General features: G+C 31.6%; 13 protein-coding genes, 1 long non-coding RNA gene and 2 pseudogenes across 20 annotated transcripts; 8 read left to right on the top strand and 8 right to left on the bottom strand.

The window, feature by feature from the left end:
* Window positions 1-2,644: 2,644 nt before the first annotated feature.
* LOC124825557 (11S globulin seed storage protein 2-like) lies at window positions 2,645-4,275 on the top strand. 2 transcript variants are annotated; one of them, XM_088111368.1, is made up of 4 exons: window positions 2,645-2,745; window positions 2,872-3,071; window positions 3,180-3,906; window positions 4,018-4,275. In XM_088111368.1, exons 1-4 carry the CDS (start codon window positions 2,663-2,665, stop codon window positions 4,169-4,171), a joined length of 1,164 nt encoding a protein of 387 aa, XP_087967494.1. In that variant the 5' UTR covers window positions 2,645-2,662; the 3' UTR covers window positions 4,172-4,275. The 2 variants fall into 2 exon arrangements, with proteins under 2 accessions (XP_087967494.1, XP_047154151.1); XM_047298195.2 differs by lacking the exon at window positions 2,645-2,745 and having other exon boundaries at window positions 2,858-3,071.
* Window positions 4,276-17,129: 12,854 nt separating this feature from the next.
* On the top strand, window positions 17,130-18,884 carry LOC124821467 (glutelin type-A 2-like). The gene is made up of 3 exons (XM_088111366.1): window positions 17,130-17,475; window positions 17,586-18,312; window positions 18,552-18,884. Exons 1-3 carry the CDS (start codon window positions 17,280-17,282, stop codon window positions 18,691-18,693), a joined length of 1,065 nt encoding a protein of 354 aa, XP_087967492.1. The 5' UTR covers window positions 17,130-17,279; the 3' UTR covers window positions 18,694-18,884.
* A 1,467-nt stretch (window positions 18,885-20,351) lies between these two features.
* On the bottom strand, window positions 20,352-25,127 carry LOC124825042 (kinetochore protein). Its single transcript, XM_088103525.1, has 11 exons — window positions 24,538-25,127; window positions 24,239-24,457; window positions 24,079-24,169; window positions 23,826-24,005; window positions 23,196-23,285; window positions 22,662-22,769; window positions 21,835-21,888; window positions 21,554-21,668; window positions 21,071-21,228; window positions 20,896-20,991; window positions 20,352-20,630 (listed from the first exon to the last, which is right to left on the bottom strand). The coding sequence occupies exons 1-11, from the start codon at window positions 24,705-24,707 to the stop codon at window positions 20,553-20,555; spliced, it is 1,359 nt and encodes a 452-aa protein (XP_087959651.1). The 5' UTR covers window positions 24,708-25,127; the 3' UTR covers window positions 20,352-20,552.
* A 263-nt stretch (window positions 25,128-25,390) lies between these two features.
* Window positions 25,391-26,568, bottom strand: LOC124825043 (putative 3-hydroxyisobutyrate dehydrogenase-like 2, mitochondrial). The gene has a single exon (XM_088103526.1). It carries the CDS (start codon window positions 26,484-26,486, stop codon window positions 25,560-25,562), a length of 927 nt encoding a protein of 308 aa, XP_087959652.1. The 5' UTR covers window positions 26,487-26,568; the 3' UTR covers window positions 25,391-25,559.
* An 8,830-nt stretch (window positions 26,569-35,398) lies between these two features.
* Window positions 35,399-42,542, top strand: LOC124825040 (phosphatidylinositol 4-phosphate 5-kinase 7-like). 3 transcript variants are annotated; one of them, XM_047297579.2, is made up of 11 exons: window positions 35,399-35,611; window positions 35,730-35,770; window positions 36,737-36,902; window positions 37,029-38,090; window positions 38,818-38,985; window positions 39,529-39,694; window positions 40,399-40,509; window positions 40,647-40,834; window positions 41,072-41,226; window positions 41,805-41,973; window positions 42,115-42,542. In XM_047297579.2, the coding sequence occupies exons 3-11, from the start codon at window positions 36,886-36,888 to the stop codon at window positions 42,401-42,403; spliced, it is 2,325 nt and encodes a 774-aa protein (XP_047153535.1). In that variant the 5' UTR covers window positions 35,399-35,611; window positions 35,730-35,770; window positions 36,737-36,885; the 3' UTR covers window positions 42,404-42,542. The 3 variants fall into 3 exon arrangements, with proteins under 3 accessions (XP_047153535.1, XP_087959649.1, XP_087959648.1); XM_088103523.1 differs by having other exon boundaries at window positions 37,024-38,090; XM_088103522.1 differs by having other exon boundaries at window positions 35,507-35,525.
* Window positions 42,543-42,678: 136 nt separating this feature from the next.
* Window positions 42,679-43,839, bottom strand: LOC124825031 (uncharacterized). Its single transcript, XM_047297568.2, has 2 exons — window positions 43,394-43,839; window positions 42,679-43,032 (listed from the first exon to the last, which is right to left on the bottom strand). The coding sequence occupies exon 1, from the start codon at window positions 43,799-43,801 to the stop codon at window positions 43,400-43,402; it is 402 nt and encodes a 133-aa protein (XP_047153524.1). The 5' UTR covers window positions 43,802-43,839; the 3' UTR covers window positions 42,679-43,032; window positions 43,394-43,399.
* A 7,058-nt stretch (window positions 43,840-50,897) lies between these two features.
* Window positions 50,898-54,068, top strand: LOC124825039 (transmembrane emp24 domain-containing protein p24delta4-like). Its single transcript, XM_047297577.2, has 4 exons — window positions 50,898-51,211; window positions 52,875-53,087; window positions 53,509-53,585; window positions 53,688-54,068. The coding sequence occupies exons 1-4, from the start codon at window positions 50,999-51,001 to the stop codon at window positions 53,830-53,832; spliced, it is 648 nt and encodes a 215-aa protein (XP_047153533.1). The 5' UTR covers window positions 50,898-50,998; the 3' UTR covers window positions 53,833-54,068.
* Window positions 54,069-57,278: 3,210 nt separating this feature from the next.
* On the bottom strand, window positions 57,279-60,102 carry LOC124825038 (F-box protein At1g10780-like). Of its 3 annotated transcripts, none has more exons than XM_047297576.2 (4): window positions 59,973-60,096; window positions 58,395-59,135; window positions 57,796-58,076; window positions 57,279-57,715 (listed from the first exon to the last, which is right to left on the bottom strand). In XM_047297576.2, the coding sequence occupies exons 2-4, from the start codon at window positions 59,131-59,133 to the stop codon at window positions 57,479-57,481; spliced, it is 1,257 nt and encodes a 418-aa protein (XP_047153532.1). In that variant the 5' UTR covers window positions 59,134-59,135; window positions 59,973-60,096; the 3' UTR covers window positions 57,279-57,478. The 3 variants fall into 3 exon arrangements, with proteins under 3 accessions (XP_047153532.1, XP_087967482.1, XP_047153531.1); XM_088111356.1 differs by lacking the exon at window positions 59,973-60,096 and adding an exon at window positions 59,799-59,928 and having other exon boundaries at window positions 58,395-59,175; XM_047297575.2 differs by having other exon boundaries at window positions 57,280-57,715; window positions 58,395-59,175; window positions 59,973-60,102.
* Window positions 60,103-65,339: 5,237 nt separating this feature from the next.
* LOC124825030 (pathogenesis-related thaumatin-like protein 3.5) lies at window positions 65,340-67,241 on the top strand. The gene is made up of 3 exons (XM_047297567.2): window positions 65,340-65,466; window positions 66,008-66,671; window positions 66,788-67,241. The coding sequence occupies exons 1-3, from the start codon at window positions 65,406-65,408 to the stop codon at window positions 66,921-66,923; spliced, it is 861 nt and encodes a 286-aa protein (XP_047153523.2). The 5' UTR covers window positions 65,340-65,405; the 3' UTR covers window positions 66,924-67,241.
* Window positions 67,242-76,824: 9,583 nt separating this feature from the next.
* On the bottom strand, window positions 76,825-78,242 carry LOC124825033 (basic blue protein-like; annotated as a pseudogene).
* Window positions 78,243-80,052: 1,810 nt separating this feature from the next.
* On the bottom strand, window positions 80,053-80,905 carry LOC124825036 (basic blue protein-like). Its single transcript, XM_047297573.2, has 2 exons — window positions 80,634-80,905; window positions 80,053-80,486 (listed from the first exon to the last, which is right to left on the bottom strand). The coding sequence occupies exons 1-2, from the start codon at window positions 80,800-80,802 to the stop codon at window positions 80,287-80,289; spliced, it is 369 nt and encodes a 122-aa protein (XP_047153529.1). The 5' UTR covers window positions 80,803-80,905; the 3' UTR covers window positions 80,053-80,286.
* Window positions 80,906-81,052: 147 nt separating this feature from the next.
* LOC148205575 (uncharacterized) lies at window positions 81,053-82,877 on the top strand. The gene is made up of 2 exons (XR_015783298.1): window positions 81,053-81,816; window positions 82,325-82,877. It is a non-coding gene; the product is annotated as an uncharacterized LOC148205575 (long non-coding RNA).
* Window positions 82,878-84,895: 2,018 nt separating this feature from the next.
* LOC148205574 (uncharacterized) lies at window positions 84,896-87,038 on the bottom strand (the record flags this gene model as incomplete). The annotated part of the gene is made up of 4 exons (XM_088111332.1): window positions 84,896-85,259; window positions 85,698-85,739; window positions 85,907-86,033; window positions 86,697-87,038. Coding segments are annotated over 4 exons (720 nt in total), but the record flags the coding sequence as incomplete, so codon positions are not given.
* Window positions 87,039-101,519: 14,481 nt separating this feature from the next.
* Window positions 101,520-106,317, top strand: LOC148205573 (uncharacterized). 2 transcript variants are annotated; one of them, XM_088111323.1, is made up of 8 exons: window positions 101,520-101,652; window positions 103,002-103,061; window positions 103,768-104,088; window positions 104,170-104,420; window positions 104,520-104,732; window positions 104,823-104,915; window positions 104,996-105,097; window positions 105,182-106,317. In XM_088111323.1, exons 3-8 carry the CDS (start codon window positions 103,770-103,772, stop codon window positions 105,521-105,523), a joined length of 1,320 nt encoding a protein of 439 aa, XP_087967449.1. In that variant the 5' UTR covers window positions 101,520-101,652; window positions 103,002-103,061; window positions 103,768-103,769; the 3' UTR covers window positions 105,524-106,317. The 2 variants fall into 2 exon arrangements, 1 of the variants encoding a protein (XP_087967449.1); XR_015785482.1 differs by lacking the exons at window positions 103,768-104,088; window positions 104,170-104,420; window positions 104,520-104,732; ... (1 more) ...; window positions 104,996-105,097; window positions 105,182-106,317 and adding an exon at window positions 103,208-103,538.
* A 10,106-nt stretch (window positions 106,318-116,423) lies between these two features.
* On the top strand, window positions 116,424-117,421 carry LOC148205572 (GATA transcription factor 3-like; annotated as a pseudogene).
* Window positions 117,422-123,134: 5,713 nt separating this feature from the next.
* On the bottom strand, window positions 123,135-123,914 carry LOC124825029 (ubiquitin domain-containing protein 7SL RNA1-like). Its single transcript, XM_047297566.2, has one exon. It carries the CDS (start codon window positions 123,912-123,914, stop codon window positions 123,135-123,137), a length of 780 nt encoding a protein of 259 aa, XP_047153522.1.
* Window positions 123,915-128,695: the final 4,781 nt, after the last annotated feature.

The raw sequence follows: 128,695 nt of genomic DNA, 5'->3' as shown, positions 1-128,695 counted from the left end.
TGCTTGTATTTAATTCATAGCTGTGAATAATTGTTCTCTAAATGTGTGCAATTACTTGTAATATTAAACAAACGTTTCATTTCGTACCCTTTTATTCCAAAATGTCACGTGTTTTGCTATTTATAATATTTAAATCTCTTGTGACAAACCAAATCTCTTAAAAAATTATATCTCAGTATCAGAAGATTTTATTACACTCAATATCTTTTAAAGAATTGTCAACTTGTGAAGATCTAACAATAAGATTTTGTTACAATAATGATTTCAGTGATAAATAATTTATATCTCAAATTGACATTTTTCTGTTATTTTCACCTATTTTATCATGAGTTAAAGTAGATGTATGTTATTTTCACCTATTTCTGACATTAGCAATAATGAATTCTCACTATTATACAGGATTTGTTTCAGTTTTTTAGGGATCTGGCTTGCCACATCCTTGCCAACACATGTTGTTTATGTGACCATTATTAGGGTGGTTTACACATATTATGTTCAACATATTTGTGTACAAATTAGGTTTAATTTGACTTATAAAACTAGTTAGAATTGTACACTTTATTTATTTTAGTTTATTATAAAATTTGTTATTTTTAGTTTTCATATCTTGTTTGAATATTTGTTGTATGTATAAAATATTATTGTTAGAAATATTTGAACTTTATTGATAAAACAAATTTAGAATATATAATAAATATATATAAATTTTATTTTTTAAGTTGATCTTTTTAAGTTGAGTTTTACTAAAGTTACTCGTTATTAGATAATATTAAATTTCACATAAAAATATATACCTTGACTTGAAGTGAGTTAAGTTAAACTTAAAATCTAACTTTTTAACAAATAAAAATATAAATGATTGTTTGAATTTGAACACATTTAAAATGAAGATATTCAAATCAATTATTGTTCTTCTAAAACTCTTATATCTATCTTGAAATATAAACTATCATTCAACAAATGAAGTTGTTGTTGAATCAACTTAACCGTGACTTAGAAATTGTATTATTTAACGATGTTCTTTTCCTGTTAAAAAAACATAATTTGCATTAACAGAGATTATAAAATTATTACAAGAAAATTTTAAATAATAACAAATTTAAGTGACTAAAAATATTCTTAAAGACTAATCTTTTAATTAAAAACCAAATTTTTCTATAATAAAAATTTTAATAATTAATGTTAGTGACTAATTTAAAAACTAATTTATAATATAAATTATTTTAATTACTAATTTAAAATCAATTATATTTTTTTATGTATAATAAAAAATATGTTAATTATTAATAATTTTTAAATTATTAATTGACATATAAATTTATCATTATAATAAATAATTATTTTTAATCATTAAAATTAATTATTATTTAAAAATTTTCTTAATAACCGATATTACAAAACCAAAGTCTACAAGTAATATATGAAGATTAGATGAGACATGTGCTAATTTTATTATTTATCTCCAAAATAAAATTAACCCCAATCTTCATTTCTCAAACTCAATAAATATAAAGTTTTTGTCATCTCAATTTCAAAATATGTACCTACGGCCATAATCACTAATTTATTATTTCAAATATTAATTAAATAATATCTTTTAAAAATAACAATAAATAAAATATAATATTATTAAATATTTAACGTCAAAATTATTTTTTCATTATTAAATATTAAATAATATAAATATTAAATAAAGGTAAAATAATTATAAAAAATAATAAATATATATCTTAAATTTACAAAACTAATGACAAGAAGAAAAAACTAATACAATAGTTTCAAAGTACCTAACAAATAAAAGTATTTTAACAATTTAAAACACCGTGATTATAAGGACATAAATAGGTGTTTCACATATATAAAAATAGAATTAAGACAAATATTCGTACCTCCAATATATATATATATATATATATATATATATATATATATATATATATATATATATATATATTGCTTTATGAGTAATATAAAAATGAACTTATCCAGATAAATAGGAAACTATGAACTAATGTATAAATAAAAGATAGTCATTAGTGAAATTAATCAAAGTTGTACGTAATCAAAAACAATTTTATAGTAGGTTTTCATGATAACAAGACAAAATTCTCAAATTTGTCAAATTGAAATACAAACACGCAAACACCTTAAAAAAGAAAAATATAGCATAGCAATATGAAAAAGAAGTTAGCTAGAATAATAGTGGTGCCTATGAGATGACAAAAACATGACTAAGATGAAATAAAATTAAGATGAAATTTTATTATTTAATTAAAAGTAAAATCGTTTCTTACTAATCACAACAAAATAAAGTTTGAAAAATTTATAAATAGTTAATTAATGTCATATATAATATTAGAAATTAAAAATTAATAACTTTTAATTAAAAAAGATAGAGTAAAAGAATTATAACAAGCAAAAATTAACACGCAACTAAAAACATATTTGACTCGTAAAATGTAAAGTTCTAAAATTCGTTATAAATTTAGAAAAAGACAAAACGAGATTAATGATAAATTCAAACACTAGAAGTATATAATTGAAGTTTTTGAAAGTAGATAACCTAGATTCACGTGTCCAATAATTTCATATTTTATATTGTTAATGGTTTTCCAACGGCCTTATATCTAGAATTCTATATATAGCCACTATCATCTCTTTTATGCATCTAAATCACCTCATTTCATACATTTTCTTTCCACAGCTCTATTCCTTTCATACTTTTTTCTCCTCTCTCTACAACAGGTACATACATTTATAATCTTAGCTAAAGGAATATGTAATTACCAGTATTTTACGAGTCTAAGCAAAACTTGTTGAAATGGTTTTTTAACTTAGTGAGATTATTTGTCATGGTTTTTGTGAGCAAAGGGGAATGGCGATAGACTTAACACCAAAGAAAGCTGAAGCATTGTTTGAGGGAGATGGCGGAGGTTACTACACTTGGACAACTTCTCAAGTGCCACTTCTGGCCAAGGAAAATCTGGGTGCTGGTCGCCTTCAGCTTCAGCCTCGTGGCTTTGCTCTTCCTCATTATGCAGATTCATCCAAAGTAGGTTATGTCATTCAAGGTCAGAACCCTTACATATATATTTTCTATTCTCTCCTCGCTTTTCACCATATATACATACAAACCTTAACTTCCAGTTACTAAGTTGTTTATATAAGAAACTTTGCAGGGAGTGATGGAGTAGTTGGAATGGTTCTCCCGAACAGCAAAGAAGAGGTGGTTGTGAAACTAGAGGAAGGAGACGTTATAGCAGTACCTGTTGGAGCTGTCTCCTGGTGGTTCAACGATGGAGACACAGATCTGATCATTGTTTTTCTTGGAGAAACTTCAAAGGCTCTCATTCCTGGTCAATTCACCTATTTCTTTCTAACTGGGGCTATAGGAGTTATAGGAGGTTTTTCAACTGAGCTCACCAGCAAAGTCTATGACTTTGACAAAGATGAAGTGGAAAAGCTCACAAGAAGCCAAACTGGGGTTTTGATCATCAAACTAGACAAAACTCAACCTATGCCTGAGCCCCAACTGAACAATACCAAAAAGTTAGTGTATAATATAGATGGTGCAGAGCCAGAAAATGCTGTGGAAAAAGCCGGGTTGGTGAAAACCTTAACAGAGAAAGATTTTGGTTTTATTGAGGATGTTGGGTTAAGCTTGATCAGAGTAAAACTTGAACCCAATGCTATCAAGGCTCCATCATACCCGGTGAGTCCTACGGTTGAGTTGATTTATATTGCTAGAGGAAGTGGGAAGATTGAAATTGTGGACTTCAATGGAAAGAGTGTGTTAAACACTCAAGTTGAGGCTGGTGATTTGGTTGTGGTGCCACAGTTCTTTGTGGTTGCTGAAATTGCTGGTGAAGAAGGATTGGAGAGTTATTCCATTGTAACAACAACAAAGTAAGTTGCTGTTAGTGACATGCAATAACATTAAAATTGATTGATTATGTTACTTTAAAGTATGTCGTGTCACAGATACTAACAAAAACTTATTGATTATCCTATTTGCAGACCTTTGTTTCAAGACTTAGCTGGAAAGGCATCAATTTGGAGCATTTTCTCATCCACACTGCAACAAGTGGCTCTTAATGTAGATTCTGATTTTCAAAAGTTGTTCATATCCAAGATCGAGAAATCTACCAATCTCATCCCACCTTCTACTTAAGTCTATGCGTTTGATTCTTTGATTTATTTGTTTATGTATGGTCTGTTGTTGGTGTATTTTGTTTATGAATAATTTTGAGATGATGATGATGATGAATGTGAAAATTATTAGCTTGATATATTTTAAATGGAATAAAGATACGAAAATTAAATATTATGTAAAAAATAAAATATATTATCTTAATAGTGGTATCAAATCATGAGTTCGAATGTTATATTATTGTTAAATTTTCCACTTTAAATAAGTTTCTGATGTTTTTTTTCGTACTACTGCATGTCGTTTTGTTATTTTCTTGAAGGGGATATTTTCATAAAAATAAATTTTAAGTTTGTTCAATAATAAATGAAAGAAAGGGGAAAGTAGTAACCCAATAATCAATGATATTGTTTTTTATTATTGAATGAAGATTTTAAATTGATTATAGAAATCATATCAATGTGTATATATAGTGATAGTTAGTTATCGCAGGTTTGCGTGATTGTACATTTGACGTAGGTTTTTTCTAAAAATGTAACATCAAATTATTATTAAATAGAAGAGAAGAAGGAGACAAACTACAAGGAAAAATTGTTGGAAGTCCCACATCGACTAGAGATAAGGCCAAATTAAAGTATATAAGTGGGTGCAGACCTCACCTTACAAGCCGGTTTTGTGGGGATGAGTTAGGCCTCAAGTCCACTTCTAACATGATATCAGAGAATGTTTTATTTGTTCCTACATTAAACTGTAATGGACTGTATTATCTTGAAAATGTCTCACAATCAAACCATAATAAAGGATTGACTTGTCTTGCGAACGATCACATACAAGATAAAAACAAAAAAGAAATTTGGTTGTGGCATAGACGGTTGGGACATCCCTCTTTTGGTTATTTAAAAAAACTATTTCCATCACTATTTCATAAATGCAATATTTCTGGTTTTTTTTGTGAAACTTGTGTTTTGGCAAAAAATCATCGTGTTGTGTTTCCTTTAAGCAATAACAAAACTAATTTTCCTTTTTCATTAATTCACACAGATGTTTGGGGTCCTGCCCCGCAATCTACACATAATGGAAAAAAATGGTTTATCAGTTTTGTTGATGATTGTACTCGGGTAACCTGGGTATATTTGCTTAAATATAAAAGTGATGTGTGTGATGTGGTTCGTTCCTTCTATCATTTCATTGTTACACAATTTAACACATCTATTAAGGTCATTCGATCAGACAATGGAGGAGAATATTTTAAGACTGAATTAATAGAGTTCATGAACTCTAAAGGCATCTTGCATCAAACTACATGTCCTTATTCACCACAACAAAATGGAGTGGCTAAGAGGAAAAATAGACATATATTAGAGGTGACAAGATCACTTTTGATAGATGGTAATGTCCCATCTCATTTATGGGGTGAGGCTGTGAGCTCTGCCGTTTATTTAATTAATCGAACTCCTTCTAGTGTGCTTGACTTTCGAAGACCTTTTGATGTGTTGTCTGATCATTGTACCCTTCCTCCCATAGTTTATTTACCACCTCATATTTTTGGATGTGTTATATATGTTCACTTACACCCACATCAACGTACAAAGCTTGAAGAACGAGCGATCAAATGTGTTTTTGTTGGGTATGGATCAACTCAAAAAGGTTATCGTGCTTACCATCCACCATCAAGGAAATTTTATATTTCTATGGATGTGACATTTAATGAGCATGAAATTTTTAATGTTGATTCTCCACTTCAGGGAGGCAATAAAAGTGAAGTGCATAATCATGATGTTGGTATGTTTGATTGTGAAGATAAATTATTGTGTGAGGATCATTCTGCAGGAAGTGAGCCAATCCTAAATATGGACCCTTCTTTTCTGGATAATACAGTGTCTTCTGATCATAACCAATTGGCTCAATCTTCTCCACAGGTTCAACTTGACTCTTCAGAGGTACCTTTTGATACTATCTCTGATAATACTAATGAAATTGATCATGAAATTGATTCTTGTCTGCGTGAGACCACCAACACACCAAACACTGAGTCTACTACTGTTCAATATATTCTTCCACCTCGTTCTAACCGTGGTCAACCTCTAGTTAAATATGAACCAGACCTCCAAGCCAAAGTTAAATATCCCATTAGTAAATATGTGTCATCTCACAGTTTATCTAAGTCATATGCATCATTTGTATCTCAATTATCTTCAATTTCTATTCCTAGTAATGTACAGGAAGCTTTGGCAGATCCTAGATGGACCGAAGCAATGGTTGAGGAGATGGCAGCTTTAGAAAAAAACAACACTTGGGATCTTGTGTCCTTACCAAAAGGGAAGAAAACTGTGGGCTGCAAATGGGTCTTTACAATTAAGCATAAAGCTGATGGAACTGTTGAGAGGTATAAAGCATGACTTGTGGCTAAAGGTTACACTCAGTCTTATGGTGTAGATTACCAAGAGACATTCGCACCAGTAGCCAAACTCAATACTGTGAGAATACTTTTGTCGCTAGCTGCAAACCAAGATTGGCCTCTTCTACAATTTGATGTGAAAAACGCTTTCCTACACGGAGAAATTTCAGAAGAAATTTATATGGATTCTCCACAGGCATGACTGATTCAATTGGAATGAAGGTTTGCAAATTAAAGAAGGCTCTATATGGATTAAAACAATCCCCAAGAGCATGGTTTGGAAGGTTTACCAAGTCTATGAAGGCTTTTGGCTATAGAGCGAGTAACTCTGATCACACCTTATTTTTTAAGAGAGGAAAAGGAAAAATTACAGCTTTGATTATATATGTAGATGACATGATTGTTACAGGAAATGACCAAGATGAGATTTCTAGTTTACAACAATACCTTGCATCTGAATTTGAGATGAAACAACTTGGAAATCTTAAATATTTTTTAGGTATTGAAGTAGCTAGATCAAAACATGGTATTTTTCTATGCCAAAGAAAATATACTATTGATTTACTATCGGAAACTGGGCTGCTTGGGAGTAAACCAGCTGATACACCAATTGAACAAAATCATAAACTTTTTCAATGCTCAAATTCAGCAAGCATAGACAGAGGAAGATACCAAAGGCTGGTAGGAAAATTAATTTATTTGTGCCATACACGTCCAGATATCACTTATGCAGTGAATGTTGTTAGTCAATTTATGCATGACCCACGGAAGCTTCATATGGATGCTGTTGAAAGGATTTTGAGATATTTGAAGTCCGCTCCTGGAAAAGGAATTTTGTTCTCAAATCATGAAAACTTAAAGGTAGAAGGGTACACTGATGCAGATTGGGCAGGTTCAAAAGATGATAGAAGATCTACCTCTGGATACTTTACTTTTGTAGGAGGGAATCTTGTAACTTGGAGGAGTAAAAAACAACCTGTAGTAGCAAGATCTAGTGCTGAAGCAGAATTCAGAGGCATGGCACTAGGTGTATGTGAACTTTTGTGGATTAAAAATGTGCTATCAGATTTGGGCTTTACACAAAATGAACCTATGAGTTTGTACTGTGACAATACTTCGGCTATAGCAATTGCTCACAATCCTGTGCAACATGATAGAACAAAGCATGTGGAGATTGATAGACATTTCATCAAAGAGAAGCTTGAAGCTGGAATAATTTCATTTCCTTTTGTAAGATCAGAATTGCAGTTGGCTGATGTTCTCACCAAAGGAGTATCAAGAAGATTGTTTAATGAGTCTCTATTCAAGTTGGGAATGTGTGATATCCATGCACCAACTTGAGTGGGGGTGTTAAGATATGCCAAATATTCTATTAAAGGATATTAGGCAATCAAATATTATGTTAGTTATAATTTAAATATTATTATAATTTGTGCAGATTTGTGCACCTGTCATTCCTTTAATAGATGAAGGATTATAGGATCCTTAAATGTATATATATGGTACTCTACTCTTTGGGATAATATATCAGAATTATTCTTTAAACCTTTTATTATGGTATCAGAGCCAGGTTAGAGCCTATCCTAGCATTATTGGTTGTTTGTTGGGCATATTGTTCCACCCATTATCGGGCCGCTGTTGGACCACCCATTAATGTCTAATCTCACGCTCGAGATGTATATACCTCGGCGTGAGGGGGGTGTGTTGGAAGTCCCACATCGACTAGAGATAAGGCCAAATTAAAGTATATAAGTGGGTGCAGACCTCACCTTACAAGCCGGTTTTGTGGGGATGAGTTAGGCCTCAAGTCCACTTCAAACAAAAATCAGAGCATCTTTTTGAGAGGCCTTGTCGTTAGACAAATGGTCTCTTCTAATATTTTGAGAAATTGAAAACTGATGATAACATGAATGCCCATACTCAATTACGTGTCTTATTTTAATAGACAAAATTGTCAGACCATTCAATCTTTCTTGTCACGTGGATGATATTTATTAAAACAATTGATTTTTTTTTCAGCAATTGAAACATTTTATAATAATCTATAACTTTCATGGACTCAGGAATTCCAATTGTTGGTGCTGTCAAGTCATTCTTAATTCAGAAAAAAAAAATCATTTAAATTAATACTTGGTAAATTATTCATCATCATTTGATGATTTAAACTTCCTTGAGTTACCCGTATAATGCAAGTAACTAAAATTAATATCATAACCAATTCTTCATAGTTTCACCTGTGCTACTTTCAAAACATTTTAATATGGTAATTTTGATTTAATAAGTCTTGACAAACTCTCATTATAATATTTGTGTGATGAGCAATTATTTTTCCATGTGTTTAAGAAAAACATATTTTTTATTATTATTAAACCTCTTTCTGATTTTTTAAAAAGTACTTAAAAAAGTTAAAAAATAGTATGATTCTATTTTCAACTATGTTAATATTATTTTTTTTAATAATATTTTGACCCAACACATATGTTATTTTTTTCTCATTGGATACTCTACATCTTAACAAATAAATAATAAAACAATTAAAAAATGACATGGGTTAAAATATTATAAAAAAAATTATATATATATATACCTTTTATATTTTTTAAAAAGATAAGTTAATGTAATTTTTTATATCAAATTAATGATAATGACACGTGACATGTGATATATTATTTATCGAATATAACAAACACGAAAAGAATACACATAACATTGTAATAAAATTTGACAAACATTATAATAATTAATTTTTTAAATAATAAGATTGTATTAAAATCATTTAAAATAACAAACTAAAATTAAAACAATTATCTTTAAAATGGGACAAAATAATTTAAAAAGAAAAACGTATATAGAAAAGAAAAAGCATAAATATTGGCCCCACTACGTCCAAATCAGGTTATATAATAGGATCAAATTGCTTGTATTTAATTCATGGCTGTGAATAATTGTGCTCTAAATGTGTACAATTACTTGTAATATTAAACAAATGTTTCATTTGGCACACTTTTATTCCAAAATGTCACGTTTTGCAATTTATAATGTTTAAATCTCTGGTGACAAACCAACTTCTTAAAAAATATATCTCAGTATGACAAATGCAGAAGATTTGATTAGACTCAAAATCTCTTTTAAGAATTGTTAATTAGTGAAGATATAAGATTTTTTATAATAATTATTTTAGTTCTAGATAATTTATATCTCTAATTGACATTTTTCTGTTATTTTCACCTATTTTATCCTGAGTTAAAGAAATAGATGTATCGTTATTATAATTTATTAGCAATAATGAATTCTCAGTATATATGAGGATTTGTTTCAGTTTTGTAGAGATCTGGCTTGCCACATCCTTGCCAACAAGTGCTGTTCATGTGATCATTATTAGGGTGGTTTGCACATATTATGCATTCAATATACTTGTATACAAATTAGGTTTGGTTTGATTTATAAGAGTTTTACATTTTGATTTATTTTAGTTTATTATAAAACTTGTTAATTTTAGTAGTTTTTCATATCTTGTTTGAATATTTGTTGTATCTATAAAGTATTATTGTTAAACGTATAAATGGTTGATTAAGTGATAACACTTTTCGATTAAGTTAAATTTGAGCAAATTTGAATGGAGGGATATTTATTGTTCTTCTAAAACTCTTATATCTATATTGAAAGATAAATTACCATTCAAATGATAATTGAAATTGTTGTTGTTCAAAACTGATGATAACATGAATGCCCATACTCAATAATTACGTGTCTTTCTCTAACAGACAAAATTGTCAGACCATTCAAGCTTTCTTGTCTCATTTGGTGTCTTTCTCTAATAGACAAAATTGTCAGACCATTCAAGCTTTCTTGTCTCATTTGGCTGATATTAATTAAAACAATTGATTTTTTTTTTCAGCAATTGAAACATTTGATAATAATCTATAACTTTCATGGACTCAGGAATTTCAATTGTTTATGCTGTCATAAGTAAAGTCAATTTTGATTCAGAAAAGAAGATCATTTAAATTAATACTTGGTAAATTGTTCCTCATCATTTAATAATTTAAACTTTTCTTGTGTGGAAAATTAATGTTTAATTAAAAATATTATATTTAATATTTGACTTACACATATAATGCAAGTAAGTAAAATTAAGATTGTAAATTTGCTTTTCATATCAATGCAAAATCTTTCTTAGTATCTTACGTGTATATGTTCATCTCTTATTTTATCCATAAAATTTTGTTGTATGCAATTCATTTTTTAAATGTAAATCTATATATGTTTTGTTTTATTTTTTTAATAAAAATGTATATATGTTTTAATTTGTAATAAAATGTCTGTTCATACTAAAAAAAGTTAATAATTATTCATAAATATTTATTTATATTATATATGAAATGGGTCTATTTATTTTTTAAAATATTATTTCATGAATGATTTTTAAAAGATATGATTAAAATTATAAAATATGAGATGAAAATTCTTTTCTTTTAATTATTGACTCAAATTTTCAGTATAAAAAAGTTTCTTATTTCTTATTTAAAACACGTTCTTTTATTTGTTTAAAATGCTTTTATAATAAAAGTAAGAGTTTTGTATTTATTTTAGAATTAATCACTCAATTTTGTTATATTAATTAAAATATTATTAAAAATAAATAATTCATCCTAAAATTATTAAAGAACATACATTTAAAAAAAATTGAGAAACTAAATAGAAATTTCTTAAAAGAAAACACTACAATATTTTAATAATAAAAATTGTTATATAAAAATTCTTAATAGTATAAAATTATTTTTATAAAATCACTATCTTTCTAAACTCTTTTTTTTTAATTTTTTTCTAACTTCTCTCTGAACTTTTTATTCTAATCTTTGTTTATTTGAAGATTAAGTACGGTAAGATCATTTTTAGTGACGAGTTCTAAGTAACTATCCGATCAAAGATTCAAATATAATAATTTTTTGTTTTATCTATTTTGAAGATTTTAGCACTTGGATGTTATATGAACCTAAAACAATGTATGTGACTCAATATTGGTCGTAATATATGATTAATTATGATGTTGTGGTTAGATTTTTAATCAAAGTAATTGAAAATAGTAAAGTATTCTATTTTAATATAATAGTATATGAATATAATTTTAAAAGATATATAAAAACTAAAATAAAAAAACATTGGAGAAGCCCTTCCGCATCGTAACAGCCGTCTTGCGTGTGTCTCCAATGGAATCCGTAAACGTGCTTAAACAGCATGAGAGGCTTTGGTATTATACTCTAATATTACTTTTAGCAACTTTCCATTTCATATAATTTTATTAAAATAATCAAAATTTTAAATAAATTAAATAATTGGTGTGTAACGATACTACAATTTAAGGTTCTCTTTTTCAAGACTCACGTTATAAACAAATTTATATAAAAATCATGACATCATTTTTTTTTCTTTTAACACTTTCATCCATTTTAATTCTAACTCTTTAGTTTATACTTAACTCCAACACAATCAACATAAATATAATTAATGTCAGAACCATTAAAAACACACTAAAAACACATTTGAGTGGAAGACAAATCTCGAGTAAGGGAAGTTGGAAATCAAAAAGTGAAAGACAAGTGTAAGCAGTCGAGTGGCTGTTTGATTTTGGAAGATAGATGTAAAACTTAGTTTTTCAAAATTCATGTCACTCTCTGCATGCAATCATCTTTTTCAATCTTCTAAAACTCCATTTTTCTCCTCCTTCTCTCTAAAAGGCTCTTACTTCTCTCTACAAAATCTCACTCTTTTCTTCTTCCGATCATCAAACAGACCACACTTGAGCATTTCCGGCGTTGAGGACGTTCGTTTGAACCGATCAGTTTCGAGTTCTAAGTTGTTAAGTTCTCTCATCATTCAGCCAGTTGGATTCCTGGTACATGCAAACCTAGTTTATGGGTTGCATGAGTCAATCATCTTGTTCTGAGAGTTTCTGGATTTCTGTTTGGTTTAGTTTCTTAAGACATGACTGTAGAACGCTAAGGTCTCCGGTAAAGGTGAACCCGTATTCTGAACTGTGAACGTTCGGTCATGCTTAGAGGTAAGGGAAACTTATATAATTTGATTAAGATTCTTGTTTTGAATGGATGTACGTTCGTTGATTTCTGAATGAATATGAAGTATGATTGTTGATATGTTTTGACTGTATGAAGTGTGAATATTTACTATGATATGGATGTATGAATGTATGAAGATAGATGTTGAAAAATGTATTGATAAGATTATGAATTATAAGTCTAGAGTTTTATGTGAAAATTGATGTTCGTCACTGAAGATCTTTGACCGTTGGGTTTTCCTGTGGACTCGGTTGGAACTGGATTCTTTCATTTGGAAAGAATTTCAGTTAAGGACCCAGCGTCTTCGTTATATAATATCTGTATATAAGTGTTCAACCAAGGATATTCGTTCCTTGATGTTTGATGGTAAACTTAAGTGTATATATATATATATATATATATATATATATATATATATATATGTATTTGTATATTTTGTTCGTTCGTGAACACTATTTAAATGATATCTTATTATATTTATCAAGTCTTTCTTCTATAAGTTTAGTAGTGTTCAGTCTTACACCAAGCGCTCGTACTAAGTAGTGCTCGGTCTTATACCAAGCGCTCGTACTAAATAAGTGTTCGGTCTTATACCAGGCGCTCGTTCTCGTTTCCGTAATATATCTTTATAATAAGAGCGTTCGTCCAAACTCCATAGAGTTCGCTCTCTACAGTGCTTAGTCTTCAACTGACATTCGATTTCCTTGAGGTTTAGCTCATTAAGAAGCTAAGTATTTATTGGCGATCGGTTTCTTCATACGATTCTGTCAAGTACTATTATTTGGTGTCCTACAATACTTATCTCAATTGGTTTCGGCCTAGAGTCCTAGTACTCGACCTAGGCTTTACGGTGTTCGATTTGAACTCTCAAGAGTCAGTTCATTAAATTGGCTCACTTGGTAAACAACATTCGATTATATTAGTCTCTGAGAAGTATTGTTATATTCGGTCCTTTTCACAACTAGTGAGTAACTCTCTCAATTTGATTATGTGTGAGTTGGAGACATCTCGGTCTCACTCCAAGTGTTCGGTCTTGTTCTGGATTAAAAACTAACGTGCGGTATTTGGTATCTTAAGGGATCATTATTCAAATTGGTTCAGTTGAGGTTTTAATAATGAAAGATGATAGAATACGGTATGGATGAAATGACTTTGGTTATGGAAGAGTGTTCCGGGGAGGAATATCTCATGATTTGATATTGGAATGGTAAAGTATGAATGTGGGCACGCTAAGCTGGCGGTTCATCCTGATATTCTGTGATTACTCGTTTCTCACGTAGAGAAGGGTAAGTCATGTGTGGGAATGACAGGAGGTCCTTGTCCTTATGGTTAATTTGGACGAAACGGACTAACCTCGGGTGACAGCTGTTGAGGGTATCCCAGTTACTACATCACCCGGGTGCACGAACGTCGTAGCTACACAGAATTCATACAGTCCGGACAGTCAGAGTCTAGTATTAGGCTTTGCATGAAAGAGTTAATGAGTTATCTTGTTTAAATTGATTGAGTGAGATATATGTTGATAATTGAATTAAATTACATAAGCTTACCCTATTTCTTGTCTTGTCCGTTTTGTACGTTCGGTGGTTGTCCTTCTGTTGCAATGATCATCTGTGTGGATGTGAGCAGAGGGAGAAGCTTTGCTGGAAGAGGCGCTAGAAGAAGAAAGTTTGGTCGAGGTAGAAGTTAAGACCGAACAGTAGAGTTGTTCGGTCCGTAGTTAGTTTCTTTGTGTGATAACTGTTCGGTCATCTGTTGTTTTCTTCTTTTGTATGACCGTTCGGTACGTCTTCTGTAAACCGTTCGATCTAGATTGCATATTTTTACAGTTTTAATTTCTCTGTTATCTTGTAAGGCCGTTCGGTCATAAGCGAATATTATTAATATGTGATTATTCCCTTATATAGTTTTTATATTGTATTTTTGGTATGTTACAATTATCACATTAAAATTAATTTATTAACATATTATAAAAGTTAAAATTAGAAATAATTCAGGATAAATAAAGAGAGCATCGTAAATAACGAACGAATGGCTAAAGATGGAATCACATGCTAATGTTTTTCCAGAAAAGGAAAACATGATAGAAGTGGCGCGGCAGCTCTTGTCTCCACCTAGCGACGAAAACCAACCACCCAACGCAAACAGTGAATAAGACAACCTAATGCAAATGCCACGTGGAGCGAAATTTAAATCTAATTTAATTTCTTATAAAACCAACTATTTATATACTTTAATATAGAGTCTTATTAATAAATAATAAATTTTGTTAAAAAAATTTAAATCATAATTATGATATCATATTAAAAAATAAATTTAAAATTTAATTTAATTTTATAAAACTGATTTATAAAATAAAATTTATATTTATTTATATATTTTAAATTGACGCATTAATCTATACAAAAGGACATTAATAAGATGTGTGAATCTATTTTAATGAACTTTAAAGAATTTATTAAAAGCAAGTTATGTAAGGTACACTTTGAATTTTAAAGACAGTACATTTTGTGCGTTCTACTCATTCGAGCTTGGACGCGTGGACATCAATGTCAAAAATCTTTTGACGAGCCATCGGTGTTTGTCATGGTATTTTTCAAACATAAAAGTGAAATACGTACGTTTGCTCTTCTTACACAATTTAATTCTCTATATATAGCCCTTGGCCTTCAGAGTCTTGGCCATATCTGTTTGCCGTTTTTTATTACTTTCTTTCTTTCATCGGTAATCACAGAAAAGGAAAAACTCTTGTTTTGTTTGCCTTTGAATCAAAGGTACATATATATATATTATACATGACTCGCTATGAAAATGTTTTCAGATCTTTTGTGTGTTGTCAGATAAAGCTATTATATATATGTATGTGACTTGTGGTTATTTGATTTAAGATTTAATCATTTTCGACATTCCTATTTGTGTACGAATGTTTGAGATAGGTCTTCGTTTTCTAAAGTGTATCAAAATGGTCCTTAATTTTGAAAATTGATATCAATTGAGTCCTTCCCGTTAAGTTGGCTGGACGGCGTTAAAAAAATTGATGAGTGGGATGCTAAGATGACGAACGAACGCTCGTCCACCAGCGAACGAACGCTCATCCACCAGCGAACGAACGCTCGTCCACCACCGAACGAACGGTCGTCCAGTGTGGAACGAACGGTCGTCCAGCGGTAAGAGGTCGACGAGCGTTTTTTGGATGTATTATAGCATTTCAACCCAAAATCGAACTTGGGTTCTTGCCTAGTTCTCATGTCACCGTATTCGTTTTCATTGGTGGTTGGAATAGAACTAGGCAAGGACCCATATTCGGTTTTCGGTTGAAATGTCATAAGAGATCCAAAAGACGAAAGCTTTTCTTATGATAAAACTAGCAAAGGAAGAAAGTGCTACTACGCTACCCAAAGACACGAATTGCAGTAAACGTCGGTTAATGTCATGTCCGACGTCTATAGAGTCCTTAGACGTCGGTTTTGGTGTAATCCGACGTCTACAAGGACGTCGTTAACGTCACCCATAAAAACGTCGAATCGAAATCTGATGCTAAAAATCCAAAATAACAAACGTCTAAAGCACTTTCTGCACGAGTGACGTCCGCCTTTTGTGTGTCTCCGACGGAATCTGTAAACGTACTTAAACATCATGAGAGCCTTTGATACTATGCATAAGTCTATATACTCTAAACATATAACTTTTAGCATCTTTCCATTTGATATAATTTTATTAAAATAATCAAAATTTTAAATAAATTAAATAATTGGTATGTGACGATACTACAATTTAAGGATCTCTTTTCCAAGACTCACACGTTATAAACAAATTTATATAAAAATCATGACATCATTTTTAATCTCTTTTTTTTCTTTAACACTTTCATCCATTTTAATTCTAACTCTTTAGTTTATACTTAACTCCAACACAATCAACAGAAATATTATTATCACATTAAGATTAATTTATTAACACATTATTAACGTTAAAAATGGAAATGATTTAGGATAGAGACAGCATTGTAGATAACGAACGAATGACTAAAGAAGATGGAATGTGCAAACGTTTTTCCGACAAAAGGAAAACATTGTAACCAACAGAAGTGGCGCGGCAGCTGGCGCCTCACCTAGCGACAAAAACCAACCACGCAAAGCAAATAATTGAATAAAACAACTATAACAAAATCAATTTCACATGTCTTATCACTTTAAATTAGAGTCTAATGTATATATATTTTGTATATGAGATTGAATATTAATGAATAATTTAATAATGTTTAAAACTATATTTTTAATAAATAACAACTTTTATTAAAATAAGTTTTAAATCATGTGTGTCTAATACTATATTAAAAAATAATCTTTAAATTTAATTTAATCAAATAAAATTAGTTTATAAAGTAAAATTTATATTAACTTTTATATTTTAAATTGATTTTTTTTTTACATTAAAATATTTTAGGACGAGTGAATGTATCTTAATGAACTTTAAACAATTTATTAAGCAAGTTAGGTAAGGTGTGGGTTCTACTCATTCGACTTGAACGCGTGGACACTGTCATCAATGCCACAAATCTTTCGACGAGCCATCGATGTTTATCCGACTACTTCATTTAACTAAAATGGTTGAAAGTGTTTGAAATATTTTTGGTGGACAAAAGGAATTAAGGTGAATGGAGTTGGATTTAACACCAAAATCAGCACAACCACTGTTTGAGGGAGATGGTGGAGGTTACTACACTTGGTATACTTCCCAAATGCCAATTCTGGCTACGACTTATGTGGGTGCTGGTCGTCTTCTTCTTCACCCTCGTGGCTTTGCCTTTCCTCATTATGCAGATTCATCCAAAGTAGGTTATGTCATTCAAGGTCAGAACCCTTACATATATATCTTTTCTATTCTCTCCCCGCTTTTCACCATATATACATACAAACCTTAACTTCCAGTTACTAAGTTGTTTATATAAGAAACTTTGCAGGGAGTGATGGAGTAGTTGGGATGGTTCTCCCCGACGGCAAAGAAGAGGTGGTTGTGAAACTAGAGGAAGGAGACGTTATAGCAGTACCTGTTGGAGCTGTCTCCTGGTGGTTCAACGATGGAGACACAGATCTGATCATTGTTTTTCTTGGAGAAACTTCAAAGGCTCTTATTCCTGGTCAATTCACTTATTTCCTTCTAACTGGAGCTGTTGGAGTTATAGGAGGTTTCTCATCTGAGCTCACCAGCAAAGTGTATAACTTGGACAAAGATGAGGTTCAAAAGCTCACAAAAAGTCAAGCTGAGCTTTTTATTGTTAAACTAGACAAAAATCAGACACTGCCTAAACCCCAGGTTGACATAACCAAAAAGCTTGTGTATAATATAGATGGTGCAGAGCCAGAAAATGTAGTTGAAAATGCTGGATTGGTGAAAACCTTAACGGAGAAAGAGTTTCCTTTTATCGGGGACACTGGTTTGAGTATGATTAGAGTGAAACTTGAAGCTGGTGCTGTTAAGGCTCCTTCATATGCAACAACCACTGCGATTCAATTGATTTACGTTGCCAGAGGAAGTGGCAAGATTGAAATTGTGGAGTCTAATGGAAAATCTGCATTAGACACGCATGTTAAGGCTGGTGATTTGTTTGTGGTGCCGCAACTTTTTGTCGTGGCTAAAATTGCAGGAGAAGAAACGATGGAATGTTACTCCATTACAACAACTACAAAGTGAGTTTCCGCTGGTTTTTTATGCAACTTTCTTTATATGCAGAATGCAGAAACACCGAAATATATTTTTGTATTAGAGATGTTTTTATTATACTCAATAAGTCGAGTTAAATGACAGTTTAAATACTTTTTCTTACATCTTTAAAAAATCTTTTAAAGATAAAGTACTGACAAATTTTCGCATATATATAGATACATAGATAACAAAAGATTTACTGATTTAATTATATGATTTGCAGGCCTTTGTTTGAGGAGTTGGCAGGGAAGGGTTCGATCTGGGAAAAGTTGTCATCTTCGATTCAAGAAGTTGGTCTTAACGTGGATTCAGAATTCATATCTAAGATCAAGAAATCCAGTGATCTCATTCCACCCTCGTATTAGTTTGATGTTGATGTGAGAGATAAGGATGAAGTGCCTAACTTCTCATTGCATTGCTTGGGTTTTAAAAGCACTATCTTTTCTACGTGTTTCATTTATTTCTATGTATGTTTAAATAAATAATGCAATGCATACTTTTTTTAATATTTATCGTTATAAGTAATACTTTTAACATTAATATTGTATTTGTAATAGTTGAGTGTGTGAGCAGTAATGTCATTTGAGGCATATTTAAATTAGATCTATTACATTGCTAATAATTTTTCTAAAATTATGAAAATTTAAAAAAAAATTATAAGTTAAAATTAAAGAGATAACAGAGAAAAGTAGTGAAAGAAAAGCTACGTATAAAATTGAAATAATAATGGTTTGGTTTACAGACAACCTAAGATAAATTTTTATTCTTTAAGTAAAAGTAAATTAATTATTTTGATATTACTTTTTTTACTAATTATAGCAAAATAGAGTTTGGAAAAAACTTCTTTTTGCCTCCATAATGAAATATGGAGTTAAATAATCCATAAGGAGAAGTTTATTTTCAACATCAATGGAAGAAGAAAAAGCCTCCATCTTTAACGAGCCATGCCATAATCACCAAGATCGTCGCCAGTGGTGCCGCATCCAAATACTACCTATTCCATCTTCTTTATTAAGCACGAAGAAAGCAGTTTCCTCCCAGTAATAAAAAAAGGAGTGCAATGTAAAACCCTTTTAATTATAAATTTGTTTTATTAAAAGAGCTAAAGCCAATTATTCAAAGTGTTAAAACCACAAAATTTGGCTTTTCTCTTAGGCATATTCTCTCCACACCTATCATCTTCTTCACCCAATTTCTCACAGCAACTTCATCTTCCTTGTGATTAAAGATAGGGGTTTCCATCATCATAATGCCCTCTTTGACTCTACCTGATCAATTTCTTCATTCAGGTAAGAAAAATTTTGGGTCTTCTTTGATGTTAAGCCAATTTTTGTCTTGCATGTTACTCTAATGAGGCACATTTTTTTCTAGAATCCTTGATAGTACTTTATTCTAATTAATAGTTCCTTGATTTTGTGTACTATACTTAAGAATGTGTGGTACGAATTATAAAATATATACGATGAAGAGGTATGAAATGATGAGAACGTAAGGTATTCCATAGTAGAAAATCTCATTTGATATAATTAGTAATGTGTGCATTGATGTAAGCTGTTATTGAAGGTTTATGTAAAATAGAATGGGTCATGTGACGAGATACCATTGATACTATTTTAAATTATTCATTACAAAATACAGGCCACCCTTTTATTTCTTATTCAAATTCTTTAATCTATGCACTAAGCATGAGTTTTGAATACGTTAGTTTTATCTTCAACTGTTTTTGTAGTTGGCCATAAACGGAAGGAACAACAAAAAAATCAGCACTAGCATGAACATCTAATGAGGTAGCTGAACTGGAAATTTTGCGATCATTGAATCAAACATGAAAAACCTTCTTATAGCCAGAATCCCAACAAAACTTGTTCTGTCAATGCATTCTTCACCTCAATTCTGGTCATTGTATCTGCTAGAAAACACATGAATTTGATACCTTATGATGGAGGAATTAGTTTTAAAAACTTCATATTTTGTTTTTACAGAAGCAAAACCTAGAATGAACATTTTTCTGTGGAGTTTTAAAACCAGCATGATTTTTTATGGGTGGCACATAAAAAACACAATCACCATAACTAAATAAGCAATCCAGAGTTGTAGACAGCACTGGTTAAACTATTCTGCAGCAAGATGGTGATGTGACTAAGGCATAACCATTAAGAAAATTCTAAAGGATTTGCTATGCTATCCAGAGTAAGTGTCACTAAACTGAAACTCAAATGTCAGATCAACCCACTTGAGCGGCCTCGAGTCCTTTTTGCCCAGATTCAATCACATCTGCAATCGGATTTGCATACTTGTGAAACTGCAAAAATCCAAACGCGATAGTTCAATAATATCTCATTCACTATAACACAGCAGGAGCAGGATTCAAGGTAATCACATCACAGAAAATAAACAGTAAAATAAAAGTAGAGTTCACGTGAAAGATGTAACCTATTGACCAATTTAAGAAACTTCTAAAAATTTTGTTCAATGCAGGAATTATGGATGTAAATTGAAGGTTTTTAAGCCAACCATGGTGATTAGGTCACACATATTTCCCCGGAATATAAAAATTGGCCTATTACCGCTTCCACTAACTCTTCACATTTGCGGCATAACCGCTCCACTTCAACTGCTGCAGATTCTTTTTCTGATGCAATTTTACTATTTATTGCATCGGCCTGTCCATAGCAGAAAATAAATAAATATTCATTCTTTCATCAATTATATCCATTGATCATGAAACTTAAAAAATGCAACCTCAGATAGCACAGCCTCCACATTTCTCTGCCTCATTTCCATAGAAAAAGACTTAGATTCCACCTCTGATTTTGTACTGCTTAAATATTTAGTTGCTTCGTCCCGCATAGTATTGCACTCTTTCTCCGTTTGCTTCATTAGTTCTTCCATCTGCTCAACTGGGGAAGGGAAAACAGGTCAAAAAAGTTGAAGGTAAAACGCAACAAAAATGCAACCTTAAAAACAGTTTATGTAGCATGAAAGTTTTCAACAAAAATCACTAAAGCAATATGATGTACAGTTGTGCTGCTTTTCAGCCAGCAAAATGCTATTTAAAAGACAAAAAAAAGGGAAAACAAAAGTATTGAACAAAAATCATGCCAGATTACTTGTGAGCAGCAGTTTTTGCAGATTGTGTTTCGTAAATGTTACCATCACTCATGCTAAAACAGTTAAGCCATGAAGCTATAAGTAGAAATACGGCATTGTTTGCACTAGAAGTACCTTTACTTTTTCTTTCAACCAGTCTGGCCTCAAGTGACTTCTCCAACATTTCTTCATCGCTAAGTTTAGCTTTCAATGTTTTAAGTTCTTTTTCAATAGATTTACCAGAATTTACCTATAGAAGACACAACGGACATCAAACTAGGTTTTGCATCGTAATAATCTCATATCTCTAACCACTCCATTTTAAGCTCCATTAAAAAAAACACTTCTTCCCCAGTAGATTTTCAATCATTATGACAAATGCCAGGGCAGAAGTCAACTGACCAGAGTATGTTTACCTGTTCTTGTATATCCTGCATCAGCTTGTAGTGTTTTGACATTTTCTTGTACACCTAAAAAAATGATAAACGATAGAGTGATCAACATTCAAGAAACAAAATATCTTGAATTGATCCATGAGTTACAGCCCTTTACATTGTAGTTTGCCTTCCGAAACTATTTAAGTATTAAAGATATTAAAGATTGAACAACAATATCTATGGCAAATTTCATCTGTCAATCCATGCCGTTTGGTCTTCCAGTCACAATGGAAGGGACGATTCAGCTTGCCTAAGCCCAACCCAGTTTCAGCAATGGCACCAACTAATTGACTTCTCAGTTCAGTTCATACATGTGCCCTACAACTCAATAGCTCAGGCTTCCCAAAATTTAAAATTGTGCTGCAATTGCACTCTGGAGTAAATCTTAAGTATGATTGGTTGGAAGGAAAGGAAATAGAGAAGAAAAGCAGACACAAAGGACAAAATATCTTTTCTGGTTTGGTTAGAAGAGAAAATGCTCAAGAAAAGTTGACTTTTGTAAACAAAATTTCCTCTACTTCCCTGCTTGTACTGTCCTTTCCTTTCAACTCAGATATCAAACTTTTCTTAACATTGTTCAAAACACATAACTCCATAAGTAAATTAAAATAGAAATTCACTGCTATGATAATGAAATGTGGATGAAGGGGCGCTAAGAATAGACCTAGTCTGCAACAAAAATTCCGTGAAATAAACTTCTCAACAAGTGCACACTATTCACATGAAAAGTATGCATAGAAGTGTACTGTGACCTAAAGTGCAGGTAATGAGGGAATAAGAAAAGATCCGCTATGCTGATAAAATACCTTGGAAAAAACTTCAACGAGGGCAGTCTTCTCGTGAAAAGCTTGCCTTGCTAAACTTTTAGCGTTCCTTGCCTCCTCTCGAGCTAATTTTTTTTCCTCTAAAGCTCTCTTCATGGAAGGTAAGAGGAGTAAATTTACATGAGAACTGGCAGAGTAAAAATCTCATAACTCTATCTAAGAGCACAAACATCTAAACCAAGCATTGTAATAGAATCTTTTTTTCCCATTAGTAAAAATCCACTACAAATTGCAGGAAAAGGACAACAGTTTAAAACTAACAATGTGCTAAAAAACTAGAAGATGATCAACTGTCGTGTGGGGAACCAACACGAAGGTAGCCAGATAATTGCCAATATAATATTTATACAAGCAAATTGGTTGGAGAAATGCTAAGTATGCCACAATTTTTCAGCCAAGAACACAATTAAAGCCAATTAACTTTGATTATGCATGGAATATAAGAACAAACTAAAATGAATGAATTTGAATATCCATGCTACTAACTACTGGAGTGAACAAAATAAAAAAGATTACCTGTACTTTATCAGGTGACTGGGCAATTTTTGAACGTAGATTTGCATTTTCTTGAACGTTTTGTACCAATGTAAATTCAGCATTAGAAATCTGGGTAACGAAAAAGGAAAATAGGATGAGTAAGTATTTATATAATATATGCACCAAGTACTCAAACTATCAGGATCAATGGGGGTTGAAGTATGTAGACCAAGGTAGGAATTTCAACACCAAACTGAAAACAATGCTTAAACAGTCACATCGCAATGTAATACACAAAATAGTAAAGACCTACATAGCCTCAACTAATTAAAACCAAAGCCATGACCAATGTCTATACTCTAGCCAAATTAAGAAACACTTGCATCCAACTAAACATAGTCCGTTTAAAGCGTGAATTGCTGAATAACAGCAGAGAAAGACCACCTTAGAAACCAACGTTTTCGACAAACTGCAGCTCGCAATACACTTACAAGCTACATAATCCAAAGATTCAGCTCTTCACACCTATGTAAATTGTTTCAACCTTTTACTCCTATGCCGTTGTTTCTTTCACACACCATCCAAAATCACCAACATATGACATATAAGATTCAACAACTAAGCTTCCATTATTGGCCACAGAGCATTAGATGGCAAATAATCACTGACCTTCTGATCCATTTCCGCAGTCCTATCTTTCAACTTCTTCAAAGTACTCCTCAACGAACTCTGGTGCTTGTTCAGCGCCTCAATCGATTGCTTCAGCTCGTTAACTTTCGCCGACTCCTCCTGAACAAGAGGCATTTCTCTCTCCCTCGCCTCATTGCATTCCGCAATCTCCCCTTTCAACTGCAACAAAACCACTCACTCAGTATAAACAAATTCGAAAATGGGAAGAGATGAAAAAATATTCGGCACAGACATGCAGCATCTTGCTCTCCAACTCCTCATGCTGCAACTCCAGAGCGTTAAATTCGTTCACGCTCTCAGACACTGTGTTCATTTTCGTGTCCCTGGGATGGAAAAAACAACAATGACAGTTAGGTTTTCTCTTAGTCGAGTGAGGAAGCAAAGAGACTTACCTGTAGAGGAAGAAATTGAGAAGAGCGCCGAGGAAGATGTCGGTCCGGTGAGAATCCGGCGCAAGGAGATCGGCGAAGGTGAATTTGCCAGGGCATTCGATGTCTGCGAGAACCTCCTTTATCCTGTTGAAGAGTATGACGGCGCGAACGGATTCAACGTGGAAATCAGGATTTTCAAGATGCTCTAGGGCGTCAAAGTCGAGTTGCTCGTTGTCTTCTCTGCAAAAAAAGGAAGAGAGGAAGAAGGTGAGTGAGGAATGTAGCGATAAATAAGACGAGATGAGAGAAAAGAGAGAGACTCGAGGAGAATGCCGAGGTGGAACAGGACGCGGGTGTAGAGCTCGGAGACCAAGTCAGGGTTGGGTTTGGCGAGTTCCTGTTCCGTCACATTGGCAATCTGAAACTGCGCTAAGATTGCGACTATTTCCGGCCGCTGGAGCCTTGGGTATTCGTAATTCGATGCGGCCATCTTCTTCCGCTCCGCTCCAAAAGCCACCACGAATTCAAGGTTTCAAACCCTTAGTGGAGGTTGCTGATAAAAAAAAGAAAGAAACGATGTCAAACCCAAAATTAAATTAAAATTGAAATAATTTTCCCGCCAAGTACTTCCATCAGAATACGAAATAATTAAATTACAATAATAACCTCTTGATTTTCTCTATGTTTTCTATGTATCACAAGATTAATAGGTTTTCCTCCTTTGTTTATTATTATATCTTTTTAACTCACTCACACCATTTTCAAAGGTTTTAATTTTCATTTTTATTTTAAAAAACAGTGCTTTCTTGTGTTAAATTTTAATTAATTTCTATCTTTTTCTTTGAATAAAGAAATTTGAATCTCTTTTTAAATTTATATTTTTTCGTTTCAACCACTTTGTATAATAAAAACAATAACTCTAAAAAACTATCTAACAAGGAATCAAACATAAAGAACCTTCTTACACTCAGGAACCAACCAAACTTGTTCTGTCAATGCATTCTTCACCTCAATTCTGGTCATTGTATCTGCTAGAAAACACATGAATTTGATACCTTATAATGGAGGAACTAGTTTTAAAAACGTCATATTTTGTTTTTTAGAAAAGCAAAACCAATAGAGCATTTTCTGTGGAATTTTAAAATCAGCATGGATTTTTATAAAAGTGGCACATAAAAAACACAATCACCATAACTAAAGAGGCAATCCAAAGTTGTAAACAACACTAGTTAAACTAAACACAACACACTTGCTCCACCTCAAGCATTTCAAAGTTCAAAGTAAAAGTTACAACATGAACATATTATTTGGTTACATAGAACAGGAATTTCCATTCTTTGATTCATTGATTCATCCCATTGATCCTCTCAATGACAGAGATAATCCCTTGCGTGCCAAGCTTTCCCTGTCCATTGGCCACCATACTAGTAAACAGCTGTTTCCATAAGGAAGCCCCAGGCAACACAACAACATCATCGTCTTTGGCTCCTTCAACAACATCAACTCCCATTCCCAAATCCTTAACCTGGTACTCTGCAAACCCACCTGGTCGGAAATCCCCTTCAATCATTCTCTCCCCAAATATCTCCAACGCTTTAGAACCCGCAGCACCATTTCTGATACCCTCCACGAATTGCTTCAAGTCCAACCCCGCGTGCTTCGCGAAAACCAAACCCTCGCTCAGCCCAACCAAATTCGCGCCGATCGTTATCTGGTTCGCGATCTTGCAGCTCTGCCCGCACCCCGCGGGGCCCACGTAGGTTTTCTTCCCCAGGATCGAGAAGATAGGGTGGAGCCACTCCACCACATTTTCCTCCCCCGCCGCGAAGATCGCCAGAGTGCCGTCGCGCGCGCCGATATCGCCTCCAGAGACGGGAGCGTCGATAGCCCAGGTGCCGAGTTCGCGGGCCTTGGAGGAGATTGTGCGAGCGAGCTCCGGGTGGGAGCTGGTGGTGTCGACGGTGACGGAGTTGGGACGGAGGGCCGGGAGGATGGAGTCAAGGAGGATGGCGCGGACGTCGGAGGGATGGCCCACCATGGTGAAGAGAACGTCGGAGAGTTGGGCAAGTTGGGCCGGGGATTGGGCCTGGGTGGCGCCTCGGGATTGGAGAGCGAGGGCGTTGGGGTGGGAGGGGTTACGGGCGTAGAAGGTGAGACTGTAGCCCGCCGACAGAAGGCGAGAGGCCATGGCAAAGCCCATTACGCCGATTCCGACCCATCCGATTCGGGTTTCGGATGGCAAAATCGGGTTCGGGTACAGCGTTCCCATGGTGGTTGCTCTGAAGAGTGAAGTGAGTGAGTTAGTACGATAGTACAAGTGAAACCGAACACTGACCAGTTGTTCTTTTTACTGAATTGCTTTCTTTTAAAGATAATTATTCTTATTTTTATTCTCATTTCCGTAAATATTAAGGCTCCATTCACAAATACAATTTTTGTAATTTAAACACTTCAACAAGTTTTTTAATACAGTCTACAATAAAATTCATATCTATATATTTCACTAATTATTATTTATTTATTAAATTTTAATTATTTTGTTCACAAAATGTAAATTTAAGAAAATTATCCATATCATTATTTTGGGAAGTATTTTTAAAATAAAATAGTAATAATAATAATAGTTAACTTTATCTATTAGACAATCAGGAGTTTCCAGATACATTTCACAAAATCTATTTTTGCAATTGTGAAAATGTAAGACCTTAAAAATTATATCTCTATATAAGTAATTAATACGATGTAATAGTGTTTTAAGTAATGAACCCTTATCACACACATAATCCTCTTACAAACTCTCATTTAACACCACACCAACATCTATCACTCACCTAACATCACTAACAAAATATCTAATCGCACTTTAGCACAGAACAACACTAATTGTGATTTTTTTTCTTGATCCCGAGGAGAATAAATTAAGGAAACATAAATGAGACGCCATATACTTTTATTATTGTTGTATGCAAATTTAATTATTAGCCTTTTTAGATAAGGAAATTTTAAGACAGAACTTAAAATGTTTTTTAATAAATATTTTATTTATGTAAATTTTAAAGAAAAACAGAATTTTTTTTATGAAAGTAATTAAATTTATTAAAGTTCAAGATTTTCAAATATAAATAAATAATTTTAAAAAATTTATATTTTCAAATTTATGTTTTTTGTCTTTATATTTTATTTCTTTGGCTCGACTTTCTGGGATTTCCCCATTTGATAGACCAAAATTTTATTGGTTTGAGTAAAGTTTAGTTGTTATATTTTGACACTGTTTTTTTATAAATTTCATCGCAATATTTTTTTAAAATAAAGTTAAAAATAAAAAATAGGCTTATCAATTCGACAATTCGGTGAGTTGAGTTATAAAAAACAACCCTATTCTTAAGTGATAGATCAGTCCACCCTGACATGTTTTTAGTAGGTCAAATTCGGATCAGACTTAAATGGAACAAGCTGACTCATTTTATCATCCATAATAAAAAGATAATTAAGTGAATTGAGCATATTTATAAAATAAATTCATAATATAAATTACTTACATATCAATTATGTGTTACTTATGAAATTCAAAATTAAAAAACTCTAAGTTAGACTTTATTAGTCTTATTACAAAGAATTTACATTGAGTTTGATTTAATTAAAAAAACATATTAGACAATACTATTTTCTAATTATAATTGTTTTTTTCAAACACCAAAGCATAATAATAAAGGAATAAGATAAAAAAAATCAAATTTTCAAACTTTTAAAGGTCGGGAAAAAAGTTATTTATAAAAATATGTCCAATGGTTGAAAATTCTTCCATATGTAATTTTATTTCAAACTGAAAAAAATATAAAATTTCTTGTTTAACTTATTTCAAATTAAAGTTTTGTTATTTATTAGTGAAAATATATAATTTAAAGATTAAGTGTTATTAACGTTTTTTGTATGCTTTAACATATTTTTAAATATGCTTAAAAATGTATTAAAATATGTATACTCGTGTATTATAAGTTAGAAACTGTAACGTGGAGAATGAGAATGTCACTTTTTTTTCATTCATATATTCTTATTCTTTTCTCACTCCGTATACTATTATAGCAACTAGGGAAAAAATTCCTTTCAATCGTCTCAAACTATAATAACTTCATTGTTTATGTTTTTAATCATATATAATTATTAGTTTCCTCTCTTTCGTCTCCATCTCTTAATTGAATCTTTATAATTTGTTGAAGTTTTTTTAGTTAAAGATAACTCTCTATTACAACTCAAATTTTAGATATTTATTTATTGTGAATTTTACTTATGACATAACTTTATATATTAAAAATATTTATTTAATGAACAATGCAATAAAGTCAAATATGACCATAAATGGAAGTATGAAAAAAAAGAATGAGATGCCTTTTGTTGAGTAGGAAAAGAATGAACACCAACTATTGATCCCATAACAAACAAATACCTATGCATGCATATGCTTTCTTGTAGGAAAGAGGTTTTCAATATTTAGGTTTTCTTTTTAATTTTTTAATTCTTGGTTAATTTTTCATATATTTTTTTCTATAATTATACAATAAACACTTTTCATCTCATATGACTATTTTTTTTTAACTTAACTCAATATAGATTGATCATAGAAGACGTATCTAATGAAATTAGTTGTGAATTTATTCCTTGAATGGTTGCACTTACTTTTATCGTTCAATAAGTAATATTCTTTCATATAAATTCATGGATGAGGTTCATCTTTTGGTTCCTCCCTTTAGGATTTTATAATTATGAAAATGATGGTTAAACACTTTACAAAGATAAATTGAGGAGAGAAAAAACAAGATAAACTAATAAAAAATCAATATTTATTAAAGACTAAAACTATTTATAAAATAAAGGAGAAATACTCACACAAATCATGAATAATGACAAAAATAAACAATATAAGAAGAAAAGTCGTACCAAACTTGAAAATAGAGTTGTACAAGCCATGAACTCTCGGTTATTATCTTAAGATATATTTTATTTTTCATTTGAAAATGTTTCCTCACACATGAAAGAGAAAACATATAATAGGATGGATTAAGAAAGTGAAAACAAAAAAAATTATAACTTAAATAGTACATTATATAGTAACTCAGCTAAAGAACACTTATTAAAGAACTAAGATATTTCGGATCAACACGATTCCTTGAACATCCATAAAAAATTACACATGTCTTTATTATATCTGATCATGCCCCCTTTCTCATTTGTCTTTTAATAGTTTTTGTAAAACATGTAGACATTGCCTTTTCTTTTAAAGAAAAATGGAAAATAGCACATATTTTGATTTTTTTTGCATAGTTCATAACGAGAGCTCCTGTAGTGATATGTTGATGCTTCCAAGCTTACCCATAATTTTAAGATATATTACTAATGATATTCAGAGGTGGTAAAAAAATTCGATGTCAATATGGATACCTAGTTAAAAAAAACTAGTTGGGACGACTATTTGATACTATCTATCGTGTCCAATTTAGCAAGTCAGTCCACCTAGTGAAATAGATCAGTCCAATAGTCCAACATTGTTAAAGAGCTAAAATGTAAGGAACTTATCCTTGTCTAACTCGACATGCCAATTCAGTAGGCTAACCTGCCCAGCCTAACCAATCAATAGTTGCATCTGAATCTATTTTCAGCATTGGCTCAAGGATTTTGAATAAGTATAGAAATCGTCTATTGTCAAAAAATGTTGAAGCAATAGTTTGTATTTCCACTTGGAAGCATGAGTTTCGTGATTTAGATAATGATGAGAATAATGAAGGAGGAGAGTTCTAATGTTGCATCTAACAACCTTAAAAAGGGAAATAATGAACATTGAACGAAGAAATGATCGAATGATTGTGTGAACAAAAATTATTTAATGTAAGAACATGTTTTGATATATTGTGAAAAATTCAAATGTAGAGATGCTATAGTCAAATAAATGATAAATGATTCAAATGATAATCTCCCAATCTAACTGTTCAACAAGTTGGGTTATAAAAGTTAATATATATATATATATATATATATATATATATTAAAGAATTAAATTAATCAAATTTGCTTAATGTACAATTAAAAAAGCTTAAATATATAATTTATGGAAAAGTGGGCTAGTCCAATCAATTTTTTATGCATAATGGAAAGAGTTCCTTATTTATCTTTCCATCGAATCAAATTAGTCAAAGATTTATCTTATATAAAAATTACTAAGAGAACAAAACAATTTTATTGTCCAACACGTTTTCAAATGAAAGTATTAAAAGTCATTTGTCATTTTATAGGAACCACACAACTGCTTTTATGTTATTATCCTATATATTATATATATTTTAGGCAAAGATTATATTTAAAAATAAAAAAATATTCATCATTAAATATAAAAAAATATTCATTAATTTAATGATTTAGTAATTAATATTGACTATAATTTTCAATCATTAAATTTAATTATTACTAATAATTTCTTCTAGTGTTAAGTTTCAAATATGTTTTTAGTATTTTTATTAGTCTCACATAATTTCATTTAGGAGTAATACAGTTAGGATTAGTTACTATATATTCCTAAAGTATTGTTTACTTTGAAAATTGGAATTCTATTTCAATTTTATTCTTAAAAGACATAGATAAAAATATAAGTCACCAGTTTAATGACTCTCATTCTTAATAAAAGACTTAATAAAATGATAATTTGTCTTAAAAATAATGTTATCAGAATCACCGCATTTTTAATATACCTTTTCAGACTGAAACTTTATCATTGTTAAAAAACCTCTTGAAAGATAAAATAATAAATAAGTATTTAAACTGAGATTCTTAAACAATATAAGTTATTGAGTGTGTGTAGAAACAAAATCCAATCCATAACATATCAACGAAGGATTTGGGGGATACTTTATCAATCAAAACGATAAATGTAAATCTATTACTTGGAAGTCAGTAAATTAGGTTATGTAATTATGGATCTGTGGACCAATTGGATTAACACACAAACAATAATAAAGTTAAAAAAAAAAAAAAAGACTCATGCAGACAATAGAAAGACATGTATTTTGACACACATGACAGATTGTTTTTAGATAAATATGTTTACTTTTTAAAAATATAAACATGAACACATGTCAAAATATAAAAGTAATAGTCTTAAAATGTCACCGTTGAGCTGAGTTTGATTTGGCACGTGGAGTGATAAAGAAATATAAATTATACATTGGAGATCAATCAGGAAAGTGCATGCTACCAATATATATAATAATTGTGTGTTAACTTTTTTTAAAAATATTGTTTAGGAAGAGCATTTTGTGATAAAGATATTTTTCACTTATTAATTAAAAAATATATTTGAACTATTTTAGCTTTCTTCTATCATATCTTTGTTATTCATATTCTTCTTTACAAACTATTTTATAAAATAGTTTCTCGAAACTAAATAGAATAAAATAAACAAATTTATTCATTTAATTTTAAATAAATGAAGGTAGCCTTGTTAACCCTCTTCCACTCGACACAAAAAGGAGCTCATAATGTTATAGTAATCTAAGGAAACAGAATCCAAAAGTTTTTTTATTCGTATAAAGGGAGAATACTACTTTAACATAATAATAATAATATTATTATTATCTATTTACAAATTTTGTATTACTTTATTAACTAATTTTTTATTATTATTGTTTACAAATTATTGAAAATACCATACTTTTGTATTGCATACATATTCCGTAAAAGTTTACGTAAGTTTTACAATTAAAAAAGTTATCTCAACCCAGGAGACAGTATGGAAAATAATTAAGAAAATCTAGAAAAGAGGGCGCATGTCTTTGACGACATTTTTCTTGAAACATATATCCTTTTGATATGATAAACTACAAGGTTCATGAAAATGTCATGTTAAATGTTTATTTTAAATTTAGAATCTATTTAATTGATTAATAAAATATCCATTTTGTTAGTATTACACTTTGAATATTCAATTTAATTTGTTTTTTGTGAATGATTGAAGCATATAACTCATTTAATTTTTCTTTAAAAATATATTTACAAAGCATAAAACACATGCTGATTAAAACAGCAGACAAATATTTTTTTTTTCCATTCAGTCTATTATTATAACTTTCTTTCATAGACCGAGCAATAAAAGGAAAAATCCTAATTGTTTTAGTTTGGCATGAAATTATTAATTAGTGAGTTGGTCAAAGATATTTTCGATAACTCTGCAATTTCTAGTTGGCAAAGTAATATAATATATATATTTTTGTTATCTATGCATCCAATCAAAGTTTACATATGAATAATTGTGGAAGAATAAGATGACACATACACACACACTTTTTGTTATGATATTGTTAATTTTTGTATGCGAAGAAATTATATTATTAATTAGTGGATAAATTAATTAAAGATATTTTTGTTAACTTTGCATCTATGAAAGCCTTGCATGGTGGAAGAATAAGATGCCAAACTACATCGACGGTTCATGGATTATGTATTGATAAAGAAAGACTCTTAATTTATATATTTGCAAACTAACTTTCTGAATCAGCATGAAATAAATTATTAATAACATAGGTTGTCACTACACAATTAATATAAACATGATTAGCCACTTTATTAATTGTCTTAATTATAATAATGTTTGGCAGGCTTTGGTACAATAGCCCCACTTCCTACCTCTCCCTTAGGGCAAGAATCTCTCTGCAGGCACTTATTCTTCATGCATAATTTTTTTTATATATTTGCAGTCCAAATTGTTTGTAAAGAGCATTTATATTGTTTTAATCTTAATTTTGTTAAGATAATATAATGATAGAATTAATTACTATAGTTTGTTTTAAAGTTTAAAATTTCTTCGTGGTTTTAATATTAAAATATACAGGGAAAGAATAATAAAGAATTTTGATTTATCGAAACACATGTTAAATATTTTTGTTTGATGAAGATTTGACAATTTTTATAATGGTCTAGTCGTGTTAAAAGCAACTTCACCTGAAGCTTTTTCAAACAATATAATAAACATTCACTTTAATAATATCTAAAGATGCTTAGCTATATTGTGTGACATTGTTTGAAAAAAAATATGCTTTTTATGTGACATGTGATTTTAGTAGTTTCAAAAATTAAAAAGAGTTGTTTGTATGGATAAATTGTTATTCTTCATGAGTTGTTTAATATTTGTATTATATTATAAGAGAGAACATGAAAGGTTGAAGAAAAAAAGAAGCAACTTGTTATAACATAATCTTGTTAATGTGCAAGACTTATGAGTTTATAAATAAATATTTTTTTTGCCATATATAATTTTAAATTGTTTAAAACTAGAGTGTTTTTTTTTTCAAATATAAGCAGCTATATTCTTTATAAGTTAACGTAACATTAAACACAAAAGAAAATGTAAAAGATTGACGAGATCAACATCTCCAAGGCATATTTATTAATGAGTTGCTTAATATATACTTTTTTTTTAAAACTAAAATAAATGACTTTGAAATATTTTGCTTAAATAAATGATGTTCTTAAACGCTTATCATCAATAAGACACCAGCTTTCTTTTTGGAAAATTTAATCATTCACTTAACAATTTTAAAATTGAAGTCACTTTTTTTATACAACTCTTAAAATTTTTATATATCTAACTTGATACCTCCAAAATATTTTTCAAAGATTTGTCACTCTATATATATGTAAAAATCTTAAAATTGAAATTTCTTAAACTTATGTGGCGACGAAGATCTACAAATTCAAATAAACAACACATTTGAAAAATAACACATTACAGATATTTTGATACAGAGAGAATATTTTCTTAGTTAAAATAGAAACTCTAATTAAAAGGAAAACTATTTAGATATTTAAAACAAGCACAAATAATTCTCCTAAAACACATTTATACTTTATACATCATTATAAAATAAACAAAATTAAGGTAAAATTCATTTACCCATAACTCTAAGTTCCCACATTATTCAACTTTTGCATTTATGTTGATGCACATGACCATATATATGCCATATTTAAGCTCGAGGAATATGACATTTTCATACTTCATTGCTGATGTAGTTCTTTCTTGACCTATATTATCAAGTGGTGGTGGATTGATATCGATGCATCATGAAGAGAATGCTGAGATTTTTAATACCATGATTGAGATGGTAAAGTGATATTTTTCTTTTTTCTTTTTTACAATGGAGAATCAAGAGTTTGATTCCATGATAATTGAGAAAGGTAGACCAACGTTGGATGCCAAATGCCAATAATACATCATGTGACCACGTTGCATGTTTCAGAGGGAAAACAAACCCTAATTTTTGGTCAAAGTGGGACCAGAATTCCAGAACCCACGTAACTCTGTCATAAAACGTTTTAATTAAACCAGTTCATCTTAAAAGGGAAAATTGAAGAGCAAGAAAGTTCATCATTTTCAAAAAATTAAACCTACATTTTGACCAAGTAACATACATTAAATAAAACACCAAGAATAGAAAAATCAGTCATCAACGTTGATGTTAATACCGGGTATGTTTTTTCTAAAATGAAATTAATATTAGTATTTTAATGCTTATAGAAAGGAAACGCTGCAGTGTTAATCAGTGGGCCATTATCCTTTTCGTGAGGGATACTGTTGGTACCTTGTATCACCAGCAAGTGTGTAATATATTTCACAATTTTATGTCTTCTGTTATAGTGACATGTCCTACATATATATTATATAATTAATATTTAACTTTTCTAACACGTATAATTTGTGTTATATAACAAGTTCATTGACTTGTACAAAAATTACGTTAAATGTTATATTTATTAGTTTCCTGGTCAATGATTGAATTCATCGGCTGACGTGTAAAAAACCCTATAACTAATTTCACATCGTTTGTACTTTTATTTCCTAAAGTTTCAATTTTTTTTTGGATAAGCAAAATCTGAATCAATTAGCACAGAAAATAAAAATGTAATTTTTTTCCTCTCGTTCATGGTATGGTGCAGTAAGGAAGTGACACGTGTTGGAGATTCGAAACTTGAAACTGTGCCCACACCGAACAGTAGGATTTTCAGGTGGGTTAAATTAAAAGGGGCATTTTTTTTCTCTGCATGGGAAGGACAAACACACCCATTACATAGGACAGTGCTTATGTTTTCTTGTTAGTTAAAACACAAAACAAAAGTCATAATATAAGAGCTAAGTTCGAGTCATGTTTACTGTTCTCACTTCTCTCTCTCATGTTCATAAGTTTAGAGAGAGAGAGAGAGAGAGAGAGAGAGAGAGAAAGAGGTGATGTGTCTCTATTTGAGCACAGTACATATATAGTAGCTGGAGGTATAATCAGTTGCAACTATTCTATAGAATAATCAATTCTTCGGGTGGTGGGGCAGTTGCCGGCTCAGGCAGTTGGACAAGGATTCGTGAGCTTTGTCTCAAACTGTTTTAGAAAGGGTTCAGTTTTGTTTTGATTATTGGGGTGGGGTGCTTCTTCTTCTTCTTTTTCTTCTTCTTAGTTTCACTTTTGTTTTTGGTTCACAGAACAAGACAGTACTCATCGTTGCCGCTTCAATCTATCCGAGGTTAGTGAAGTTGTTCTTCTTCAATTTTTGTGGTGGTGGAATTTAGGATTTTGTGTGGTGCGTTGTGGATTAGTCGCGTAAATGGCAGATTCTCTTGCTGGATTGGATGCCCTTTTACTTAACTGACCCAGATAGTGTTTCTGGAAGAATATAAGCGTAGTTACTTCTTTTATGCAGATGGTGGAATGCAAATGGGGTATTGATTCGTAGTATGTTAATGGGGTATTGATTCAATATGCAAATGGGGTGTGCGTTTTTGTTTTTTGTTTTGCTGAGTTGTATGTATGATGTCTACTACGGTCCTTTGACGAGGATACAGAAAATTCCTGGGTTGTCATAGCTCTAGATAGCACGAGCATATCTTTTCAGGTGTAAAATTTAGAGGATTTGCAATGATGCTGAAAGAGGCAGCGTTTTTATTGAGCTGGTTTAGAAAGGAACATGTAGATTACATTATAGAATACATTATAATATGTTGTTTATCTGCAGGTTGCGTGGTTCTATTAGTAGCAAATGATGAGAGAGTAACGAAACAAATTACGCAATATTTGCATCCCTCTTTATTTCATTATTCACCGTAAAAATTATACATAAAGCAGGGTTAGTTTTCTGTTGTTAGTATATGATTGAAACAAGTACTGCATCGTAATCAACATCTTTAATATACCAATGGAGAAATATTTTAACTATATACTGTAAATGCACATTATTAAACCAACTTCGCTACTGTCCTGCCAGCACTGGTTGAAGTCTCCTTTTACAAGTTTTTGAATTCCAAATATTGAATTTGAACATAACAATTTTGAGCAGGAGCGGAGTGTTTATTTATTTATTTTATTCTTTTTATTTTGTGTTTTTGGGAAGATTCCATAAACACTCTTCAATGTAGAAACCTTCTAAAGGGTTTATTGTGACTTTTTCTCCTGTTGATTTTAAGACTGATTATGGTGGTTGTACCTGTTTCAGAGATCACCACGGAGCACAATAGTGTCATAAAGGTGCTGAAGGCAGAGATGAATTTCCTTATTATATCAGTGAGTGATACATTTAACCTTTTAAGGGAAATAGAATCTGTATTGGAGCTATCCAAATAAATCAGTGAAAAACTGGTAAACATGGAGGACAGTGAAAGGTAATAGTCATACATACTCCTGCTCTGCCTCATTTATGACCTTGTGTTGTGTATATTATGTTGTTCTGATTTAGCGTTTTCTGTTCTGCGTGTCTGCATATGCTATCTCTGTCTTGTAAAGTATAGGTTTGAAGAGAAGTCCTTTCCAAATGGGGATGTATACATTGGTAAAATGAAGGACGTACTTCCCCATGGAAAAGGAAATTACACATGGTCAGATGGGACAGTTTATGAAGGTGATTGGGTAGATGGGAAAATGACAGGGAAAGGAGTGATTACATGGCCAAGAGGAGCAAAGTATGAGGGTGAATTCTCTGGGGGTTACCTTCATGGTCATGGCACCTTTACACATTCTACCGGTTGCATTTATACCGGTGGGTGGAGGATGGGTGCTCATCATGGGATTGGGAGGAAGACATATTTCAATTCAGATATATATGATGGTTTATGGAAGGAAGGAATTCGTGAAGGCTGTGGAAGTTATTCTTGGGAGAATGGAAATATATATATTGGGAATTGGAAGAGTGGTAAAATAAATGGAAGAGGGGTTATGAAGTGGGCTAATGGTGATATTTTTGATGGTTGTTGGTTAAATGGACTTAAACAAGGATCTGGAGTGTATAAATTTGCAGATGGGGGGCTTTATATAGGGACATGGAGTAAGGGCCTAAAGGATGGAAAAGGAATATTCTATCCTGCTGGTAGTAAACAACCATCGCTAAAGAAGTTGTGCTCTCTTAACAGTGATGATAGTGGTTTGTTATCTAATACAGAAAATCATAAGCCTCCAAAACAAAAGTTTACACGTAGTTTTTCTGAAAAGATTTCAGTCAGTGGTAGATCAAAAAGTTCACGTCAAATATCACATAGGACTTCATCATTAGATTCAAATTTTAGCCTTCACAATCCTTCTGTAGATTGCATATGTCATGACTCTTCACCCTCATTATCACAGTCTTTGAATGAAAGTCAATCTGAGGCCTCATTATCACCCTCTTTGGTTTATGAAAGGGAATATATGCAAGGAGTTCTAAATATGGAGAGAATCAGGCATTATTCAGAAATGCCACATAAAAACAAACGGCAAAATAAGCTTAGTGTGAAGCAGGTTAAGAAGAGTTCATGGATTGATATTTTTGGGGGCCGCCGGAGCTATTATTTGAAGCTTAATTTACAGCTTGGCATCAGGTAAATTACATAATCCAACAGCTCCCTTCTATCCTATTTTTAAACAAATAATATAGTATATTTTACCAGTATTATCACCTTTCTGCTGAATTATACTTATTGTTACTTTAAAATCAAGACAGCGTGTAGGAAGTGATTCTACCAGAAAATTAGTTGACTTCAATCCCGACAATAATAACTCAGAAGTATTGAACAAGTTTCCGTGTAGTTAGCAACTTAGCACATTAGAGTGTATTGATACATAGTTGCTCATTGATTTACAAATGAAAGATAAGGTACGATTTGTTTCATGTTGTTAACTGCACTACTAGCAGACGTATTTGCGCACGGATAGAGAATGTAAACCCGTTTAAGTACAAGAATTCCAAAATAATACATAGAAGATAGAGTGACTATCCCAAAGGGTTTAAAGCCATCATCACAAAAAGGCTTATTTTCAAGGCCGATGGGAGCTTCTTTAGTTTGCAGAAATTAATGGCTTAAATCACCTTTGACAATAGTATTTTTGTACGCTGATAATGTCGGTGCTGTAGTGTGATTATTAGATGTTAGTCATTCAGGCTGATCTGAGAGGGAAAATGACAGAAAGATGAGTGAATAGGAGGACAGAATGATATATTCTGTTGAAAGTATGTAGAGCTTTTGTCTGATATAATTACATGTTTATTCCATTCGATATTTTGTTCAATATCAAGGTTTGACTAAAGAAATTTGGCTGAATTCTCAGGTACACTGTTGGAAAGATTACACCAGTGCCTGCACGTGAAGTTCGGTCATCTGATTTTGGGGATCGAGCTAGGATAAGGATGTACTTCCCCAAGGAGGGTTCACAGCTGACTCCTCCACATTGTTCTGTAGATTTCTACTGGAAGGATTATTGCCCTATGGTCTTCAGGTATTTATTAACTACATGTACACCTGAAGAGTTGTATGTTTAGCATAATTTATTGGACCTTTTCCATATGGCTACAGTGGGATCGATTTATTTCAAAGTTGTAAGATATGACAGGATTGGCTTCTCTTAAATTTTGTTTAGCTTATAAAACTAATAGTACACCTTAATTTATTTCCTATAGAAGAATTTCCAAAATGGAGAATAATGTTGAAAGTTTAGCCCAACCCTTTCCCTTAGGTACAAATAAAAGAAGGACATTTAACCAATTTTAGTGTGAAAATTGTCATTATCAAAACAATATACATGAATTTGAGATTATGGTGGTATATTTGAGTCAAAGAGTGCTCAGTCAAGGCTATGGTTAAGAAGCACATGATATTTCGAGATGTATTTATTGGCTGACTCAACATAAGCAACCCCTTATTTTTTAATTTGCACTTTGACCATTAATGAATTGAAGGTTTCACGTGCTTGATCTATGTATGCCTCCCCATATTTTTTTCTTGTGCTTTCTTTGCATAATTACATTAGCATATATTTCAGGAATTTGAGAGAGATGTTCAAATTAGATGCTGCAGAGTACATGATGTCCATTTGTGGTGATTCTGGTCTAAGGGACATATCTTCACCAGGAAAAAGTGGCAGCATCTTCTTTCTTTCTCAAGATGATAGATTTGTGATAAAGACACTGAAAAAATATGAACTAAAGGTTTGCAATCACCCCTTTTTCTTCCATCATGGATCAAGAACATTTTTGCTTTAATTGTCTTGTATACACAAGCATATTAGAGGACATATACACAATAGAGTGATATAAAATTCCATTGGTATCAGCTACCCAACCCCACAGAAACCAGTAATGCTTGACAGTGCCACTAATCTGACTACAAAATTTAAGGAAAATGTTCAACGAAGTCCATGCCAAAATGGCTTGCTTAGGCCATTTGGATGGAAATTTTCGGCACAGAAGTATTTTTTTGTTATATGGAGGAAAGATAATTTGATGACAATTTTGAAGGACAAAGTTCATGAAATCCACTGCCAAAATATCTAAGAAAGCCACATAATGATGCACCTTTTTTCTGGATAGACATGTTTTTGTTGTGAAAATACATTTCTAGACTGAAATAGATGATGGCTATCTGTCTGACTTCTGTAGTTCCATAGACACCGTAAGTACTTCTAGTTCTAGTGCCTATAATCTAATGACAAATGAAGGAAAAGTTCATGAAATCCAATTCCAAAATAGCTCATCAAAGGTTGTATTTAGATGAGCTCTTCTGGTAAAAAGTTGTTCATATGTTTGTTCAAAGGTCACTTCTAAAGAGAAACTAATGATTGCTTATGATATACCCAATTAAATGACAATTCCAAAGTTCATGGTTATGTACATACTTTTTTCTCTTTTTGTAGGTTATGCTCAATATGCTTCCTAAGTACTACCATCACGTAGGACGTTATGAGAATACTCTTATTACAAAATTCTTTGGTCTGCATCGAATAACACTAAGAGGTGGGAAAAAGGTATTATCAAATATCCATCTCTAGCTTCTTTTTAATTGGTACAACAGATATAAACATCCTCCTTTTCCACCATAGCAAGTGAGGAAATGATTTGTTGTTGTTGCTGTCGGATAAATATTTCCTTCCCTCTTCATTAGGTGCGCTTTGTGGTCATGGGGAATATGTTCTGCACAGAATTGCATATTCACCGTCGTTATGATCTGAAGGGGTCTTCTCAAGGAAGATATACCAAGGAAGAAAAAATTAATAGCAATACAACACTGAAAGATCTTGATCTAAAATATGAATTTCATATGGATAAAAAGTTACGAGAATCCCTATTCAAGTGAGTTCCTACTATTTGAAAGCTATTTCTATTAAAAGTTACTATCTTGCATGAAATTCTGATTGGTTTCTATATCCTACTATTGAAGATTCTACTTCTTTCTGGGAATTTTCGTGTCGCCTGAGCTATATGTTCTGAAATATTTATCAGGACAGTTTTTTTGGAATACTCATTGACTGAAGGATCAGTAAGCTGAGCTTCTAGTTATGATACAAATCTGTTTTTTTTCTGGTGCAGACAAATTTCTCTAGACTGCATGTTCTTGGAGTCTCAGCACATAATTGATTACAGCCTTCTGTTGGGATTACATTTTAGAGCCCCGGAGAATCTGAAGGCCTTAGTTGAACCTTCCAGACTAATGCAACCTCAATTGAGCTTACCTTCCGAAGATGGTAAATACTTTCTATGATGTCATTTTAGAGCTTGATATGGGAGTTTTCCTTCAAAAATTACTGATTTTGGAAAGCACCTAGCATGATTTATCAAGTAACTAGGATTTATTTGAACAAACTTCTCCAAAAAAGAAAAACTCTAGGAGAGAAAAATAAGAAAAAATAAAACGGACTTCTGCATAAGTTAACCAATAAAAATTTAGAAAAATTATGTGTGAGAATTTTTGTGAATTGGCTTATACATAAACTAACTTTAACTTATGTACAAACTCATTTCACTTTTTTTTCTTCTCCTAGAGGTCCTTTTAAAGAAACTTATTCGGATAGGTCCTAATTCTTCTAAAAGTTCTGCCCTTTGCCCGTACTCCAGAAGTTCAGACAGTTCACTAGGCTGTTGTTCCAATGATATGCTTCCATTTTTTGGGTGTAGTTTTTTAGTGAAACGTGGTATATGCAAGCTTGTGTTTCGATCATACAAGTTGACTAAACTAATTCCATTGTATCTATTTTCTTCTTGCGTCTGTTCCTCAGTTTCTTTTGTACGATTGAGCACTTTTTGACTTGCTTTTCTTTACCAGATGCACACAAGCAAGGGGAGCAGTTGATCATTCCGAAAGGCTTGTTATTGGTTGCTCATGAACCCAGCTTTGTCAACACTGCACCTGGACCCCACATTAGAGGAAATACATTGAGAGCATACTCCATCGGTGACAAGGAAGTTGATCTTTTACTTCCTGGTACTGCAAGGTATCCTCTGTAACTTTATTCTGTATGCTTCCTTTTTCAATAATATTCATTAATCTATCACCTTTACAAGTATCTTCTTCCACTATACTTCACATTGCATTGCAATGATACATATCATATATAAAATGGTGTGTTACTCAGGCTGCGAGTGCAATTAGGAGTAAACATGCCAGCTCAAGCGACACGCAAGGTTCAGGAGGACAAGGTGGAGGAATCAGAAGTAGAGCTTTTTGAGGTTTATGATGTAGTCCTATACATGGGCATAATTGACATATTGCAGGAATACACTGTGAAAAAGAAACTTGAGCATGCCTGCAAATCACTGCAATATGACCCTATGACTATATCAGTCGTGAAACCCCAGACTTATGCTGAACGTTTCATCAATTTCATGGAGAAAAGAGTTTTTCCGGAGCCAGAGACTCCTTGAAATGTATATTTTACCTTTTCTTTGTAATCATTTGTTCTTAAAGAAGAGTATTTTGTTACTTATATTTTACATATTTCTTGATGCAAATGTGTATTCACTCCCAATTTCCACAGAATTAAATTAATTTTTTTTTTTTGCATTATAATGCTAAAATATTTCTTATATCAAACATGCTCTGATGGTTGTCGGAATGAGAGATGTTAGAAAAGGAGAGAAAGAAGGGAAACAAATTCCACTGAATAGACCATCTTAGAGGCAGAGGGAGAAGCAAAAAGTTCAACACTAAAATCTGCTTTTGTAAAGGAGAAACTAAGCATGAATGTAGTAGATATTTGTTTACACGAATTAGTCAAAGAATTGGGACCAAAGCAGTAATAAAAGAAAAGAACAGAATGGGCTAAACCACAAAAATACAGTTCTCAACTTCCACAGGTTAAGTTGCCTGAATGCTGAGCCTTTGTTAAGATCTACCAGAAAAAAGAAAAAAGTGGATTTCTATTCAACAAGAATAATTAATCTTCGTTCTTCTGTAATTGCTGAATAATCAGTATCTCTTCATTCCCATATCTGTTTTGACACTATTCAGTTGTAATCCTTCCACTTTTCTAAGAAAAGCACCAAGACAGGAACTGAAGAAACAAAAGCAACAAAGGTTAGAAGGATAAGTATTTTACAATTTACTGTATATGTATGCACCAGTTTCTTTATAGAGATTCTTTGAAGAAAAAAATAAATCAAAGTTAACTTCTTTACAAATTAATTTGTGAATTTTTTTCATAGTTTTTATAAATTGTTAAATTTTAACTTGTGCAAACAATATTACCATTTCACACATTCATTTTAATACACTTTCAATAGTTGGCTACAAATTAAAAAACATAAATTAAGTTGGTCAAATAAGTAGTGAGAAATATACACTTTAATAATTCCTAATAAACTTTAGTAAATAATACAAGATGTGCTAAAGAATTAGCATTTTGTCTTCAATACCTGTTGCTAAGAAGGATGAACTTTGCTAGAAGAAATGACTGAGTTAACTGAAGCCTCACTGATGTATCTCTTGGAAGCAACAGAAGTAGCAGTTTCCTCCATTTTTCTTCCACTCTCAGCAGTTTCAACGAAGCTATCAACTCCAGCTTTTGACATTCTCTCAACCTCTTCTTCAAAGTACCTAAACTCTTCCATGGCAGTTTCCATGATCCTACCAAAGTGATCCTCTGCTTGTTGCATAGTAGCCTCTGCTTCTTCCACCTCTTTCTGTTGTTCCACAGCTACCCATGCCTTGTATGACTCAATCTCAAACAGCTTTACTAGGTCTTCTGCTGTGAAAAGATCAAAACTTTTGTCATGCGAAGGTTCATCTGAGAGGAAAGTGAACTGGGAAATGAGGGTTTCCATTTTTCTTTTGAGAGTGAATTGATGAAACAGATGTCATCGGTGAGGCATATATACAACAAGTATTTGTCTTTTTACAACGTTAAAAAAAATTGGCAGGAATTTGCTGTTGGGTCACGTGGTTTGTAACACATGTTGGACCAAATCTTAGTGTAAATTCTTGTGGGACAGTGAAACCAGTAACGTAAGACATAATCATTAGCTCTTTTTATTTGGTATATTATAAGAAAAAAAACATTCACGGGCTTCATTTTGCCTTAATAAGATCATTGTTTTTATGAAACAGACATTATTATGATGTGAAAAAGGCTTAGATAACCGTTGGAACACCTTTTCTTCTACTCTACAAGATAAGGCTAGTGAATAAAGGTTTCTCATTTATGAAAGACTTGACTTTTCTGATATAAGGGCAATTTTATTCACAACTTGATTTTGATGGATTGTTAAAAAATATATAAAATATCTAATGATTTTTTTGTTATTTTCATGAAGAATAATACTTTTCATAACTTCTCAAAAGATATTATGGTTTTTGTTATTTTAAATAACAAAATCAGTTTCTTAATTACTTAAACACAAAGCTTCTAAAATGTTTGCATAAAGTAAGATACAGTTTGCTTTTTTGAATCAACAATGGTATTTACAAAAATTTGAAGAGCAAAGGAAGCTCTTTTCAGCAATAGGTAGTGTGAGTTGCTTTTTTTAGATGCTCTAACGGTTTTATGCTATGTTTTTGTGTTGTTTTATGAGTTATTAACATTGAAAATTGTTTTGGTTGTGTAAACGTTGGAACTTTCGAAACATAAAACTAAATAATGAGAATAAAATGTTTATAACAAATTTAATCATTTTTAGAGATATTTTATTATTACACAAAATAATGATATTTGTTTTCACAATGTCTAATGTCAATAGACGCTCTCCCAACAATCTAAATAATCGACTTCTAAAATATTCTTTTAACTTTTTCAAGAAATCATTTGAAACCTAAAAAGTATTGATTAATGCTTTAATTGGTTGTTTTTTTAAGAATAATTAATTGATTAAATTAACTTTATGTTAGGACTTGTTCCAATCTCAAATCCATTTGAGTAGGATCATTATTTGCATTATTAAGGTATTAAAATATATTTAAATTAACTTTCACTTTGACTTTTAAGTAATGTAAGTATATTCAACGTGATAAACTTTATAACATTTGATATGTAAATATGTTTATAACAAAACCAAATATTTTGGAAGAAATAATAATGATAAATAATAATAATAACTATTATTATTATTTTTTTTACTATATTATTGATTGAATTAATTAATTAAATGATGATTCTGAAATGTAGATTAAAACAATTGAAATAATAATAATAATAATAATAATAATAATATTATTATTATTATTATTATTTGAGGAAAGCAAGAATACAAAATCTTCAAATTAATTGATGCTTAAGTAAAAATTAATTAATATGTATCACTAGTCATCGTCATCAAGAATGCATTTGATTGTATAGTCAACATATAAAAAAGTACTTTCCTTAAAATATAAAATAAAAATTATCAATACAATAAGTCGTTAATTTAAGTAAAATAATAGCATAAATAATTTCATATTGTTTTGCAATATTTCGGCCTTCTGTGGTCTTTTTCAGCATCAGTTCAAGTTGAACTGATATTAAATGTTGGTTTAAATTATTCATACAATTGTAATATAGTAAGTTATACTATTTATGATTTGTAATATAGTAAGTTATGCTATTTATAATTTGTAATCAATTTAAATTTTAATATTTATAAAATAGTTTGATATATCATTATTTGAAAATATAAATTTTTATTTGTTAAGATTTTATGATATTTTTTGTTAGAATATTTACCCTATTTATAATTGTTATATTATATCTAGGGTTACCTTATTTATCATGATTATATTGTATTTAAGGTTACCCTATTTATCATGTATTCTTGTGTTAGTTTATTCTTATAAATAGAAAATAATTTATTCTTATAGATAGAAGACTATGAGAGAGATTAATTAAGTCCTCAAGAATTATTTTACCGTTTTAATCTCTCAAGTTGGCATGCAGGACCTGGTTTCTGTGTCTAGTCTCCAAACTTTGGTTGTTGCTGCAACTGTTTGTTGTCGTCTATAGTCTCCATAGTTGTCGCCAGCCTCTCCCCTCTCCGCTTTGATCCTTTGAACCGTGTTTCGTTACCGTCCAAACGGAACCCTTTCGATAGTCACCTAGGATTTACAGTTTCTCTTTGGATTATTTATTCCTTGATCTGATATGGCTTCTGGCAGTGCCATCTCTTTTTCCGGAAGTCCCTCCATCACGTTTGAAAAGTTAAATGGAAAAAATTACTTATCTTGGTCGGCTGCTGTTGAGATGTGGTTTCTTAGTCAAGGTCATTATGATCACCTTGAGCAAGATGGCAGCCATGTACTAGCGGGTAAATCTGACCTGTGGAGACAAACAGATTTTCAGTTGTGTGCTCTGTTATGGCAGTCAGTGGAACCCAAACTTCTTATATCTCTGAGAGCTTCCAAAACTTGTCACTCCTTTTGGAAGAAAACTCAAAGTATATATGTCAACGATATTCAACGTCTCTATGACACGACAAACAAGCTTGCATCTCTTAAAATGACAGACCATGACATGATGTCCTTCATGACTGAAGCCCAATCTCTTGTCAAAGAACTCAGGATGTTTTTGGAAGCGGACTCATTAGAGGATATCAAGAAGAAACTAGACAAATATTACATGGTGTTGATCCTTCGTGCCCTACCTTCCGATTTTGATCATCTCAGATATCAAGTTCTCACTAGTCATGAGATCCCCTCCATGGAAACATTGATCACTCGCCTTTTACGTGTTGTTCTGGTACCTCAAACTCAAGAAGCACATGAACTAGTGGAACCATCTGTCATGGTTGCCACACGAGGAAGAGGAGGAGGTTGCACTAGAGGAGGAGGACGAGGAGGTCGGGGATGTCCTCGATGCACATACTGTAATAGGATGGGTCACACTCAAGAGAATTGCTATTCTTTACATGGTTTCCCTTCCAAAATCGTCAATATTTCGAAGAATGAAACTTCCACTTCTAAGTTCACCAAAGATGAATATCAAGAGTATATAAGGTTAAAGTCTAACAGCTTGAGACATCCCTCTTAATCTCCCAATACATCAACATGATGCATTCCTTAAGTATTTTATTTAATTTAGAATGTATTTTAAATCTACTTTATATATTAACAAAATTATTGTTATATCAAATTATTTTAAAAAGTATTTTACAAATTAATTTTTAAACAAATATACAAATATTTATTCTATTACACTAAATAAATTAAGTAAATTTTTTTAATGTATTTTTTTAACTATTTACTTTCTTTTCCTTAATATAAATCATTTTATTTTATATCTTATCGTTTTCCTTTTAACACTTTTTTCTATTTCAAATATTTTCCGTATCCTTCTAAGATAAACGGAGAATATACATTCAAAATAAGGCAAACAATAAAACCACTTAGATAAGATAATTAGTCATATATTAGTTTTAAATGCGTTAAACTTTATCCAGTAATTTTTTTGACAAGTTTCTTATAAAATTAAATTAAATAGAAAACAAAAATTTATAAGTTATAAATGTTTTTTTTATTATAAATCTCATTTCTTTATAGTTTTTTATTTTCTAAATCTCCTTTGGAATCTTGAAGCTTAAGATATATATATATATATATATATATATATATATATATATATATATATATATATATATATATATATATATATATATATATATATATATATATATATATATATATATATATATATATGCCCAATAAGGACATTTTAGAAAATAGTTGGTGTGTAAATAAAAGTCAAATACACCAAAATAAATAAAAATCAATACACATTAAATAGTTTAATTCTTTACCATAAAAAGTCTAAATTTGCATCAGTTTTCTTTTCTCATAGTTTTCAAAATTAGTTTAATAAGGACAGTTTATTAAATAATGAAGTAAAAAAATATTCAAATAGACTAAATTTGGTAAATAAAATTAAATAAGAATTAAAAAGAAAACAGTAAAATTGATTATAATCTTGTCAGATATTGTATTATGATGAAATTAAAAAAAAATCTCACATATGTCATTCACTCATAACATACTATTATAAATAAGGTACGTTTTACGTTTCTATAAAACAAATAAGATATTAAAGGCGTATTTTTAATCTTTTATATTATTTTTTCTCTCTAAAATTTAAACTTACTTTTTATATTTATCTAAAATTTAAATATATTTTTTAAGTCATGTTAGTAATAGTTATATATTAAAAATTTAACGTTGAAATAGCAATCTTAACATAATATTAATTATACCGTTAACCAAAATTGTTTATAATTATATAATTTACGTGCTAAAATTGTTATTCATATAAATTCTTTTTCCTAGTTATTATTTACATGACCTTAAATTTTAACTAAAAGGAAAAAATATACGATGTTTTTGTAAGATATGTAATATATTTAAACTTTTAGTGTAACGTGAAAAATTTTTTAACCTACTATTATTATTATTTAGTATTTATAATAAAGGTTTATTTCATAAGATATATTTTTATGCTAATTTAAAAGTTTGTTAAACTTAAATTTGTAACCAAGAAAATATAATACTTATACCATCTTGGATTCCTATAAGTATTAGGCAAACTTATGAGATAAATATATTATACTAACAAGTTGTTTACACTCCAGGTCTAAAAAAAAGGTGTCTGGACATTAATCATATATTTATAGGGCTTATATTGTATATTGATATTTGACATGACAATCAAACCATTAATGTTATATATTCATATTTAATACGATAATCAAACAATTAATGTCGTATATTCATATTTGATACGACAATTAAACCATTAATGTTGCATATTCATATTTGATATGACAATCAAATCATTAATGTCAGATAATATATATGCTAACTGCCCATAAATAACGGTTGCACTATTAATTAGTCTTTAATTACCTAAAGCGGGTGCCTCGACCGATCGACTACTTCTATTGGTAAGTTGATTCTCATTGTAACGCCGATAGCGGGTGGAACAATATGTCCAACAAACAAAAAATATGGTTAGGATAGGTTCTAACCTAACTCTGATACCATGTTAATAAATAGACTTTAAGCCTAACTCAACCTTATAAAACCGGCTTGTAAAGTGAGGTTTGCACCCACTTATATATTATAAATTGACCGTTATCAGATAATGGAAGAAATAAGGTGAGTTAGACTTAAAGTCCACTCCTTAACAGAAATAAGGGAAGAAACGTGAATGTGGGAGTTACTTTTGGATGAACTGTACACAAATGAGTAAGTTACTTTTGAAAGGACTGAAGATAAGTGTGAATGAGCAAGTTGCTTAGAAGAAAGACATTGTATTGGTGTTGTTGAATTTTACAAATTTAAATTAATGTGGGTTATGTGAGGCCAGCCTAAGTGGCCTAGCAGAATAAATTACTCAGCTCCCCCACACTTTTTCTTGCGGGCTTGTGAGCCGACTCACATGACTCACCTCGCGTTGCTATTCTTAAATTTAGGATAATTTGCCCAACGAGAACAAACTCGCTCAGCGAACGAGTCTCCCTTCTCCTAACTCTCCATCAAACTAGTGTTTAACATTCACTCAACGAGAGTTTGCTCACCCAACGAGTAGGTCTTCCCTGACTCTCTACTAAACTCGGATTTTACTATCGCTCAATGAGAATGTGACTCATCCAACGAGTTTGCATAACACAAAGAACACGATATTGCAATTTAGACAGTGCCAAACATACTAAAAACCGATCTCATGCTTTATACAAGTCACAAACATACCAATTTCATGTTGAAACAACTCAACTTAGCCAAAATGATCACATTCACCATACATACCATAATAAGTCTCAAATTTCATAAACACACCTAGACATGAAATTGAAAACCTACATTTCAATTCCATACCTCACAACATAAGAACATGATAATTGATCACTTAATTGTCATCTCAAAGACACAAAAAATTAATAAGACGAAATCAAACATAAAATAGCTAAAATTAGTTTCTTTCACATGAGACAAACTCTTTTTCTCACAATATTGCTCCCTATAGCTCTATATAACACCAGGTTATTTTCATTTAGAATTCTAAACATAACATCATGTTTATATAGTAGAGAAATTCAGTAACCTTGGGTCATATACATTATTCCAGAGCACACATGCAACCAAAAATCTAAAATGTCTAAAAGAAAACAAAGCGAAAACTTATTATGTTTGATTAGATCATATTATTATGTACACTCCTTCACTGTTAATGTTCACATGATCTTTTATATTTAATCAAATAAAAATTAGGGTCAGAATTGAAAAAAAAAGTTAAAGAGAAAATTCACAAAAAAAAAATAGAAAGGATGATTTTATAGAAGTAAACTACAATAATTAGAAATCTATATATAACTTAAATATTTTATTATTAAAATACGCTATTCTTTTTATTATAAAAACTATGAGAATTCTAAAGTATTTTTTTTAAGTTCTCACAAAATATAAGTAAATTTATTAATTCATTATTTAATACATTAAAAAATATATACATTAAAATGTTATTTATTTAATTTTAGTATAAGCACAGCTAAACCAATGAACTATTAATCAATAATTTCAGTTATTCAATTATGGACCCAATTTATCAACCGTTTTAATTAATCAATTAATTGTTTCGTTGTTTCAAATATTTTAGTAAATATGTAAAATTTTAAAGAGGTTATTGAAAAATTTAACTTTCTCAACTTTCACAAGACACAAATAAGCATACATTTGAACAAATATTATTTTATGTCTCCTTAAACTCGCAAGTAGTTTTGTTTTGTTTTTGTAATTTTAGTTTTTAAATTTTATAGAATTTACAAATTTTTTGATATTAATTAATTGAATAATTTTTAATGATATTTTAAATCAACATGTTAGGAAAAAAAATAAAGATAAGAATTAATTAACAAAATATACAAAAGGAGAGGGAAGTAACGTAAAATTGAGATTATAGAGGCAAACGCACCCTAGCTAGCTACAGAGTACAAAGAGATCGAAAGAGTGAAGAGAGAAAAAAATATTGTTTTGTAGAGAGAGAGAGAGAAAGAGAGAGAAGAGGCAAGGCAATGCGGAACAGAGGTGTGTCAACGTTGTTACTCCTGTTCTTCTTCTTCTTCTTCTCAATCAATTTGGTTCCTTCTGCTCTTGCTATCTGGCTTACCGTGCCCGCCACTGGTACCAAGTGCGTCTCTGAAGAAATCCAACACAACGTCGTCGTTTTGGCCGACTATGTCGTTATACCCAGTGATCATTCCAAGAATCCCACCCTCGCTGTCAAGGTACCCCTTTTCCCTTTCATTCTCGCACCCTTTTCCGTTGTATTTCCTGGGTCTTTATTCAATTGTTCGTTGCTTTCTTTCCCAACCAACGTTTATTGCCTGATTTTTAATTCAATTTGTTATTTGGTTAAGAAATTTGAGGTTCAAGTGATTCTACTTCCTTGATTTGCGTGTCGTGTGCCTGTTCTGAATCTAGATTGTTATGGAGGAGGGTATGTTTTTGTCGTGGATTCGTTATTATTGTTCGGTTTGGAAAATTATCGTGCTTTGGTTGGTTGTATTGTCCGGATGTCTATGTTGGTTATTGTCTTTGGTACTTTGAGAGGTGAAAAAACGATTGACACTTTGCAGAGGAACTGCTTGCTTAAATGATTAGTTGGGAGTTCATTTTGATTTTGATTTGTGTACGTTAATTTTATGTGTTATCTTTAGGAATTATCCAATTATCTATTATCTTGTGTTGATCATGAAAGCTTGTATGGTATTTTACACCAAGCGTGGTTATACTTGTCTGTGGTGTTATAATGCTATGAATTTTGAGTACATTGTCTTCTTGGAATATGCTTATGGAGTGGAGCCTGAGCGGTCGAGGTGTTTGCACCAGAGGATACACTTGCTAAGTAGTTCTAAAGTTCACAAAAACACCCAGTGAGGGTCAGTTATATGCAACGCGACGTGATTCACAATGATCATGCCTATTTAATGGGTCTGTTCTCTAATGGTTGGATACGGGCTTTTCTGGAATCTAGAATTTAGAATTTAAGGAGGACGTGGGGGTAATGGAGCCTTGATCACATTTGAAAAGAACCTAGAATCTCTATATACTGGGCCTGAGAAGGGTTTAAGATTCACAAGCCCTTTAAGCCCCGAGAGGGATGGTCTCAGACTGTGATGTGATGTGGTGAGGCCAGCCTCTATTAGGAATTTCTCGTGATGGACGCTTCTTACACAGCCATTTATTCTGGTTTGATTCTTTGCCAGACGATACTAATGAACAATTTGCTTCTGGAGATCTGGTGGTAATGGAAAGGCGAAAACATCTTAAAATATATGGTTGCCTACATAATGGTAATAATGTCTTCCGACATGGTTCATAGAGTAGTATTCTTGCTATGCCGAGTGGTTGGCAAGATGAAAGATGATAGCAGAGTTTGAAACTTTAATGCTGCTTGGAACTGATAATATCTGTCACGAGGTGTATCAATAGATATAAGTATAATGATAGCTGTTATGTTGGAAGTATGTAGTGTGGTACAGTAGGGAGTTACGTGTGTCGTAATTTACGTTTGGACAGAGAATAATCACTAAAGGAGTCATAAGACACCCTTTGCTGCATTGTGTGAATTTTGTGATTCTGTAATAAAAAAAACACCAATTTGTCGGTTTGTGTTCTGTTAGATACCCTAGCTACATAAATTCACATAAAAAATTCCTCGTCTGAACAGAAATAAGGTTGAATAATTATGAAAAACGTTTACTTCGAAACATTCTGCAGTTCTACCAAGTAATAGTAGTTTAATTTCTGTTGTTTAGTGTTGTTTGTGTCTGTGTTTTCAAGATGTAATTCTGGTTGGCTCTTGAATGACAACCTTCTAATTTTTCAGCTTGTTAAAAAGGTCTATTACTTCTCTCATGGTTTCTAATAGTAATATGTTTTCTTTAGGTAACATCACCATATGGAAACAATCTTCATCACAGTGAGAACACAACTCATGGTAATATCGCATTTACTACTCAAGAGGCTGGAAACTACCTGGCATGCTTCTGGGTGGATAGCCATAGTCAAGGAGGTGGTGAGGTTAATGTAAACCTTGATTGGAAAATTGGGATTGCAGCCAAGGACTGGGATTCGGTTGCTAGAAAAGAGAAGATTGAGGTAAATGTCCAAGGGATATGCATAATTTTTTTTAATTTCCCTATGATATGAATATCTAGTACAAAAACAAAGCCTAATCCACTAGGAGTATCCCGTAGATAGAACTTAATTGTTGGTTGACATTTAGTTATAATAAGAAATCTGTCAAGCCACTGTTTTTAAATACGTTTAGCTGAAAGCATTTAGTAATTGCATATGAATTGAAAAGATTTGGATCCTGTCATGTTACGCCCAAGTTACGAGAAGAAAACACATTAAAGAATGTGTAATGGGCCCCACACAAACAACGCTGAGTTCACTATTGTTGTTTTTGTATCTTTCTCTCTCAAAACATAAGAACACGAGAGGATCCAAATCTGAATTGAAATCGCTCTTGAATGCTTCTCTTTTCTAATTTATGTATCATGTGATTGACGCCTAGGGAGTTGAGCTTGAGCTGAGAAAGCTAGAAGGAGCAGTGGAGGCCATACATGAGAATTTGCTTTATCTCAAGGGCAGGTAATTCCAATCACATCAACATAACCCCCTATGAAGAGTTTATTGCAATTTCCTTTCTAAACTTTTCATGTATATGATTTTTCTTTCGGGTTATTTGTTCAGGGAAGCTGAGATGAGGATTGTGAGTGAAAAAACAAATGCTAGGGTGGCATGGTTTAGCATTATGTCCTTGGGTATCTGCATTACTGTTTCAGGTTTGCAATTGTGGTATCTGAAGCGGTTCTTCCAGAAGAAGAAGCTTATATAGATTATGCTATTGTTAGTTTAATTTTATTAGTGATACAAAGAACATTTTAATACTTAAATTTTTTTTTATGACACTACTTCAAGTCTTAGACAGAAATTTTTGATACCATAAGTAGAGTTTTTTACTTTTCTAAATTTTATTACAATGAATTGTCTTGTATGATTGGGATATGAAAACCGGCAGATAAGAGAAGAATTTTAATGAATGATACTAAGGTAGTATGAGGTGGGCTATCACATCTATTTCTTGTTAGTCACCATCTTTGTGCAGGGAATTACTGGGTAGGATAAGATCAGTAAGGAGTATTGTGTTGAAGCTTGACTGTTTCAATTGCTACTGCTGTTGAGGATATAAAGGCCTTTTGGTTTAATTTAGTGATAATATTATTAAGTTTGTTTGGTAGGAAATAAAATGGTTTAGAGGAGAGTAAATTATAAATATTTATATGCCTCAAGATATATATCATTCATTATCATTGTTTTTTTTGTCTTGTCATGAAATTCTTTCGGTTCATTTAATCAGATACTGCTCATGCTCCAATGAATTAAGTCGCAACAGATATTGAACACAGAATTTCTGTTAAATAGATTATGTTTTCCACTGTCTTGGATCAAATCCAACGTTAGATTACCATTAGAAATTCGTTGGAGGGTTTATTTAGGTTTATGATAACGAAACATGTTATTATTAAGGGTTAGATATATTTTTAAGTTTTCAAACTATTTTAAAAATCGTGTTTGTATTTTTAGTATATATATTTCATCCTCCTTGAAAAAGTTCATGTAAAAGAACACAAAATTATATTATAACTTATTGTGAAATTTTATTTGTTACATAGTAAGTACTCTACGTATCGTTTATTAGAGTGAATATTTTGTGACTTTCATAAAATATAAAGTTAAAATAGATATATATTTAGTTTAGGAACTAAATATAAATTTTAAAAATGGTTTGGAGATGAAAACCATAATAATACATATTTTCTTACAACTCTATTAGGATTTGATATTAAATATTTTATTCTTTTAATATGCAAAAACGAATAGAATAAAGCTAATAATCTAACATTGATATTAATAATAGCACAATTCATTTTTATTCAAAATGAATTGAAAATACACGTAAAAGTATCCTACAATTCAATTTTATAACAAATCCAAATTTCAGAAATCTTTAATCATTTAAATGTCAAGAAAGATGTCATATGATCAACTCATCCACAAATACCTATCTATATGTTTTATATTTTATTGTTTCTTTTTTAATTAGACAATTGTTAAAAGGATAAATTCATCTCTTCTACTACATCTTTGGCCTTTTTTTTTTTCTAGTTTTATTTGCATGTTTTATACATATTCTGTGTAAAACCGTTATTGAAAGTTTGTTTATTAATATCATTATACAATTTATTTTAACTATTGAAATGACACAAGGTTGAAAAAAATAAGGTAATTTTTTTCAATGGGGAAATCATAATTTTTCCAACAAAAACATTTGACCGCCGTGAAGATAGTTCTCCAACTTAATTAACCATTGATAAGCTTATAGTAATTGTCAGAACTAGACAATCCATAATTGACCATTGCACCACTTATCCATTGTCCAGACACTTATAACTTTTGATAAACTACTCTTTATATATTTAAGTGAAACATTAAAGAGTATGATCACTTTATTTATAACACTAACATTTATATTCTACATTTAATCCAATCAAAATCATTAACCGCCTTGATTAATTGTTCCGATTGAAGAATGATTTGAGTAGTCTTTGGTTGAAGATTGATCAAGTCAATCTCGAATGAAAGTTGAATTTATCTATTTCAATCAAAGGTTGGTTGAGTTAGCTTGAGTTGAAGGTTAGTGGAATCAATCTTAGTCAAAATTCATCATAATTTTGACCGGGTTGGTCTGAGTTAAAGGTCGATTGAGTCAATCCAGTCAAAATTAGCAAAATTTTGATCGAGTCTGCTTGACTAAAGATTGACTAATTCGATCTGGGCAATAGTCGATGGAGTGTGTTTGACTGAAGTTGACAAAGTCGGTTCATTTGAGAGTCAGTCAAATCAATTTTGATCTAAGGTCAACTTTAATTGAAGGTCCACAAGAGTAGATCTTAGTCGAAAGTCAACTCGAGTTAACCCCAATCAAAGATTTACTGATAATCAAGTTGAGTCAAGTCAACCCAACCTATATTCATGAATATAATAGTCAAGTATATTAAATCGATCTTACTGAAATTAATTTCAATGATAGTGAATTCAATCTAGTTTTTATCCAATTTAAATTAGATTAAAAAAATCCAAATCTAATTGATATAATTAAAATAGATATAAATCTTAATCCAAATCTATTTTAACTAGATATTATAAATTTAATTTATTTTATTAGTTCTAGATTGATATTCAAATATCCACTCCATATCCAATCTTATATGAAAATGAATCAAAGTTGAGCTATCATATTATATTAAACATTGAATTGAATGCTTGAATGAAAGAGTTTAAAATACCTAAAAAATCTAGTGTTAAAACTCAAAAGTATCTTATTTGTGCATTTAATATCAACTATTTTTACTCGTGCAATTACACAACTAAAGAGTCGAACACGTAAAAAATTAATAAAATGTTAAATCTTGATCGCACTCCATCTTCTTTTGTGCTGTAATAGGAAACTATTAACTAGACACTCAACAAAGTAGACATTTGAGCGCGAGTTTTTAAGAAAATGTGTGCAACAAGAGAATATCAACTCTAGAAAATAAAGAAGATGCTCTCATAGGAGCGCGGGTTTTTAAGAAAAAGATAAAAATCCTCAATGAAAAGGTTTCGAAAAATGACAAACTCTTGAATCAACCAATGAATGTTTTAAAGCTCTATGAAAAGGTCGTGACTTTGAAGAGAGTGCTAGCAAAATTTGTGGCTAGAACTAAAAAAATATTATTAAGTTGTTAAAATATAATACAATTCCTACTGACAGATTTGACTTAGGTTATGAAAGCAATATGCACGATAAGATACCTTAATTTTTCATTATTGTGGAAAATTGGTCTTGCATCTCATTACTGTAGAACCTTTTTAGGAAGGTTTATCCAATACTTCTAGAACTAAAAAAAAAAAGGCCAAATAAGTGTAGAATAAAATGATAAGGACTTGAAGGATCTAAATGTAATTAAAAAATAATACATAAAAACTAGAGTTTAATCAATTTATAATGTAAATGTACTAGACTTAATATTATCAAGTAGCTAAAATCTAATGATAGTATAATTTCCAAGGTGATTATTATCATAGTTAATAAATCATATTTATGATAACTTTGATTAGATTGACTGCAAAATATATACACAAATTATCAATGCACGTTTTTTTCTCTGAAAAAGAATAATAAAATTGAAAATGGTGTAATGTAATAATGAGTAATAATCCTTTAAACAGGAAAAGGAAACATAAGGATCTTCAAAGCATCTGCAATTTTCCAGAATCATGGAAGGGATGCTAAATTTATTCTCCAAATTTACTAAACCAAGAGTCAATTTCAAATTGTAAACCAGAAAAAAAAAATGTTAACCATGTAAATTAGTTCAGAAGAAAATCGTCTTAAATTATGAATGCATCAAGAAATAATAATAGCCTCTTCGTGAGCTTTATTCTATTCTAACTATGCTATGGTTCATGTATCTGAACCTGCAAATCTCGTCAAAAAAATCATCAGCACTGCTATGGCAGCTTTTCATCTCCAGAATCTTTATAACCATGCTCCTAAGACTTTTCCCGTACTTCAGCAATGATTCCAGTGTACTCATTTTCTGTTCAGCATTGAGAGGTGACCTCACTGTGATCACAACCTCCTCCAGAAATGGAATCACAAACCCTGAATCCACCTGTGAAATATCCCCATTAGATGAATTGAAATATAGAACAAGAACCCTTAATCAGAAGGGTAATTATATTATGAACTTACATGTTTCAGACTGTTCTTCTGGCATAGTGCTGCAAACATGGCTCCATGGATATCAAACTTTTGCAGCTTTTGATGACTGTTGAAGAAGTCAACAAAATCAATTTCTGGAAAGGGTTGAAGTGCATCATAGTCCCCAGTGAATTCAACCTTCATAAAGAGGTGTTTCACCTCACTTGCCAATTTCAACATTTTGCATATGGCATCCCAGCACCACTGAACTCCCCTCATACACAGGAACTCCAGAGCTGAAAGGTTTCCAAAATCAACCATGTATACTCTCCCTGAAAGCATATAAATTCAAAGGAAGGTTAGTTAAACTGACAAAAGGGGAAAAAATATAAATGCTTTTGGTATATTCTCAAAATTAGAATTTCACCACAATAATATAGTTTTTCAAGTAATGAAATTTTGCATAGAAGATCAGTATAGGTTATCAAAGACAAACTAATTCTAGTTAGAAAAAAACTATCTACGTTTTGCTTAATGAACAAACAATCCAAGAACATAAGTAGAGACAAAATTGGTTTCATATCATATAATTGAGACAACAGTCAACAACAAACATACAAACACAGTAACAACAACAACGAGTTAACTACCTGCAGTGTTGGATACCGAAAGTTTCCTCAAATGCTTGGTTTTAGGAACTCTAATCCAGCTACAGCCTTGTACCTCAAGGGACTCTATTTTGGGTGAAGTCAGAGTGAGAGAAGAGTTTCCCATCCCATAAAAATCCAGCTTACACTGCTCCAAACATGGCAATTCGATAGATAACGATCTAACCCCTTCACATCCAAGCAGCAACAATCTAGTGAGAACAGGACAAGTGTGAAGCACCGCACTCAACACATGATCCTCAAATTTCGCACCAACAATTTCAAGGTTCTTGAGGTTTGGAAACACATCCCAGTTGGGTGTACGCACCATCAACACTCCCCACAGTTTCAGAGACTCCAAATTCTTAGCAAAACCAACATAGTCCAATTTGGAAGGGCTCTCGGAGCCTTGGTTGTCATTAAGGTTATCCATTCGGAGCTCAAGCTGAAGTAGAGAATCCCCCACCAGTGACAGCCATGATGCAAGGCCATTAGGGGAAAAGGGGCAATATACAATTAGCTCCTCTAACTTCACTACTCTTGACACCATTCTTTCTATGACGTTGTCAGCACCCTCAGAAGACGACGGGGAGTCAAATGAACTGCGAGGAAAATAGAGGGTTCTGACATAGGGGGTGGAGTCCTTCCATCGCTTGGAAACACAATTGCATGATGAAACGTCACGAGCATTGGTGATCTGGGACAAGATGCATTGGAGAATGGCATCAGGGAGAGCATCCATAGCTGATAACAAGAATGGAGAATCAAACAGATAGTTGTCAACCTGTGCACGGAATCAACACAATCTTTCAAAATCAAAATGATGTAGTTAAAATTGGCCGCATATATCAGACTGTCATTCGGCTTGAATGAGAAAAAAAATACACAACAACAACAACAAAAGTTTTATCTCGAAATTGACCACATAGATCACACCACATTATGCCTCTTTGGTTATGAAAACTACACACAACAGCAACAAAAAACCTTTATCTGTGGTTGGTTACATGAACCACACCATCTCATCTGGCCCAGTTACTATAACAAACACACAACACTGCCACAAAACATTGTTTTTTCAGTTTTAGTAAACAAAAAAAACACGAACTTGACATGCACAAGTATTAGAAAAGTCCACAAACCACAAACAACAATCTCCCTCAAATTTCATATATCCTATGACCAAAGAACGAGGAAAAGAAACATCAAGAAAACTCAAGACAAGGAAACACTGATTGAACGGTGAATTTTACAACTTTAGCTGTCAGATTAACAATCGGCAACAGGGAAGTCAAACATCCAAACAATCTTTCTTTCTTTGAACGAAGCGCTAACTATAAAGAACAATACAGCATGTCAACAAATCAAGATTCCAATGTAGCATATGGGAATGCAGAAGAAGAATACCCAGATGCCAATTAACGAAGGTTCTCAGATTTGCATTAAAAAAATTACTTTTTTAATCTAGCATTAGATAGAAACTAAATGAAACATTGAGAAAGTGAAAAAAAGAAAGGTGTGTGTAGATAAAATGGAGAAAAAAAGAGTGAAGAGAGTTGGAAGTGAATTGAGGAAGCTTACCTAAGAGGAATGGAAAAAGGGTAGCATGGAAGATCTGGATGGGATGGGGGGCGATAGAGGAACCCTTTTTCTCTCTCTTAATTGGCAACAGTGAGAGAAAGTGATGGCAACAGTGAGAGAGAAGAAGGAGCGGGAGTTTGAAGAGGACATGGTTTTTATTTCGGTATTTCGAAATTTGAAAACCATACTATCACGATATTTTAATATTTTATCTCATTCATTATGTTCAAATACAGTTTAACCTATTAAAGAATTTTGATTATGTGTTTAGAGTTTCATTTTAAATTCAAGTTATTTTTAGTAACTACTGTGTTGTTTGATAAAACTGCATATGTGATTGTATGTTAAAAAAACGCAAGGGTATGAAATTATTAATATCACGATGAAGACACTGAGTTATAAATATTGGATAGCACAAATTTAGTATTTAAAATGCCTAAAGAGAGTTAATAGGGTGATATAGGCTCTAGATTAATCTTCGAAGTCGATCATAAACTTATTGTTAGTATTTAATGCCTTACAGTTTAAGTGAGAATGTTTTTTTTTTTATCTAATAAAGTTTTATATTTGGATCTTTTAAATGAAAATAAGTTAAATTTTGGCTAAAATACTAATTTAGTTTTATTTTCGGTTTTGTTAATTCAGTTTTAATAATTTTTTATAATAAAGTTTTAATTTTCATCAATTTAGGCATTTTTGTTAATATCATTTAAATAATTAAGGAACAATAAACAATACATTTTGTGTTTTTTAATTATTTTTAATTAAAAAATATTTACATGTTAAGACAATTTGTGTCACGTGATACTAGTAGTGTCAAGTGTTAAATTTAATGTCAATTCATAGAAAGATAAAATTGTTTTATTTTTTTGAAAAGAAATTATGATTAAATTGAACAAAAATAATAAATATAAAGACCAAATTAAATATAAGACACGTGATATTGACATATAAAACTATTATTGTCATGTAACACATACTTGCTTAACATGTGGACATGTTTTTTAAATTAGGTTTAATCATTTCAATGATTTTGTTTTTTATTCGAAATTACAAATCAATTTCACTATTTTTTTTATCTCAATCATGATTTAGAAAAATTGATGCAATTTAACGCTTACTATTAAATTGATTAAACGCAAATTAAATAAACTGTGACTAGAGATGTTGTTATGGAGTTTTTAAATGGCATGACTTAATAAAGAAGTATGTAACCTGGAATGTTAGAAAGCTTTTGTGAGGGATGTGAATAAGATATTAGTAGTTGAACACTTTATAAATCTAAAAATAATGTCATTGAACACTTACCATAAATTGATAAGATGAATAACTTTTTAGGTACGTTGAATTTTATCAATTATATGAATTGAGTGTTTTTTTTAATATTAGGTTCAACTTATGTCATTAACATATTAAACCATTCACAGTTTCGACGAAAAATCTTGCATAGTATAATTTATAATTAATAGATTCCCATATAATTTATTAAAAGTATTTATAAAATAAAATTATATGCATAGCACCGAGAATTTGTAGATTGGGAAAAAATAGAAATTGGTTTGATAATAGTATTTCCTGGAAAATAAGAGTAAGAAATGGAATTTCTTTCTTGGAAGTATCTCTTTTTAGAAAAAAATTATAAAGTATACGGTAATTCATTATTTAAAGAAGTAACACTTGAACAAAGCCTATGTTGATAAGGTCAATTATATTTATATGTGAAAAGTAAAATGAAATTAGAAGATAACCATTGTATATCTCTTTAAGGAGATACTTGCATGCTAGAATATTTCTATGAAAATTGGTAAAATATAATATATTCACTTTTATGGAGAGTGTTTATGTCAGACCTCGTAAATACGCACCCAAACCCCTCCTGTCAGCTCATTAAAAACACGTCCAAAACCTCTCTGAACGGACGTCAGGTGTCAAGCAACGAAGATCAGAAATCAGATAGTGGGATGCACGTGTCAGCAGAAGAGCAGACGCTCGTTTTGACGTGGGAAGAAAATGATTTTTCTGAAAACTTTCGTCCCACTCTCTTCTGCATGCAACCTTCTTCCCAAAACTCTGAACTTCCCAGTTCTCCTCCTTCTTACTAGAAAATCTATCTTCTCTCTAAGAAAACTCACACTTTCTCTTCTCCGATCATCATTCAGGCACCGTAGGAGCATTTATGGCGTCCCAAGCTTCTATTTAAGCCGAACAGTTCCGGATTCTGAAACTGGTAAGTTTCTCGTCCCTAGCTGTTCGTTCGTATGAACATGCAAACCAAGCTCTGGTTGCATGCGGTCACCTTGTCTGAACCAATCTTGGTTTTCTGTAACTTGTTTTAGTTTGAAGAGTTTGGTTGAGCGTTGAGGGTAGAAGAAATCTTATTTCCGCGAACTGAGTTTTAGTCTGAAAGACGTACGTTCACACTAGAGGTAAGGGAAGCTTATTTAATTTAATCTGTATGTTGTTGTACTGTATGAACGTCCGTTATTGGAATGAATGAATATAATGCATGATGGTTGAGATGTTTGAAGTATATGAATGTGAATATGAGTAATTGTTTGGAGTATGATTTATTAACATGATATAGGTTTTACGAAGTATGTCAATTGATGTTTTATGTGAAGTTATAAGGTTCAAAAATGATGTATTGAAAAATGAGTTAAATATCAATGAAATCTGAATATGAAATTTTTACTATGATAGAGTACGTTTATTACTGAACGGTCATTGACCGTTCGGTTTTTCTGGTGAACCTAGTTAAAATGAGATTCTTTCATTTGGAGAGAATCCTAGTGTAGGACGAGCGCCCTCATGTGGTAATACTATGATTGAGCGTTCGGCCAAGCATAGTTGTGCCTAAGTCTACTGTGATAAACTCAAAATATAAATTTATGTAATTGTATATTATTGTTGTTCGTAAACACCACTTCAATATTATCTTAATATATTTATCCAACCTTTTATTAGAAGTTTATTAGTGCTTGGTCTTACACCTAGCGTTCATACTGAGTAGTGCTCGGTCTTATACCAAGCGCTCGAACTCATTCTTGTATAATCAATCTTGGTGAAATAGCATTCGTCCAACTTCAGTAGAATTTTCCAACTTCGGTCATTTACTGGCATTGGATTTCTGTGAGTGAATTACTCTAAATAGGGCTCGTTAACGTCTTGACGTGTCTACATTCATTGGATACGGCCTAGAGCCTCCATCCTCGATTTATTCTTTGAGTATTGGTTTGAACTCACGAGAGTCAGTTCATTCAACTGATTTAAGTAGTGAATAACGTTCGTCATATAGAATATGATAATACTCGGTTTATTCCTAAAACCTAATCGTAACTCTCTCAGTATTATTCTGATCTGGAACGGACGACTTCTTGGTCTCCTCCACAGTGCTCATCCTCGTTCTTAGTGAGGACTGAACGTTCGGTATTTGATGGTCTTAATATTGATGATAAAGATGAAAGTAAAATGATGGATAATAAATGATGAAGAGTATATGAGATGAAGGAAACGTTGTGATTTTTGAACGAGCGTTCCGGGGAGGAACGACTCATGTATAACTATTGAAATTGTAAAGTATGAATGGTAAAGCTTAGCTGGCGGTTCATCCTGATGTTCCGTGAGAACTCGTCCTCACGTAGAGGAGGGTAGGTCATGTGTGGGAACGGCAGGAGGTCCTAGTCCTTAGGGGTACTTTGGACGGAACGGACTAACCTCGGGTGACAGCTGATGAGAGTATTCCAGTTACTACATCACCCGGGTGCACGAACGTCGTAGCTACACAGAATTCATACCGTCCGGACAGTCAGTCTAGTGATAGGCCTTGCTTGAAGTGTATGTTGAAATGTATTTGATGTGTCTGAATATGTGAAATGTATGTGTAATACTTGAATTAAATTACATAAGCTTACCCTGTGTTTCCTGTGTTGTCTCGTTTTGTACGTCCGTCATTGTCGTTGCAATGATCATCCGTGTGGATGTGAGCAGAAGGAGACGAGCTGCTGGAAGAGGCTCTAGAAGAAGAAAATTTGGTGGAAGTAGAAGTGAAGACCGAACAATAGGACGTTCGGTCAGTAGTTTAGTTTGAATGTAAGGTGGTCACCTTTCCCTTTGAGTAATTTGACCGATCGGTAATTCATTTTGTAAACCGTTCGGTCATGTTTGCTTATTCTGTACATTTTAAGATTTTAACTTTTTTGTAAAGGCCGTTCGGCCAAGAACCGTACGCTCTTTTAAATTTTAAGACTGATCTGAATTATGATTAATTGTAATTATTCTATGATATAGTTTATACTGTATTTTTGGGATGTTACAGTTTAGACCTAAAAATGGAAGCTCTAGATATGTATAAATAAACTATAAAATAGAGGTATCACTGTAACCTTTTCTTGCTCTTTCTTTACAAGAATTGTTTTAGATAAAAATCAAAGTTATGGAAGGATTTAAAAAATTTGGAGAGAAAAAGGGAAATGGAAGGTTCCAGAACAGTCCTTGAGAGTTTTCTTATTGGATTCCTTATAATTGAGCTATAGAATGTGAGTGAGAAGATGAGATGCAAAGGAAGAGGCTTATGAACTTCAACAAGAACATGAAAGAATATGGAGACAAAGTGTCAAATTCAACAAAGTAAGAGAATACAGAAACTTCCTTTTGAGAAATTTAGAAACATCAAAATCACCTCCTGATAGTACAATCTTTGATAAGGCAATTTCTGTTGGAAATTGAAGCTTTGGAACCTGAGATCAAACATCTTTAATCTCTTTCCCATTCAAATAGAATGGACCACAGAAAGATTCATGGCCTAAGGAAGCAACAAACAGATCCATGACGTGCACAGTTTTGCAATGCTTTGCTTTGAGACTCTATGTTCTAACTGGAAAAGTTCCTTTCAGAGGAAGAAAAGGTCCTATTTGCACTTGAGAAACAAGCATCCCTCAGGGCAAGACATTATTAATTTTTTCATGTCTATTCTGCGATTCTGCATTATATAGGTTATATATTGTTCTTCATCTTAAGTGGTGCCATTTTCCCATAATTTTAAAGAAACATTTGAAAAAGGAAAAGATAAAATAAAGTCACGCATATATGAGATTGAGAATCCATTTTTATCTGACCAACCATGTCAGTTAAAACATGATCCTCTAAATGAGATATCTAAGTGAATTTGATTCTCTTAAAACAAGAGAAAGGTTAAATAAAGGAAAGACTTGTAAGATTAGTGAAAAGTGCGTAAAGGTGCAAAACATGAGTTTTTAAGATATCAGTGTGACATAAGCGGGCAAGGTATTTTTGGTCTGATTAAGCAAGGAAGCTTGTTTAGGCTGTCAGTATTGTTCACAAACTCTCTTCCTCACGTATTCTTCCACTGTCCTCTTAAATAACAACCCTTCACACCACATCAAATGTCACATAACTAAGAGACAGAGAAGGAGCATGGCTAATACACACATTGCACTGCTCAAACTCACCTCCATCTTCATTGTCATCACCTCAGGTATTTCCTTCTTTAAGCTTTATCTGTTTCCAACCTTAGTGAAGCAAATAGTGTAAACCTTAAATACTATTCCTGAAATGTTTTTAATGATGTTTTCCAATTGAAGTTCCACTTATATCACTTACATTTACTTTTACTACATGGGTTGAAAATCTTACATAATGCAGATTCATAATACACACACGTAGATACAAACCTCATATTACAGGTCTGTTTTGTGAAGTAACACTTTATAAAGAAAAACACAAAAAGTCTGTTTTTTGCACGCTTGAGGTTTGTGCTATCCTATTTTTAGAGTTTCCTCTATTCCCAACTTTCAATATTCCTATTTGGATCAATACACTAAAAAAAGATTGAAATTCCTATTAGATAGTTTTCTTGGTTCATCACTAACACAGTTGGTAACTAGTAAATTAGTACACTAAGTTCCCATAAGGGAGATTTTAACCAAATTATAAGCTCTTAAAACAAGGAGCTTCTATGCTTTTTCTTGGATGGAAATTTACTTTTATGCTTGGTGTTTTGATTTGTTGGTTGGCAGCACCTGAACTTTGTGGAAGCAGCAAGACATTCACCTTGGTAAATTACTGCAAGGAAACAATATGGCCTGGCGTAACACGCAGTGACAACCACAGTGGCGATGGCTTCACATTGAAAGCAGGGCAATCAACTGTTTATACTGCTCCTGATGGATGGAGTGGGAGGATATGGGCCAGAACAGGCTGCAACTTTGACAGTGGTGGCAATGGAAAGTGCCAAACTGGTGGCTGTGGCACCAGCATAAACTGCACTGGCCCTGGAAACCCTCCTGCAACAAGTGCTGACTTCAGCCTTGGTGAACTTGATTACTATGATGTTAGCCTTGTGAATGGCTTCAACTTACCAATAGTAGTGAAAGCCATCAATGGCACAGGAAACTGCAGCACTGTTGGCTGTGATGGAGATTTGAGGCAGAATTGCCCCTCAGAATTGGCTTCAAAGGACAATGACAAAGTTATTGGATGCCGTAGTGCGTGTGATGTCTTCAACACTGACGAGTATTGCTGCAGAGGGACTTATGGAAACCCTGCAACATGTTTGCCTTCAAACTACTCCAAAATTTTCAAACAAGTGTGCCCTGCAGCGTATAGTTTTGCACTTGATGACCCTACAAGTCTAATAACCTGTTCAAAAGCAGACTTTGTTGTCGTATTCTGTGGATCAAGGTAGGTTTGGTCTTGAAAGTTAAATGTTTCAAGAAATGGGAACACATCATAGGATTATACAAGATATTTCTCATATCATTGCCTCTATTTCTTTTGATTACTCTTGTTGAATGCAGGAATCAAACGACATGCTCCTATCACGACAAACAGGCCGTATGTAATCGATCAAAAGCTTACAAAGCCATACCACAGAGCTGGTGGATCCTGATGTTACCATTGACATACATGTTCACTTTATGGATCATGCCTTAGCCAATTATGTGATTGAAGGCCTTTTCTTTGTACAACAATTCTTTTGGTTGAAATTTTCTTTGTTGCTATCAACTGGTTCAGTTTAACAACTTCTTATGCTCATCGATTTTCTTTGAGCTATATGCACAAACATAGAATATGCTTCTCAACGTAATTTATTTCACCTAAACACATGAAAGTTTCCTCATGCATTAACACATGAATGATGTAAAGAATTTCTTCCCTGAATCTTCGGATTTTCTTATCACTTTTTTCAGTACTAGTTACACACACAGTTCTTGTAAGAATACTGAAATAGAAGGCACCTAATTTACTAGAGTTGTAACAGAAAAATCAACTGGAAAATTGAATGAAGTTGTCTACACCAATCAGACGATTTAAAAGTTGAATTTGCATGATCATGGATGCATGTGGAACTATTTGCATATGAAAATAAATCTTAGTCTAACTCTCGTATTAAATAAAAATAACATAAACTCAATGTGTTTGGTTAAAATTCGTGTTGATCCCTTACATGAATTAAACTCATGTTGCATATAATGAACCTTTATCAGAATTCAACGGGAAGATACCTTTATCTTTAAATCAGATTTCAATAATATCCGTTATAAACAAGTTAAAGTTATCCATAAAATATTAAAATTCAATTTAATTTTTATTAAATATATTTTTTAATTTTTTATATTTTATTTTAAAAATTTATAAAATATAATTTTTTTAAAATATCTATAACATGGATATCTGCCCTATTTTAAAAATCTATGAATATTTTTTAAATGAATATCCAATAAATAACAAAATAAATTTTGTTTTTGTAAATTTGATATCCAATAAATAAATATTATGTCCATTCGTTGTCATCCTCAACTTCACTTATCTTTCATCATACCTGCAGTTACAAAGAAAAGAGAGAAAAAGGGCATTGGGTGGGGAAACAACCTTATGAACTACGATCTGCTGTCACATTTTGTTGTCTCCATTGAGATAACACTTTGAACCTGTAGAAAAGTTCCATTTATAACCCTGATTTCATTGGAAAGAATTAACCATGTTCAATGTTGGTTCAAGCCACATATAGGAATAGGAGTACCACAATGAAAAAAGATCCAAAAGATTAACCACATAAAATTGCTATAACTTCCTATATCTGGCATTTCCATATAACAAGAATTTAATTAGAACAGGTTAAGACAACTATTTACTTTTTTTTCTATTACTTATATAATTAATTTATAAAAAGTTCAATTTGCATATTCATGGATGTATGTGAAGCTAATCTGCATATACAAAAGCAGCATACTCAGAGTTAAACTTACGAAGATACCTTTCTCTTTAATTCAGGCTTCAAAAGAAATGCAATATTTAATGAAATGGAACATCAGCCATCTTTTATCATGGGATGGGACCTGCAATAAAAGAGAAAAAAAAAAAAGACATGGGTGGGGAAGCAACCTTATGAACTAAGATCTGTTACCACATTTTGTTGTCTTCCATAGGGTAACACTTTCATTATGTGATATACTTCAGTTTATAACCCTTACTTCCATAAAAAGAATGAACAATGCTCAATGTTGTTTCAAGAAATACTGGAAAAAGATCCAAAAGGTTGTTCTCTAAGTAGCCATATCAAATTGCTGAACCTACTTAACTGTAATTTTTTATTCAATATTAGAATTAAAGCCAAACGATAAATTTGTAACTTTATGCAATTAATTGGTACAACATTATGGATCTCAAGTCAATATTTGCTAAATTTTCTATTAAGAGTAAAAAACTGCTATAAAAATGAAGAGTTAATATAAGTGTTTTTATAACTATTTAATAAGCCTCTTTGATATATGAGAAAATTAAATAGCTATATATCATGAGTTTACAATTTTTACTAAAACTATTTACCGTTTTTTATTTTAGTGCATGTATTAAAGTATTTTACTATTTTATGTTAAAAGTTTATAGAGACTTTAACTCTACAATAGATTATGAAGCAATCGATAAGTTACCAATACTTAAAAATATTAAAGAAAGTATCTTAAATTAAATAAAATGTGATACAATTTTAAAGTAATAATTTAGGAATGAATAATTATTTTAAAAGTAAATATGACTTGCAATTTGATATTATATTGAAGATTAAAAAAGGAATATGTAAAAGAAAAATGATCACATTCTATTCGTATTATATTATATTTAGTTTTATTTAAGCTAAACATAAATTTTTTAAAAAGTTATATAGAAGTTTTTATAACGTAACACATAAATTAGTTTTAATTTATGTATAAATCCATTTCAATTTTTATGTTTGTCAAGTGACTATATAAAAAAACTTGTTTAAGGTTTAAAATGTTTAAGATATCATAATTAATGGAAAATCGATATCATAATTAACCTTATTGATCTAACTATCTTATTTGTCATCCATTAATATTAAGAGCTGGACAGTTTCTAGGGTTTTTCATAACCAATCTATTTTGAAAACCATGAGACATTTTTTGTGCAAAACTAGAACCACCATTTCAGACAAAAACCTTGTTCAGTTTTTCCTTTTAACGAGTAAAATTAGCCGTAAAGGAATATGATTCAAAGGAATGAGAATGTTTTACACTCCATAAAAGTGTGTGTCATGATTATGTAATAGAAAAAATGACTATTAGACAATTTTAAAACTAAAACAAAATTTAAATGATTCACATTAATATATCTTTTGAATATGTGCATGCTCTTTCCATGGTGGATATTTTATTTTATATAACCGAACACTTCTTATCATTATGTCCAGACATTCAAACTCCAAAATCTGGCCAAATAGTAAAAACTTTAACCTATATAGTTCTAGATTATTCCATTTTCTAAACATGTTTCTAGGATTTTTCATTATATGTAAATAAACAAATTATGGATAGATCGAAAAGTAATGCATATTCTAAAGTAATAAATCTCAAAAGTTGATTAAGAACATTTTTGTAACTCAAGTGAGATATATATCACTGTCATCTTAATTATCTCAACTTGACCAACGTTAAGAATATATATTCTTTTATTGGATACTAAAAAAGTTTTTAACATATTTCAAAATATATACTGAACACATTATATTTTTAAAATACAACATAAATGATACAAAAAATAGTAAAAATTTAGTGTGTGACAAAGTGAGAAATAAATTAAATAATTAGAAACTGAGTGGGGGACATGGCCAGCCCATTTTGCTTCCTCCTTTGGAAGCAAGTCAAAAAAGCATAGTGAAATCACAATGCAAGCAAATTGCGACATAACAACCAATGTCAAAGAATTAACCATTTGCAAAATATAATTAGCAGCAAAGAATGTTGCACTCTAAGGGCTCAAAAGTCTAAATTCAAAAAGAGTAGACATTATTTTTGTCATAAATGTACAACACCTAAGCAGATATATATAGCAGCAATTAAACTTCTGTAGAAAAAACCAAGAGATTGAAAGTCTTTGAAAACAACAGAAGCACCAAAAGCCCAAAATATTCCAACAGACAGCACGACTACATGCATGCTATACCTTCTTTCTACAAAAGGCCACTCCCATTTCAAAACTCATCATACAAAACTATTTCTTCCTCATTGCTTAGTCAAAACCTGTCTCTCATCTCATCATCCTCAAATCTCACCCAGAATTTCCATTCCCTTTTGCTCTATATAGCCTCTAGGGTTTCTCAGAATCTTGTTCTATAGTCAGTTTGGCATTCTGTCCACCTCCATTAAAGATTGGTAACAACTGGAGGTGGCCAGAACACCAAACGAGCTATGTGAATCTGCTTATTCTGAGAAACCCTTTGTGGCCTCAGCTCTCTTATCTTTCATATTATCTCTTCTGAGTTCTGCATAATCATAGTTTTCCACATCATGCACATGTTAATTTTCATACACTCATGCCATGATTCCTTTAACTTTGTTCTCAGCATATGCAGTCTGCAACTTCTTATATGTCTCACCCTAATGAGTTTCCATTTTACATTTTTGCAGATTCCTTCTTTATAACATGTAACGTTTCTACAAGGAAGCAAGAGCACTGCTTGGTGAACACAAGGTACTTAGTTTTTGCTTTTATTTTTCCCAGCAAAAGGAGGATCTTGGGGGTGGAAGCAACTCACTGATCATAACCTATTATATTATTTTATTTTATTTGGTTGGTGTTATCTAAAGTCAACCACCTAAGCTGAACTCGAACGTGAATAAGTAAATGTTTTATTTAACTTCCCCTTTTGTTAGTGTCCTAAACTTTTGTCTTGGCTTTGATGGCAATGTTGCACCTTTTCAATGATCTAAACTGAAAAAGTGTTGTGGGATATTTGCATGCGCTTCCACTTGTTGAAACTCCATTGGGTAGTGTGAGAGCCTTGTAGCAGTTGCAGCATTGGATTCCTAGAAGCATTAGGGTATGATTAATTTAGACTTGGCAATGCTGTTCTGAGGCCACCATTATGAGTTGTAGTGTTTTCAAATGGAAACCAAATTCCTGCCCTAAATTGTCCACATAATGCACTCACATAGCACCAACCACCACCACCAACCAAAAGGGTTTATTATGTCAGCTACATCAATTCTTTGTAAATGGGAGAGGAATCTATTAGTGCCCTTTGGAGCTGACAGATATCATCATCATATGATGCAACAATGAATCAGTGTTCAGTGTTCCAAACCAGAAATAAACAGTTTTTATTTCTCATTATATCTATCTATTTATAATATTATATACTGCAGTGCAACTTACACCAAAAGAATAAGGCAATGCAACTACCATAATGATTACAGATTTATGAACCCTACCTAGATGTTTTTTCCTGCATATATGCATGACTTTACATTTCATATTATGATTTAATTTGTTCTGGCGGGGCCAACTTCATCTTTCATTTTGATGGACACTGGGGTCAGGCCTGAAAGAAATTAATGGCAGGAAGTTCCTTATGTTAAAGTTTAAAATGATTACTTGATTATGTAATGGCCATTTTCTTCTCAAAGATATTCTAAGTTGGTCCCCACTTAACAGGTTCATGAATTTTATATTATGTAGCAATTTTCAAATGACCATAGAGTACACTTTCAGCTTATCTCTAGTCATGATTTTGTTTAAATTTATACTTTATTTTATTAATCCTTACCTTTTCTGAAAAAAAAATTCACATTTTTTCCTTATATATATAAAGTTTTACCTTCTTTTATCAATTACTTTTTTCTTTTAAAATGGCTTGACTTTAGTTATTATCTTTGTTCTACTCTGTTATAATATGTAGAAACTGAGACGTAGCATAAATTTTCCTGATCTAGATAAAATAGTGTGATTCTATTTTATTTCTAATTACAATAAATGCAGCATATATGTGTAAATTAATTAAAAATTAGGTGAACATTTTAAAAGAACAAAAAAAGATTATATACAATACTATAAATATCGTAGGTATAGTTGATCAGTTATATGTAGACTTTTTCTTTAATATATATAAATAAAAAAAACACCCACAACATTTATAGTGTTGTATACGCTTTTTCTTTTCAAAAATTTTACTATTAAAACTAAGAATATAATCAACATAAAAAATAATTAATATTATTTTAAACTTTAAAACAGTTCTATAGTTGAGGAAACAAATATAGTATTTTTTTATTTTAAAAAGGAATTTTAGGTAAAATAATAAAAAACGTAAAATTTATTGTTTGCAAAAAAGGGTAGAGAAAAACATCCCATTTTCTGTCCCAAAACGACATGAATTTATTGCTACAGTCAATTACTTATGGTAATTGTTCCATAAAGGAAATTGGCTCGAAATGACTTTGATTAATGTTAAGCGTAACGTGATTTGATTGTAAATGGACTACGACTTTTATGCAGTCCCTTTAATTGAGTATTTATTGATTTCTTTTAGTAAATTATACACTAGACTAATTAATTCATATTTTACAATGAAATCAATAGAAAAAAATATCCCAACTTAAAAGAGTAGAAATATATTTAAACATTGGCTTAATACCCTATTTTGTTCCCAGTTTCGTTCGACAATGTCAAATTAGTCCATCCTTTAAAAAGTGCGTCAATTACGTCCTTACTTAATAAAATTTATATCAATGAAATCCCTTCCGTTAAATCCGTACAAACGGCGTTAATAGAAGAGAGAGAAAAATAATTAACGCCGTTTGTACGGATTTAACGGAAGAGATTTCATTGATATAAATTTTATTAAGTAAAGACGTAATTGACGCCCTTTTTAAATGATGGACTAATTTGATATTGTCGAGCGAAACTAGGGACAAAATAGGGTATTAAGCCTTAAACATTTTTATTTTATTTTGGTGATACATAAACTATTTTTCCTTTTACATAAAAAAAACTAACTATCCTATGTTTAATACAAAATACTTTTAAGTTTAAATACTTTTTTTTATTCTTGTATTTGTTTGCTCTATTTCAAATGATCCTCATTTTGGTTTCTTAACACTAGTGCAAAAACATCGTATAACGTCACACGTTTAACGTCCAATCACTGAATAGTCAACGTTAAAAATGACCAGTGATATTTTTGTAAATAAATGCAATTATTAAACGTCGTGTCTCAGCATTAGACGTCAAAATGTTAGTGAATTCAATAAAAATTTGAGTAGGAGATTGAAAATTCATTCACTTTATCTTAGCGCGCGAGACCCTCTTCTCTTCTCAAACTTTTCTCGAACGAAGTTTGATGACCATCACATGTAATCTTTCTTTCATTTGATACAAATGCATTTTATGTATGATTTTCGTTTGTTTTGACCGATTATTTTCGTGCTTTTGTCCTTCATAGGCGCATTCTGTTTTCTCTGTCACCGGTAACGACACTTTATTCCAACGAACCCACCTTTTGAAGGTTAGTTTTCGTTTTCGTTTTGAAGAACTTATTTGTTTAACTTGTTTGTTATTGTTTGGTTGAACTTGTTTGTTGTTATTGTTTGGTTGAACTTGTTTGTTGTTGTTGTTGTTTGATTGAACTTATTTGTTGTTGGTTATTGTTGTTTGTCCTTAATACTATGTTCATAGTTCTTGCTTTATAAAATACCAAAAACTGAAATTTGTTGTTTTTCTGCTTTTAAGGTCTCGTAGAGTTGTAAAAATGTATCACAATTAATTAAAAAAACAAAAAATGTGATTAACGTCGTATATTAACAAAATTCAATGTTAAGTCAACGTCGTATATTGACAAAATTCGATGTTAACTTAACGTCAAATTTTTTAAATTCGACGTCAATTTAACATCTCCTAATATGACGTCATTCGCGAAGTCGCCGTTAAAAGCCCAAAATATTTGACGTTGTACGCGATTTTTGTACTAGTCTAATATGTAATTTTACATTTAATTTGGTCTTTTTTTCTTATATGCTGTTTAAATTGCTAACGGCAGATGATACATGTTAACAATATTGGCTTATGTGGCTTGTCCAACATCATCTTCAATCTCCCAAGACATTGTTGATAATGTTATTAGCTTATGTAGATTGTCCAACATCATCTTAAATCTCCCAACACATTAGGAACCCTCGCCACCACTGTTGATATCGTTGTTCACTGTCACCGTCATCATTCATTATTGCTTGTTAGAATTGTGTTTTCTAGTATGGTTTTTCTCTTTCAGGTGGTTGTTGCGTGGTAAAACAATTTTTGCATATCTGCATCATGGGTTCTAGTTGTTTGGACTCAAGTGGAAGAGTTTTAAAGCTCAGGGTGGTGCTTTTTTGGTTTTGTGGTTGTTTCGACATTGTATTGCAAGTGTTTTGCGGCATCGCGCGAGAGAGAAACGCAAATGTGGTGGTTCTAGGTTCATTCTCACTGGATTAATTTCTGTGATTAGGGTTTTGATGGTGAACGACGATGTTTCAGGTGTGGTGATTGTTATTTTCATGCTCGCAGTGAAGGTTTTAGTGTGTCGAGGTGGACAAAGATGTTTTGCGATTTTGGGTTTTGGTGGTGCGATTCTTGCGTAGAGATATGGTGGGTTGCATCTCCAACAAGGCTTCACACATGACTTGTGGTGCGATTGTGTCTTGTTGGTTTTTCCTGGCTCAAAATTTGTGTCTTCTAAGTACTATAGTGAAGTTCGAATGCTAGCGAGCAAAGGATGACAATGTCGAAACCTGATTTGAGAAGATGCAATAGACTTGACTCTGATTTGGAAGAAGATGCATGTGTGGTTTGCGTTTTGAACGAAAATAGGTCATCACCGACAATGTGCAATGGAGATGTGTGGTGACTGATGAAGGTGATTAGAGTTTCTGATGTGTTGGGAGGTCGAATATGATAATGTAGCAATGTGTACACTGTGTTGAATGAGCCATGGAAGAAAATACTATCAATGTGTACAATATGTCGTTAACAATGTAAACAATGTCATAAAAAAAATACCAAATTAAACATAAAATTACACATTAAAGAATCAAAATGAATATTTTCCAAAAATAAGGACCATTTCAAACAAACAAAGTAAACAAATACAATATTAACATGGTATTTAAATCATAATTTTACGATTAAATGTAAAGAAGGGTGCACAAATAAAAAGGAGAATGTATGTGAAAAACAAGTCAAGGATTATAAATTACCGACACCATGAAATATCTTTAGAAAGAGCCAATTAATCTTGTGTTACAAAAACTCTCTTAAATATTATTAACGAGGTTAGTTTGGTCAATGTAGGTGTAAAAAGAAATTATAGAGTTCTCGAAAGCAAAAGTCACTGTTGGAGTGCCGAAAACAAAATCTTGGATTATTAATGCAATGAAATGTAAGAGTGCTTCTTACGTCTCTCCATATTAAAATTCTAATTTTATTCTTTTTTATTTTGAGTTTAAGAGTGAATAATTCGAAAACGTTTTAAAATATAGATTATACAAACTAGAATGGAAAGTATAGAATGCATTTCAAATTATATAATTTGAAATACAACTTTTACAAGAATATGGGGTGGAGGCGGAGAGGAGGGAAGAATATGAGGGGAAATTTGTCTTTTTATTTTGCTTATGGAGGTGCATGAAGAAAGTATGGAGGTGCAGTTTAAGAAATATCCGTAAAGAAGATCATGCTAGTTATTTGGATTTGGGCCCATTGATTCTTCTCTCGATATTTAAAGTTGGATGTACTAATTAGCTTATATTGTTTTTCGTGTAACTTTGTTTTTCTGCAAATATTCAGTCTGTATGAATTGTATTATTGTATTTTTATTCTTTACCTTGTAATTAGCTTTAATTATCAAGCTTTAGTCAAAATTTATTGTATTTTGAATTATTTCTTCTGTATGAATGCAAATGTTCATTTTTTTATATATATAAATTTGGTGGAAAAACGTAAAGGTTCCCAATATTATATGGTAGTATTTTTTTCCATCAAGAAAAAGAAAATAACGTCAAGGAAATTAAAAAATTTGGACAAAACTGTTTGAGCCTTTAATTTAACTATTTTTTGTGGGAAATAATTAATGTGTAGGCTGTGTAATTCAATTATAAATTAAATAAATATTTTAATTTTTATAGTAAGCATCTTAAAAGTCATTATTATTTAATAACATAGTTTTTTCAAATTAATAGATACAGAAATTAGTCGATTTTTAAGGAAAATAGATACATTGATAAATTTATTATCAAACTTAGCTCAATGCAAAAATTAAAAAAAACAAGGTGTGACAATAATTCAATAAAGGTTGTATGAAATCAGAGACAGAAGTAAGTAACAAACGGCAGTGAGGAATGATAACTAAATCAAAAAAGGAATAGAAGATGAAAATTAAAAAAGATAAAAGTGAAATATAAAGCATTAAATAGTTGTTATCTTGTGTTGTGAAGTAAAACCTCATTTTAATTGGACAAACAATACTGAAACCACATAAGATAGTGCAGTTTTGTGGAATGCTAACTCAAAGAGCATTAATGGCAATTTTGGTAGCAGAGTCGCAGTGACCAACGAAATTGCAGATGAAGTAGTTTGGTCCCTTCACAAGCTTGATTTGATCAGTTCCTAAATTATAGGTTTTGGCACCATTTGGAGTCTTGCATGTCTTGTAACCACCTTTCTTTACAGCCACCACATTGTCACTCCCAGGGCTGTACTTGAAAACTACAATACATACAAATATATATATATATATATATATATATATATATACAAATATATATATATGTATATACATATATATATATGTATATACATATATATATGTATATACATATATATATGTATATATCATTTTAGTAAAAATGTAATATTGTCATCAAGAGTTCTTGTTTGAGTTGTTTAATTCTATCTTTAGAACTCTTCGTAAATGAATATATGATGTGATATAAGCTATATTACAATGTTGAAAAATAACTAATTAATACTAATTGTTGGAATTTTTGTTGGGATATTATAAAGATATATATTAACATTATTTTTAATATAAAATTTTAAAATTTGATGTCTATTTTTTTTTCTTACTTTTATTTAATATGAAACTCTTAACTCATACTTAGATTGATAATAATTTCTTTATAAGTATGAGTTGAATTTTTATTCGTCTCATGAATTCATTTATTTTAACATATTTATTTATGTTAATTTTAATTAAAATTGCGTCTTATCACAATATGACATATTTGTCTTCATCGGATTGAATATCATTATAACTCATTAGTTCTGATATCACTATTTAAATGTTTTACTTGGATAAGCTTGAGGAGATTAATTATCTCTAAATATGAACTGTTCATATAAGAATTCTCAATCTTTTTTAATATAAAATTTTAAATGTCTTTGAGTATTAACTTTTCTTATATGTACTCATTCAAAAAAAATCATTTTTACTTTACTTTTAACTTATTTAAACTTCTGATAGTTACGATATTCAACCATCGCCAATTTGGTAGTTTTTTAACATGATTTTCAACTGCTATATATAATCTTTTGAATAAGTTAAATTTGTCACATCAGTAACTCATATCACACAAATAAATTCAATGACATGATAAATTACTAGATATATGTTACGTTAACTTTATCAGTGTGCAATAATTGAAGCAACTAGTTTGGTTTAACGGAGATATATAATTAGTGTCTTAAGTAGACTGGTTAGTCAAACCCTTCCTATTAAGTTCTTAAATTAATCTCTCGAGCTTTCTTTATAAAATATGAATAAAAATTAAGATCCAAAGAAACTAACCAAGTGTAATCGTTTCCCTTTAGGCCAAGCAACAGTGTTAAAGGTCCAACCATTTGCATCTCGAACTGTGTAGGTGACTGACTGAACCAAAATGACAGTGTTAGAACAACAATTACATTGCCTCTTCCCAGGGCCATGCTTTTAACTGCAATACAAAAGATTAAGAAAGAAAAACACTTTGTTGTTATAGTAAGAAAAAAGTTCATGTTTTTATAGCCAAAGATGATGTTAGTAAGAAAAGTTTATGTTTTTATAGCAAAAGATGATGGAAATTGGTAATGGGGTGGTTGAGAAATGCTGGGGCCTTTATTATGGTTCAAAATGATGACTCAAGAACATGGATCGGAGCAGAGTCATAATGGTTTTGATTTGAGAGAAATAATACACCTTGGCCCTATAGAGTCATAATCATTTTAATTTAGTTATCATTATAGTTAGATACATGTGCTTTAATCACAGGTGGATCCTATAATGTGAAAAGTTTTAGGGCTGAGTCCAAAATTAAGTTTATGTGAGTTGATTCACATGAGTTCCAAGTTTTAGGGTTAATATTTATAACCCACCAATGCTTTAAAAGATATGATCTTTAATGTGTGAATATACGATGAACTTTAACACAAGCATGTTATAATTGTGTGTTTTGACTCTTCTCAAAAGTTTACATTAAAAAATTGTACCTTATAGTTGAAATGTTAATTTATATTTTTGTTGTATTGCCAACGACTTGTTTTTCAAATAATAGGGGATAGGAAAAGTATAGTTTATGTTTTCTTTATTAAAGGCTTGTCCATACACAATAAAAAAAGTTGAATCCTAATCATCATGTTCATAAAAAGAATATATTATTATCTATTATGTTGATTAAGTTCACATAAACTATATTGTGGTTATCTTAATCTAAAACGGAGATAAAAACAAACGAAAAATATTGGCAAAAACATAATTGATTTATATTTGATTTTGTAAGATAGTTTTCCACTGCTGTTGCTTAATTAAAGACTTTTTTATTTTATTTATTTATTTTAGGCTTAAATTTTTATACTTGTTTGAATTATCTAATTAACTTCCTAATCTTTATTTGCTTCAATTAAATTTTTGTATTTGTAATAATCCTTTTCTAATTCATGTAGAACTTCCAATAAAAGAGAAATAAGAAAAAGATTTTTGAGATGAATACAACCCATACTTAAGAAGATTATTAAAAGTTCAACATTAGTTGAAAATTGTACATTAAACAAAAGTAAATAAAATGAATAATATATTTCGATTAAAAATAGTGTACTAAATTATTATATACATTTATTCACGCCACATTGTTACCAAATCGTAACAAATCTTCTCGCTGAAAAACCTTACACTAAACGTCATTGTTCTCTTCCTAGGTTCATGTAACAACCTTGAATAGTAATACTATATTTAAATTAAATTATTTAGTTCAAATAAAATTACATTGTTTAATTTTAAATATAAATTAAATTATTGAATATAGAAAATGAAAAAGTGGTTGGTTTACAGAGTAGAAGTAGAAATAAAATTTATGCGGTGTGGTCCAGATTACCGTACTGGATATCCTCATTGAATTGGTCAAACATTAAATTAGAATTATCTAAAACTAAAAAAAAATTGCATTACACATTAAAATTTTAAAATATAAAAAATGTATTATAAATTCACATTACCAATGTCAGACAAATTGAATTAAATGATTTATAAATATCTGAAAAAGTGCACCGACAATATAAATGTATTTGCTATTTTTTTTTAATCATAAATTTTAGTATAAGATAAAAACATGTTAAATTTTATAACGTAATTATCTTAAAAATCATTTAAAAGTGGGTTGGTCAACCTTCTAAAAAGGCTGACAATTCTGAAAAATGATGACTATATAATCTTACAATATATATTACGAAAGTATTGAATAATAAGTGTATTTATGAAAAAGTGTTATCAGATAGATATGATATTGCCGACATACTTTTTTATTCTTAAACAGAAAATAAGTAACATACAGAAGAGAGCACAGAAAGCTACCCTTTTTCTTCTCACACATACCTATGTTATCCACTTATTAAACTGAAATAAGTTCCCACTAAAGAGGGGTGCAATTAGCATTACAATACGTATGAGTAGGAAAGCACTGAGATATATATATAGTTATCGAAAGTGATGAACACAAACTCAAACAGCATTGACGGCAATTTTCATCCCAGATTCACAGTGACCCACAAAGTTGCAGATGAAGAAGTTCTGTCCCTTAGCAAGTCTGATCTGATCATTCCCTGAACGATACACTTTCGACCCTCTTGGAGTCGAGCAAGCACTATACCCAGCCCTGTTTACCGCCACCACATTATGAGCTCCGGGGGCATATTTGAACACTGCAAACCACACACGAAAATGTTTTTAACAAACTTAGGAAAAAACCAGAACTTGTGCAACGGAAAAAAAAACATGCAGAAAAGTTGTCGGTGCTTCATGTTTCAGACATCTTTATGAAAAAAGTGTCTGAAAGGTAGGAAACGAACCAAGTGTGTCACCAGCCCTAAAGCGTTTGCCATTGGGCCAGCCAACAGTGTTGAAGGTCCAACCGTTACCACCGACTGTGTAGGTGGCAGCATGAGCCATGTGAGAGTGAAGCAGGAAGAAACAGAGAGAGAGTGATAGCACTACTGCACTGCCTCTTCCCAGAGCCATCTCTTGATTAATTTTGTGGTTAAAGTGACAGAACAGAGTTAGAGAAGTAATGAAGAGAGACAGTAAAAGTTTGTTGGAAATGGAAAGAAGAAAGGGTGGTTTTATAACGGAGGAGTGAGGGACACACGCACTTATTCTGTGGTTGGTCACATAGTAAATAAATAGCATATGCATAGCAGGCTCCTTTGTCCGAGAAACTGTGACCAAACCCACATGTCTCTGCAAAACCTCATTATGGTTACTACTCAACAAAAATAGCTCCTACTTCTCTACTACGAAAATAATTACATAATTTACCGTATCAAATATCTATGACCTTTTTATTTAGGAAAATGATACTCGAACAACGTTTTTTTACAACATTTCGACACAGGACACGTGTCAGCGTTTGAGTGGTTGAGGTTTTTGCAGGAAAAAGCTGCTGCGTCTGAGAAAGTCTGATAGAAATCTGCTTCAACGCTGACGTGGCGAGGACGGGCACGGGCAGTCTGGGTTGTGCGTTTCAAAAATTGAAATGAAAAGGGAGCGGTCAGGGGTTTTTGTTTGGCGTTTGAAATTTGAATTTCATTTTTGAACAATTTTAGAGAGAAGTGAAGGTTGAGAGAGTCTAACCTAGAGAGAGCCCGAGAGAGTTGGAGTAAGGGAGTTCGAGAGAGAGAACGACGGAGTGGTTGCCGGAGTGCGCCGTTGAAGGTCGAAGGCCGTGTCGGAGAGATCGAAACCCTCCAGCCCGTTCCGTTTGACGGCGTCGCAGCTCCGACGTCGACCGCTCGACGCGAAGACGGGATCGTGTTTGGTCCGTTCCGGCCCAGCGACTTAGGGAGGCGTTGAAGGTGTCGCTTCGTCCCAGGTGGTTCCGTCCCTGTCCCGGAGTGCCGCCGGAGTGCCGCGGGAGATTCGCCGGAGTTTGGGATGTTCGGAGGACCAAAAAGAGGGGTTTTCCGGGTTGTCAGTCCCACCCACACCTTAGGCAATCGGCTCTGTTCCAACCGCCACGCGTGGTCTTCACTCAAGGTTGGTTTCTTTTTTGATTTGTCAGTGCAATGAATGTTGAATACATGGATGATGTTGTATCTGGATTTGATTTGCTTATGTATGAAACGTCTCCCAAGTGGATGTTGTTCTGTTCCCAATTTTTATACAACTTCTTTGCTTAATCTTACATTGTTCTGTTGTTAATAAAATGTTAAGAATTGTTCCCAAATTACTTAGAAGTAGCTGAAATGAGGGAAAACAAACAAGCCACACCAAAATGAGAGTGATGGACGTAGTTGGCCTTGGTGTGCAAAAACTGGCACCCAGGTACCCACTTATTTCAGTTTTTGTGTTGGTGTAGTGTTATTATACATTGAATTCTGTGTTATTTTGATTTGGGGATTACTGTCATGTTGGTCACCTCCTGTCTAGTTCAAATATCTGGCATTTCTTAAAGAGAGTTTAAATTAAATTCATTGTGCTTGAATATGAATACTATGTATTAAGTTTCCGTTTTCTGTTCATTCACACCCCATCCGTCTAGCAGTTCCAGCAGCACGCCCATGAGAAGCTTGGGAGCTGCAACGTTGGAAGCATTCACGTCCAGCTGCATCAAACAGCAGCAACGACAACACACACCGTCTTCAAGTCCAGCCGAATTGGATGCACATGTTGAGATGGGAGAGAAGTGGAAAGCTGACACAGACCTTGTTTATTCCAGCATGGGCAGCGATGGTGTGCAGAACATGCAGAAGTGTAAACAAAATGGAGGGCCCCACATGGCTTTATCTGACAGAGAAGCAAAAGAGTGATGGAAGAAATTCATTAAAGGTTGCTAATGGGAGACAACAGCATGGCAACCTGGCTGGAAACGCACGAGGCAGCACCAGAACGAGACTTGAGAATTTGGCTTTGTGTATTGTAATGAATTTTAATTTGAATGAACAATGTCATTTAATTTCCTGTTACTGAATTGTCAATTTTATTCTACTGATGCGATTAAATTTCTTCTGAAATCTGATCTGTGTTGTTGTGTGTCTGCCATTTAATTTATACTGTTGTTGATTGTTTGAAATTTAATTTTTACGTTTGTTTGTACTGATAGCTTTATTGTGCGAGTTTACTGTTCCTGCAATTGCGTTTCTGCTGGTTTTGAATTCTGCACGTTTACTGTTTCTGCCTGTCAAACCGTTCGGTCTTTAACGTCACTGTTAGAGTCGTTCGTCCATCTTTCATCTGATTTTTACTTCCTCTGTGACGTTCGGCTTGTCTCTGTGTTCATGCTTGTTGTTTATCGACCGTTCGTTCTTAATCTTCATACCGTTCGGTCTGTTAGAGATCGAATGGCTCCTTCATTTATACTTACATCTACCGTTCGAGCCTCCTCTGTGCGCGCTGGACGAGCGTCCCTTCTGGGCGACAAGCGTCTGGACGAGCGTCCTCAGTCAGCGTTGTCCGCTAGCTGGGCGAGCGATCTCCGCTCTCTGGACGAGCGTCCACTTACTGGACGAGCGTCCACTTACTGGACGAGCGTCCACTTACTGGACGAGCGTCCACTTACTGGACGAGCGTCCACTTGCTGGACGAGCGTCCACTTGCTGGACGAGCCTCCTGTGCGCGCTGGACGAGCGTCCTCTGCGCGCTGGACGAGCGTCCCCTCTGGGCGCCAAACGTCTGTGCGAGCGTTCTCCGCTAGCTGGGCGAGCGATCTCCGCTCTCTGGACGAGCGTCCACTTGCTGGACGAGCGTCCTCTACGCAGCCTCCTCTGCGCGCTGGACGAGCGTCCCCTGCGTGCTGGACGAGCGTCCCCTCTGGGCGACAAGCGTCTGGGCGAGCGTTCTCCGCTAGCTGGGCGAGCGATCTCCGCTCTCTGGACGAGCGTCCACTTTCTGGACGAGCGACCACATTCTGGACGAGCGTCCTCTCCGCGCTGGACGAGCCTTCTCTGAGTGCTGGCCGAGCGTCCTCTGCGCTGCGCGCTGGACGAGCGTCCTGGCTTGCTGTTGGATGGGCGTTCTCTTCTCGATGCTGACAGCCAAATGATGCGCTCCTAACGTCCTAACGGCTCACAGTTGAGGACGAACGGTCACAGCAACAGTCAAAAATAAACTTAGACAACATAGTTTGTAGAATACTATTTGGACGACTACTATTCACTGGGCACTTTAAGGAACGAACGTTACAACAGAACAAACGCCATTTACGAGCCGAACTCTATTTGGCCGAACGTCCCAAAATGCTTTGGACGCATACTACTGAACGAACGCTATCTGGGCGAGCGCTATCTGGACGAACGTCACTTTCCGAGCCGAACACTATTTTGGCGTACGTCATTTCCGAACGCCAGGAGGAACACAATTTGACCGAACGTCACAAAATTGATATGGACGAACGCTACTGGACGAACGCTCAACACCAGGCCGAACACTTCTCTGGACGATCGCTACGGGACGAACGCTACGGACGAACGCTCAACAACAGGCCGAAACACTTCTCTGACGAACGTCATAACTCGCTAATAATGCCGAACGTTATACCATTTGGAAGGACGAACGCTACACTCATAGGAAAGGACGAACGCTACACTCATAGGAAAGGACGAACGTTACACTCATAGGAAAGGACGAACGCTACACTCATAGGAAAGGACGAACGCTACACTTTAAGGACGAACGCACATGCAGTCAAAAGCCGTACGTTCATAGACGATTACAATCGAAACAAGATATATAAGCACCGTCTGGAACGAACGTACATAGATAACGAAACTCAATAGGTAAACAGTGTTTGGGACGAACGCACATACAGTCAATATTGAGAAACCGAACGCCCACCATTTCTCTTACATCAAAACCGAACGTTTAAAAGGCTGAGGTGGAGTACTGTTTGGACGAGCGCTAACACACACGAAACCGAACGTCTAATATTACTATTTCTCAAAAGACCGAACGCTCTTAGCGAATGGGACGAACGTCCCATTTTCACTCCAAAATTTTGAACGAACGCGCGAATCTGCAGAATTCTGCAGATTTCGCAGGTTTTCCAGAAATCGAGAAAATCCGAACTTTCAAAATGATATTGATTTTTTAATGAATTTTTTTTAACACTTATTGGACATGCAAATGATCTTCAACCATTGATTATGTCATTTATTGAACATTTCTTTGATGATTTGTAACAAAAAATATGTACATTCAAACCTAATCATCACAATTTCAAAGAGTGATAAGAAATCCATAAATGACATTCGTACTATCCATTTTGTAACAACCCTAAATGTTGCAACACTTCATTCCTCCACACAATATGACGTCCGATGAAGATTGACTAACTGTATTATTTTCATCTATAGATGGCTTACTGTTATCATCCTCGTCAGCAAACATATCATAATCACCTTCACCAGTGCTAGAGGCTTCTCCACTAGCCAAATGTTGATTTGATGGGCCTTCTTTTGCCCGGGCTAACTTCTCATATCCTTCTGAAAAGGGGAGAATGTAGAAGGCATAAGCATTAAGCAGTTAATACCACGAAACAGGCACCCTTCACTCCTTCTCATAAACCTAAATATCGACAACATCATAGAAAGAAGAAAGAAGAGCCAAGGAAAAATTGACAATTAATAACCTGCCCCAAAATCCAACACTTAACTAATATGGAGGCCCAAAGATAGTTTCTCCAAACACTAAGAATGAACAAACACCATGTATGATATTGATAATAGAACAATAAGTTCTATCTTGCATCATGACCATAATAACAACATAAGTTGAACAGTATTATAATAGTAAAACCAAGTAGTTAAATCAAATAAATTATAAAATCAAACAGCATATTACATCATGTTGTTAACAATGTAAACATAATGAAACAACAAAACATAATATAAGTAGAATAAAGCATAGTGTATAACACTAACCCGCTTCACGATAAAAAACCTCTCGCTTTTCATGATAAACATCTGCGAAAAAGGTCAAGGAGCCAAAGTTAAGCATAATGTAGGCATAGCAACTAAAGAAACAGTGAATCAAAACAAGCCGCATGACATAGAGTCTCATCAGCCTATCTAAATGATTACATGTTTACACAATGCATAATATCTACAAAGCCCGGAGGGATTAACTCAACTGTATTCACCATTCTCCATCAGCTTCATAGCATCCTCAGTTAGCTGGTCAAATACAACCTTAGTCTCAGCAGACATTTTTTCCTTTCTGTCACTGTTACCTTTTAGCCTTCTCAAGGCTTGCAAAACCTATTGGAAGAATATCGGTTAATACTGCCCAACTAATGAACCTCAAAAAACTCTTAACGAAGTAGATATATGATATATAATTCCAGCCTAGTCAAGTATAAAGATTTACAAGATATAAAGAGAACATGTAAATGAACATGATATAAAATTAATAATTGCAGTTAGATACAAGCCAAATATAACTTTAAACATTGTTTCTTATATTTTTATCTTTATGAACACCATTAATCCTTTATTTTGAAAAAATGGCAATTAACAGGCTTTCTCTGATAACGGTTTAGGGTTGCCATACTCAACTCAAGTTAAAAGTAAATTTGCATACGCAACTATGGAGTCAACAGCAGATTCGGGTTCTCTTATTTTCTGTATTTATTTGTTCCAACTTGAAAAGCACAATGTCAAAATTACACATTCCTTACACGTTCAGATTTGAGAGTAAAATATTTTTAACTGGATAATATTTTTTAAGAATATGAACTACCCTTAGCAAGAAATTCCACAACTCCTTGGCCACATAAAAATCCAATGATTGCCTAAACAAATGGATGATCTACAACTACTCTGGAGTGAATTGGAAAATAAATATTGTATTTTACAATGATACTTCAGTATAACAAAGAAATAAAAAATCAGAAAATTAAGAATGATAAAATACATACATACCGTTTCCCCAAGTTCAAGAACATTTGCAATCCGCCTCTTCATGACGGCAATATCTTTAGAAGAAAGGTCCGGCGGCACTCCGGGACAGGGACGGAAGCAGCTGGGACGAAGCGACACCTTCAACGCCTCCCTAAGTCGCTGGGCCGGAACGGACGGAACACGATGCCGTGTTCGCTTCGACCGGTCGACGTCGGACCCGCGGCGCCCCTGAAACGGAACGGGCTGGAGGCGTTCGATCTCTCCGACACGGCCTTCGACAGTGAACGGCGGCACTCCGGCAAGCACTCCGTCTCTCTCTCGCTCGTGAACCCTTTCTCCAACTCTCTCGTCTCTCTGTCTAGGTCACAGCATCCGTCCCCAATGTTCGCGCGGCTTCTCTCTACGAAGTTCGAAAATGAATTTCAAATTTGAAACGCAACTTTTACTCTGCCCGTGCCCGTCCCTCGCCACGTCACAATTGAAGCAGTTTTTCTCAGATTTCACCAGCTTTTTCCCTCAAAACGTGGACCGCTCATATGCTGACACGTGTGCTGTGTCGAAATGTTGTCAAAATTTGTTGTCTAAGTATCATTTTCCTTTTATTTATGGATTTATTTGTTTTTGTCATTTTCATTCCTTTTATTTCTCTACAAACCATACTTTCTACAAGTTTGATGTCTAACAAAAAAAATCCAACCTAAAAAATATTTGTGATAGTTTTGTAAATAAACTATACATGTCAGTTTTTTCAAAGTCAGATATCAAATAAAATATAGAAATTAGTTCTTTTAAGTTATAACGTCAAATGATCTTCATACAAAACTGAAAAGTCATTGTTTTATTACCTTTAGACACAATCAGAGGTCCCTAACGTTTAACTCAAATTAGACATTGACTCTTCCCTCCATCAACGTCAAAAAAGTTTAAAAATTCCTCATTTTAAGTGTCAATATTAAATTTTTTACGATATAGACATCGGTCTCCCAAACCAAACGTTAAATCCTTTGCCAAAAGCTGTAAAATCAGAATTGAAATGTCACTTTTTTTTTCAGATATTAGACGTCCGATCCTCTTCCCAAGACGTCAAAATACCCCAAAAGAAGCGCTAAAATGGAATTTTTTTAGCAATTAGACGTCAACGATGGATGATGGCCGATGTCAAATGCTCTTTTAAACTCCAAAAACTCAGAACATGAGCCTCACTTTCTTTCACATTTTTGTTTTGTTCACGTTTGTCATTGTTGCTGCAAGGTATGTTTGATTGATTTTCTTCCAATTAATTTTGCACCGATTAAATTTCATTTGTACTGATTAAATTTCGTTTGCATCGATTAATTTTGGCTTATGATGCAAATTTGTGCAAGAGTTGACGGATCTTGATGACAACATTGAGTGTCTAATCTCCGTTACTTAAAACTCATAGTATATACAATTTTGTGACATACTGAAATCGTTTTCTGTATTTCAAATTGGTAATATTATAAAAATAAATTATTTTAAAAAATAGATGTAAGTTTACGAGGTGTCTAACGTTATTTTGAACTGAAATTTATTTAGATTTAAATTAAAAAATTATTATTTTTTAGAAATTGAAAAGAAAGATTATAATTAAGTGAGTAGTAAATAAATCTATTTAACCTACGTAGAAGCCCAATTTAAATATTCCAATTCAAATAAATTGAATTGAATTAGTTTATACTAAACTAAAGGAGAAATTCGTGATTCATGATGGAGTGAAGAAGTATATAAAATTTGCTTTAATAAAATAATTTAGTTCACAGAAGGTTTGAATGGTAAAACTAACACATGCTTCAGAAAGAAAGAGAACCTACTTAGCTTATAGAGAGTCAATAAAGAGAAGAAAAGAAAAGTTGTGCAAATTTTCTTCAATTTTAGAAAACCAATATCTCATCTAGAAGTTCATTATTTATTCCAAGAAGAATAAAAATTTATAAAAGTTAACGTGAGTGGTCCAAAAGTAAAAATCTCCTCCCCTTTTCCAATATCAAGGTCTGAAATTTTTGGAGATACATGGTCAATTTTATCTAAATTTAGTGAGGATTTTCTTTCCAAATAAACTGAAATAGACTGACCATTTTAAAGATTTTAGGTGTATCTTTATAAAACTGGATTCATTTTAATCTTTAATTCAGTAAAATAAGGCATTTTTATTATTAATAAACATTAAGTACAACATTTATTTATTATCTATATCAAATATTTTTCTAAAAGCTTATTTTAGTATGGTTACTTTATAATATTTCTATAATCATACTATAGGTATATCGAATCTATTAATCTGGATAACTTTCTTTTTACTATTTTTTTTCATTGAGTTCATAACCTTTCTTTTTACACTAAAATAAAATTTACACGATAAAATCTCGTGTGATAAATTGATAAAATTAGCCAATATTTAAAGCTCATGTCAAATGAATGAAGTATTGTTTACTTGTTTTTCTCCCTAATTCAAGTTGTCACTGTTGAGAAGATGTTGCTGGAGCCATAATTTCATATATAGAAAATGTGATTTAGTGGTTAAAGTTAAGCTCCATTTTCTTCAAGTGTTGAACTTTAATTCTCCATTTTCATTTTATTCCATGGAAATTTGAAGTGTGCCTAACGCATTTGCTAACATGAATATCCTACAATCCTACATTATTTAATTTATCATAATTCACAACCAATAAATTCTACCTACCTCTAATTTACAGTCCATAATTTCGGCTGAATTTCATCTCATATTTACTACTTTGGACCAAAGGATTCAACAAAAACGAAATGACAAGAGTCTCAACTTTTCCAAAGAGAACGCGTATACTAAGATAGTCAAATGGTGGTGGGGGAACCACCTTTAAGATGCTTCAATTTTCAGCAATAAAAAATGTTAACATTTTTTAAAAATATTATTTTATTTATTTAAAATTCAAAAGATAAAATTAATTTATAATATAAATAAACATGATTTCTACTATGTAAATAAGTTTTGTAAAAATATGTTAGACTTAAATTTATTTTTAATATGATATTATAATTTATCTTAACAAAATTTATTAAATATATTGTGTTATTTATTATAAAATTATTTATAAATATTTAATTTCAAACACGAGATTTACATGAATGTACTTTCTTATCGTAATTTATTATGTATTAAATATGGATAATTCTTATTTATAAATCAATTTTATGAAAATAAATTAAACTTATACTTACTTAATGTTAGTTTCTATATGAAAAACTTTATAGATAAAAATTATAAATGTAAAATGGAAGACAAGAAAAGGAAACATGAACTTTGAATTTAGTGTTTGAAAATGACACACAGCACATGTTTGTGAAAATCTTTGCATAACTTAAAGGTCTTGAAGTGGAGGTAATGAGGTAGATAAAGATGTTCACAACCACCCACAAATCCACAAATTCATGTTCTTTTTATTCAATATTTGATTAAAAATTTCCATTTCTTTTCTGTTTGTGTCTTTGTTTGACTTCAAAATTTAGTTATAAGAGAATTAATATATTTTGTACTTGTTTATTTTTAAAAGATTGTAAAATGTATTATAATTTAGAAAATGAGGTTCACTTTAACTTTGATGTCTCTTAAATATAGATTTACAATTTGATAATATATTATTATCTGACTTATCTTAAGTCAGGATTACGATATTATCTTGAAATATGACCCAATTAAATTATTTTCAAATTAAGGCTCCAAAAGTAGTTTAGCAGGTTTTTTTAATTCACTCTTCGTATTAGTTTCGTTTGATAAATAAGACAGGATAGATACTAAAGTGAATCACTAATAGGGAAAACAAAAACGGTTATTTTCGTCTATAGACAGCGATTTTCGAATCGAGACATATCTAGACGAAGCAAAAATGGTAAGATTTTGTCTCGGTTCATAGTTAACCAAAACAGTAGAGTTTTTTATTTTTTTAATTTTTTTTTGCAGGACTATATGCCTCAATTTCCTCTGAACTAAGGCATTATGTCCCCTTCTACTGCTTCGGTTGACATCTTAACCAAGACAGTAAAATCCTTTTTTGTTTTTTTTAAGAACAAGATAGAACAAGATAAAATAGAACAAGATAAGTTCTAACTATATTTAATGTTGGTAGATAACATTACACATAACTTTTAAAATTGACTTTTCTTTATATATTTATAAATTATAAAAAAATTATAATTTTAAGTAAAACATATAATCTTATATTTTATTTATATATCTATATTTTATAAAAAATATATATAATAATTTCAAATTATAATCAATATCTTAAAAAATATTTAAATAATTAGTTATATAATTCTAATACTCTTATAAATAATTTAATTTAAATTTATTTGTCACGATAATTATACATATAAATACACATACAACATTTTAAATAAAGATATGAAGTATCTTATTATATAAATTAATATTAACAAAATTATAAAAATATATTTTGTTTATGTAGTTACTTTTTTTATAAAAATATAAACAAATTATATAAGTTTAACAAAATTAATATTAAAAAGTTTTCAAATAATAAAAAGTTAATTTTGAATATATTAATTACTATTATAAAATTTAAATGTACATGCTAATTTTAAAATCTCTTTTTTTATGTATGTAACTATTATTCTTTTTTCAAATAAATTCATGTTAGATATGATAATCCTAATATAAAGATTTTACTAAAATAAAAATAAAAAGTAAAAAGGAAAAGAATGGAAAAACAAGTTTTCATATCTTTAAGTTTTTTTTTCTCTTTTATTTTTATGAGATTCTAACTTCATCTCTCATTTTAATATCAAATCCTACCTTGTAAAAGTGAGAGTTAAAGATTGTTTCTATCCTATCTGAGTTAAAATCAAAGTGTCTTCTTTCTCTAAAAATCTTGTGATTCTCATTTTTTTTATGTTTAAGCTTTATCTTTTCCCAGTTTAAGTATTTAATGTTGTTTTAGATTTCTATAATCTTTGTAGTTATCCTTTTCACATTAATACTTATTGAGCTTCAAGATTTTCTAAACAACATTATCCTTGTTAACTATTATAATCGAGTTAGAATGGATGTATAAGTTTATCCATGTACAACCTATATAGAGTGACGACTCTTGAGGATGGTTTGAAAATGTTGAATATTTTTTTTGTATTGATGTAAAAAGTTTCATATTAACATGGGAAGTTGGTAAATGGTGTATTATAACATCCTTTAGTTGATTGGTGAAATTCAAAGTGGATGAGTTGAATTTTAAGTTGGTGGAATTGTTATATGTATTATACCTAAATTTTAGAAATCTTGTAAATTATTGCTTAGTTGTTATTTTAAGTGTTTTCATTCTCTCGATCAAGTGAAAATTTAAGTAGAGTCAACTTTTTCCTCATTGGGGTAATTTTATTCTAGTTAATATTGTTAAAAAAAGTGATTGAAAGTTTAGGTTAGTCTTTATTTGTTTTTGTTTGCTAATGTGAAAAACTTCTCACTCAAGCAAGAAATATCTTTGCTAAAGTGATTTTTTTTTCTTAATTATACATCATAAATGATTAAAAAAATGTTAGTAAATGACATGTGTGTATGAAATGGAACTCAAATGTCACTCACCTATCTAAATGGTATGTGAACCCCTATTTGATGTGATTATTAAGTATTAGAACCTATATTATAGAGATATTTTGGTTCTACGGAGTGTTTAAATGATATAGACTAAAATCTTATGTGGTGAAAAGTTGATAAAGAGTTTATTGCATATCTACAACAAAAAGTGTATTATATTGGATACCTTAAATTTACTCTGATTGTACAAAACCAATAATGTAGACCTAAAATGCTTCAAGTAAGCTAAGTGTTGGTCTTTATAGAACACGCTTAATAGAGTTTCCATAAGATGTCAATAAATATTTATTACTAAATATTTTCCATAAAATGTTTATAATAGGAATATAGTATGTTAATGTGTATTTCATTTGGTACATAAATACATATACTTGGTAATCCACACACCATATATTTCTTCACCGATTCGGTCAGTCCACCAAAACGTAAGAGACCAAATCAAAAGTGAAACATCATTGCTTCATCATCCACATTAAATTTCAAACACTTCTCTTACTTATTATTTTTTGGTGTTCAAAATGTATATAAATAACTAACTCCTTTATTTATGAGTTTGAATGAAATGTGATTTTTACTATTTAATATATTTCTTTTTCACCACTCTTATGTTCTATTATTCTTCTTAACTACATGAATATTGTCTGTATAATTGATAATACCTCACTACAAGAAAAATAAGTATTACTGATGGAAAAATTTGTCATTAAACATAAAACAAATGTCGATAATAACTTTTTTTTGTTGATTTTTGGCAGATCGAAATTTGTCGGTAACATTTATCGATGAAGTTTTTTATCTGTCGGTAATTACCGAAAGAAACACCCGTCAGTAATTACAGAAAAAATTCATCGTTAATTACCGAAGAAAATATTTGTTGATAATTACCGAAGAAAAAATCTGTCTATAAATTTTATCGTTAAATATCACGATCTGATTCATCTTCATGACACCATGATCTTTCAATGTTCTTCCATTTCCTTCATTAAAACCACTAACTCTACTCACCAAATCATTCCAGAGCCATAATCATCTAGAAACAACATTATCTAATACTTCATTTTTCAGATGCTATGACGTAGCTAGTGATGTAGAGGAATATTTGCTGGTTGTTGGTACAATTTGGCTTAGAAGAAAGAAGTTATTGTCAGACTGTGTTGAAGGTTTCATTCGCCGTGATGATGGATTGTAACATTGTATTGAGACCCGCTGGGAAAGGACTTTATTGACACTCTTGCAAGAAAGGAGGATGAAGAAGAATCTCCCCACGCGAGAATAACATGAAGAAAATAATAGGAACACGATATTGGTGGCGATTCCAAATGGCAATGCCTCCGAGAATCACAATGGTGGTTTGAGTAAAGACAACATTTTCTAGGGCTAGTGGCTTATGAATGTGAAAAAATAAGGCTATTAATAGATTTCACATGTATTAATAGATTTCACATGCTAGACATAAATATAAAACAATTAGTTATTCAAAACATCATAAATTAGGGTTTTTTATTGTTAAAGTTTATACTTGTTGCTAAGACATTAGGACATGATACATGTGGTGTGAATGCTCAAGTAAGAATTTGAGTATATCGTTTGGTGTTTTTCATGAAATTGGATCATGAAACCTAACCTCGGGGAAGTCTTTCCATATATTTCATTAAATGAATTTAATTGCTTTCTACAATTTTAGAATAAAAAATAAATAGTTTTCATTGCTAGAAAGTTTTCTTAGCCTTAATTAATGAACAAACATAATTTTTCTAAATAACATAAGTCTAAGTAAGAAACGATATCCAGATTTATCTATTTTATTACTTATACAATTTGGAAACTTGCCAAAATTGTAACAAACATTCTCTATAAAAAAGTTGGCCGTCTTATCCCTCTTATTTTTAAATTGATAGTCTTTTGCAAAATGTCTGACCTTGTCACGTTCTCAAGGTTGTCAATTAATGTTCCACAACTTTGCTAGCAAACAATCTTTTGTTGTTTTTGTTAATTTGGTTCACAACGATTTCTCAATGTTCGTCCCCTTATGTCTTCTTCAATATATTCCATGTGCTTCTTTTGAAAATTTGAAAGTTAATTAGAATCTTTAGAGTCGCACTTCTCTTAGTACAAGACATACAAAGTTATCTTGTACTTCATTCACGTTATTTTCAATGCATTAAACATTCGATCAATTTATAATGTTGTCTAGTTCTTTATGACCATTTTCCATTACTCCGTATTATCTTAGGAGTCCAGAAAAGATTTATTATAGTTGACAATTTTGACAATTTTAATAAAGGTACATCATGTTAATTATAATGACCATCTCACTTTTTTTAACACTCGTTGAAACACTCAAATTCTTTAGCTCTTATACCAAATTTGTACACAAAAATTTTTATCTGAATAATTCTAATTCACATGTTATGTGATATGCACGCAAACAACATTACAGTATATTTGATTTTTCATCTCCAAACCTTACAAATTAAAACAATGACACACTAATAACACCACAATAACAGCATTACCTTTGCACTCTTAAAACATACAAAACAACAAAATAACTACTCACGAAGTCTACCATGAACAATAATTCTCACATGTAAGATTACCCAACATAAATTTGAGACTCCCTGCAAATACTCTCACATGTTAATACACCAAAGTGAATGAATATCAGTGTATTCCACAGGTAGCCTAAACTGATAGTGTCACTGCGTTCTCATATAGAATCGGTCACTTTAAAAATTATTCCTCCATTTGAATTTTGTGGTAAATTGTTTTATTAATCCTCTTATTCCGTACTCTAGTCTATTTCATTTTACTCCCTTCATTCATGCACACTATAAAGAAGCTAAGTTTTTTGAACTTGATATAAGATCAAGAACTCCAAAAATTCTTGGACATGATAATTCAGTTCAGACAACAAGTAGAATATACAAAGTCAGTGTTTCTAACGATGAGTTTAAGTCTAAATTGATTTTTTAGTCATAAAAATAATCATAATTTTACACTTTTGTTGGACGTTGGTTCCGAACATTCAGTAAATTAAATTATTTTCACATTCCAAAATAAATCTTAAAAATTCTAAGTTCCATTTACGTTTCTTCTCCCTATGTTTTAACACATTTCATGTCAATTTCATAATCCGATAAAGATTTTTTTACCAATTTCAACAGTAGTTTCTTAAAAGCAGCAATACGATCAAATTTTTGTCATGATCACTGTTTAAGAATTGATACAAGACAATCAGTATTCCAATGTCTGCCATTTTACATTGATTTATTATTGATACATAACATGATCACTGCTGAATCTAGTCATTTTAACACATTAAGAATAATACATAAACGAACCTTTTATGCAGAAACATTGTCAGATGGTTTAAGAAGAACTCCACCAAGTCCTATTTCATTAGTAGCTATGAAGTTACTTGCGTCATTCAACAACAAAACCTCTTCTTCTGTGGATGATTCATCTGGGTTCCCCTCATTTTCTGACATCTTCTTAAGCAGTATATGAAACCTCTTCAATATCATCTTCTTCCGCAACATCACTGAACGTTTCTTTCTAGGAATCTCACGACTCCATGAACGCCTTCTCTTACCTAAGAAAAAATGTCTAATTGTTAGAAACAAATATAAACTCACATCAAACAAGGACTTATCTTATGTATTTGATTAGTTGTATCATTACCTGTAACATAGCTTGAAACAAGCACATTTCTTGCACTCTCCTGATTTTTCTGGTCTTCCATTACGCAAATAATTGGTAGAAGATATATCAGAAAAAATAATTTGCATAAAATGCTTATCCTCTAGGGCTATATATTTATACTGTTTCAGTTATCATAGATATAACTTTTCGTAGAGCGCTTTGTGTTTTGTTAGAAATGGGAAAAAACAACCATACGCTTGCATCTTTTAGGAAACAATTTCAGTGAACATTAATCTTAAGGTTCCCTTTTTGTTTGAAATTAAAAAACATATTAATCTGGTTTTTAACGGTCGTGTCAGTAATGGAATGAACAAATATGTCTCCAGATGTGTACTGTATTTATTTGAAATTAATAATACACGTCTTTCCATATAGGGGCATTTTATTCTCAAGAACATATCTATTAACAAACAGGTAAATAATAAGCAATTGCATAGTTTGGATTCAAAATTATCTCTTTGCTTACCATAAAACAATTAAAAATTTAAAACAAATTCTTTAAGAGGTAAAACAGGTCTGCTAGATATTTCTTTGGATGCCCACGGAAAGTAATTAAACGTGCATTACAGTATTATTTACAATATAGAAATAATAGAAAGATTGAGAAAATGTTAGAAAATATAAAAGACAAGGGTATATAATTTTTTTGGAAAGCTATGATGTGCAAAACCACCTCATAAGTCTTTATTTATAACAATATATAGAAGAAAGATTTTCTTACACAAATATTTTTCTTATTTTGATCTTAATTTTATTTTAAAGCAATAATACATAATTTAAAATGAAAGTAACCTATGTAAAAAATCGAAAATAAAATAAAACATAGAGCAAGAGAAAAAAAAAGAAACACAAGAAAAACTAATAAATAGTAGGAAAAGATTCTCACAAGTCAAACTGTAAATATTTATAAATATATTTATACATATTTAGGAAAAGATTCTCAGAAAAAAATTATATTTGGTGTAAAAAGTTATAAGATAATATAATAAAATATGTGAACATATGTGGCGGGATATAGAGGCAAAATCAATACTAGGTGATGAGGGAGGAATTATCATACAAACTCCAACCAATTCCAAATACAGTTGGAAATATTTCACTGAAAAAATAAGATTGAGTATTTGATTTTAATAAAGAATATACTCACATGGATTAGTATCTATGATTAATATTCTATTTTTTAAATTACATACAAAGAAGATTATTTGTGTGTGCAGATTTGTCCCCCATCTTTTTTAAATTACTAAAACTGTCAAAATTCTGAGGAAAAATAAGCTCAGTGCCTTGCGTTCTCGACATATAGAAAACATTCAATAAACTTTTCTCTTTTGATGTTCTATATGCATTCTTTTCTTTTCACGTTTTATTCTATCATTCTTTCATACACATCCCCAAACCTTTTTTATCAAACTTGGTCGGAATATTTCGAGATGGACTGAATTCTTTGCCAACAAGTATTCAAACTCCAAAACATTAGGAGGAAGAAATTTACCTGTAAGGATTCTAACGCTCAAGTCACTGTGAGATATATTTTTGAATAAGAATTTGAATAAAGAGTGAGTATCAAATGATTGTACTCATGTACTAACATGTATTTATAAGCCTTTTAGACATGTTAATATGTATAGTACAATAACAAACATGATAGATAAACACAAAGTATAATAACAAATATGATAAACATATTTTATTAATCATGAATGGATTCTGTTTATAATATCATATAACATTAAATATATACTTGAATATCATTTTTCTCTTTTTTCGGGGAGATTATTATTTCATGTGGAACTCATACTTAGATCCTAATGTTTATTGAATCGTTTTGGACTTTACAATGATAATATGATTTAAGTCGAGTAGGTCATAAACCCATTGAGCTCCAAAGTTAATAATTTTTAAAAGTAGACCAAGTTATTAAATGAAAGGCCAAGTTGTTGTGTTCAATGTTTTCCAATGTATTTGACACAAAATCAACAAAATATTTTTGACACATTATTGGCTATTTTTTTCGAGCACAAGATCAACTTAATATTTTTGACAAATCATTGGCTAGTTTTATGAGCACAAGATCAGCGTTGGATATCTAACATTATGTTTAACCTTTGTAACTTGGGCCTTTAAAGAATTGACCTTTCTCCTCATTAATAAGAGATTTTGAAAACTCATGATTACTCCCTAGGGTTTTTGGGTTTTTGAATGTCTTCATCTACTTGTAGTGACATGTGGCAACCACTTATTAGAGAGTTTCAAACGTGGAGAACACGAAACGCTTGATTAGCAATAATTTTTTTATTGTCATTCGTGAAGAATCTCATTGTTTTCCTCAACGTTCTAACTTTTTCACCTTATATTCCCCCTCCTTCATTTCTTTTATCATTTCACTACAAAAAAAATATTATTTAATGGAGGTTATTTTGTGGAGGTTATAAAAACCCTCCATAAATAAACATTATTTAAAATTATTACAATGAGTTGTCTGATTGCTAGTAATTGTAGGGGTTTTAGTTTTTCTTTTAAGAGGTTTATAACCTCCTTAATTAAAAATTTAAACTTTCCCACTTAACATCATATTTTCCAAAAAAATTCCCCCTTTTTTTTCCTTTTTCCTAAAACCTAAGCGGGAGTTTAACTTATTCACCAAATCCTTGCTCCCAACTTTCATCTGACTCTTGCTCCAAAATATCTCTTCCTATTTCCCCCCAAATCTCAATCCCTAATTTTCACTTTAGTTTCTTCCAAAGTTTAGCAACTTTCCTTCCACTCATAGCAACTCATATTTTGTTCTGTGTAGTCGTCGTCTAGGTTGAGCAAAGTGTGGTCGCCGGCCAGGTTCAGCAAAGTGTGGTTGTCAAGCCAGGTGCGGAAGCCAGCTCACGGACAGGTTTAATTCTTCAACCTAGTATTTTTTTGAACCCTCTTTTTTCCCCGACATCGATGATGTACTAGAAGGTTCTTGCTTTCAATTTATAGACATTCCTTTTGATTTGAAATTGTTGTTGATAATTGTCTGGTGTGTGCTCTATTCGGTCAATGAAAGGAAAATTTTTAAAGAGTTGTTTTAAGTAGATGAATGAATCATTTTAGGGATTATTCTCTAACAAAATTTATATATTGTTTAGGGTTAATATACGTCTGAATTGGAAATTAACTATTGATCATTTGTTTGGTTGGCTAGTGACTTTGTTTTGATGTTATATGCAATGGGAAAATAAATAAGTATGTTTAGTGCTATCAAATTAATAAGTATGAACGTACCTGTGCTGATCATTCAGTTGTTCAATCTTGCCAGCCATTAAAGGTATAATTGTGATTTTAATTTTTAACAGAGTTGTTGACTGCATTTGTAAATATAGATGTTTTCTTCCTTTTGTTGTCCAACACGTCTTTCACCATCATGGACAACATGGCAGCCTGTGAGGACAATTGTCCTGTTCCCTTATCTAATTACAACTTTGATCAAACTCCCTTTACCTACAGTTCATAAAATTGGAATCTCTCTTTCTTTTATAATTGTTCCAGAGAACCATTGTTTTTTATTTATATTTATTTGCTATTTGAAAATTTTGTGCTTTAAAATTTGGAATCTCTCTTTCTTTTATTATTGTTCCAGAGAACCATTGTTTTTTACTCTATATTTATTTGCTATTTGAAAATTTTGTGCTTTCACTTGGCTTATGATTCGCTAATATAAATTGTAATGCTTGAATTCTTGTGTTGTTGTACTGTGATATAATGTGGTATGTTGTTCATTTAATTGGAGCCATATAATTTTATATTCCTGTTAGGTGCTTTAAGTATGGTGATGATTGTATTGGTTGTTGCCTGGGGGTATTGAAACTTGGTTATTGAAAAAATATAATGGAATAGTAAGGAAAAGTTGGTGTTTTAGTGCATATAAAATTAGTTCTCTTATATTGTTTTAAAAAAAAAATTAGGCATGAATAAGTCTTGGAGCAGTGGCATATTTATGTTGGTCAAAATGATTGAATACATAAGTTGTTGAATCTAACGCATGATACAATAGTTGGTGCAATGTTTATGGATTGTTTTTTAATATATAATTGGTTATTTAGTTTTTTAAGTCAAGGTATGATTCTGGAAAACTATGCATGATATAAAAGAAAAATTGACACTTAAATCTCTTTTTTTAAGTAATAAACTAACTTTTTATAACTTGAAAATCTGTATCTCTTTAATATTTTGATTATTTTGGGATATGAGTTTTTACCCTGTAAACCTATTACTCCAAAGCTTACCACTAATTACAAGTAATGTAATATAAGCTTATAGTTTCAGCTTTTCTCCTAAACCACTTTGTAGGTAGTTCACAGATACAAACGTGCTTATTAATAAGCTGGTGTTACAACTAAGCTGGGGAGGTATTGTGTTATTACTGAGTTATTGAGTTGTTCTAGTATTTGACTGTCATCAAACTTTGGAATCTCACAGTTATCAAGGTTAGTACATTTAATTTCATTTGAAAACATTTTATTTATTAATTCAATCTTTGTTTGTATATTCCATGAATAATTGTGATTTTAATTTTTAAAAGAGTTGTTGACTGCATTTGTAAATATAGATGTTTTCTTCCTTTTGTGGTCCAACATGTCTTTCACCATCATGGACTACATGGCAGCCTGTGAGGACAATTGTCCTGTTCCCTTATCTAATTACAACTTTGATCAAACTCCCTTTACCTACAGTTCATAAAATTGGAATCTCTCTTTCTTTTATAATTGTTCCAGATAACCATTGTTTTTTATTTATATTTATTTGCTATTTGAAAATTTTGTGCTTTAAAAATTGGAATCTCTCTTTCTTTTATAATTGTTCTAGAGAACCATTGTTTTTTACTGTATATTTATTTGCTATTTGAAAATTTTGTGCTTTCACTTGGCTTATGATTCGCTAATATAAATTGTAATGCTTGAATTCTTGTGTTGTTGGTATGTTGTTCATTTAATTGGAGCCATATAATTTTATATTCCTGTTAGGTGCTTTAAGTATGGTGATGATTGTATTGGTTATTGCCTGGGGGTATTGAAACTTGGTTACTGAAAAAATATATTGGAATAGTGAGGAAAAGTTGGTGTTTTAGTGCATATAAAATTAGTTCTCTTATATGGTTTTAAAAAAAATTAGGCATGAATAAGTCTTGGAGCAGTGGCATATTTATGTTGGTCAAAATGATTGAATACATAAGTTGTTGACACTTACGCATGATACTATAGTTGGTGCAATGTTTATGGATTGTTTTTTAATATATAATTGGTTATTTAGTTTTTTAAGTCAAGGTATAATTCTGGAAAACTATGCATGATATAAAAGAAAAATTGACACTTAAATCTCTTTTTTTAAGTAATAAACTAACTTTTTATAACTTGAAAATCTGTATCTCTTTAATATTTTGATTATTTTGGGATATGAGTTTTTACCCTGTAAACCTATTACTCCAAAGCTTACCACCAATTACAAGCAATGTAATATAAGCTTATAGTTTCAGCTTTTCTCCTAAACCACTTTGTAGGTAGTTCACAGATACAAACGTGCTTATTAATAAGCTGGTGTTACAACTAAGCTGGGGAGGTATTGTGTTATTACTGAGTTACTGAGTTGTTCTACTATTTGACTGCCATCAAACTTTGGAATCTCACAGTTATCAAGGTTAGTACATTTAATTTCATTTGAAAACATTTTATTTATTAATTCAATCTTTGTTTGTATATTCCATGAATATTGTTATCCTTTTGATGTGGTAGTGTATTTCATTTTGTTTAGGAATATTTTTGAATGGATAAATCTTGGATTGCTAAACCTCGAAATACAATTGAATACTCTATTGGTTTAGAAAAATTCTTAAATTTTGCTTTTGAGAATGGGGCTATTGGAGATACAATTCGATGCCCATGTCCCAAATGTGGATTTATGAAATGGCAAAAACTACAAGCCCATCGATATGTGCTTTTAAATTGTGCCATAGTCACACCGTTTGTTGAGTGAGTAATCTACATTAAGTGTGTGATTTGTATTTAAACAAATTCAACTATATTAGTCATCCTTTTTTATTATATTGGAATAAATTCATGTAGTGAATTTAAAGAACTAATAAAAAGAAGATCAAGAGGAAGGCGACCTTCAACCACTGAGATAGAAACTAGAGTGTTTAAAGAGTTTGTTGATTGGTTTAAACAACGGGTAGGTGATCAAATAGTACACTTTTTGTTGTTTATTATGTTATCTTTCAATTCTGACTAACATAATTTCTTTATTTAGATTATGAATCCAGAAACAGTAAATACAATGTCTATGGACTTGAAGTTTCTAGCACGAGGTCCATTGGATAATGCTAGAAGATTTACTGCATACAACATCAATGGGTTTAAATTTCGAACATTGACTCGAGATGAGGGATTGAGAACACAAAATAGTGGTGTTTTTTTAACATCTAATACATCTTGTGTTTCAAGTAGTGTTGATAGGAACTTAAGGCAAGCAGACTTACCCTATTATGGAAAGTTAGAAGATATCATTGAGCTTAATTATTATGGCCGATTCAAAGTTGTTCTTTTCAAGTGTAAGTGGGTAGATACAACACGAGAGAGAGGATATAGAAAGGATCAATGGAATTTTAATTGTGTTAACTTTGATAGACTTATTCATATTGGAGACCGTGAAGAACATGAACCTTATATTGAGGCATCTCAAGCACAAATGGTATATTATGTTGATGATGTTGTTAATAAAGGGTGGAGTGTTGTAGTGCATTTAAAGCCAAGAGATTTGTATGAAATGGGAGAAGAGGTAGAAGAAGAGGTGTATGAAAATGAGCCATATGAAGATCAACAACTTGAGAAATTTTATAGTAATGACAATGAATATGTTCAATTGGCTACAAACCATTTAGATGATGATATCCATGAGTGAAATGTATGACTTGCAAAGTTAATGATTATTTATATTCAAAGTTATTTTCAATATATGTACCACATATTTATATGACTACATCTTCTCAGTTTCAGGTTAGAAAGGAGAAGTTGGGTATTTTGAATTACAACTCTTCATCATTTGGGAAGGTAATGAATCTGCATTTTGAATATGCTAACCATGTTCTGAATTTTATTTTTCTGTATTTGTTGTGAGCTAAGGATTCATTGGAATTGTGGCTTAACTAGTTGTCTTTAAGGTTCTTATTCTGAATATGCTAACCATGTTCTTGAAGGTTACTGTTATGTAAAGATGGATATGCATGCAGCAGAAAAAGGTCACATTGGGATGATGATGTGTGTGTTTCTGTTTTTATTTGGTGTATTTATTGTGGGAATTCAGATTGATACATGTTCCCCACTTTAGCAAGTTTTTTTTACTTTATTAAGGCTGCTTCAATGTATGCAAAGTGTAGTGATAGTATTTTGTATAGCTAATTACTATATACTGTTGAACTTTAAAAGTGTCTATAGAGATTAGAATTATAATTGTAGGCAGTGATCGCAACAATTGGTGAAGTAAGACATTATAAAAGCAATTGTCATTGTCCGTTGAGAAAACTACCACTTGCCATTACATAAGATCATTCCATATTCTAATTGTTTACTTCTTGATTGTTTACTTCTCACTTGCAGCATTTTGGTATATTTTAGTCAATTTTCCTCACTTTTTTAATTTCACCAATATGTCAATGTTTCGTTGCACCAGAATTTGATATAATGATCCTCACTTATCCATCAAAGAATTCTCTAATTGTTTCACCTTTTAAGTTAATTATTTTTCATAAATATGTAGTCATGCCAAAGGTTAAGCGTTTTCGAAATCTGCAAAAATCTACACCTCAACCTCAATGTGTGGAAAATACTACAACTCAACCTTCAGGTAATTCTTCACCAACTAATCCTATAGTGTCTTCTCCAATGATTGACCAACCACCATCATCACAACATGCCGGACTTGAATCCTCATTACCCACTGAAAATACACAACAAACTGAAACATCCACGCATGTTGGATGTGAATCCTCATTACCCACTGAAAACACAGAACAAACTGAAACATCCACCCAACAAGTTGGACGTCAATCTTTATCGTATTGGACTGTTGATGCAATAGGTATATGTCATATTTATTTTTTCTGAATGCATATTTTTTTAAATTGTAGTGATGATTGACTAAGTTGTTTTATTGTTAAAGACTTAGAAGGAGTTTTCAAGAAAATTAAGGTCAAGGTCAAAGAAGTAAATAATTTACCTTCTGGGGAACGCATCATTGTGGAGTTTGATGAGATAGGCATGCCTATTGGTGAAGGACAAGGCGTGCTTGCAGGATACTGTGGTATATTGGCAACTGATGGCAATTTGTTTCCAATTAATTTTGAAAGGTGGTCTGGAAAAACAGGCATGCCTAACACATATTTTTTGGAATGCTTTAAGGAAATGTTGCAGGTATATATATCATTATGCACGTATGACTTTTATCTTTTGAAATTTTTCAATTTTTTTATAAATGTTAACACACTAACTATGTTTTCTTTTTTTCAAAAGCCTCGATTTTGTTTTAGGATTGCTGAAGCTAATGCACAACGATATTGTAAATTAACTCTTGGTAGAAAATGGGCTGCACATAGGCAGAATTTATGGAATGAGTTTTATGATCCAGCGAAAACCAAAGATCAAATCATAAGTAATGTGCCAACTGGTATAGAAAGAACTCAATGGGCTCATTTTGTTACTTATCGTCTAAAACCAGAAACACTGGTATAAATTTCATTATTTTGAATGGTGTGAATTGTTTGTGTACTTAATTTATTTTATTGGTATATTAACTTACAATTGTTTCTCTCATAGGAGATGTGTAAAAAAAATAGAGAAAATCGCAACAAGCAACTAACTCCTCATACAGGTGGTTCTAAACCTTTCTCAAGAAAAAGGCATGAGATGGTAGGGATATTAGTAAACATGACAGTTTTTACTATTTTTTAAAGTTTACTATTTATTTTAATTTCTTCTTTTTTATTTAGTTTATGGAAACTGGACAACTGCCTAGTCGTGGAAAACTATACATTGAAACTCATAAAAGAAAGGATGGATCATTTGTAAATGACGCAGCAAAAGATATAGCGGTTAGTTCTATTATAATATTATATTTTCAAATATGTTTTTTTTAATATTTAGACTTTTAATTATAAATTGTTATATGCCTATAGGAACAAATTGAAGTGGGTTTGACTCAAAGTACTACCAATGAATCAGAGGTTTCTCCTAATGATGTTGTTGGTAAAGTGTTAGGCCCAGAGCATTCTGGGAGAGTACGATGTATGGGTTTGGGAGCAGCTCCTACTAATGCATTTAGGAATACAAGACTTCGACTTTCAGATTTAAGTCTTGCTTCATCTACCACTGTCCCATCATCATCATCTTCTAATCAGTGGCAACAAAAGTATAACAATTTAGAATCAGCATTTAAAGCATACATGATAATGAAGGAAGGAAAGATTCCTGATGAATTGATCTCATTCTTTGATCGTCAACCTCAAGTAAGTTACTAAATATAGTTGAAGCATTGTGCCTAATATACTTTAATTATAAGCATTCTTTATTATTAATATTTTTGTTTTATCATTTTAGGAAGGTGGTGATGCAAATGAGCCCGAGTCTCCTTTGGATACGATAGGATCATCTGGTGCTAGCAACATTTAGGGAGTTTATGATGTCCTTTAGGATGAAACTATATTTAGCCTATGGATTTTGATTAATTATGAATTTAGTTGTAATTACGATTCAATTTAACTTACTTTTATATAGCATGGTGTTTTTGATAATTGAATGTTTTAATGATATATAATTCAAGACTTTGGTAAAAGAAGTTTGTCATGCTTGTTTGTCTTTATTATAGTATTTGAATTTTGTTACAAATAAATATTGTTGACAAAACTATAAGCATCTTAATGGTGATATATGTAATATAAGCAAAATAAAGTTGTAAACTCACAACCTAAATAGTACAAATGAGGCGACTTAAAACATGTAAATTATAATTGTCAAATTGAATATGGTATTAATCCAAAAAGGTTTGAGAAAAACGAGGTTGATCTTTACAGTAAAATAGTTGAAAATAAAAGAGGTTTCAAACCTCTACAAAATAATAGTCAGTAATAGAAGAGGTTAAAACCCTCAACAAAAAGACCTCTGCAATATAAAATGGATACCAGAGGTCATTGAAAACCCCCGCAAATTAATAGCGACGACTCTAATTGCGGGGGTTTGAAAAACCCCTGGAAATTAATTTGTGGAGGGTAAAAACCTCCGCAAAATGGAAAATAAACCTCCACTAAATAACCGTTTTTTTGTAGTGTTTTCTTTAAGTGTTGGCATTCTTGCTCTTGCTCATACCTTACTTTTATTTTTGCCCTTCAAGTTTTGCTTGCCTTCTTCCATTCTCATGTCGCATCTTGCCTTTGTTCCTCACTTGCTTCTAAATCCCTAGGTATGTTCTCATGTCTTCCTATTATATTTCTTATTCTCTTAATGGGTGACAATCTTTGGTTGATCCATAAGTTATTGCTATCTAGGATGATAACTCATTGAGTCCAACTGAGTCCATCCTCGGAGGTTCCTTAAACGAACCTTCCTCTTCTCCTCCCCCTCCCCATCTTTTAAAGGAAAATGTAAAATTGGGGAAACTTCAATTTCTGAAGAGCCTCCCAAGATAGGGCGAAGGGCAAATTTCCCTCCATCAATGACCATGAGTACTTTTAGGTTCATGGGGAACTTTTTAGCAATGCTTCTGACTTCCTCTCCACTACGTTAGTAGAAAATTTTGTTTCCTGTTTTAGCATCTGTGACGAAGAGTTTATAAAGTATATAGAGGCTGAGGCATGTTCTATTAGTGGTAGGGTTTACCAAAAACCATTGTCGGCCTTGTTGACTTTTCATTTGTATGAGTATATATGTAAGGATCCAGATGTTTCCTTTTCCTTATCTGACTTTGAATGTAATACTTTATGATAAGGGTGGAGCCTAGCCAACTTCATTCGAACAGTTGAACTTTTCTCAAAGCCTTTGAGATCTTATGTGATCAATTAGGAATAACACCCACACCGAGTAAGTTTATGTATGTTTAACAACTTAAACACGGTCAAGAAGTCGTGTGGGTTTTCCAAAATGGGGCCTAATACGAGTCTCTTTTCGCTGTATATATACCTAATCCTATAAAGGATTCAAAAATCAATTTTTCAAGTTGAGCTACTTTGAGTCATATAAAAGTAAATGTATCCTCTTTTATGTCAAATTGAGGTTTCCTCTCTATTGGCAAAGGCCAATTAAATTTAAATCTAGGGTCAAACACTACCTATCAGCCAAGGAGAGGAGGGACATTATGGTTTTGAAAGATCTTCCTCAACTAGTTAGTAGTAAAGTGCTCTTTAGTGTGTCCTTTGTCGAGAACCCTATCACCATGTTCTTGGGTGATTCCTACGTCTGCGTGATCTCCTTTTTGGTTTTACTTTAATTGTGCTAACCTTTGTTGCTTCATAGAGATAATGGGTAAAAAGTTTGATTTCCATACTACTCGTGCTCGTGCTCGAGTGGGGGCCCTTCCAATAATTGAAGTTAATGGGAGCTCGACAAAGAAAAGGAAAGATGTTGAAGGCTCGTTGCGCCGACCCTCAACCGAAAAGTGCTTCTTCTCAAGCCCGCCCTTAACCATAAGGTGTTTTTATTCAAGTCGGCCCTAAACCAGACACAATTATCCCTTCCTCAAGCATGATTACCTCGACCATACCAATATTCATCGTGGCGGCTTCCCAGTCAATCCCCCACAATACCAAGTTCTTCTCAGTAGTTCAATTACTCCTCCAACATTGTGACCCAAAGCTCCTTTGCCCTCCTTTTCTACTGACCTTATTTACTATGGTAGTAAAGAGTGCTCATTATCTTGAGTTGATCGTGTTTCCACCTTTAGGTTGTATTCTCACTCTTTATTGTATATTAACATGCTGGGGTGGGTGCTTACACATGGGGGAACTAGCTTCCCTATACCCTATGATGCAACAATGTTTGACATCGTCGGGATCGTTGGATGTATGCAATCGACTCAGTAGCCTGACCACCCTTCATTATTTCCAAAGCACAATTGTTGTCTAGTCGCAAGAATTGAAAACTTAAGCAAGGCCCATGTCAAGTTTTTGGAGAAGAAGTAGTCCCTTCCTAAAGAACTTAAGAAGAATCAAGCCCTTTCCTCTAAAGATTTAGAGATTTCTCAACTCCTAAGTCAAATAAAAGATTTAGAGGTAGAGCTCAGAATGACCAGCGATGTTGTCAAAGTCATGAAGAAGAATAATAAGGAAGTTGAAGATTAACTTCAGACTTTGAGGACCAAGCTTCAAAGTGTTGAAGAGGGAAAGAAGAAAGCGTAGTTTGTATTACTACAATGTGAGTGATACAAAATTGGCAAGTGTACAAAATTGTACAAGTAATAAAGTGGATAAGTACATATATAATTTCCTATAGAGACGTGTATGAAATTTAAAGGAATGAAAATTATTGACGTGTATGAAATAAATTTAAAACTGAGAAAGTAGTAAAATTTATGAAATTACTATATGGTAAATACTTCAATAGGGTTAGATTTTATGAATTAAATCAATATGGCAAATACTAAACAATATATTTCTTATTCTTACTTTAACATTCACATCACATGTAACAAGCCCTAAGGTCTTAGCAACTAGTCTAAACTTTAATAATAAAAACCCTAATGTCTTAGCAATTTTTATTATAAGTTCGCAATAAGTTCAAAATTTCGATGTTATGAATGACTAATGATGAATTTTGTTTCTAAATGTTCAATTAATTAGTTGTTCTATATTCTAGTTTAGGTTTTGACATTGTGTCCAATAATCAAATATCCACGTATATTCAATAAATCAATTCATGTAGCTAACATCGAGAATAAAACACAATAGTAATGAAAACAAAGTATTGAATAGTAGAAAGCATAATGATTGAAGATTCAACCCTTGGGAAAAGGGAGTTAGTTACTCCTATATATTATGAACACTAGAAAAAAATAATGAGTCATCCCTATAGCCTCCATAATTAGCATATGTTGTATCTCTCTTAGAGTTAGTTTCCAATGCCACAGTGGTGTAGTTTCTAACTTTGTCAAGCCTCCTATTTGTAGGATCTAAACGAGTTTGCTCGAAATGGACTGGACCTGAAATTTGCACTTGATTTTTTTAATGGAAGTAACCAAATATGTTGACAACTAAATTTATTAAGAAATTCTTCAATTTGTAGTGATTTCCACTGATTAGATTTTTGTAATTGAAGTAACTCAATTTGTTGATAACTTATTTTGTTGAGATATTCTTCAATCCTTAATGATTTTCACTTATCAAAATAATATTTTCACAAATAAGAACCAAATATTTTTATTTTCCATTTTATTAAATAAAAACCTTAATTCTCTAAAAGGTAATAATAAAAATACCAATAAAAAATAAAAAAAATAAAATAAAAATAATGATAATTTCAACTATCAGTGAGAATCATGCTTATAGGAAGAAAACTTCTATGACTAGAATTTATCAAGGTATTTTATGATAAAAGAGGAGGGTTGTAGTAATGTCCCATTTGATTATTGTATGATATACATAAAAATCTATCAGTAGCATGTTTGCTTGCATTCATGATGGTTTCGTTTTATAAATCTCAAGTTTAGAATAATACCACCTACAAATGTTGAGACTAAGAACCAAGGCAATGTTAGATCATCCTAATCAAAACCAAAATAATTGAGAGACTTTTGAGGCTAAGTCTAAAGATATAGTTTGTTCATATGAAGCAATGCAAAAGGAAAAAAGATATCATAATACGTGATTACCCAACGTTACACAACAACCTAGATGAGGAAGATTTTAGCCAAGAATATTTTAACTAGGCATCAATCAATTATATTATCATGTTATTTCAGTCATTATTTGTTATTATAATTTAAGCTAAGATGAAGGAAATTTCATGAGGTAAACCCTGCTAAGGTATATATAGCCAAGGAAGCTTTTACTTGATGATCACTACTTAGCACATTCTTGGCAAGGAAGCTTCATCTAACCCGATGATCCCTCCTAAGAAGTACTTGGGCAAGGAAGTTTCATCCAACCTGATTATCCCTCTAAATACCCGGGCAAGGAAACTTCATCTAACACAATGATCTCTCTTGTGAATTACCTGGTCAAGGAAGACTTTTACTTTGTGATCCCTACATAGCACATCCTAGATCAAGGAAGCTTCATCTAACAAGGTGATCCCTTTCGAGAAGTACCACATGCATACCGATGAAACTCATAACGATGTGAGCATAATAAAATAGAAAAATGAGAAACATATTATATACCAGAAAGAAAGAACATTTCATTCATTGCAGGTTTATCAACATAAATGGTTGCCTTAATTTTTCCGAGAATGTCATCAACATCCCCTAGAAACATTTATATTAATGTTAAAGTGGGATCATTGGCGAGAATCTCGAACAGATAAGATGCTTGACGAAGTGCATTGTGAAAACCTATCAACCAAGTTAGTGAATCAATCGAAGTTCTACTAACCGAGGTGGACTCACACATTATCAATTGAGGTAGTGAATCAATATGAGCTCTACCGATGTAGGGTAGAGTTACATAGTACCAACCGAGGTAGAAAAATTGATTTGAGTCTCCTCAAAATGGCTAAACAAAGTCGAGGACAACCCTAAAAAAACATAGTTGAATACCATGAGTACATCACTCTACTAACCAAGGTTCAAGGTTGGAGAATGCAATTTGAGGTTGTTCAAAAAATAACAAACCAAAAATGAATGGTCAAAAGTGTGTTAAAAAATGAATTACCACATCACTTGAAAATGAACAGAATTCGGCACCACAACCAAGGATAATTCAAAAAAAGTATAGACACACTTCAACTTGACTATATTGAAGTAAACTTATAAGATAAGTTCGGATGCTCACCTTGTAGAGCTCCAAATTCAAGGGTTTATATACTTTCCATCCATCCAAGCTTGAGAATATTAAATAAATATAATATTATTGTAATATTATTCTTGTAATAATTACAACTATAATATATCATAAAATATTACCCCATAATATGCCACAAATATCATTAAATCTGATAATATAATTTGTCAATCAACTAATTACCTTAATGATCCACAACTGCCTATAAATATAACGTATTCTCACAATGAGTACTCACTTTCAATCTCATATACTCTTCTATACTCATATTTTCCTATCCTCTTATTAACTTGAGCGTCAAAGAATCTATTGCAAATGGATCTTCCTCCAATTTTATTCACAGATCAAGATCAATGATCTAGTCTCTCCATGTCACCTTAAAGGATCCACACTCTTTTCCAATAAGAACAACGAACATTCTAAATTATCTATGATGCATATTAGTGGTTGATATTTTCATCAATAATAAAAATTTTAATTTATTACCAAATTTTACCGAGAGATTTATTATAAACAAATATTTTTATTAGTAGTTAAAATTTTATAATTTGTCACTTATGTCAATAAATTTCATTTTACCAAATTTGCTTTTCTCACAGTAAAATTCTACTTTAACATTTTCTTAATGGAATGACTTAAAATTTTTGATATGATTTTCATCTCAAACTTTAATCTAATATTTTTTTAATTTTTCCTTTTATATTTTTTCCTTTTCTATTTAATAAAAAAAATTTAACTTATACTTAAATTCTTAATAGATATTAGTAACATAATACAAATGATCAACATTGCTTTAAGTTTGTATTTGGATTTGAAGATGGATTTAGAATAATGAATTAATTGAATGATTTTGAAGAGAAAGATAAATGTAAGTGAAGTTATATAGATTAAAGAAAGGATATTAAGAAATGAAAAAAATAGACTAAAATTTATAAAAGTTAATAAATAATGTGATGAATTTAATAGATTAAAAAATATTTTAATTGATAAAGTTAGATAATTAAAAGTTTACCATGATAAAAATATACAAAAGGAAAATTAGAAATAATAAAAAACTTTAAAACGTTCATTCAAATATTGGATGGTGACTTAGCAAAACCGTGGTGCTACTTTAAAGTAGGTGATGTGGTTCCATGGCTAGGCCCAATGCGAGCCCAACACGTTGCTACTCTACTTGTTGCCTAAGCAGCTGCGCCTTCTTTGTTTTCTTGTTCTGTACTTTCTTGTTGGCGTAAGTCGAGTTTGTAAATAGGAATTAAGGTTTTGTTTATTAAGGGTTTTTTTTTTTCAAGGAGTAGATTTGAGAAAAATGAAAAATGATAGAAAAAAAAAGTGAAGAGTAAATTTATTTGAATTATGATAAATGAAATCAGGCTTTACATGTTAACTTAAAGTAAAACTTTATTTCTTTTGCTCAATTTATGTTTTCTTAATAATTACAATTTAAAGGTTAATTTAATACCAAATTGTTATTGTCTTATTTTGTGATATGTGATGATCACTTAATTTGTGTGTTATGTAAGGTATATGAGAAAACCCATATAAACCCAAAGCATTATCGTTTTGGATAAACTTACTCCTTTCTTTTGAAGGCAAAGTAGCTAATACTAAGATTGGTAGCGGTAAGAATTACAAAAATTAGTATTTTCTTTTACGTGTAAAGCTGAGATAATTTTAAGAAATTTTAGCTTTTTTAGATTTAGTTTCTTATAGACTCACTACATTTATAAGAAACATGTCCACTATAGTTTATAAATGATTTAATACATTTGATCCTTAGTTTGGTATGTTGTATATTCAAAATCGTCCTATCTTTTAAAAAAGTTCAATATTGTCCCATATTTCGTTAAAAACGATTAAAGTTGGTCATTTTGGCTTACGACGTTAAAAACATAACGATGCAATGATGTGACAACTATGATTTGTCCAATTTTTTATGACGTGACAACTGTGACCCATTGATGTGGCAATGTTAATGTAAAAGGATAGGAGGACACTGTGAAACCCTAATTTTCCTAAGACTAGAAACCCTTGTGCCACCACTGTAAAACCCTAGTTGTTGTCGTTGCCACAGAACGAAACACGCCACCACCAAACCCTTAGGCCACCATGTCGCCGTCATCACCATCGACACAGACCTACAATTCGAAGCAGAGAAAAGCAACAAAAAACCCAGAAATCAAACCCTAGCCACTATGAAACCCTAAACTACGTCGCTAGTAATCAAGGCAAAATTTCCACCAAGTGTTGCGCCTCACTACCATTAAGCAAGAACGAAATCAAAATCCCTAACTTGCAAACCAAAAATTCCAACCCAAATATGAACAAGAAAATCGCAATCATGACACCTAGAAACAAAATTCACAGCTGCAGGAAACCATAAACATACCCAAATCGCAGAAACCCTAGTTCGCAAGTAGCATCCATGGGCACCCTGCAAATTGCACAAACCAGAAACACAGAAACAATGTGAAGGTGAAGCTCAATATTTACGTTCAGGTGTAGGTGTTCACGTAATGTAAAGGCGAAGCTCAATGTTTACGTTTAGGTGTTTATATGTAATGTTAAATTTAGTTTCCCCTTTGGTAAAAAAATATGCAATGTGGCCCCTTTTTCAATTTAAAACTGTGTATTTAAGTCCCAAATGGATATCAACGAAAAACACATGAAAGATATCTGGCTTAGTTTCCACCATTAGTTTCCACCTCCACTCCACCATCCACCTCCACTCCACTATCCACCTCCTCTCCACCATTAGTTTCCACCTCCAGTCCACCATCTCTGTCCACCTCCACTCCACCATCCACTTCCTCTCCACCATTACTTTTCACCCTCTATTTCCACCTCAAACCCTAACCCCAAATCCAATAACAAGAACATCAAGTAAGTAGGCTAGGGTTAGCAACACTTACCTCACGTACATACTCTCTTCAAATTTGACCTTCAAGGAATCATCACGCCACAGTGATTACAAGACTAGTTTCACCAGATTGTTAAACCCAGAAATCGTGATAGGATTCTTAGATAAGAATAATTTGATTTAACCCATTTCGTTAAATCTAGCTAACGTATTATATATATATATATATATATATATATATATATATATATATTTTTTTTTTAATTTACACATTCAAATATATCATATGTGCCACGTATTGCAAAAAACTTTACACATCATTCAGTCTTGGCCACGGAGGCAACTGCACCATTATGTTTTTAACGCCGTAAGCCAAAAGAATCATTTTGAACATTTTTTAACGAAATATGGAGCCTAACTAAACTTTTTTAAAAGTAGAACGACTTTGAATAAAACTCCAAAACTAAAGACCAAATGATGTATTAAACCTTTATAAATCTATTATTTGAAACTATGACATGAATTTATATAGGTTTACATATTAGAGATTATATATATATATATATATATATATATATATATATATATATATATATATAATACTTCTCTTTTCAAGGCTGTTAAATATTTATAAAATGACTATGGACATAAATTTTAAATTAATATTAGAAAAAAATATTAAAACAGCATCGACTGTCGGGACACAAAGTTAAATAAATATTAAAATTAAATTTAATGTGCCATCTAAACTTAAATAATTATTTAAAGCAAATAATATTGAAGATGACTGAATTGACATTAAATATCCAAATAAATAATATTAATTTTAAATTAATTGATATTAATTTAAATAAATATTGAAATAAATAATACTAGTATCGGTCAATTTGACTTTTATATTGTTCTAATTTAAAATTTTAGCCAGGGATTAAGACTTAGGATTTGGATTTAAAAATTAATTCTTTTTAGAGCCTATTTCAAAATCTCATATTAGTGAATTAACGTCCACGATTAATTGACAAGTTTTACAACTCATTTGGTGTGCAAAACAAATTCAATGTTATTAATTGATTAGTGTTAATTTTATTATACTGGGAGAATTCCTTTTTAAAAAAAAATGTACAGTTTGAGTCAACTCAATGAGTTTTTCTAATTTCTTAAGTTTTGATATGATATCTTCTTTCATCACGTTAAATAAAAGTATAGTTTTACACAATAATTAATCATTATAGTTTAATTACTCATTTGGATAGACTAATAATACATAAATTATTCCAAATTAGTACATTAGTAGAAGATCACTAAGTAATATTAATATGAAAACAATTTCTCTCTTTTGATCGTGAATATATATATATATATATATATATATATATATAGATATATATATATATATATATATATATATATACAGAAAATTATAATTAAAAAATGATAAAATTTAAAAAACGGTCATTTGAAAAAATGATTAAATTTAAAGAAAGGTTACATAAAAAGTAAAATTAATAGAATAATGATTTTAATTTTAAAAAACTTGTATTTATAAGATAAAATTAGAACATAAATATGGACATAGAAAGGAGAAACCCCTTTATAAATAGAGGTATAGATAAAATAAATTAGTTATAGAAAATATTTTGCTAATTTAACTTTTTTACTTTTACATTATCAATACTATATATGCAAAGATTAAGGTTTAAAGTACATAGCCGCTTCCACACATTATATTTAATAAATACAATATTTATTACAATATACAAATATCATTTAATTTGTATATTTATATAAATATTACATTAATTAAATAGTATACTTATAAGGGTTACATTCATTAAATTCATTAAATATATTATGATTAATAAATATATCATTTAATAATATTATTAAAACCTATTACATATATAATAGAGAATAGGCATAATATTTAATACCTATAAGAAAATATGCTATTTATATTCTTATAGTAAATATTAAATTAATAGTATTAGTTGAATATCGCTTTAGTGGGTGATTTAGTTCTATTTTACGTGTATATGTATTAATTTTGTTTTTCTTTTTAATTTCCCCATCCACTTAATATATGTTTTTATATATTATTAAATTAACTATTTTCCATGGATTTCTATCAAGAAAACACAAGCAGCATTCTCACAAACTTTTCAGACTTATAAAACTCAACCCCACCTTTATCCCTCTCTTTTATGTCATAATTTTTTTGAAGTTTATATTGAATAGGTTTTGAAAAGTAACGCTAGCATGTTTTTGTACCTATATGATCTGATGATACAGATAGACATTTGTAGAACATGTGAATTTAAACGTGTTTAAGACTTAATTACATACCAACAAAACTTAAATGCAAGAGTGTAGAGCAAGTGATTAAGATTACAAGAAATGGAAACAGAAGAACAAACTCAGACACAAAAATTGGGAATATTGAGAAAGTTCACTGATTTTTTCTCTCTCTTTCTTCCTTCCTCTACAACTTCAATTCTGGAACACAAACTTTAAGTTTTTATAGATCTTATCTTAGGGTTTTTCTGGATTTAATACTTTTATAGGAACTTTACACATATGGGGAAAAAGCTTGGTCCATGCTTCCATTGTGGAATTGATGGTAAGTCTTCTTCTTGTTTAGAACTTTTTTCTTCTGTTATTTCTTCTTCTAGTAGACATGAGACTGAGTTTTAACACCATGAAATAAAATTATTTTATATAATTTTTTATAAAAGAATACACAGACAAACTATATACGTTCTTATTCTTTTTATTTTTATTTTTTAATATCTAATATAAAATAAATACACTAGTATTTTCATTTGAGTAATTATGCAAACACACTATGTACAATGAAAGCAGTTCAAAACTGTCATGTCTGAATAGACAAACAAATCAACGACATTATTATGTTACTGAAATTATTCTGTCTGAAAAATTTTGTTCCCGACATCTATGTATGGTTTCATCAGTTACCCCACTTTGGCGTAATGGACCAGAAGACAAGCCAGTGTTGTGCAATGCATGTGGATCTAGGTATAAGAAACGAGGAAGCATTGGTCTTGAGGACTATCTGCCCAAGAATTTTCAACCTGAGTTTTTTGATAAATATAAATATAAAAAGGGTAGAAAAAAATCTTCTTGTTGGTTCAATCTATTTATGTTACAGATGCAGAGATTCATACTTAGTTTGGAATGTATTTTTATCTATATTTCTGACAGTTGTTAGTAATTTTTGTCAGCTGAGAAAAGTGGACGTCTATGGAGTACTAAGATTCCTACAAAGAAACGTTCGGAAGTGGTGTACAAGGAGATAACACCATTGGAGAGATTCCATATACGACTGCTTAAGATGTCAAGAAATCACAGGAACCCAAATGAGACATCCTCGGAAGAAGTTCTATTGTTGAATAACGCAAATAACTTCATACCTAGTACTGAAATAGGCATAGGATGTGTTATTCTTAAATAAATTTCTCTGCATAGAAGGCCATGAACGTGTTAAATTGTGGCTTGAGACTGCAATATAATCTAAAGGGCCTGTTTTTTTTTATATTGAACTTGTCGAATTCAAACATTTGTATAAACATTCAAGCCTTGAACGATGTTCCTGTGATTTGTATGTTGTGTTATGAGATAATTTGAATAAGTATGATAGTGTATGATTGTAATAATTAACAGAAAGCTTCAATATAAAAGTAGAACTTCACAACTAAACTCTTTGGACGTACCCAGTCTTTAGATTAATCTATATAAAGTACAGGATTTTATCGCATTCTATCAGAACTTTATCTCTGTGATAGATACTTATAAGTGTTATGGAGGGAAATGATTGGTGCATAGTATTAAGTGTTAAATAGGCTTGGAGGAGACATAAAATTGATAGTACGAGAATGCCCAATTGAGTGTAAGAAATTGTTGAAATAGGTTTGAAAAGGGGAATTAGGAGCTATGTAGAGGGAAGAGTTGATGGATATCAGAGGCATAGCAGATCACCTACTGATTAGAATAAAATACTAACATTTTTTGTGAAGAATTGATTACATAATAGGTAAAAACCAATGAGGGCTGGCTGCCAGAAAGGATTGTGATTAAATTGGATGGGGTTGCCAAAGTGCACTCAGGCGATATTTTAAATTTAATTTAATTTTATAAAATTATTAAACACGAAAATTTATATTTATTAATATATTAATTTGATTTTATTTTTAATTGACGTAAAATATTTACTTCATCTTTATTTCTGTGAAACATATAATCTTTGAATATGAGATTAAATAATAAGGATAGTGTAATATATTAAATATTTTAAAAAATTAATGTTATGACAAGTATAAGAGACTATACAAGTACTCAACTAAAATAAAAAACAAAAATAAAAGGAACAAGCAAATAATATTTTTTTTAAAGTTATTTCAAGGAGAAACAATGGTAATCTCTCACTTTAAAGGAGAAACTAAAATTCTCTCTTTAAAGAAAAGCTAAAATTATCTTGTAATTGTTCTTTCAAATAATAAAGTAAAATAAAATAAAATAATGAAGAGACTTTGGAATATATTCAAACTTATGAAAAGTAATTAAGTTCCAAAGTAAGTTTTCACCTATGTGAAACTTCTCAAGATAAATTCTCACCAATGTGAGACTTCTCTTCTAACGTTCTTCCATTTGAAGATTTTAATGAAATTTATTAAATCTTCACATCATGTCTTATTTTTGTGTCATTGTGTTTATGTTACAATACCTAAGATTTCTTTTATGTATCTAAGGATTCCATTAACAATACTTCAATATTTTCCATCAAGATTTGTCAAAAACCTACTAACAACTCTCAGTACTTGTGCAATGTCTAGTTTTGTATAAATTATAACATACATAAGGTTCCCCACCATCGATGCATAAGTACTCAAGAATCTCTTTATTCTATCCACCCGACTTCATTGTTAGGAATCATACTTGAGGATAACTCATAATTAATAGGAAGTATGATAGATTTTCAGTAAGTAATTCTTTTCAGAAATCCAAATCTTTCTATCCTTTCTATTTCGATGAATCTGAATCCATAAAATCTTGTTTGTTGGTCCTAAGTCCTTCTTATGAAGCTTTTTAGCTAATTGTGCCTTCAATTCTTATATTCGAGCTTTGTTGGGATTTACCTCCAACATGTCATCCACACACAACAATAAAATGATAAAATCATCTTCACCAAACCTATTGCAATAAGTAATGGTTTGAAATCAGTCTATTGTAATTAAGACTAATGATGAAGGAATTGAATATGTACGAACACCTAGGTTCCCTCTTTAAACTATAAAGATATTTGTTCAATCTGTAAACCAAGTTTTCTCGTTCTTTAGAGCCTTTTAGTTGGAACATCATTACATCCTTACATCCTTACTAACAATAGCCTTGTGGACAGTGGGATCCCATAGGCGATACCCCTTCACATGGTTAGCATAACCCAAGCACTTAATTCTTTTTCCAATTTCAAGTGTTACTCGTGCTTCAAATTCCTTGAACACCACTTTTACGACCTCTTAATTCCTAAGAGTAATCATCAATCGACACAAAATACTTTGTCTCTCCTAAGATTAACTTTAGTGATTCCACACATCAGAATCAATCAAGTCTATATGTGTTTACTTTTAGTATCCACTCTAACAAACTTCATTTTATGTTGCTTGCGTCACACGGTGCTTGCAAAAAAGTAAGTCAACCTTATTGAGTTTGAGTAAGAGATTACATTTTGCAAGGATTTACATACCTTACTCTAACATATTCTCAAGTCTATGATGTCACATCATCACCGCTTCTTCTTGACTTGTTAAGACAATTATTGCATTAACTTCTTGCAACATATCTCCCATAAGCACGTACAGATTCGCCATGATCTTCTCTGTTTTCATCACTACCAAATTCCCTTCCACCACCTTTAAGATTCCACCTTTAGTGTGGATCTTACACTTGTGGTCATCTAATTACCCACTAGACAATAGATTATTCTTGAAGTCCTTCACATGTCGTACCCCTTGAACTGTGTAAACAATACCATCATACATTCTTATTTTGATAATACTAACTCCATCAATCTCTAAAGCATGACCATTTCCCATAAACACGAGTCCACCTGAGATAGGTTGATAAGAATAAAATCAGTCTCAGTTTGAAGTCATGTGTTAAGTTGCACATGAATCCACTATACACCTATAATGTAGTAGTCTTTCACCATTAGAGCTAATTACTATTTCGCTCACCAAAATATCTTCGTTCTTTGAGGTACTTAACACAACCATGTGTTTTTTAGGCTTTAGAGTTCTTTCCTCCATTCTTCCAGTGCCAATAATCTTTCTTGACATGTCTCCTCTTGTCACAATGGTAACATTTAACATGCTTCTTACTTTGAGATTTTGATCTATCATAGGTTTGACTCCCACTGGATTCACATTTTGTTGATATACCTATCATCGTCGCCAAAGCCTCAACTTGCATTGAACTTCCACCACATATACTTTGTTCTTCAACTTGGATTCTTCTTCAAGAATAATTATCCTCAAAATGTATAGGTAGCCATCAATGTTGTAATTTGTTACATTGATGACAAATTGATTATACAAATTAAGTAAACTCTAAATTAGAAGTTGTCCATGTTCATTTTCAATTATGCTATAATTTTTCATTGAAAGTTGGGAAAATAACATATTCAAATTGGTGATGTGGTTCGTCACTAATGTGGATTCCCCTATTTGAAGAGTATCTTAACTTTGTACATTATAGTATCAAAAATCTCCTTCATTGTAATCTTTTATGTAATGTTATGGATAAAACCACATCTATTAATGCTAAATGCAAATTTGTTATAGTATTCTCGTTCATTTCCTTTGATATTTAATATTCACAAGTCTTTTTCCAATTGTTGTTAGACCATGTCCTTTTTCAAAATTGCTTTCATCTTTATTTTTTACGAAATAATTCCATTCAACCTCTCTATCTTATATCTTGTTGTCATGACTTTAAAAGCAACTTATGCATTTCTCATTCTTAATAGTATTATCTACTATAACAACGGAAGTAGACTATGGACCAAATAATTTCCAAGTTGGATATCAAAGTAATAACAGAAGTACTTGCAACTAAAATAAAATGAACAATACCTATAGTAGGCTAAGAAAGTAATAATAACTTTTCTATTGGACACAGGGAAAACAAATATAAGAATAATCTTAAAGAAGAAACTAACATTCTCTTTTATAAGAGAAACTAATATTCTCTTTTGATTTTCCTCTAAAAAAGAAAAAAAAGACTTTGGGATGTATTATTAAAGAAACACAAACTTAAGAGAAACTAATATTCTCTTTTGATTTTCCTCTAAAAAAGAAAAAAAAAAGACTTTGGGATGTATTATTAAATTCCTACTGGAACTTTTCAAGGTAAGTTCTTACTGCTATAACACTTTTGTTCTCACATTTTATTATAAAAAAGGAGATTTATTCATATTTATATATAATAATTTAAGCGTATATAATAATTTAATCATATATAAACCTTATTATCTCTAAGATCTTCAAAGAGAAGAATGAATAAAAAATTCATGTAATGTAACCACGGCTGCCCGCACAGAACCGATATTAAGTATATAATTTGTATCTGTCCTTGTCCAATCGCGATTTTACCTTTGAAACGAAAAGGGAATTCTTAACCTGTTGAACATTAGCATTGTGTTTTTGAAACAAAATTTCACAGTTTATAATTGAATTTGAATTGATTTGATTTTAAATTTTATTTGCTTAGAAATCAAATACATTGAATTATATTTTTTAAAATAAAGTAGTTCAATTACTCTCAAATATTTTTAAAAAAAATATTTAAATACTAAATAATTATTAAAAAAATTAATATTGATAAATTTTTTTTGTAATTTAATGTATACATTTTACATTATTATCTAAAAAAATGGTATCTTCATTACTCATGGAACGGAAGAATTCAATACTAAGTGGCTTTTCTAGTTAGTTATAAAAAATTTCACTGGAAGAAATCAACACTAAATAGTATATCTACTTAGTGTTAAAAATAAGGAATGAATGAATAAAACAAAAGTAATAAATTTACTTAGTTATCAAATTCAACCGGTTTTAAACCAGTTTGAACAACGTCAACAAAACATTAATTTAAAAGAATAAGTTGTAATAATAATAGTTTTTTTATTTACATGGACAAAATTAAGGTGTTAATTATAACCTAATTTTCAACTTCAATACTTCAATAGTTAAATTGCTAACTTGAAACAAAAGGTATGATTAATAAATATAATAAGCGTCAAAACTTATATGTTATTCCAAAAATATATGATAGCCAAATTCACGCCAAAACAGCACCTGTAATTCATACAGAACAGTGAGAATCCATTCCAGCAAACCAGAAAACATTCATTCATTAGGCAATAACACTTCAACCAGATTTTCTCCACAATTTCTCAAGCCACACCATGTATCATCTACCAAAAACTATATTTCTGAATTAAAATTATGTAGTCCATATTATCACTACATCAAATCTGATTTTAGTCATAACATGCCAAGCTGTTTTTAAGTAATGGAATTTCCTGCACCATACCAGATTTTTGTGTCAACTTATCAAACCAGCAATACAACAACAGCACACTAAAAATCTAACATGAATAAATGCAGAAACATGCATCTAATTTAAGAAGTTCACCATTGATTTAACCAATCAAAACAATCTATATGGAGAATGGAATTTGCACCATCAACTACTACACGTTTAAACAATTTTAAAGCCTAAAAAAATCTTCATAACCAGGTCAGAAACAATGCTGCATCAAAATATTTCAAGACATCAAGTTCAAAGAATATCACTGGTTTTAGGCCCTAAAACTTCAATGCACCAAGGCCAAGTTCAGAAACAGCCACTACACTACTAATTCCAAAGGCAAGTTCTAAAAAACACAGCCATCCAATATTTCTGGTGCTAATTGACAGTCAAAGCTGTAGAACAACCCCTGGAATACTCACTATATCCTACCTTCACACTCTACTCAGCTCGTGGATTATTCCTAAGACAATGCACCTGACTCTCACACACTCAAAACTCCATAACAGGCTGGACAAAACTGTTTTATTTTTCATTTTCTTTAATTCTAGATCAATTACAAGACAACATAAAATTATTCTAAAAAGTAACAGATTAACCTATTGAAAAAAAATCAGAAAAACAAATGTGTTTGTTGTGTAATATACTGAGAAAGTATTTCCATTTCATGATATTTCCATTTCATGATCCTCCCGTAACACTTCCATTGAAGATTTCAATGGTATCACCATGCACAACATGGTGCCAGCGGAACGATCTATCATCATCCATAACGTTCTGTTTATAAATGAAAAAATACCCATCTTGAGGCAAATGAAACTGAACCCTCTGATTCAACTTCTGCAACTCCTTTCTCAACTCTCCCACGTTATCACATGCATTCACCTCCACTGCAACTTTCTTCATACCACTTTTAGGTAACACCATCACCTTCAACTTCTTCGACGCCGGAGACACCGTGGGCGACGGCTTATAACTCACCTCGATCTCACTGTTATCCGAAACATCACAATCTCGCAACAGTTGATGATCATGGAGCTCTGCACCGGTTGTTGCATGCAAAACCAACCTGTTAACAGGCACAGAGACGTTTTCAATCTCGCGGATCTTCTCCTTAAGCCTGGAAACGGTGTCGTTGACGTCCACTTCGAGAGGAACGACGTGTGTTTTGGATCCGGTTTTCATGTTGAGGTGGATTTGGGTGAGTGGAGAATTAAGTGGGTCCTTCTTCTCGTCCTTGTCGTAGGAAAGTTGAAGCTGAATGCTTGTGTTGTGAAGGATTTCGACCTTCCATGGATCATCGTTATCTTGGAGGAATTGGCCATTGAGGATGAGTGTTTGCTGGGACACGGGAATGTTTTGATACTTTTGTATCTTCTCTTTGATTTCTTGAACTGTGTCAAAATAACCTATTTCCATGGAGAATGATCTTCCTCTTTGAAGCTCGAAAACTACGTCCATATCCACCAATGTTGCATCTTCTTCTGCCTATCAAAGTGCTTAAAAATGTAAACTTCTCTGACTCATTCAACTTTTCTTAAACAGCTTCACTAGGAAAATAATGCTAAACATTCTGACACACTTTACTATTATTGCTTAGATTCACAATACAAGTAATTTTATATTTTCACAGGTTTACCCAAACAATTTTTTTAATTTCCTTCCTAATTAAATTAATCATTTCAATGTAGAACTCTTCAATCTATTATTATTAATAGTTTTGGATGAATAAAGATAATTATAAATGTAAGACTGTTATAAAAACTGTTATAAATGTAACTTTAAAAAAATTGTAAGACTGTTATAAAAATTAATTCTCTCAACAAAAGATAATTATAAAATTGTTATATATATTAGCATATTTTTTAGATAAGTCTTTTAAAAATTTCTTTCTTCATTTTCTTTTATATAAAATAAATTAGTTTAAAACTCTATTTTTCTATTTGGTTAGTTTTTTTATCGATTTTTTTATATTATTGGTCAGTCTAAGAAAATGTAAGGCGAAGAAATTTTATATATTTGGATTTCAAAATTGTTCTCGAGGTTCCTCTTGAGAAGAAAACCCTAATCTTTTTCTATCTTTCTCTACAAGACCCACTATTTCTAATAATAGGATAGATAATAAATATACCTCATGAATATTGAATGTTTGTAGCTCAAGTATATCTTCAGTTTTTGCTAAAACATTTTGGGGTCATTTGTAGGAATTGGTGAACAAGGTGAAATCTGACGTATTCTCTATCGGAGCTCTTCCCATTCTTCAAAAAGCTTTCTCGAAGCTCACCAACACACAAAATAAGCATCATTCTTGTCGTGGTGGCTGCATTGATTGTAGTGCACCGTCGAGATGGCTGCAGTGCGATGTAGATATGTGTGGGTGGAGGTTCGATCTACGTCGTCACGGTGAATTCGAATGTTATTTTGTAACTTCAACGGTGGTTATGTTTGTGGAAAGTCGGCGAGTGACACATTCTTCTCTAATTGGTGACGCGTTTTCTTCTTTGTAATAGTTAAACCTAGATAACCCGTTATCCATATACTATCCGAAATCAACTATCGAGACCCTTGAGACCCTTGAAATGGTCAAATATGGATTTTAAATAATAAATTCAGATTATGCTAGATTGGTCGTGTTGACCTGAATCCAACCTAATAGGACCCTTGCTTGGTCCTAAACCACACTTGAGAAACACATTCAACTACACTTGATAAAGAAATCAACACAAACACAAAGGAAAAACAGAAAAGGGACAAAGAAATTGTTGAAGCAAATGAGAAATTCTACAAAAGAATGAAGAAACAAACCTTCCCCTAACGATGAGCCAAAAATCCTTGGTCTAGGTTGCTTTACGACCTCCTCGAAAGTGTCTGAAGCCGATAAGCCAAATCCATAATTCTACTCTTCATTATGCATACACTTACATGAAATTTGAATGTTGCCTCCAACAGTTGAGTTTTGTTCACCCTATATTCGTGTTTTAAACCGCCTCTTTCCACTCTCACCACTACCAAAAAAAAAAAACTAACATTAAAAAAATATCTCCTTTGTAATTCAAATCTTAGGCTTTTGATCGTCTTTCAAACCCTAACCTTTTCATTCTGTTCGCCTCTCCATATAGTAAACCCTCCAAATGATCATCGTGTTGTCTTCTTCCTTTTAGAAACGGAATACGAAAATTTTAGCATATTTTTATTTGGAAAGTGAAAATATAGATGATGATGTCGTACGTGTGGACAATCCAGTAACACACTTACATCTTCAAATGAGCACATCATTACTTGCATTAACAATGTTATGCATTATTGGATTTGCTTTGAATATATTGAAGATGTATTCAAACGCATTAAGTGATGTTACGGAATTTGTACCAGACAAAGACCATCGCAGAAAACAACTAATGTCTTATCTTATGCATGCTAACCGGTGTCAAGACATTATTCGGATGGATCTAGAAGCATTTATTTAGCATATTCAAAGGCTAAAAACAAATGGATTAGTTAAGGAAGTAATTCGGTCAATAGTGCAAGAACAAGTTGCTTAATTTCTTTATATAATTAGGCATAACGTGAAGAATCAAAGTGTCACATTTTTTTTCCATCGATCTGGGTCAACTGTTAGCAAACACTTTAACAATATGTTAGTTGTTATTTTAACTTTGGAGACTGAATTTTTAGTTCAGCCCACAAGGTCGGAGGCATCCATATGTGGTGAACAACAATCGATTTTACTCATACTTTAAGGTAAAGGTTTTAATACTAAATATGTAATTTTATGAAACCATGAGAATGTTATCCACCTTTTTTATAAGTTGTCATTTCTATGAATTTCCACCTTTTGTACTTGATTGTGTTGTTTTGACTATGTTATTTGTAATGGTAAGAAGTTGTTTCTATGAATATTTGAACATAATTTGTTAACGTTTTCTCTATGAATTAGGTTTGAAATGAAAAAGGGAAAGAATGTTGCGACCGAGTTGTCCAACTGAGCCAGAGAGTTTATTAAATGGACTAAGGACATGGACGAACGACTTCTAAATGTCATGCTCGATGAATCTCTTTTTGGGAACATGATTAACAACAATTGGACAAACCAAGCTTATAATAATATCTTGAAAATATTGACTCGTTTGGGTATGTTGCTATTACAAAAAACAATGTCAAAACTAGACAAAAAGTATTGAAGGACAAGTGACGTGAGGTTCATGACTTGTTTGGGTCACTTAGTGGATTTGCATGGAATGCAACATCTAGAAGATTTAAAGTAGGGGACGACGTTTGAGACGACCTAATAAAGGCATTAATGACATGTCTTACAAATTGGATTTGTTATTGAAATGTTAAGCATTTATTAATTTATGCTTGGGTGTATATTGCATTTCAAGCAAAGCCTTCTACAACTAAATGGAGGATCACTACCATTAGACATTATGATCTAATGGTCGAGCTTTGGACTACTGATCGAGATATGGGAGTGGAGTACAAAAAGCTTGTCAAGCACATAAACTTTAGCAGGAGGCTCGTTTACAGGTTGATCTCAGCGAGAAAATGGAATACATTCCCGAAGAACCTGTGTTTCAAGTGTGATCCAACTTCACCATCCCTTTCACCTATGGACGAGTATAGTCCAGGGGTTACTTAGTTTATGCCTTTTGTCCCATCCGGAGGCATGTCATCTTCACGTGTTTCAAAGTGGAAGGAACCTATAGTCGACATAATGGACTCCCAATTTAATAAGTTAACGATAAGGCTCGATGGCTTCATGGATGTCATGGAATCCAGTAATGCTCATTTTGAGAAAATATCATCCATGGTCGAGCATCAAGTGGTTGCCATTGAAAAGCAAAATGAAATTCTCAATGAACAAGTAGAGATCATACGTTCCATCCCATAATTCCAATACACTAAGGGCGACATATGGAAAATATTGACTGCGATGAACACCGTTATGGAGCAGTGTTATAATTTCTTGTGTGCAAACCTAGTATGTACGAAAAGGTTAATAGGAATGTCCCCACATCATCGGTGGAATAAGTTGTGTAACATGATGATGAGTGGTAGTTGAGTCCATGTGTATGTTTGATAGTCTTAATTTGATTTCTATTGTATCATTTTGACTCTTCCTTCAATTGTTTCATTATATTGAACAATGTTAATTATGGTCACTTATTATATGTATGGAGTTCACAATTGCTATTAATATTATATTGTTGTTGTTGTTGTTGATATGGGGAGTAATGTGATAGCTGAACTCAATCCTTGTTATGTTATTTTTTATGATGACAACATATTAATAGCAACAACACATGAATGTTGTCATGTCACAAGAAAAAAGTGTTTATGTGTTGTGTTTACATATGTGGAATATGTACATGTTTAATGTGTTATATATACATATTGTGATAAATACATATGTTGGACATATTGTGTTGGTTATGCATACTATTGTGATTATGATGTGATTGTATTTGAGTATGCATATTGTATGTTTCTGTGTAATGAAAATCACAAGCGCAAAAGCATATCTGCATGACATAATCGATTACAATGTTGTTGTAATCAATTAAGGTCATCAGACAACTTATGTTTTGAACTGTGGCAAAACAATTAGTTAGAATCGATTACATTAATTGTTAAATCAATTAAAACTCATGTGTTTGCATATATCTTTTTCAACTGTGCTATGATGAGTTTTTTAGAAGAAAAGTTTTCAAACTCTGTTTAAGTTTTAAGCTTAATCGATTACATATGTTGGATATTCAATTAAGTCTGTTGTATTTTTGAAAACTGATTTCATGCTAGTTATAATTGTTTTAACGATATTTTAAAACATGTTTGACTAACATTAAATGCAATTCGATTACATTAATTGAGCATTCAATTAAGAGCTGAGTTAGTTGTAATATTGTTACATCTATTTTATGTAACCTATTACATTACTAACGTAATCGATTACTTTGAAACTGATATGACAGTAACTATAAATTGACGCATTGTTTGTAAATCTGAGACTTTTGATCATTCTAACAATTTCATATCTTACAGTTTTGATGTTAGAAAGATTTATAGGTTGTACATACGTTCCAAGAATCAAGAACGCGAAGAATTTGAAGAATCTTAAGGCATTCTTGAGAAGCATTTTCGTGGGCTAAATTGGTTGATCACATTAGCACTACTCCAGGTGTGTCTGGGTTGATGAGAAGAATTTTTTGTTGTTTCCCTGAACGTGCACGTCAGGAAGAAGA

This window comes from Vigna umbellata, chromosome 1, assembly GCF_029865625.1.
Source record: "Vigna umbellata cultivar VRB3 chromosome 1, Vumbellata_1.0, whole genome shotgun sequence".
Lineage (NCBI taxonomy): Eukaryota > Viridiplantae > Streptophyta > Magnoliopsida > Fabales > Fabaceae > Vigna > Vigna umbellata.
This window is presented reverse-complemented; position numbering and strand designations above follow the sequence as displayed.

Excerpts from the sequence above, each read along its gene's own strand:
- LOC124825043 (XM_088103526.1), bottom strand. The coding sequence starts at position 26,486 with ATGGGAACGCTGTACCCGAACCCGATTTTGCCATCCGAAACCCGAATC.
- LOC124825029 (XM_047297566.2), bottom strand. The coding sequence starts at position 123,914 with ATGGACGTAGTTTTCGAGCTTCAAAGAGGAAGATCATTCTCCATGGAA.
- LOC124825031 (XM_047297568.2), bottom strand. The coding sequence starts at position 43,801 with ATGGAAACCCTCATTTCCCAGTTCACTTTCCTCTCAGATGAACCTTCG.
- LOC124825030 (XM_047297567.2), top strand. The coding sequence starts at position 65,406 with ATGGCTAATACACACATTGCACTGCTCAAACTCACCTCCATCTTCATT. Across the intron at positions 65,467-66,007 it reads CTTCATTGTCATCACCTCAG|CACCTGAACTTTGTGGAAGC; the intron begins GTATTTCCTTCT and ends GTTGGTTGGCAG. Across the intron at positions 66,672-66,787 it reads GTCGTATTCTGTGGATCAAG|GAATCAAACGACATGCTCCT; the intron begins GTAGGTTTGGTC and ends TGTTGAATGCAG.
- LOC124825036 (XM_047297573.2), bottom strand. The coding sequence starts at position 80,802 with ATGGCTCTGGGAAGAGGCAGTGCAGTAGTGCTATCACTCTCTCTCTGT. Across the intron at positions 80,487-80,633 it reads TAGGGCTGGTGACACACTTG|TGTTCAAATATGCCCCCGGA; the intron begins GTTCGTTTCCTA and ends TGTGGTTTGCAG.
- LOC124825040 (XM_047297579.2), top strand. Across the intron at positions 38,091-38,817 it reads AATTTACAGCTTGGCATCAG|GTACACTGTTGGAAAGATTA; the intron begins GTAAATTACATA and ends CTGAATTCTCAG. Across the intron at positions 41,227-41,804 it reads GAGCTTACCTTCCGAAGATG|ATGCACACAAGCAAGGGGAG; the intron begins GTAAATACTTTC and ends TTTCTTTACCAG.
- LOC124825557 (XM_088111368.1), top strand. The coding sequence starts at position 2,663 with ATGCATCTAAATCACCTCATTTCATACATTTTCTTTCCACAGCTCTAT. Across the intron at positions 2,746-2,871 it reads TTCTCCTCTCTCTACAACAG|GGGAATGGCGATAGACTTAA; the intron begins GTACATACATTT and ends TTGTGAGCAAAG. Across the intron at positions 3,907-4,017 it reads TCCATTGTAACAACAACAAA|ACCTTTGTTTCAAGACTTAG; the intron begins GTAAGTTGCTGT and ends TCCTATTTGCAG.
- LOC124821467 (XM_088111366.1), top strand. The coding sequence starts at position 17,280 with ATGGAGTTGGATTTAACACCAAAATCAGCACAACCACTGTTTGAGGGA. Across the intron at positions 17,476-17,585 it reads AGTAGGTTATGTCATTCAAG|GGAGTGATGGAGTAGTTGGG; the intron begins GTCAGAACCCTT and ends GAAACTTTGCAG. Across the intron at positions 18,313-18,551 it reads TCCATTACAACAACTACAAA|GCCTTTGTTTGAGGAGTTGG; the intron begins GTGAGTTTCCGC and ends TATGATTTGCAG.
- LOC124825038 (XM_047297575.2), bottom strand. The coding sequence starts at position 59,133 with ATGGATGCTCTCCCTGATGCCATTCTCCAATGCATCTTGTCCCAGATC. Across the intron at positions 58,077-58,394 it reads TTCGGTATCCAACACTGCAG|GGAGAGTATACATGGTTGAT; the intron begins GTAGTTAACTCG and ends ATATGCTTTCAG. Across the intron at positions 57,716-57,795 it reads AGAAGAACAGTCTGAAACAT|GTGGATTCAGGGTTTGTGAT; the intron begins GTAAGTTCATAA and ends GATATTTCACAG.
- LOC124825039 (XM_047297577.2), top strand. The coding sequence starts at position 50,999 with ATGCGGAACAGAGGTGTGTCAACGTTGTTACTCCTGTTCTTCTTCTTC. Across the intron at positions 51,212-52,874 it reads ATCCCACCCTCGCTGTCAAG|GTAACATCACCATATGGAAA; the intron begins GTACCCCTTTTC and ends TGTTTTCTTTAG. Across the intron at positions 53,586-53,687 it reads TTGCTTTATCTCAAGGGCAG|GGAAGCTGAGATGAGGATTG; the intron begins GTAATTCCAATC and ends TTATTTGTTCAG.
- LOC124825042 (XM_088103525.1), bottom strand. The coding sequence starts at position 24,707 with ATGGCCGCATCGAATTACGAATACCCAAGGCTCCAGCGGCCGGAAATA. Across the intron at positions 21,669-21,834 it reads TGCAGGATATACAAGAACAG|GTAAATTCTGGTAAATCTAT; the intron begins GTAAACATACTC and ends TGTCTTCTATAG. Across the intron at positions 20,631-20,895 it reads GTGAAGAGTTAGTGGAAGCG|TTTCACAAGTATGCAAATCC; the intron begins GTAATAGGCCAA and ends GGATTTTTGCAG.
- LOC148205573 (XM_088111323.1), top strand. The coding sequence starts at position 103,770 with ATGCCAAAGGTTAAGCGTTTTCGAAATCTGCAAAAATCTACACCTCAA. Across the intron at positions 104,733-104,822 it reads GTCTAAAACCAGAAACACTG|GAGATGTGTAAAAAAAATAG; the intron begins GTATAAATTTCA and ends TTTCTCTCATAG. Across the intron at positions 105,098-105,181 it reads ACGCAGCAAAAGATATAGCG|GAACAAATTGAAGTGGGTTT; the intron begins GTTAGTTCTATT and ends ATATGCCTATAG.